Source organism: Chiloscyllium plagiosum, unplaced genomic scaffold (assembly GCF_037043375.1).
Source record: "Chiloscyllium plagiosum isolate Xiang-an unplaced genomic scaffold, Cpla_swu_hap1 HiC_scaffold_3, whole genome shotgun sequence".
NCBI classification, from domain to species: domain Eukaryota; kingdom Metazoa; phylum Chordata; class Chondrichthyes; order Orectolobiformes; family Hemiscylliidae; genus Chiloscyllium; species Chiloscyllium plagiosum.
In genome coordinates, this window is record NW_028270141.1 from 67880316 (window position 1) to 68002211 (window position 121896).

General features: G+C 41.0%; 1 protein-coding gene across 2 annotated transcripts; it reads left to right on the forward strand.

Annotated features, from left to right (window-relative positions):
• Positions 1-18314: 18314 nt before the first annotated feature.
• Positions 18315-121412, forward strand: ptchd4 (patched domain containing 4). Of its 2 annotated transcripts, none has more exons than XM_043683105.2 (3): positions 18315-18936; positions 46322-46799; positions 119776-121412. In XM_043683105.2, the coding sequence occupies exons 1-3, from the start codon at positions 18328-18330 to the stop codon at positions 121410-121412; spliced, it is 2724 nt and encodes a 907-aa protein (XP_043539040.2). In that variant the 5' UTR covers positions 18315-18327. The 2 variants fall into 2 exon arrangements, with proteins under 2 accessions (XP_043539040.2, XP_043539049.2); XM_043683114.2 differs by having other exon boundaries at positions 18315-18762.
• The last annotated feature ends 484 nt before the right edge of the window (positions 121413-121896 follow it).

Genomic DNA, 121896 nt, shown 5'->3' on the forward strand with positions numbered 1-121896 from the left:
TCTTCACGAGGACATACTGGCTGGGCAGACTGTATCCCTCACTTGTGCATCACAATTGCTTTTGACACAAGTTTAAACTCTCCGCTGCTGTGGACAGGATGCAATCCTAGCAAAGGACATTGCTCCCAGTGGTGATGCTGGGACCAGAGAGAGGCCAGCCATTTAACTGGCTGGCAGCTCACTGAGATGGAAATTCCTGAACAGGTGGGTGGAAGTCTCACCTTAAGCCAATAAATGACCCTCCAGGCAGGTGATGCCTGCAGGGAAAGTTGCTGGAGTCGGGATGAGATCACCTCAAAATTTCTTGCCAGTGTTTGTGGATCTTGGTGTCCCAGAGGCTAAGAGCTCCTGTGAGAAATGTACTATCGAGGCATAGAGTCATACAGCACAGAAACAGACTTTTTCATCCAACTTGTTCATGCCATTCAGATATCCTAATCTGATCTAGTCTCATTTGCCAGCATTTGGCCCATATCCCTCTAAACCCTTCCTATGCATATATCCATCCAGATGCCTTTTAAATATTGTAATTGTACCAGCCTCCACCACTTCCTCTGGCAGCTCATTCTATACACGAAAATATTGCCCCTCAGGTCCTTTCTAAGTCTTTCCCCTCTCAGCTTAAATTTGTGACTCTAGCTTTGGACTCCCAATCCTAAGGAAAAGACATTGGCTATTCACCTTATCTATGCCTCTCGTGATTTTATAAACTTCTACAAGGTCACCCCTCAGCCTCCAATGCTCCAGGGAGAAAGCTGCAGCCTATTCAGCCTCTCCCTATAGCTCAAATGCTCCAGTCCTGACAACATCCTTGTAAATCTTTTCTGTGCCCTCTCAAGTCCTTCTGATAGCAGGGCAACCAGAATTGTACACCATAAAATACTGTAATTAAATATAAAGGGACAGCTACTAAACTAAGACTAAACAGAAATATTTACTTTTTTTTGTCATGCATTGCAACCTTTCAGTAGAGTCTACACCTGAAGATGTTAGAAATGGGGATTTCCAGGTTATAATTAAAAACAGCAATTACATATTATTTATCCTTTCCTTGAGCAATGTCCTGCATTGAAGGCAATAATGTAAACTAGAAATGCTGGAAATACTCAACTTGTCTGGCCACACCTGTGCACTATAACAGAATTTTCTCTTCTTATTTCAGATTTCCAGCATCCTTTGTTTTAATTTGTTGAGTACAATGGTTGTTCAAAACTTGTTGCTCCAACTGATATCAAACAACTCTGAACTGACCAGGCATCAACCTGGGACATTCCAGGTCTCTATGTCAGGATAGGAAACCAGACAGAACATTCACTCACTGAATTACCAGCTCTCTTCTGCAATGTTCCTCTTAAGCTGGCAAATCACCTGATGGCTACCATGTAGGCCTTGTTTTGGGATAAATAATCTGCTCACAGCCTGGCAAAATGTTTTAAAGTGACTAGCCATAAACAAAAACCAGGCAGTATTAAATCTTAAAAGGGATTATGACTGGAGTACAAACACAAGCCTTAGGACAGTTCCGAAGGCAGCCTTGAGATTTACCTCATGTCTTCAATATTTTAAGCCATGTATCATGGAGTACCTAGAGATGGTAGTAATTTATGGTTTGTCATTAATTTTGGATTGTGTAGCTGCAGTATTCAACCACAGAAACAAGTGCACTCGGTGCTGGCAATCTGAAATGACTGATAGTAAATTAATCCATACATATTTAACAAACAGCAGTTGATTAATGGAAAATAAATTGAACATTATAAATAATAATTAGCAGTTTTAAAGTTTGTTATTAACACTGATCATTTGTTCCAAATTATACTGTAACTACATTTATTGAATACATTGGGCATGATTTTTGTAGATTCAAACTCTATGGACCTTTGAAAATGTCAGGCAAGACCTTGGTGTTGTGCCCCCATTTTTTGCTGGTTGGGAACAGAAGGTGACTCCTGCTGGAGGGAAATGCATACACAGCAGATCCACTTGAATTCAATGCTGATTCATTTTGGCTGTTACAATGCCCTGGACTTGCAGTGTGGGAATCACATATTGATGGGGTAGACTCTTGTAGGGTGGATAAGGTCTGTATAGCTGTTGAGAGCAGAAGTTTTTCAAATCCTCACCATTCTAAGTTAAAAAAATGAAATGAAACTGTCACTGAGAGTTAAAATAAAAACAATACTGGACTAGGTTTAGGGTGAGAGAGGAAAGATATAAAAGAGACATAAGGGGCAACTTTTTCACACAGAGGGTGGTACGTGTATGAAATGAGCTGCCAGAGGATGTGGTGGAGGCTGGTACAATTGCAACATTTAAGAGGCATTTGGATGGGTATATGAATAGGAAGGGTTTGGAGAGATATAGGCCGGGTGCTGGCAGGTGGGACTAGATTGGGTTGGGATATCTGGTCAGCATGGACGAGTAGGACCGAAGGGTCTGTTTCCATGCTGTACATCTCTATGACTCTATGATAGTTCAAGGGATAGGCCATTTTTTGTAGATGAGAGAAAGAAAGTAACATCTGGTTATATTGTTTCTCTCAAGTTTTTTTTGTTGATTCATCCCCAGAAGTTATTATTATGTCATCCTGAATGCTTGGTTGAGTTTCTAAAGCAGTGGTTTTGAGTTCACGTTTTTCATTAATATGATGAATAAACTATTGAAGAAATGGCTGTCTTTGATTTGGGTATAAGTCGAAGTTTGTGGGGCATTTATAAAAAATACTTACTAAAAGAGTTTTAAAAGCTTTGAATGTATTCAATGAATGGAAGTTCATTTTTTCCCCAAGAGTGCAGATGTGAGTGTGAATTTGTTAAAAGTTTTATTTTTTCACGTTCACTACAGAGGTCTCTCCATTGGTGGATAATGCATGAGCAGTTTGAAGCTGGCATCGAGCTCACAGACAGCAATGAGGGTTGGGTGAGGGATTGAGAGGGTGTGAGGGTTCAGGGCTAGGGGGCTCAACAGATTCTGAAACAATTGGCATGATGTATTATGGAATCCATGGAAATGGTATTAATTTAATACCATTTTCATTCATTTTAGATTGACCAGATGCAGCATTCGACCACAGAAGCAAGTGCACTCAGTGTTGGCAATGTGAAATGATTGATAGTAAATTAATCCATACACACTTATCAAACAGCAGTTGATTAATAGAAAATAAATTGAACATTATAAATAATGATCAGCAGTTTTGAAGTTTGTGATTAACATTGATCATTTGTTTCAAATTATAATATTACTATAACTGAGGTGTGCTTTTTAACCAGCCCAATTCGCACTCATCTGCCTACACCCTGCATCTGCGAAGCCTGGGCATGAATCACCCAACCCCATATCCACAGCCTTCTGCAACAAAGGGTTCTGCAAATTCATCACCCTCTGGATCGGCAAGATTTGGGTAATTTCCCAACAAAAGCTACATACCTCGTTCATGAAAATCTATTCCACTCTTATGATATCCATGTGAAGGATTGATGAATTAAACTTGGTATTAATTTTATTTATCTGGCAGCACTCAGCCATTCTGACACTAATTTTGTGGTGTGGACAAAGGCAAGCAATTGCTCTTTGCCCTTCTTGATCTGGACATAGCCTGAATGTTTATCATCATGTTTATACCATCCTCCTCCATTGCTTCTTTACCACCAGCCATTCGGCTGAAACAGCACTTACTTATCCATTCTTGTCTATTCAGTCATTAGCAAAGAACTGGTTTCCTACTCCTCCCACAGTGCTACTTCTGATGCCTCCCACGGATCTAATCTTGTCTTCCCCTCATTTGTCATTTACCATCTGTGACATCATTGGAAGAAGTGTTAGCTTTCACAAGTAAGCTGATGACACCCTACTCTACCTCATTGCCTTCACTTTCAACCTCCTCCAGTATCATCAAAATTTCACAAGACTTATCTGTCATCCAGTTCTACGCAAGCAGGAATTTCCTCCAACTCAATATTGGGAACATAAGAGTCCAAGAACAGAAGAATTAGAAGCACGAGTGGACAATTGAGACCGTTGAGCCTTCTCTGCTACTTGATACAATCATGGCTGATCTTACCTTGGCCACAACTTCACTTTCCTGCTCAGTTCCCAAAAAACCCTTCAACCCCATGATTCATTACAAATCTGTCTATCTCCTACTGAAATTTGCTTAATGTCCCAGCATCCGCAATATGTTGGGGTCGTGAATTCTACATGTTCATAACCCTTTGAGAGAAATTATTTCTCCTCATCTCTGTTGTAAATCTGATTCCCCTTAGCCTAAAAACTATGATCTCTCATTTTAGATTGGCCTACATGAGGAAACATCCTTTTTGAATCTCCTTTAGTAGTTTACATACCTCAATTAAGTCTCCTCTCATTTTTCTAAGGGAGTACAGCCCTAAATTTCTCAATCTCTCTTCATAAGTCAAAACCCCTCATCTCTAGAATCCATCCAGTGAACCTCCATCCAGTGAACTGTCTCCAATGCAACTACATCCAACTGTGCACAATACTCCAAGTGCATTCTCAATAATGCCTTGTACAGTTGCAGCAACACTTCCTGACTTTCATTGACTATTCCTTTAGCAATCAATGCCAAATTCTATGTACCTTCCTTATTACCAGGTGTACCTGCAATACTAGTTTTCTGGGATTCATGCACACACCGTGGTGAGCAGGCCCAGCAGCCTAGACTCGTGGTGGCAGCATCAGAGGTGGGTTAGAGTTCCTGGTGTCTTCTGTATCATCAAAGCAGTCCTAGAGGCAACTCATAGCTGCTGCTGTGGAGGTGAGTTTGGGTTCCTGGCGATGACTGTGTCCAGCGCAGATTCACGGAGGCAATGAGGGAGGCACGTTTGGGCCCAGTTAAGACACAGCGGCACCATCAGTGGCTACCTTGGCAAGATGGGCCCAAAGCAGACTTGTGGTGGCAGCAGAGTTAAGTTTGGGCTGGCGTGGTACCTGGCAATATCAATGGCGCCTGCATTGGCAAGGTCTAGCAAGGACTCCTAGAGACAAGGGCATTGATGGAAGCAAGCTGGCACTGAAGAGTGACAACATTTATCCTCGCGGAAGTGGTGGGCTGAAGGGGACTTGAGCATGGCCACCAGGCCAATGGTGGAGCACCTACCAAGAAGGACTGTAAAGGTTGGACACTTTCTTTATTTCCTCATTCTTCTGCCTTTACATTCTATGTATTAGTCTATTTTTCTGTGTTTTAAGATGGCGCCAGAGAGAGCTGACACTATATGTATCTTGTAACAAGATACACATGACAATAAATGAATCAAATCACCCAGACGCCTCTGTACCAAAACAGTCTGAAGTTTTTCCCCATTTCGATCTTCAGTTGCCTTTCTCTTCCTCCAAAAAAATGGATAACTTTACACTTATCTGGACTGAAATCATTGTCATCTGTGTGCACCACTCAGTAAGCAGCAAATCCATTCTCCTCAACTGGTTTGAAGCTGAACTAGACTATTGTTGCCTTGGTGTTATACTTCACTCCAAGATCAACTTCCAACTGCATGTTCACACCATCAATAAGACCCTTATTTTCTTCACCCATGACATGACCAGACTGCTGCTGCCTCAGCTCATCTGCTGCTAAAATCCTACTTTATGTCTTTCTTCACTCTAGACTGATCTATTCCAAACCATTCAAGGCTGACCTTCCATGTTTTATCCTGTGTAAATGTCAGATCAACCCAAGCTCTGTGGCCCATGTCCTAACGCAATCCAAGTTCAAGCCACCCATCACCTCTGTGTTTACTGATTTACATTGGCTTCCACTTAAGCAATGCCTCAATTTCAATATTTTCGTTGTTATCTTCAAATCGCCTTCATGGACACATCCTCCCTGGTTTTCACTGTGCAAAAGCTTCAGGAAGGAGGATCCCCACCATTTCAGAGTTTCAGAGGCTCCATGCCTCTCAGAGGGGGCTTTGTGCAGGGAAGACAGCTTTTGTGGAATTTCGAGAGGATTTTGGTCCTCGTCTTACCCTCCGGCATCCCATCACCCTCAGCACCCCCCCCCCCCCCCCCCCCAAGCCCAACCCCCAATGCTTTACTTTAAATTTACTTACTTGGAGAACTCCAATATTAGTGAGTTTTGAGAAGATTTGTAGCTCAGTTTGAGGTTTGCAATGTAGGTTTGCACGCTGAGCTGGAAGGTTCATTTCCAGACATTTCGTCACCACACTAGATAACATCTTTAGTGAGCATCTGAATGAAGCACTGGTGGTGTAGCCCACTTTCTATTTATATGTTTGTGTTTCCTTGTTTTGGTGATATCATTTCATATGGTGATGTAATGTCCTTTTCTTTTTCTCAGGGAGTGGTAAATGGAATCCAAGTCAATATGTTTGTTGATAGAGTTCCAGTTGGAACATCTCGGAAATAACTGCCAGACTACTCAGACCTCTTGGCGTCATGGTAGCCCACAAACCCACCAATATATTAAAACAGCAGCTAAAGAACTTAAAAGACCATATACAGACAATAACCAAAATTAATATCATCTACAAAATACCTTTCAAGAACTGTAACAAACACTACATTGGACAAACAGGCAGAAAACTAGTCACCAGGATACATGAACATCAACTAGCCACAAAAAGACATGACCCTCTCTCACTAGTATCCTTACATATGGATGAGGAAGGACAACACTTCAACTGGGACAATACATCCATCCAAGGACAAGCCAAACAGAGACACGCATGAGAATTCCTAGAAGCATAGCATTCCAACTGGAGCTCTATTGACAAACATATTTACTTGGATCCCATTTACCACCCCCTGAGAAAAAGAACAGGAAATTACATCACCATAGGAAATAATGTCACTGAGGAAATTACATCACCAACCCAAAGAAACCTAAACATATAAATAGAAAGTGGGCTACACCACCAGAGCTTCATTTGGAGGCACACTGAAGATGTTACCTAGTATGGTGATGAAATGTCTGAGAACAAACTTTCCAGCTCAGCCAGCGAACCTACATCCACAATCTCCAATGTTCTCCTGCTAGCCGCTATGGCTGCCAACTTCCTTAGTGACTTTGCTGAGGCTTAAGACCCAGCTCACTGATTCATCAGGCCAACTGCATCAGGAACTGGCCCATTAATTGGACAGTGCGCCCATTTAAGAGTCAGGGTCCTGTGACCTCACACAGCCAGTCTCATTCAGAACCCTTAGTTAGTCCCTGCAAAGAGGTTTCAAGTTCATGATAAAATCCATGCTACATTAACAGTAGTGCGTGCTACCCCTTAATTGCATCACAAAAAGTCACCAAACTTATTGATTCATAAATATATACTAAACAAAAGGGTATTATGCATAGGCACAAAACAAAAGACAAACCCAGGCTTCCTATCCAGACATTATACAGCCTATGGCAGTAAATTTCAGTCTCCAATTCCTTTCTCAGGTCATTACATGCAACACTATATTATGATCCCTGCTGATATACTGACTGGGCAAGTCAGACTGCAGTCAGAAACCTGATTTGATTGATCATATTTTGATTTGTTTTGGTTTTAACAAAGTAGTCTCTCGCTGAAACATATACATAAACAGAATGGTGCTGATTTTGTTTGAACAGTAAAACAGAAGTTTATTAACAAAAGAAATTAGATGAAATAAACCAAACCATCTACTTAGAATACAAATTGAAAGATATTCAAACACACAGTAAAAGAATATAAATAGTAAATAACAGCAAAACATTCCTTAATAAATCAAAAAGAAATAAAACAGCTTTTGTATAATACTCAAAAGTCACCCCTGGTACAGTACCAAAAATATCACACATATAAAACTCACACCAGAGCTGCTGTGTCGACCACTTTGGTTGGTGTAAGTCACTTGTGACTTTAACTTTTAAATATACATGCTTAACTGGACTCAGCTTTAATTAACCATTTTCATGGTCTGAGACTAGCACTAACTTTTCATTCCAAGGTAACCTATATATCTTTCCCTTCTCATGAGGATTGCTCAATACATCCTTCAGATTCTTGGGACTTTGCAACACTGCTCTGAATTCTTAAAACTAAAATAAACCTTTCCCTCTAAAGAATGGGTGTTCCCCTTAAGCTTAAAAAAAAGCTCTCCTGACCTTCTAAAATGGAGCTTGTTAACCTTGCTCAGCAGTAAAACTCTGCCAATGTTCATAAAACTTCATTCATTTTAAAGCCAGGTCTTAAATCTATGTCTAAAGGAATCACCATAGCTACAGAAATGTTTACAAGTTAATTGTTTACATCAGTCATACAGAGAACTCATGCTTATTCAAAACTCAGAGGCAGAGATGGGGCAGAAAGCCTTATATCATTTAAGCAGTATTTAGCCACAGTTGTGATGCCAAGGCAGACAAGTTATGGGCTAAATTCTGAAAAATGAGATTAGAATAATTACGTGACTGTTTTTGACCAGTGCAAACAGGATGGGCTGAAGGGCCTTCTTCTGTGCGGTAGACCTCATGGCTCCAACCTTAAAATTAATAATATTTCATCTATATATTTTCTAGTCAGTTTCTAGCTTGTCAGGCTGCCATAGACAATGTCACCAAAATAATCTATACATATGCGTGCAGCAGTCTATCTTTTATTGTTCGTAACATTTCTCTTTTTTGGCCATTTCTGTGATTCTCCTCAGAACTCTCTGTTTGCCATCATGCTTGATTCTAATGTTGTCCCTATGCTGTCTGATTGGTTCACATTTTGCTTTCTCCATTTACTCAGAGTTATAGAGCAAGAGTGCATAGACTGCAGTGGCCATCAAGCACCCTTTGCTCTTGTCCCATTTTCTAGTATTGGTCTATAACCTTGTATGCAATTGAACATTGATTGATCATCTAAATACGTCTTAAATGTTGTGATGGTTCCTGCCTCTACCACCTTTTCAATCAGTGATTTCCAGATACCCACCACCATCTAAACTTCCAGCCCATCACTTTCAATTTATGTCCTTAATTATATGGGCCACTTACTTCGAGGAAAGACACCTTTTTATCAATCCTCACCATACCCTTCATAATTTTGGAAACCTCAATCAGATCCTCCTCAGCCTTTTCTACTCTAAGGAAAATAACTTCAGCCTATCTAGTCTTTTTATAGATGAACCGCAGCAGCCCAAGCAACATTCTGGTGAATCTCTTCTGCGCTCTCTTAGCAAATATATCCCTTTCATAATGTGGCAACTAGATCTACATACAGTACTCCAGCTGTGGCCTAATTAATGTTGGATAAACTTCCATCATAACCCTTCTGCTCTTGTATTCAATGCTTTGACCAATAATTGCAAATATCCTATAAGCTTTCTTAACCACCTTATCTACTTGTCCTGTAACCATCCAGGATCTATGGACATGCACACCAAGGCCCCTTTGATCCTTTGTACTTCCTAGGATCCCACCATTCATCATGTACTCCCTTGAGTTATTAGTCCTACCAAAATGCAACACCTCTTATTTTTCAGGATTAAATTCCACTATTCAGCCCATCTGACCAACCTGTCTATATTGTCCTGTGGTCAAAGGCTTTGTTCTCACTATTTACCATGTTACCAATTTAGGTATCAACTGTAAGTATGTTGATCATATCTCCCTCATTCCTGTCTAGATCATTAATGTGCACAAGAAACAGCAAGGAACCCAGCATCGAACCCTGCGGTACGCCACTGGACACAGGTTGCTAGTCATTATACAACCTTTGAATATCACCAATTGTCACTTGCCACTAAGCCAATTTTGGATCCATTATGCCAAAATTGCCCTAAGTCCCATGGGCTCTGACCTTCTTAGCCAGTCTCCCATGCAGGACCTTATGAAGTTCACATAGGCTACATCCTCACATTACTCTCATCCATCTCCCTAGTCACTGCCTCGAAAACTCAATGACACCAGTCAGATGTGATTTCCCACTTAGAAAACCATGCTGATTATTCTTGATTAATCCTCATCTCTCCAGATGGAGATTAATTTTGTCCCTCAGAACTTTTTCCATTTGTTTCCCTACCAATGATGCTAAACACTCTGGCCAATTAGTTCCCTGGTTTATCCTTCTTGAACAATTAGTTGTCCTCCACTAATTGGCACTCCTGTGACCAAAGAAGAATTGCAAGATAATTTCAGGGCCCTTGTAATTTCCTCTCTTACCTCCCACAGCAGCTTGAGAGTCATCTCATCTGGGTCTTGGTCTGAGCCAATTTTAAACCTGCTAAACTCACTAATTTATCATTGCTTCAAAATCACTAATACCTCCTTCCTCTCAATTGTAATCTGTTCAATTATATCACAGTTCTCTTCCCTGATTTCTACACCCACATTATTCATCTCTATTGTGAATACAGATGCAAAGTAAATATATTAAATCTCACCTACACCATCCTGCTCCACCAATGGTTTGCCACTTTGGTCCCCAATGAATGTTGCAATTTGTCTAGTTTTCCTCTTGTCCATAATATACTTAGAAAATGCCTTTAGATTTTCCTTTGTAGTTCATTGGTTGATGATGCTTCAGTTCAACTATTCTTTTTGGAACTGGTGGGTACAAGTGGGTACCTTTCCTGATGCTAATTGTCTTTATTTATCTAGGCTAGAGGACCAGTGCTGATACATGCTAGCTTGCCTGCACTACCGCCTGGGCTCATCGGCTGCCAATGGGTAGCAGAGCTTCCTATTGAGCCATTCCAGCTGCTGCTGGGCTGGGTATTCCTGACTTTAATGATAGTGGGAAGAAATCCATTCTTTGTGACCGGTGACATTGACTGTCCATTCTGAGAAACAGGAATTTGCTCCGGGATGACTGCCCTGAGAGATCTGATTTTTGTAAAGGAGGCAGGAATAGCAATATCCAACCTTGGCTGGAAGTCCCATTGATCTTGTCTAGAATTGCCTGACAAAGTAGAAACATGCAGTATATTGAGTCTACTCAGTCTACTGAGTTCAGAAGAATAGTGATTGAGAAAAACTCTCCATGCTTTTAACTCTGTGGAAAAAAGTGCCTTGTGAAATTGCCTCTCTTAGAATTAATGTCAATGCGGCAACCTAGACCTCCTTATTCCTCTGAATAGTGGCTGGACTTCACCCGTCCGTCTCACTTATCCACCCAAGATGCACTGATACTGACACAAATTCCCATTAAATTGTGTTACCTTGGACAGCAGGCTAGTGGGACACGATTTCCATAGCAAGAGCAGGATTGCGAGATCACTATAGTCAATCCCAGTACTCCCAAGATAGCAAATAACAAACAGGAAAATGAGATAAGCTGCACCATTAGGATTAATTACTTGGGGAATTAGTTGAGCTTTAGGACAAGCAACTTTTCATTAAAGAGTAGTTTATTCTGGATGTAGGTTTGCTCACTGAGCTGGAAGGTTCATTTCCAAATATTTCGTCACCCTACTAGGTAACATCTTCAGTGAACCTCTGGGTGAAGCATTGCTGATAATTCCTGCTTTATATTTATATGTTTGGGTTTCTTTGGGTTGGTGACTTCATTTCCTGTGGTAATGTCATTTCCTGTTGTTTTTCTCAGGAGGTGGTAGATGAGGTCTAATTTGATATGTTTGTTGATAAAATTCTGGTTAGAATGCTATGCCTATAGAAATTCTCGTGCATGTCTCTGTTTGGCTTGTCCTAGGATGGATGTGTTGTCCCAGTCAAAATGGTGTCCTTCCTTATATGTATGTAAAGATAGGAGTGAGAGAGGGTCATGTCGTTTTGTAGCTACTTGAAGTTCACGTATCCTGATAGCTAGTTTTCTGCCTGTTTATCCAATATAGTATTTGTTACAGTTCTTGCACAGTATTTTGTAAATGACATTAGTTTTGCTTGTTGTCTGTATAGGGTCTTTCAAGTTCATTAACTGCTATTTTATTGCGTTGGTGGTTTGTGGGCTACCATGATGCCAAGGAGTCTGAGTAGTCTGGCAGTCATTTTTGAGATATCTTTGATGTAGGGGAGACTGGCTAGGGTTTCTGGATGTATTTTGCCTGCTTGTTTGAGTTTGTTGTTGAGAAATCGGCAGACTGTGTTCTTTGGGTATCCATTCTTTTTAAATACATGGTATAGGTGATTTTCCTCTGCTCTGCGTAGTTCCTCTGTGTTGGCATGTTGAAATAATGTACTGATGCAGCATTGTTTGTGGGTGTTGGGATGATTGCTTCTGTAGTTCAATATTTGGTCTGTATGTGTTGTTTTCCTGTAGATGCTGGTTTGAAGTTTCCCATTGGCTGTTCGTTTTACTGTGACATCTAGGAATGGCAGTTTGTTGTTGTTTTCCTCCTCTTTAGTGAATTTTATGCCAGTAAAGGTATTATTGATGGTCTTGAAGGTTTCCTCTAATTTGTTTCATTTAGTGATGACAAAGGTGTCATCCACGTAGAGGACCCAAAGTTTGGGTTGGATGGTTGGCAGAGCTGTTTGTTCAAGTCTCTGCATTACTGCCTCTGCTAAGAACCCTGATATCGAAGATCCCATGTGTTGGTTTGTCTATAGGTTGTTGTTGAAGATGAAGTGTGTGGTAAGGCATAGGTCCATTAGCTTGACAATACTGTCCTTGTTGAAGAAGTTAGTGGTGTTTGGTGTATGTGTCTTTGGGTCTTCTAATAGTGTAGTCAGTGTTTCCCTGGCCAGGTTAATGATTGATGTAAACAGGGCTGTTACATCAAAGGAGACCATTATTTCATCCTCTTCTATCTTAGTGTCTTTGATGGTCTTCAGGAATTCTTTGGTGGAATGGATGGGGTGGCGTGAGTCTTCTACTAAGTGTTTTAGTCTTTGGGGTAGCTCCTTGGCCAGTATGTAAGTTGGTGTTCCTGGTAGCGAGACTATGGCTCTAGCGGGGGGCTCCTGGTTTGTGAATTTTGGGTAATCCGTAGAAGCATGATGTGTTGGATCCGTGTGGTTTCATTTTTTGGAAGTCGGTCTTATTTATTTCTCCAGATCTACCACTCCCTGAGAAAAAGAACAGGAAATGAAATCACCACAGGAAATGACATCACCAATCCAAAGAAACCCAAACATATAACTAGAAAGCAGGAATTATCAGCAATGTTTCACCCGGAAGTCCACTGAAAATGTTGCCTAGTAGGGTGACGAAACATCTGGAAATAAACCTTCCAGCTCAGCGAGCAAAACTACATTCAGAACCTCCACCTGAACTACAAATCTTCTCAAAGCATGCTAAGTAGTTTATTCTTCATAACGACTAGCCAGTAGCTGAAAAGGATGTAACTCCCAAGGACAAGCAAAAACTATACACACACATAGAAATAAAGTCAAAATATATCTTAAAGGTTCTGCTGAATAGAAATTGAAATAGGCACATAATAGCATTGATATTGTACTTGACTATATGCATATTATACCATGTTGCCTTTTTTTAGAATGCTTGTTTTAGTGTAATTATAGAAGCTCTCTTGAGATTAAATGCTTCCTGGCATAAAAGCAAGGTTCTATATTGCCAACAACCTGATATCTGGGGCAGTTGAATACAATTCCCCAACAAGTAAGCGTTATCTTCCACTTAAAACAAACTGATAGATTTTAACAAAGACACCAAGGAATGTCTTCTCTGAGTTAAAACAGGAAATAGCTACAAATTGATTTTGAATAAACTATCATACTTTCCCCAAAGGACTCTTTGTTTCTGTTAATGAAGATCATAAATGAAATGATTACATATTGCTTAATACCTTTTGGCACATGATCAATATTTTTGCATCTTTGTGATAACATTGCAACACCCTCAGATATTGCAAACCAATAACAGACTGACTAATAAAATAAAGTGTCTGCTGAGATTCACTCGGTAGCACTTTGGCCTCTAAGTTATAAGGTTAGAGTTCAAGTCCCACTGCAAGGTTTGAGCCCAAAATTCAAGGCTGATCCTCCAGTGCAGTAATATGGGAGCAACTGCACTGCAAGAGAATTCATCTTTCAGATTAGACACTAAACTGAGATCCCATCTGCTTGCTTGGATGGGTATTAAAAAATATCATTACTTTGAACAGCAGAGTTATCTTTTTGGACTTCTCCAATGTTTATTGCTCAATTAGAAAAACAAATAATTTCATCAATACTATGTTCATGTTTCTGGGACCTTGTTCTGCACAAATTGGCTGTCAGATTTCCTACATTAAAACAGTAACTACATTTCAAATCTGCATCATTCGTTGTAAACGACATTGTGATATTTCATGGTGATAAACGTTCAATAAAAATGGATGACTTTTTTCTTATTTAATTGTAATTCTACACACTATTATAAATAATGTCAGAGATGGAAACTTTACTTTTGGGTACCAATATCAGACATAATTTCAGAACAATTACAGAATAACATCCTCTCAACTCTCCTTCCACAAAAGAGGTTCCAACTCAAGTTCCGAACTTCCAATAAAGCCAATGCGACTCTATTTTTGAAAAGTATATCTCTGTTTAGCTTTTTAAAAAGAAATGGTATGGCAAACGTTTGGAACCCTCTTCCACAGTTAGCAATTGATTCTGGATTAACTGTATTTTAAATCTGAGGTTGATAGAATTCTGTTATCCTAAGATAGGTCACATGGAGATAATTTGTGATCTCTTTGAAAGACAGAACATGTTCAAGGGGTTTAATGACCTGCACCTATAACCATGTTCCTAAACCTCTCCTCCCCTTCACTTCTCTTTCCTCTTTTGAGATGCTTCTTAAAGGCAATCTTTTTGACCAAACATTTGGCCATCTCCCATAGTATCTTCTAACATAGCTAGATGCGACTTTTGTTTGATAATGTTCATGTAAAGGAACCTTTGTCATTTTTTTGTGTCAAATATGCTATATAAATTGATACAATCTCTCAGCTCCAGCACTTTTGGGATGGAGGCAGCATCAGATTTCAAATATTTCTAGGTTTGGGTCAGGTTGTTCTGCAATAGGTAATTCAAGTCAAACCAGGTGAGTCAGGGTCAAGAAACACATGGAGTGCAGGGCGGAGTGGCACAGGATAACAGCATGCCATTTGTCTGGAGCCAAACTATACTAATCCAACACCGGTCTGAAATGTCTAGGTATATATATATATATATATATATATTTAAATGTTATTCAATTAAATTTGATGCATGGAAGTTAATAGAAACATGCAGTTATCAAATCATCAGTGTTTTGGTAGATGATATATACCTATATAAATTGTATTGTTGCATTTAATAAATTGGTGGTATCTTTCAGGTTGAACTTTCCTAAGGGGCATAGGAACATGACTCAATAGATTGGGTCATTACTGCATGTGAAGTTTGGGTTTTATTAATGACTGAATCAAATAGGAAAAAATGGTAGCTTGTGACTGTATTTAGTATTTATTCACTCTTGCTTTTTCAGGATCAGGTTGAGTACGTGGAATGTTTGGATTGTGTACACTTTGAGTTCAGGGCGTTTCCAGAGATCTGGTAAGTGTTTCATTCATACTTTTGTTTTTGGGAGGGTTACATTTTGTTGCAACTTAAAGCTAACAATGAATGTTGTGTTAGCTTGTAAAGCTCAGTGATTAGCACTGCTGCCTCAACGCCAAGGATCCAGGTTTGATTCCACCCACAGGTGACTATCTGTGTGGAGTTTGCACATTCTCCCCATGTCTGCACAGGTTTCCTCTGGGTGCTCTGGCTTCCTTCCGTAGCCCAAAGATCTACAGGTTAGGTGGATTGGCTATGCTAAATTACCCACAGTGTCCAGGGGATGTGCAAGCTAGGTGGATAAGCCATGGAATAAGCAAGGTTATGGATAAGATGGTGAGGGGAGTGTTGTGGATCTGGGTAGGATGCTCTTTGGATGGTCGGTGTGGACTTGATGGGCTGAATGGCCTCCTTCGACACTGCAGGGATTCTATGATTCTATGAATTCCTATGACACAAATACCAATAGTTAAGTCCTGTACACACATCACTGGATTCTCTTTATCTTGCCAAATTGCTCCCAGAATGGCTGAATGAAGACAAATAACTATAGTTTGTGATCCAATACACATTTCTAAAAGCTGCCCTCCCATCAGCAAGGTTGAGTAAAATTTGTAACAAAATTGAAGGACATTGAAAGTTCAATGTATTAGCTTTAGCTCCAGTGGATGGGAGCTGAGAAGGGTTGAATTCATAGCCCTATCCATTCATCTATTGCACTCAACTGGCTTCATTCTTAATTGTTAGTTCTCTGAACTTGATCTGGAGATAGACAATGAACCCATGGGAGAGATATATTCCATAGCTTTGAGTTTACTATATTTTCAGAGATTTTTCAAAGAAGTTAACAGCACAAGACCACTCAGCCTATCTTACTCTTACCTGTTCACTGATTATGTTATATATGCTTCCATTTCTCTTTCCATTCTCCATTCTGTACTACCTTAATGTTCTTTGCATTTTGGTAATGTTAAGGTGTTTACATTCACTCCTTGATACAGTTCTCTAAACTTATTTTACCCTCTTATTTTACTGACATTTGTAACTCACTCTAAATTGATTAATGTCCATATACTCATTATATGCTGCTCTTTATTGAATGGAAATGCAACTTTCTTTCACACAAACAAATCTTCCACGTTTTATTTGATCCTTATCCGTAACTCTGCTAATGATGTCTGTTGCTGTTTTTGACATCACTGTCATCAGCAGCTCCCTAGAACTTCAACCAAATTGTATGCACTCACAGAGTCAAGAAAGGTCAGATAATTGAATAATGCCAATGGAGTCACTGCCAGTATCGGGTTGAAATTCAGTATTAGTAAAAGCTGAGGGCGGGGAAGGGAGAGAGGAAGATGTGATACTGGATAACCATTTCAAGATGCGCTTGCACAGCCTCCAAAGTCATTATGGTGCAATTTGGTACACTTTGTAAAAGTGTGGATGGAAATTTAAAAAACTGAACACTGAATGCTGGGTCACCTTCCCAGCTTAGTGACCCCAGTAGCATTCCTCAGATGGGCGTAGATACCAGGATCTTGCTGGCATTCAAATGGCTGAGCACTCAGGAGGTACAGGAAGTTAGAAAGCCAGCCTGCCAGCCCATGTCCTGTCCAGTAGTAAGCCTCGTGTGAGATGGACAAGGGACACACACCAGGCTCCCTCAGACAATCCCCACAATAGCTGCTCTGGACAAAGACTAGGAGTCCCCATGACCTGCAAGGAATTCTGCCTCTCACTGCCCTTGCAGTCATTTCACATTGCGAGTGAATATCAGAATCTGAAGTAATTTGGAGCCAACGAGTTATTTGCTCAATGGAAAGGTTTGAGGTGATCTTGATCTCATCGCACTCAATACCCCGAAACATGTCCTTCCCAATGGGGGTGACTTAAAAACTGCTAATAAATGGATTTAAAACGTATTCCTTTTTTTGAAAAAAATCTCATTGTTTTAAACAATCTGGATAGTGAATGCAATATTTTCAACCGCTTGGATAATTGAGACATTTACTTTTATTGATGAAAATCTGCAATTCAAATGAGAGCAATTGAAAAGTCAGCAACACGGAGAATTACAAAAGCTCGGCAATTTCTCGTGGAGCATGCACATCTTAAATCTGAGTTTAGTTATAAGCAAACACGCTGCAGAAAATAGTGTAGCTACTGTGTATATCACACACACACACACAAACGCTGCTATATTGGGTTAAACCTCTCGAACAAATAGAATGCTAGAGACTGGACTTAATGTCTCCAGTCTTTGATTCCTGGTTTAACAGTTGCAGGGACCCCGCGATGACCGGGGAAGACAATCAGAAAGTACCTCATCTTCTATCGGGTTTAAGGATTCACTCGTGAATATAAATTCAAATCCAAGCAATGAACTGAGATTCTTTTTCCGGAACTGCGACCGTGCACTAGCAGAGGGGATTACAAACTGCAACTTCTGCAGAAGCCGATCATTGCGAGTTGAAGCAATTGCAGCAAAATCTTGTTCGTCCACTGAAGGACTCTACCTCAGCGCCTGTACTTTAGTCAGTCAGCATCCAGCGTTGTGGAGAAGGCTCTATAAATAGACATTCGGCGTCCTCCCCCATTCAGAACCACACACTTGGTTCCAGGAGCTCGATAAATTAGAGTAGCCTGTACAGCACTTCCAACAGTCAGTCTAATACTGCTCCCTAATGTACACATGGATGGAGGGCGATGCGGTGAAAACGATACAACTATTACCGCTCAATGGCGAAACGAGGGCTGGCCTTTAACAAGGAGGGAAAAAAAGCCCCGAGTGATCAATAGTTGGCCGTCTGCTGTGAAACTGCTGCAGTGCTTTCCCGAGTAATACCCAAAAGGGACTGGTGTGGATTAACATGTAAAAGGGGCAAAGCCAGATGTCAGATGAGCTTTACAGGAAGAGCCAGGGCTGGGGGTTCTGCAAGAGCTGCAGGAGGATGCTGCGACAAGTCGTGCACTCAGGGCTGAAGGGATGTTTCTACTGGTTGGGATTATTCGTGAGCAGGCACCCCGTCTTTTTCCTGACAGTCCCCTCCATCCTCTCCATCCTGTTCGGGGCGACCTTCCTTAATAAATTTCAGCGGGAAACTGACCTGGAGTTGCTGGTGGCGCCCAAGCACAGCCTGGCCAAGATCGAGAGGACCCTGGTGAACAGTCTGTTCTCCATCAACCAGTCCAAGAACAGCCTGTACTCGGACCTGCATACGCCGGGCAGATACGGCAGGGTGGTACTCACTTCCCTTCCAGGGGCTGACATCCTGGAGAGAGCCGATCAGATTCTGCAAATGCACAAAGCCGTGCTGGAGATGCGAGTGAACGGCTCCGGCTTCAGCTATTCTTTCTCTCATATCTGTATGTTGCGGAACAGCGATAAGAGGTGCCTGTTTGACGATATCATCGAAGTATTGGAGGATCTTAGTCAAGCCGCACTGTCTAATAATACCGCACCGAGGAAATCACTGCGCTATCCTAATACTAAATTAAAGGTGAACCCTAACGTTCATTCTCTTTTGTGTGTGTGTGTGTGTGTGTGGAGATTGTCTATCCAAATAGCTATTGTTTTAAATCCTTCATTCCCTCCCTCTCTCCCATTTCGATACCGCTGCTTTATATTGAAGCTGGTTGGAACCGAGTCCTGCTCACACCACGGGGGCTTTCCCATTGCTTCATTTATAGACAGCAAAAAAAAATCAGGAGATGCCTTGTTTACTTTTCAGCCACAGAATTAAGCAAAAAAAAACCCCCCCTCCGTAATTGATTCCCAACCAATCTTCAAGTAATTCAGACCGACATAAAGTGTAAACTGTTCGGGAAGTTGGCAATACTTTTCAGTATTATATGTCTCAAGATCAATATTGGGTATTGTGCTAACCCACTTTCAAGATACGAGACCAATGTAGGTGCTCATATTCAGAGATGCCTTTTTTTTTATTCAGGCAGCTGAATGATGAGGTGCAGAAACGGATTTGTCTTGTCTGTCAAAATAAAATAGCAATATCGATTTTTAAAAATGACTCCAAGTCCATCCCACGAATATAGAGTTTCATTCCCAGTTTGCTGTTCAACAATCTAAGTATTCTTTCCTTAAAATTCAGAGGCGTGTGTTTATATTATGTGGGGTGCAAGCCAATGATTTTCTTTCATTCACCAGAACTCAATAGTCCTGAACTTTGAGAACCATGCTCCGTCTGTTCCGAGTAGCCTGTCACAGAGATCAGGACAGGACGAGCATGTGCAAGCATTCCCAGGACAGCTGCAAGGTCCTTATGCAGCTGCAATGCAGGAAGTTTAAAAGGGCCTTTTAAAGTATTGGCTTGTGTTAATTGCCCACCTTCCTGTTAATATTATGTTAATCAGAGCATGATCAAAAATAATTATCAGTGGAATAATGCTTTCACAGAAATTTATCTTCAATGTAATGTAAGGAACAACATAGAAGGCGTAATTAATCAAGATCTATGTACCTACACTCAGAACTCAGGTTGGAGAAGTTGAATTGTGCAATAGTCATGAATTCAAATGGGCACCTCTTCAACTGTTGCCATATTCCTTTGCAAAAGATGTAAGAATGGAAGTTGGTTATTTAGGAAAAGTATATGCAAAATGTACTAGTTTATTGAAAGTATATAATGCAAGAGAAAAATTTATACTTCAAGAGTTGCACTGTTAACTTGTCATTTGTTATTTAATGATAGCTCAGATTGAAAATGGTCATGAATGTGTTAAACAATTTCTATAGAGTCACATTAGATTGCAGGTTTTGTATTTTTTGACAAGATTGGTGTTGATACAATATTTATGTTTAGACTTTTCATTTTATGTTTAATGTTATGCTATACACAGTGAAATCATTTCAGGTTAACACTATTTGCCTACATTGAGATGGCATCTAAGCATGCTTGGAGGAGAGTTACTTAGTTTGAACTTTTTCAGTTAGGATGTTAAAACCAGCCTAATGCTATTTGAAAAAGACCCAGGACATAAGCCTACAATGATTGAAAATAAGGGGCGCCTGCCTTTATTGGTGGCTTGAAAGCAACATGATAAAGGAGCTAACTCATTAGAAACCATGATCCCCTATTATATTATAACTGTTTTTAACAGTTGTAGCCTGAACAGAAGTCATGCTAAAAAAGCAAAATTATGTGGAAGGACTATTGGGTGTTATCCTGAAATGCTTGAAAGAGCTAATAAAAGTCTTTTTGTGCTGTGTGCATGAAATTGTTATTGCGCATCTTGCTAGTGGGTGAATGTGTCATTGAGCAGGGTTTTTTTGTGTTATGTGAAGCTGCTGTGAGGAACATTTTTCCTGTGCATGAATTAGCAGTAGGTATGTCTTGCTTACATGTTCGTTTACAGGATTGCTTGTAAGTTTCATTTAACTGTTATCTAAAATGATTTTAAAAAGTTATCTTCCTTCACTTGAAATGCTTCATTACCACTAAAAGTGCAAAGGTGGGAGGAATGCACAAATCTATGAAAAGATGCATATGTTGGAGCGAATTAAATTAATGTAATTCAGATGATAATTAAGACAACAACAAACTATGTTTATATAGCAAGGTGCTTTGAAGAGTCATACACACAAACATTGACACCGAGCTATATTTAGAGAGACAAGGGGTGGTTTGGTCAAAGGGATATGTTTTAAGGAGCATCTTAAAGGAAAAGAGAAAGAGAGAGGCAGGGAGGTTTTGGGAGGAAACTTCACAGTTTAGGGCCTTGGCAATTGAAGATAACGCACCAATGGTAGCCTCTTAAAATTGGGATGCTGAAGAGGTTAGAATTGAAAGAGTGCAGAAATGTTGCTGGGTTGCAAGGAAATTAAGTAGTCAAAAAGAATGGGGCCATCGAGCGATGTGAAGAACAAGGACGAGAATATTAAAACAGTTTATCAAGGAGCCAGTGCAGGCCAGTGTGCACAGAATTGACAGCTACATGGGATTTAATTCAACCATAACAGCATGGATTTGGATGATTTCATGTTTACTGAGGGTCAACATGACAGGTTGGCCAGGGTACATTGGAATAGTCAAACTAGATGTATGAAAGACAGTAAAGAAATAATATATATCAAATCAAAATATCAATAAAATAAAGGCATGTAGCACACATATAAAAGATCACCTGAGTTGTGTTAAATAATTTAGTGAGCAGTATACAGAGGTGTGGAATTACACCAAGTTAAAAAGAAACATAAATTGTTACCAGAAGCAGTGGTCTTATTCAAGAAACAGTAGATGTGTTGTCCACAGATCATTTTCACTAACAACAGTTTTAACGAGTGAATGAAAATGGCAGATACATTTCAAAATTAGCTGCATATGACTACAATTAACTCATTACATTTTATTTTCCTGGAAGACTGAATTTAAACAGTAATTGTGATGATAGCACTGATATATAGTGCTAATAGGTGACATTGAACTCTCTGGCATGAGAGAGATGAATTAATATGAATAGAGGAGACACAAAAATGTATCAAGAACATCTTTTTTCTTTAATTATTTTTCTCAGTGCCAGGAGCAAGACTTGCTCCAAGACAGATGACCCAACTATATGTATCATTCTATGTTTAAACCACAGGAACAAAATAATAGGAATAAACTGTAAGATATTCGGGAATCAACTGTATCATCCTTAACCTGTTTCATCATGGCCAACTGCACCATCCTCCTTCAGTGGCCTTCCTGATGTTTTCACTGTCTGCTCCTTTTCTATCTGATCATAACTGAGGCACATTTTGCTGCGTTTTTTTTCATTCCACCATTGTGCTGTCAGCTCCCGAGGTTTCATGTTTAGCCGCCATCTCTTCTTCATCTAATTCTGTCCATTGGCAAGCTGTCTGTAGATGTGGAGTCAAGGTCTACATGCATTCTCATATCATTCAACTATCTAAACTCATGGACATCTTTTACACTGTAAGACAGCTTGTGTCATAGACTGAAGAAGGGCTTATGCCCGAAACGTCGATTCTCCTGTTCCTTGGATGCTGCCTGACCTGCTGCGCTTTTCCAGCAACACATTTTCAGCTGTGTCATAGACTATCTTGGATAAGCTGCAATTTTGGGTGGCACAGTAATTCCCTTACAGCGCCAGGAAGCCAGGTTTGATTCCAGCCTTGGGTGACTGTCTGTGTGGAGTTTGCATATTCTCCCCATGTCTGTGTGGGTTTCCTCCGGGTGCTCTGATTTCCTCCCACAATCCAAAGATGTGCAAGTTAGGTGAATTGGCCATGGTGTTCGGAGATGTATAGGTTGGATGCATTAGTAAAGGGTTAAATGTAAGGGAATGGATCTGAGTGGGTTACTCTTTAGAGGGTCAGTGTGAACGTGTTGGGCTGAAGGGCCTATTCCTACACCATGGGGATTCAATGATTTCCTTCAGCCAAGCAATCAGAAGACAGAAGCAATTGCCTGGGTCCCTAAAATCAAGTTCTGTGTAATTGTAACTCAATTACCTGCATAAATCATACTGATGATAGGCTTGCAACTTACAGCTTCCACTCATGCAAGTAAATGCTAGATACACCATTATTATTCAACCACTAGTCAGATAATCTCCCACAGCATTGTGCATTGTAAACTAGACAGTAATTGTCACTTCCTTACTATCCCTGAAGTCCTCATGCTATTGTCTGTCTCTCCTTTCATGTTTCCATTTCTTCTTAAATTTCTTTGTTGTTTCTTCTTAACTCTCTCTTTTGTTTCTCTGTCCAGTTCTATTTTAATTCGGCTTTCAACTGAAAGATGATAGTTGGGTGGTAAAGAAAATAGACACCAAACCGGTGTCTTAAGTTAAGCAAAATGTTACAAAATGCTTTAAACATGCAGCAATTTGAATATTGTGTTACCTCTCAAATTTATGTGATCCTTTTGTTGATTGTCCCTTGAATTTTCCATTACAAATCCACATGGCAATGCCTTCTTCACTTTTATTATACTCCCATCTGTTCCTCTTTCACTGATCAACTTGTCCATCCAACCTTTGAAACAGCCAATCCCCTGGTCCAATGCAGCCAATTTACTATTGTCACTTTATTGCAACCAGTTGCTTTCTCCAAGAAGCCAGAAGTCCCTTTTCCCCAAACAATTTTGCTCCTTTTGCCATTATATCATCATATAGAAGTGAATTTTGTGATTATCCCATTTTTTCAGACTTCAGAATTTTGCATTTCATATTCTTGGCTTACAAGTCAACCTTCATTTTAGGAATGACATATTATCCCTGCCTTCAAAGCCAGCCTCATGTTTACACTCCACAATTGGTGTTTTTCTTTCTGACATGTTAAAACTTAGTGCAGGGATAATGGAAGCGAGATCACACACACACACACACACACTCTATGTAGTAATAACAAAAAGGCAATCACTCATTTCTCTATTTTTGGTGACATTGTCTTGAGACTTCAAAGGCTAACTTAGATCTCCACACCTCTGTTGTGGTTCTCTATATGATTTGGTCTACTTCTTTTGTTTGGGGGAATGTATGTGTCACTGGCTAGTGATTTATTCATTGCCTATCCTTAATTGTCCAGAGGGAACGCCAAATGTTGGCTGATTTCCTTTTTAGTTAACCAGGTTAACTAAGACAATTAACATGGTCAGCATTTAGTCCCGATTTAATTGAATTCAGATTTCACCATCTGAAGTGGTGAGATTCAAGCCTCGAGCATTGTCTTGGGGTTCTGGTTCACTAATCTAGTGACTTTACCACTTGTCCATTGCCTCCTCCCCATGTATTCTTCTCACAGTGATTTCCTGATTATTAGTGTGAACTGAAATTATTTTTTCCCTTGAAAGGCATCCTAAATGACATTATCTCAAACCCAAAGCCAACAGTAGTGTTACCTGGATTGAGATTGTGTTTGTTTAATCACTTCAAATTAATATTAAACACCTTTTCCATACAAATGCAAATCAGCACATTGTGTATTTCAATGTTTTCTGTTTTTATTATTTTGGCACGGGATGAGAAGTTAGTCTTGATTATCACAGTGTACAGCATTGCTTCAACTCACAGTACCTGGATCTGGACTAGATTTGCTTTGGACTCAGTTCCAAGTCTTTTCCATAAGTGAACAATGTAGCTCGTAGTTCACCTTTATTGTCCTATATTTATTGTCAAATTGTGAGCTGAAAAGAAAACTGTCCTTTCATATGACCTCATGTAGCAGAGAGGAGTAAGTACAACAAATTTGTAACAGTCTTGTTTTGTAACAGTCTTTTTAGCATGGAAATTAACCAATCTGAACATATTAACCCTATTATGAGTTAAATAAACTTACAGATTAAAGTTCTTCATGAATCCATTTAGCGCAGTGCAAGAATTTTCTTTCGCTAAACCGAATTATTTACCAACTCTCACAAATTGTTCTTGAGAAGCATGGTTCTTTTTTCCTCGAGCTGAATAGACAGACCGGCACTTGAACTCAATCTCACTGGCCATCCCTTTCCCCTTTGTATTTATTTTAATTATTTTATGAAATATTGGCATCTTTGGAAAGGCCAGCGTTTGTTGCCCACTTTGATAGCAAAAACAAGAAGGCAGATTGTTATCTGAATTGCTATATATTGAAAGAGGGGTGTGCAATGAGATTTGGGTGTCCTCGTACTGAAGAGAAGCATGCAGCTGTAGTAGATGGTGAAGAAGGTAACTGGCATGTTGGCAAACATAGTGAGAGGATTCATGTACAGAAGAAGGGATGTTTTGCTGCAGTTGCTGAGACAACACCTGAAATACTGTGTACACTCTCAATCATCTTACCTGAGGAAGGATGTTTTTGCTATGGAAGGAGTGCAACAAAGGTTTACCAGACTGGTTTCTGAGAGGGCAGGAATGATGAATGAGAAGACATTGAATCAGTTAAGTGTTCACTGGAATGAAGTAGAAAAAGGGTAGATTTCATAGAAACCTTTAAAATTCTAACAGAATAGATGCCGGAAGAATGTTTCTAATGGCAGGAGAGTCCAGAAATCAGGGTTCATCGTCTAAGGTGTAACATTTAGGACTGAGATAAGGAGAAATTTATTCATCCAGGAAGTCGTGAGGCTGTGGAACCTACTATGACAGAAAATAGTCAAGGCCAAATCATTGTATGATTTCAAGAAGGTTTTGGATATAGCTCTTAGGATTAAAGGGATCAAAGGATGTGAGGGGAAAGCAGGAACAAGTTATTGAGTTGGTTGATCAGCCATGATCGTAATGAATGGTGGAGCAGGCACGAAGAGCCAAATGGCCTACTCCTGTTCCTATTTTCTAAATTTCTATGCCCATCCCCAAGTGGCCTTAAACAAACTGTGTGATGGGCATTTCACTTCAGATATCAACCATGTTACTGTGGGTCTGAATTCAAATGTAACATAGACAAAAGAAGATTTTCTTCTATAAGCAGTGTAATTGAACCAGATGGGGTTTTATAACTGCAGATAATTGTGACATGGTGACCATTACTGAAACTAGGTTTTAATTCAAAATTTTAATACTTGCATATAAATTCGACCAACTGCCATGGTAGGATTGTATTCCATGTACCCAGAACATTAGCTTGGGTCTCAGGATTGCACTTCTAGTGACATTATCACTGTGCCATAGGCCCCCCAAAGGAGTTGTTAGTTATATTGCCAATAAAAGGAATAGCTACACTACCAGGAGTGGGTTCTGCATGTCAACACTTACTACGTTCATATGACTGCAACTATCAAAACAAACCATGTACGAATTATGATTGTTATTGTTGAAAAGTGTAATAGCTTCACCACTGTCTCCAACTAATTGCTATAATAATTTATATGATGAGAGCCTCATTACAATTTGGAAGATATTAGGACAGCTGGTTCGGTCTTGTTCCAGCAGGTCCGTCATTTAAATAAACTACTGAAATTCAGTTTTAGAAAGCTTTTAATTTTCCTCAGAAAATCTCTCTCAGGCATGGCCAGTTGTTGTCTAATAATAGAATTGCATTGATATAGTGTTTTCACGACTTCAGAACATCCTTAGGGATGTCACAGCTATTTTTGAAGTGTAGTCACTGTTGGAATAAAGAAATATGCAATCAATTTTCAGACAGAAAATTCTTAATAGCGGTTAGATAAATATCTGTATAATGGGGAAGAAATTGATGCTTGCTGCATCTGTTTATTGGAGTAAAACAAGTATAAAATAGAACAATGTAAATCTCAAATATTTTGCATCAGAAAGATGCATGAAAAATATCAGATCAAAAATTAAGTAAGATAAATTTTCAGGCATCTGGTTTCACCTGTTTAAAGCAGTTACTAAACTCCTTGTTTAAGCCAGTGAGAGTCTGAACCACTTGTGAACTTGTACCAGAAATTGGACTCACCCAAGTTCTGATTCATTCAGGTTGTTGGGATATGGTCAACCAGCATCTGCTTCTGAAAAATATGCAAATTACATTTCTTTTTTTCAAATCACTGCAGCTTCTGGAGAAGCAAGAATATTCTTTATGGCTTCCAGACTACCTTGACCAGCTGCTATTGTCTTCCCTGCCACTTGGATCCATCAAAGAGCCAACAACCTCAAACTCTGAATCGTATACTCTTGTCAGAGGCATTCCTTGTGAAAATACAATAGGCACCAATAGCTCACCTCAGTTGTTTAGATAAGGCCTGAATAATAACTTCATTCTATCTTTAAGCCTTCATCATTTGGTTCTAATATTTTTAGTAATTTTAGTAAATTGGTAGTGAAGCTTGGTAGGGATGTTACAGTTAATGTACATTTGGATTTTGAAAAGGCATTTGACCCATTACCAAAAGGTTGGCTTAGCCAAACTAATGCCCATGGGTTAGGAGTGACAGAAGGCAAAATGTTGTAGTGAATGCCTGTTTCTCATACTAGAGGAAAGTATACAGCTGTCTGCCCAAGATGTCAATATTAGGTCCACTTATCTATTTACATATTTATAACTTGGATTTGAGTATAGGACGAAGTTTAAATCTTTGAAAAGGAAACTAAACTTGTAAACAATGAGGCAGATACTAACAAACTTCAGGATGGCATAGTTTGGTAAAAACTGAGCAGATGCTTGGCAGATGCAAATTTATGTAGAAATGAAGAAATACATAGGAAGGGCGTGAAGAGGTAATATGAATGAAATGCTACAATTTTAAAGGGGATGCAAGAACAGAGAAAACAGAGAAAACAAATTTTGAAGATGACAGAACAAATTTAAATGGTTGTCACAAATGCATATGAAATTCCTGGCTTCAGCAAATAGATGGACCTATCACAAAAGGATAAATGTTATATTCCAACCTTTATAAAACACTACTTAGGCATCAGCTGGCATGTTTTGTTCAATTCTGGATGCCATACTTCAGACAAGACGTGACACTTTATAGAGGGTGCAAACGGGATTTACTAGTATTGTGCTGGGAGGAGGATCTTCAGTTATTTGGAGAAGCTGGTTTTCTCCTTTGTGCAGAGAAATAATAAGGAGTCTCTGACGATGGTATTCAAAATCATGAATGCTTTTGCCAAGAATCAATGAAGTGAAACTTTGCAGGTGGCAGTGAGGTCAATAACCACAGAAAATAGCTTCAAAATGATTTGCACAAGGTAAGAAAATAAAGATGTTATAGAATCCCTACAGTGTGGTAACAATCAAACAGTGTGGCGCTGGAAAAGAACAGCAAGTCAGGCAGTATCCGAGGAGCAAGAGAGTCCCTGTTTCGGGCATAAGCCCTCCATCGGAAGCTGGCAATTTGGCCCATCAAGACCACACCACCCCTCTGAAGAGCATCCCACCCAGCCCAACCCCTCATCCTATCCCTATAACCCTGAATTTCCCATTGCTAATCCACTTAATGATAAAGCAGTTTTTGTACAATGGTTGTTATGATCTGATACCTTCTGCACAGATGTAAAAGACCCAATGACAGTATTTAAGAGGAACTTAACACTCCCAGTTTTCTATATCCATGGCATTGTTGATTCAGAGTCATTGAGCATACCAACAGGCTATTTATCTCATCAGGGCTCTACCAGTTCTTTGTCAAATTATCCAATTAATCTCACCTCCCTACTTTTTCCTGATAGCCCTGTAATTTGTTTCCTTGCAATTATTTGTCCAGTTCGCTTTTGAATGTTACTATTGAACCTGTTCCTTCTACGTGTGCAAGTTGCTTAATGGTATGTTTAACTTGTACCATAAAATAAAAGCCCACACATACATTACCTCCCAACTTTCACAGGTCTCTTTAGCTGATGTAGTTACATCATTTAATTATAGAAACATACTGCATTGAAAAAAGCGCTATGGCCCATTGAGTCTGTGCCAATCAAAAACAGTCATTATTCTAATCCAATTTTCCAGCACTTGGCCCATTGTAATGTATGGCATCACAGGTACACATCTAAATAGGTTTCTGCCTCTATCATCCTTACAGACAATGACACCCGCTATCCTCTATGTGAAAATGCTTTTCTGCACATCCTCTCTAAAGCTTTTGTCCCTTATCTTAAATCTATGCCCTCTGGTCATTCATTCCTCCATCAAGCAGAAACGTTTCTTCCCATTAACTCTATCTAAGCCTATTATAATTTTATACATCTCAGTCATGTCCTGTCCTCCCCAGTCTCCTCTGTACCAAGGTTAAAACCCCAGTCTACCCAATCTTTCTTCAAAACTAAAATTCTCCAGCTCAGGCAACATTCTGCTAAATTTGCTCTGCATCATATCACATCCATCCTATAATGTGAATTTCACCTCCGAGACTATGTGATATTTTCCAATGCTGTTACCCACATAATTCCTTTGAATTACATTCTTACCTTGCAAGCTTATTTGTCAGGGCCGCATTGGTTGAATTTGCCTGTTCTCAGTTACACATGTTCAGAATTGTTCACTGGGGCTATTGATAAGCATTTTACAACTGATTATCTAATCAAACCTTTCCATTGAACCAGAGGATTATTTACTAAAGTAATTTCTTTTGTACCTTCATACACTAATTGACCTTTGCACTTTGGCAGTGTCTTAATTAGTCAAGGTTAAATGAAAAACCTGACACGTCATATAGGACAGTTGTTTTTTAAGTCTAAATTTGGTTGCTCTTGCACTATTCTGAATGCATCACCTGACCTTGGCTCCTAGGCACAAGCTCAATACAACTATCACAACCTAAGAATAATAAATCCACTAGATTAATTCTAGAGAGACAAAGCTTATAATACTAGCTTAATCCTCTACCTATTTCAAGCTGATAAGCAGAAATAAACATGGGATATTACTAATTTCTAACAATTATAATTGCTAATTGTAAATTCTAACTTATAATACTCTCACAATCCAGTCAAATGTGATATTTTTGTACTAAAAGCAACTATACTATAATCTTTAAAAACAAACTAAAGTTGACAATTGGGAGGCAGCTAAATTCAATTTGCTCAGGTAAATATGACGGATAGCCTCCAGCCTTAGGTTTGCAAGTTACTGTGCTGTTAAGAGGCATTAATATTTTCCAGTGAATGTTAACAATTGTAATATTGACTCTTATGTATTACTCACTAAGAAATTAAGCTCAACCATAATCATGTGAGCCCAGTAAAAACACCTTTAAATGTTAGAGATATGATCAGATACCAAAATTCGCTCACACTTGGCATTACCTATCATGGAACGAGGTTGCAGCAAAGTCTGAAATATGGGAATATTTCACTATTCCCAAGTCTACTGCCTTATTCTGTTTTCAACCTCTGCAATTCTAGAGATAGCATTCTAGTGGCGGATAGTATTCCAATTAATGCATTCTCACCAGCAAGTACCCACTAAAATAAGTTGCAATTCCACTTTAGACAAGAAGCTGGATAAGAAAATGAAAAGTTTTAAAGTAGATTTTGTCAGAATATTTGTTGTAAATTTAATTGTTAAGCCTTACTCTTGAATTGTACACCAACAATAGGTGAAAATAATTGCTCCCATTTTTGGTTTCCTTATTCATTGCTGTAGCGTTCACTTGCTTTAGCTTCTGTATCTCAGACTGCTTGTGCAGCTGGACCCTACCTTTCTGTATTTCAGAAAATGCTTTCACTTGCAAAAATACAGAATAATTTTGTGGCATGCCCAGGAATCAAATGGAGAACCTGCATCCATAAATTTTAGCTATTGATTTGATCACATGATACTCCTTGAATTGAAAAGCAGGAGAATATTCTGTATGGCACTTCTTGATGCTAACTGCCAAAGAAAATTCACTACAAAGATAAAAGAGAAAAAAAATGCAGCAGCGGCACTACCTATATTGTTTATAGCAGTTACTAAGGGCTGGCTTTTACCTCCAGCTGGCGGAACGCTTTAGCGGACCTGGAAGTGGACATAACATCCAGGGTGAATTAATGTTAGCTGGGTAATTGATTATCTTGGGATGGAAGTAATGCATGTGAATGCATTGAGTGTGGTAAATAAAATTGATGAGCAACAGGCACAGATTGCACTGTGAAAAGATGACACTGTGGCTAAGACAGAGATTGAACTCAAAGAAAGACAGGACTGCGTTTTAAATGTCTCTGGATACAAGGTGTTCAGGAAATATAGGGAAGGAAGCAAAGGAAGAGCATCGGTCATGTTGATTAAGGATAACATTGCACCATTTCAGAAAGAGAATGCTCCAGAGGGACCAAGGATAGAATCTACTTGGCTAGAGCTAAGGAACAAATATGATGCAGTTGCATTGCTTGGTGTAATCTGTCAGTTGCCAATTCATGAGAAGGATGAAGAGGTCTATATTTGCAAGGAAATCAGAGAGAGCTGTAGGAATTATAGCTGAGATACAGTTGAGGTCTTTAATTGTCTGAACATAGACTGGGATATTTATATCTTAGAGCACACAGAATTCATTCAGGAAAAGTACAGCAGTATGTCTGCACTCCTATAGGGAATGAAATGTTGCTAGACCTAGCTCTTGGAGGGCTAAAGTGTCATTTGGAGCATTTAGAGACACTGATCATTTTATTATAAAGTTTAGGTTGGCAATGGAAGGGGACAAGGACCAAGTGAATAAGAATAATTAACTGGAAGGTATCCAACAATCTGTTAAGAATGGATCTGGCTGGATAAATTGAAACCAAGGGTTGGCAGGCAAAATGTTAACTGAATAATTGACTGTCTTGAAAGAAGACATCATTTGGGCACATTTGAGGTGTATTCCCATAAAGAGGAATGATAGGACAAATATATTCAGAACTCCCTGGATGATGGGAGAGATAGAGATTAAGAGAAAGAAGAAAATGTGTGCTTATGAAATGTTAAGTGGATAATACAACTGAGAATCAATGATCCTGAATAATATGGAATGTTCAAAGCGAAAGTAGAAAAGCAAGTAAGAAAAGCAGGAGAGAATATAAAAAGAAACTAGAAGCTAACATAGAAGTGAATCCAAAAATACCTGTACAGGTATTTAAATAGTAAAAAATTGGTGAAAGGAGAACTAGGGCTGATTCGAGAACAAAAAGGGGATTTATCGACAGAGTCAGAGTGCATAGATGAGATATTGAAAGAGTACTTTGTATCTTTATCTTGACTAAGGAAAAAGACAATATGTAAGTCATGATGAAAGAGGAGCTACATCAGGTACGTGAAGGTTTTAGCAATGATGAGGAGGAGTTATTGGACATAAGACCATACGACTTAGGAGTGAAGGAGGCCATTTGGTACATCAAGTCTGCTGTGCCATCCAATGAGATCATAGTGGATATGTTCTAATCCCAATTCCACTTACCTTAATAATTAAGAATTAATTATCAATTAATTCCTTAAGAATCCATAATTCTTCAGTGTTGAGAGTGTGGCGCTGGAAAAGCACAGCAGGTCAGGTAGCATCCGAGAAGCAGGAGAATCAACATTTCCGGCATAAGCCCTTCGTCAGGAATAGGCCTGTGAGCTGAGGGAGAGATCCACCCCCTCGACTGACAAGCCTCTTTCCTGATGAAGGGCTTATGCCCGAAATGTCGATTCTCCTGCTCTTCAGATGCTACCTGACCTGCTGTGCTTTTCCAGCATCACACTCTCGACTCTGATCTCCAGTATCTACTGTCCTCATTTCCTTCATAATTCTTCACTCTACTACTGGCTAAAATCTGTCTGTCTCAGCCTTGTACATATTTGACGAACCAGACTCTACAGCCCTCTGCAGTAAAGGATTCCATAGCTTCACTCCCATCTGGGAGAAATAAAATATTCCTCATCTCTGTCTTAAAAGGGTGACCCCATTTTCTGAAATTATGCCAAGTCGCTACCACAAGGGGAACAGCCTCTCAGCATTCATCCCATCAAGACCCCTTACAACCTTTTACATTTCAATTAGATTCCCTTTCATTATTTTCTATACTCTAATAAATACAAGCCCAAACTTTTCAAACTTTCCTTATAAAAAATTCCCTCCATGTGTGGAATTAACCCAGTGAACCATTTGTAGACTGCCTCCAATGCCAGCATATCTTTCCTTAGGTAAGGAGACCACAACTGCTCAATTTTCTAGGTGTGGTCTAGCTAGTGCCTTACATAGTTTTAGCAAAACCTCCCCATTTTTGTACTCCATTCTCTAAGAAATAAGGGCCAGTATTGCATTTGCCTTCCCGATTACCTGCTAAAATTGTCTGGTTAGTGAGACGATAAAACTGCAGATGCTGGAATCCAAGGCGTTTTGCATACCAGGACTTGAACAGGGAATCATTCAGGATACTGAGGGAAGTGAAAATGGAAATTGCAGAGTCACTGGTCATAATTTTCATTCCTTCCTTAGGTCATTAATTGGCCACTTAAGTGTCTCAACTGTACATCACTGCATAATTTTAGTGGGGACAGTGCAGAAGTGCTTGGAAAGCACCTGTAGCATTTCATAACCCCCACCCATGTGCAAATCCATCACATGGGAGGATAAAATTTGCCCTTCGTTTCTTGTAGTATTCTTCATTCATAGAAAAGTAATAAATCATTCAAAACTGCTGTGTTAAATCACAATATAAACAGTATTCTCATGTAGCTTTCTTTTTCATTTTTCATCTTCTACTTTGACAAAGTTGCTTTGAAAATGTTTGCCAATCTATTAAACTTACGTGCACTGCCAATGAAACATTTATCATGCATATGTTTGAACAGTCTTTCAGTTTGGCTTTATTCTAACTGAATGGCTGAAATCACCCATAGACTTTAATCACAGCGAAATTGACTAAAATCTGTAATAATTGCATCACTGTTGCTGGGATGTTATTTTTTTCAGGAAAGCTGCTTCAAACTCCTTATATACCTTGTCAAAATGTGCTATCCTTGATAAAAGTTATTGTGTCACTGAAACATACACTAGCTTGGATTCTAATAATCTTGAGTCAGGTCTTTCAACTAATCTGATCAATTGATAATAACAACTAATCTGATTGGAAAATTGATTTTTCTTCTGTTACACAAACATCTCATATGATTTGAAACATCGATTAACAAAAATAATTGTTCCTCACATCCATCCTTAGAAAAATACATTATTTATCGTCATTTACCAAAGGAATATTGGACAGATTATCTATTCCCTTGAACAATGGGCAATGACATGAAATGTGGGAAATTATGGCAAAAATGAAAACATTCTGCATTTTACTGTTAAGATTTAAATGATAAGTTCTGGATCTCACTAATGAACAGTGATAACTTTATTTCTCTGTATTTGAATCTGATTAATAGTCCAACTTGACTCATTGTTCTGCCGCTTCCAATTTTCCTCATATCTGAGAAACTAGATGGCGTAACATTTTGAACTGAAAGTCAAAGCTGGTACCTGGCAGCAGCAGTTCACCACTTGCCTCTCCAGGCCTCACCTCATTTTGCCTTCAATACAACGTCCCTGCTTGCTCTAGGCATATTATCCTCCTGCATTTTCCATATAAGTAAGTTAGTATTGGCAAGCCACCCCTGTCACAACACTATCGTGCCTGGTCTCGGATCAGCTGTTATACAGCTTCAGCTCTTCAGGAGTTCACTTTGGGGCTGAGGGATATCTATAACATGTATGTGTTAACCAGATCACGTTACCTGCAAGGAGATACAAACATCTCATGCTGTATTTTACAGCTTCTGGCTTCATTTCATAGTGCTCATTTGTTTTGCAGTTGTCAGCTTCTGTGGCCTGTATTGTTTTTTTAACATATAGGGAGAATCAGACAAATTGTGGCTTGGAGAATCGAGCAGTCAAAAGAGTGGGCATGTTGCTTTATGGCACCTTGCTGATTCAATTCCAAACCTACAACATATGCCGGCAGATTATGAGGCAAAGAAACTGCGCATGCTTCAAGCAAATGCCCATGTCTGAAAGTCAATGGGAGGCAGTCCTTTCAGGGGGCAAGGAGGACAATGGTCATTCAGGGGTTTCTGTTACAATTAGTCAATGAGCTCATCCAATTCCAGTTCAGATAGTTGGACATGGTCAGGCAGGTGCTTAGTCTGACCACAGATTAGGGATTCATTCTTTGCAATCTGGGGACTGAGCCACGGTCAGTCCTGCAGATCAAGTGGAACAAGTCCAGGGGTTCCATGCAGGTCAGTCTGGGAACTGTGAAGACATCAGTTTGTGGGGTGGGTCAATTCTTTCTGCAATAAAACAAAGGAAGGGATTAAGGACAATTAAAGTGGATGGAATATCTGTTAATGGTGATGCAGGAACAAATGATGTGGAGAGGTGTCCCCTGTGAGTGAATAGAACAGCAGAAAGTGTCAGTAGTTTGGGTGGATGAGGTGGCTGTGAATCATATAAGATTGGGAGTTAGAGTCCATGAGCCCTAGAGAGAGGCAGATTTTGTGTGAGTTGTGAATATTCTGTGAATATGAGGTTGCAGACAGAAGTTGATGCCATTTATACTTAGAATCCCTACAGTGTGGAAACGTGCCCAGCAGCCCAACATGTCACCACCAACTCTCCAAAGAGCATTCCACCCAGACTCATCCCATACCCTATCCCTGTAACTCTGCATTTACCTTGGCCAATCCACCTAATTTGCATATTCCTGGGTAGTATGAGCAATTTAACGTGGCCAATCCACCTGACCTGCACATCTTTGTACTTTGGGAGGAAACCGAAGCATCCAGAGGAAACCCACGCAGACACGTGAAGAATGTGCAAACTCCACACAGTCGCCCAAGGCTGGGATCGAACCTGGGACCCTGGTGCTGTGAGGCAACAGTGATAACCACTGATCCACTGCACCATGTAGTCCAGAAGGTTGCTAACCTTCATCATGTACTGCTGTGCATTATATGTTACTGGAGAACTGCCCAAGCCTGGGTCACTATCTTAGTCCAGTCTGACTGGATCTGGTGATATTGTCTTCTTTGCCAGTCAGCAGGATGCAACACTCCCACCCTCTCCACAATCCTTTCTTTTCTCGATCCCTGTCAGCAAACTAAGGAGATAACTTAAACAAAGACAGAAATTGCTGGAGAAATTCCACAGCTCCTACAGCATCTGTCTAAGGTTCAAGTCTAGTGACCCTCCAACAGAACCAGTTCTAATAAAGGGTCATTGGACCCAAATTGTCAACTCTGCTTTCTCTCTGTAGATGTTGCCAGACCTGCCGAGTTTCTCCAACAATTTCTGCTTTTGTTTCAGAATTCCAGCATCCACAGTCTTGATCTAACTTGAGGATGACACTGCAGAACCACAGTGTGTAGACAATTCCTGACCTACAGCATCTGAAGTTCTGTGGAGCTGGATTTAAATATGGTGCTCATGGCATGAACGTTGCAAAGTTCTAACAGCAGCAACCAGTCAGCCTTCTTCCATCCAATTTCAGAAGACAGGCGCTGTGGTAGTCACTTGTATAATAATGAAATAACAAGTAGAAGATTGCATGGGAAAAGTTGCCATGGACCATTGGCAGACTGAGTGCCATGATAAAACATTCTGCCTAAAAATAGGAAAACTTACCCCGTTATTTCATTTCTCGCACCACTAATCTTTTTCCTCTATTTTATTGAGATTGCTAATAATCACCCTTTAGTGTCAGCATTAAGCTGTGAGCTTACATTTCTTACCAATAAGCAGACAGAAAACTCATTTCCAACTATTTCTCTGGAAATAGTCATTTTTCTGAGATATGATAAATGACTGACAATTTTGTGTTTAACAATCTTGAGTTTAAGAATTGGTAAATCTAATAGCACCCATAAAACAGTTTGAGGTGAAACTGTGAAAAAGTTTAACTAAGAAGATCACCATGATATTTAATGTTAATTTTGTGCATGTCTGTTAACCCAGTTAAAAAAGGATGATTGATGACACTTTTGTTACCCTTCTAAATGAGCTGCGTGAGCACAACTGCATGTAAACTGCAATTCCATGGTAGCTACAATGTTATTAGCAAAATTTGTTATATTAATGGCTTGTATTTATGACATGCAAAATTATTGCATCGTATTTCAGCTTATGTTATATATAGGTCCCACAAAACCAGCACATCTTCACCAAAACATTACAGGCGTCACAGAAGATAAAATATCAGAGAGTCACAGAATTGTTATAGTACAGAAGGGCCATTCAGCCCATCATATCAAACCAGCACTCTGAACATTATAAGTTGGTGCCAATCTCCTGCCTTTTCCTTGTAGCCCTATATATTGTTTCTAATTCAATAGTAATGTAATGCCATCTTGAATGCTTCAATGAAACCTACCTCCACCACATTTCCTTGCAGTGTGCAGCATAACTTAATTACTCACTGTGTAAGGAAGGTTTTCTCACCTCACATTTGTTTCTTTTGCAACAGACTTTAAAATTATGCCCTCTGATTCTTGGTTCTTTTATGAACAGGAACAGTTTTTCCATAGCTCATATTATCCAGTCCCCTCATGATTTTGAAAATTATTATATTTCCCCTGAGCCTTTTCGTCTCTAAGGAAAATAGTCTTTTTTTCAAGCTGAATTGTCTCATCCCTTTAAGCATTTTCTAAACCTCAACGCACTCCCTCCAATGCATTCACATGCTGCCGAGAACTGAACACAGTACTTCAGGTGAGGTCTAACTAGTGTCCTATATAAGTTCAACATACCCTTCCTGCTGTTATATTACATGGCCAAATTAACAAAACATAGAATATGGTATACTTTATTAAGTACTCTCTAGCTATCCTGCTACCTTTCATGACTTATGAACATATACACATGTCTCTGTGCTCCTGCACATCCTTGAGAATATTACAATTAATTACTCTCCATGTCTGTCCATGTTCCTTGTACCAGAGTGTATCACCTCATACTTACCTGCATTGAACTTCATCTGCCACTTATCAATCCATGACACTATCATGGCAATGTCTATTTGAAGTTGTATATTGTCCCTCAAATGTTTTACAATTCTCCCAGGTTTTATATCATCTGAAAGCTTTGAAACTGACCACTGCGTAACATTTTTACATATCAGAAAAAGCAACAGTACCTGGAAAATTCCACTACAAACCTTCCAGCCCCCCAAAAATCTTTGATCCTTACCCTCCTTATCATATCATTCAACTAATTTTCAAGGTTTGGGTGTCCGCATATACCAATTGCTCAAAGTAAACATGCAGGTGCAGCAGGTGGTAAAGAAGGCAAATGGTATGTTGGTCATTATAGCAAGAAGATTTGAGTACAGGAACAAAGATATCTTGTTGCAGTTATACAAGTCCTTGGTGAGACCACACCTAGAATATTGTGTGCAGTTTTAGTCTCTTATCTGAGAAAGAATATTCTTGCTATAGAGTGAGTGCAGCAAAAGTTTACCAAGTTGATTCCTGGAATGGCAGGATTGACATATGAGGAGAGATTGAGTCGTTAGGATTCTGTTCACTGGCATTAAGAAGAATTATGGGGTATTACACTGAAATCTATAAAATTCTAACAGAAAGAGATAGAGAAAATGCAGGAAGGACATTTCCAATGTTAGGGTAATCCAGAACCCAGAACACAGTCCGATTGTATAGGGTAAACCACATAGGTCTAAGGTGAGGAGAAATGTCTTCACTCAGAAAGTGGTGAGCCTGTGGAATTCGCTACCACAGAAAGCAGTCAAGCCAAAACATTATTTGATTTCAAGAAGATATTGAATATAGCAGTTGGGGCTAAAGGAATCAAAGAATATTGGGAAAAAGCCAGGACAGGCTCTTGAGTTGGATGATCAGTCATGATCGTATGATAGTGAACCAAGCTCAAAATGGCCGAATGGGCTACTCCTGCTCCTATTTCTATGTTTCTATCCATATTGCTACTGTTCTTTTTATTCCATAACAGATATATTTCCTCACAAGTCTGTGGTTTGACACTGTGTCGAAGTTCAAGTGCACCACCACAAGTGCCTTACCCTCATCAATTCTGTTACCTCTTCAAATAACTCCAGCAAGTTGATTAGACACAGATTTCCCTTAACAAATCCATGTTGACTCTTCAGAAACCACTCGCTGATTTCTGTGTGACTATTAATTCTTTTCTGAAGAATTGTTTCCATAAGTTTCCTCACCGTTAAGGTAATTGCCTAGCCTTCCTTTAAAACCATTTTTGAACAGGAGGGATGTTTTCAATTATTCAGTTCCCCAGCACCACTCCCTGAACCGAAGGAAGATGGACAGGTTCTGGCCAGCGGCTCTGCAATGTTCAGTCTCACTTGAAATATTGACAGTTTATTTAGTACCTCCCTTTTATAAATATATAACTATTCTAGTGACTGATTTTACTACACTTTTACCACAGGTTGGCAGTGTCTTCCTTATAGATAAAGTGAGATGCAATGCATTCATTTGACACCTCAGCATGCCTCTTGTTTTTGTGTAGATCCCTTCTTTGCTCAATAATTGGCTCTACTATTCCATTTATCACTGTTTTTACTGTTGTCAAAGGAGCGTTGATGAATTTCTGCAGTGCATCTTGAGTTGGTGCACACTGCTGCTACTGAATATCAGTGGTGGAGAGACTGAATGTTTGTGGATGTGGTGTCAGTCAAGTGGGCTGCTTTGTTTAGAATGGTGTCAACCTCCTCGTCTTATTGGAGCTGCATTCATCCAGGCAAGTGGGGATTATTTCATCAGAATCCTGACTTGTGTCTTGTAGATGGTGAACAGTCTTTGATGAGTCGGCAGGCAAATTATTTGCTGTGAGATTCCAAGTGTCTGACCTACTCTAATATTCATTTATCGAGTCCAGTACAGTTTCCAGACAAAGGTAGTCTGTAAGATGTTAATATTGGGGGATTAAGTCATAGTAATGTGATTGAATGGCAAGGTGTGATGATTAGATTCTCTCTTGTTGGAGATAGTAATTGTTTGGCACTTGTGTTGCATGAATGTCACTTACTATTTGTCAGTCCAAATCGAGATATTTTCTAGGTCTTATTGCATTTGGACATAGACTTCTTCAATATCTCAGGAGTCATGAATTGTACTGAACTTTGTGGAACCATTGGTGAACATCTCCACTTCTGACCTTATGATGGAGGGAAGATCATTGATGGAGTGGCTGAGGATTGTTGGATCTGGGACACTATCCTGTGATAGTCCTGCACAGATGTCCTAGAGCTGAGATGACTGACCTCCAACAGCCCCAATCATCCTCCTTTGTGCCAGATTTGACTCTAAAAGCAGAGAATATTTTTCCTGAGCCCCAGTGACTGTAGTTTAGCCAGGTCAAGTACAGCTTCAATGACAAGGGCTGTAACTCTCAGCTTACCTCTGGAATTTGGCTCTTTTGTCCAAGTTTGACCTGAGGCTGAGGTCAGGAGCTGAGTGGCTCCAGCAGAACCCAAACTGGATATCAGTGAGCAGGTTATTGCTAAGAAAGTGCTGCTTGAGAGCACTATTGATGACCCATTCTACCGCATGACTGATGACATAGAGAAGACTGATAGGCTGAAAATTGAATTGATTGGATTTGTCTTGCTTTTGTGCACAGGATAAAGCTGGGAAATGTTCCACTTTGTTGGGTAGATGCTAGTACTATATCTGTACTAAAACCTTGGAGGGATGCTGCAAGTTCTGAAACTTGTGTCTTCAGTACTACTGCTGGAAAGTTGTCAGGCCCCATGGACTTTGCAATATCCAGTGCCTTCAGCTATTTCTTGATACCATGTGGGTTGAATTGAATTGGCTGAAGAATGGGATCCACGATGCTGGAGACTGCTGAAGGATGCTAACATGGATCAAAAAATTGGAACTTCTGGCTGAAGGTTGTTGAAAATGCTTCAGCTTTATGTTTTGCACTGATGTGCTAGGCTCGTCCATCATTGATGATGAGGATATTTGTAGAGCCTGTTCCTCCAGTGAGGTTTTTAATGGTCTACCACCATTACCAACTGGATATAGCAGGATTGAAGTGCTTCAATCTGATCTGTTGACTGTGGAATTGCTTAGCTCAGCTGATCACTTACTATCCATGCTGTTTTAAATATAAGTTATCCTGTGTCTTTGTAGCCTTATCAGATATGCCTGGTGGTGCTCCTGGTATGAGCTGTTGCACTCTTCATTGAACAAGGATTGATCCTGTGGCTTGATGATAATGGTAGAGTGGGGATATTCTGCTCCTTGAGATTGCAAACTGTGTTGGACTATAATTCTGCTGCTGCCAGTGGCTCACAGCACCTCATAGGTATCTAATCTTGTGTTGCTAGATCTTTTCAAAGTCTATCCCATTTAGCATGCTGATAGTGCCACACATCATGATGTATTCTCACAGTGAAGATCGGATTTTAATGGTAGCATTACCAGATCTGAATTATTTAATGTAAATATTGACATAAAGGACAGACTGATGTCCTCTAATTACAATAATACTGTCTATGCAATTAAGAAGAAATTAAAAGAATTGTATATGTTGAAAGAGTATATACCTATAACAGTAAAATCTATTTATGTAAGGCCTTTAATGTAATAAAGTATTCAAAGTTATTGTGAAGGAAGATTCTAAAACTATATATATCACTGAACCACATGAGGTGACATTAAGTCAGATGACCAAAAGCTTGGTCAACAAGGTAGATTTTAAGGAAATTTTTAAAGGAGGCTCCAGCAGTAGAGAGGCCAAGAGGTTCAGGGAGGAAATTCCAGAAGTTAGGGGCCAGATAATTGAAGGCATGGCTGTCAATGGTGAAGTGATCAAAACAGCCATATATATATATATATATATATATATATATAAATATATATATATATAAATATATATATATGTAGGTCAGAATTAGACAAGGGCAGTTGTCATTGAGGGCTTTGGGTTGGAAGAGAAATAGGAAAGGGTGAGACAATGGATGGATTTGAAATCAAGGCTGAAACACTTGAAAACAAGGCATTTCCTAACTGGGTGCCAATGTTGAGCAGCAAGCACAGAAGTATTAGACGAACTGGACTTGGTGTAACTCATGGACAGCTGAGCGCTGGAAGATCTGAAGTTTACAGAGGATGGAATGTTGGAGGCCAAACAAGAGTTTGTTGGAATAGCCAAATACTATAAGACCATAAGTCATAGGAGCAGAAATTATGCCATTCAGCCTATTGAGTCTGCTCCACCATTCAATCCATTCTCCAGCTTTCTTCCTTTCACCTTTGATCCCCTTAACAATCTACCTCTGTCTTAAGCATACTCAATGACACCTGGCCTCCACTGCCTTCTGTGACAATAAATTCCATCGATTCACCACTTTCTGGCTGAAGAAGTTTCTCTTCATCTCTTTTCTAAAGGGTCTTTCCTTTACTCTGAGACTGTGTTCTCAGGTTCTAGTCTCTCCTGCTAATGGAAGCATCTTCCCAACATCCACTCTGTCCAGGCCGTTCAGTATTCTGTAATATTCAATTAGATTCTCCCTTCTCCTTCTAAACTCCATGGAGTATAGACCCAGAGTCCTCAAACATTCCTCATATGTTAAGCCTTTCATTCTTGGGATCATTCTCGTGGGATCTTACATTCCTGGGATCTCCTCTAGATGCACTCCAGGGCCAGTACATCCTTCCTGAGATATGGAACCCAACATTGCTCACAATTCTCAAAACGTGGCCTGAGCAGAGCCTTATAAAGCCAGAAGTACATCCCTACTTTTATATTCTAACCCTCTTGAAATAAATGCCAACATTGTATTTACCTTCCTGACTACTGGCTCAACCTGCAAGTTTATCTTCAGAGAATCCCAGACTAGGACTCCCAAGTCACTGTGCATTTCAGATTTCTGATTTTTCTCCCCATTTAGAAAATAGTCCATGGCTCTATTCATCCTGCCAGGTGCATGACCTTGTACTTTCTCATGTTGTACTCCATCTGCCATTTCTTTGCCCACTCCCCTAACCTGTCCAAATCTTTCTGCAACCTCCCTGCCTCCTCAAAACTACCTGTCCCTCCATATATCTTTGTATCATCTGCAAACTTAGCCAGAACACTCTCAGTTCCTTCATCTAGATCATTAATGTATAAAGTGAAAAGTTATGATCCCAACACTGACCCTTCTGGAAAACACCGGCTACCATCCTGAGAAGGACTCTTTTATCCCCACTCTCTGCTTTTGCCAGACAACCAATCTTCTATCCATGCTAGTAACTTGCCCCTAACACCATGGTCTCTTATATTACTCAGGAGCCTCCTGTGTGACATCTTGCCAAAGGTCTTCTGGAAGTCCAAGTAACCAGTAATATAAAGTAAGATTGCAAGAGTTTCTTGAGATATATAAGGGGCAAAAGAGCGGTAAAAGTGGACATTGGGCCTTTGGAAAATGACGCTAGAGAAGTAGTAATGGGGAGCAAAGAAATGGCAGAGGAACTGAGCAAGTACATCCATTGGCTTTCCTTGGTCTAACCTGCCCATTACCTCCTCAAAGAATTCTCATAGATTTGTCAGGCTGATGGCCCCTTAATGAAACCATACTGACTTTGTCCTATTTTACCATGCACTTCCAAGTACTCAGAAATCTCATCCTTCACAATGGACTCCAAGATCTTGTCAAAACTCGCTAGGACTCCAAAATCTTACCAACGACTGAGGTCAGGCTAATCAGCCTGTAATTTCCTGTCCTTTGCCTTACTCTCTTCTTAATGGGGGGGAGGGGGTGGAGCAGTCACATTAGCAATTTTCCTGAACTCTAGGACCCTCCCTGACTCAGTGATTCTTGAAAGATCATTACCAACACCTCCACTTTCTCTTTAGCTATCTTCTTCAAAACTCTGGAGTCCATCTAGTCCAGGTGATTTATCCACCTTTAGATCTTTCAGTTTTTCTAGCACCTACTCCTTGGTGATTGTTAGTATACTTACCTCTGTTACTTGTGTCTTTCATTGTGAAGACTGATGCAAAGTACTTGCTCAGTTCCTCTGCCATTTCTTTGCTCCCCATTACTACTTCTCTAGCGTCATTTTCCAAAGGCCCAATGTCCACTTTTACCCCTCTTTTGCCCCTTATATATCTAAAGAAACTCTTGCAATCTTACTTTATATTACTAGTTAGCTTACCCTCACATTTAATCTTATCCCTCCTTATTTCTTTTTTAGTTGTCCTGTGTTGGTCTTTGGAGGTTCCCCAATCCGCTGGTTTTCCACTGCCCTTTGCCACATTATATGCTTTTTCCTTTGTTTTTCTGCTGTCCCTGACTTCCCTTGTCAGCCATGGTTACCTTGTCCTCCCTCTTGTATGCTTCTTTTGCCCAGGGATGAATTTTTGCTATATTGCCAAAATTACTCCCAGAAACTCCTGCCACTGCTATTCCACAGATTTTCCTGCTAGGGTCTTCTCTCAGTCAATTCTAGTCATGTCTCTGTGGTTGCCTTTATTCAACTGCGATACCATTACATCTGATTCCACATTCTCCCTCTCAAATTGCAGAGTAAATTTTATAATGTTATAGTCACTGCCTCCTAAGGGTTCCTTCACCTTAAGCTCCCTTATCAAGTCAGACTCTTTACACATCACTTAATTCAGAATTGCCTGTTCCCTAGTGGGCTCCACCACAAGCTGCTCCAAAGGCCATCTCATAGACATTCCACAGGTTCCTTTTCTTGCGATCCACTACCAAACTAATTTTCCCAGTCCACCTGCATATTGAAATCCCACATGATCACTGTAACCTTGCCTTTCTTACATGCCTTTTCTATCTTCTGGTTCACCGTGTGCCCCACATCCTGACTACTGGTCAAACATCTGTACATAACTCCTTTTACCTTTGCGCTTCCTCAGCTCTACATTATTTGACCGTTATCATTTCTTGCTATTGATTTAATTTAATTTCTTACTGATAAGACAACACCACCCCATCGGCCCACTTGCCTGTCTTTTCGATAGGCTGTATGTCCTTGGATATTTACCTCCCAGTCCTGATCCCCTGCAGCCACATCTCCACGATGCCCACTTCATCATACCTGCCAATTTCAGTCTGCGCCACAAGCTCATTTACTTTATTTTGTACACAGCACCTTGAGTTCCAGTAATTACTGTTCCTCTTGTCATTGTCATTCCTTTATCTGGTGTGCTTGAAGTTTGATTCCTAAACCTTTCCAAACACTCTGTCCTATTTTATGTTGTGAAGGTTTTAATAACCTCTCCCGAGCTTTCCTACAGAGGGGACAAGAGCTTGGTAAGGTTTCAGTAATGGAGAAGCTGAGGTAGAGTTGAGTGATGTTAGGAATGTGGACATTAGCTGTCTTAGTGATGATCTTGCTATGTGCGTGAGCGATTATCTTGCTGTTAAATATAACACCAATAGTTACAGCACAAAGGAAGACCATTCAATGCCAAAAGTATCAACTGAATTCAGAAAGAACAACTCAGCTAACGCACTCTTCAATTTTTTTTTTGTTATTCATCCATGGAATGTGGACATCATTGGCTAGGCTGGCATTCATACCAATACCTAACTGCCCAGAGGGAGTTATGAGTCAACCAAATTGCTGTTAATCTGGAGTCACACGTAGGGCAGATCAGGTCAGGACAGCAAATTTCTTTCTGTGCAGGGAATTAGTGAACCAGATGGGGCTTTCCCCACAATCAGCAATGATTTCATACTCATCATTAGACTCTTAATTCCAGGTTTTTTTTAAAATTGAAGTCAGTTTCCCCTATCAACCGCAATAGGATTTGAACCCAGGTCCATAGATTCATAGTCTTATAATAATGCCACTATATCATTACCTGCCTTCTTCAAGTCAATGCTTGCTGCACTTCTGAAGCCAACTCTGCCACAATCTCATGCATGTCACGCCAGATTCCAAACTCTCACTCCAAAAAGGGCTTTGTTTCTGCACATAGAGATCCTGGAGTTCCAGAATGGCCAGTGTTAGTTTGATAATATAGGAATTCCATATGCCCATCTGTAAAAATACCCAACATGAAACCTTATCACTCAATGCCTATGTTGGTGAGGAGAGAAAACAAGCTGTGCTCAACAGTCTGAAGTATCTTGCCAAGTGACCCTTGGGCTTTATATTAATTCAATAATGACATTTCATCTGCCTAAGATGTATTCAAATTCAGATATATATGCAGAGCTCAGTAACAGCCCTCAACCTAATACCAACACCAATTTAATACTTTTCTACCTCATCAGATCCAAATTAGCAATGCGATTTGAAAGGTGAAAACTATAGACAAGGTTGGCTCCTCTCTAAATTCTCACATGCCACAATTATTCTAATCATACCAAAAATTGTGCAGAATTTTAGTTTCACTGATCTGCTATCATACCCTCAGTCAGAATTGATCATCACTCTCAGCAACAAGAATGATCATTTTTATTTCCGCATGACAACTTTAAATGTTTTTCAGTATTTATTCGTTATATATTACTGCATGGTTTAGCTCTAATATATTTAATGAAAAAATTGTGCAACTTTTTTGTGAATTGTAAGTTAATATGAACACAATCATTTTATCATTAAAGGACGGTAGGGTGACTTTTATCGGACATCAGCTTGGAGGAGTGGTCTTCATCCCCAACAGTAGAGAACACCAGGTTAAATCAGCCAGTGCAGTACAGATCACCTACTACCTACAAAGCTACGGGTCTGCCTTACAAGATGTTGCAGAGAAGTGGGAAGCTGAATTCTGCCAGCTCATGCTTAAATTTCAACAGGAGCACGGTGATCTGCAATTATACCCCCTGACATCTTCTGGTCTATGGAAGGACTTCTATAAGACCAATACTGTGGCCAGAACTGAAGTGGTGGTGAGCCTAGTTTTGGTTCTGATTGCTGCCACTCTCACCAGCGCAATGAGGGACTGCCTCCGCAGCAAACCTTTCCTAGGACTGCTAGGAGTTATCACAATCTGCCTTTCCACTGTCACTGCAGCAGGGATATTCATCAGCACTGATGGCAAATACAACTCCACTCTACTGGGAATTCCTTTCTTTGCCATGGGTAATTATTGCTCCAAAACCTCTCTCTTTGATAAACCATAGTTTGAGTGTGTGCATTTTCAAGAATACTTTTGTGAAGTTAATATATACCTTATAAGTGATGAGATGCATACGTTACAAAGCCACGTTAAATGTACTGAAACACTCAAAAACAGAATTTTCTGAAGAAACTCAGCAGGTCATGCAGCATTTCTGGAAAGAAAACAGAATTGAAGTTTTGAGTCCAGGGACCCTTCCTCAGAACTGTTCTGAGGAAAGGTCCCTGGACTCAAAACATTAACCCTGTTTTCTCTGCACAGATGCTTCCAGACCTGCTGAGTTTCTCCATTAATTTGTGTTTTTGTTTGTTTCTCTCTAGGAATTGTAGTTCTTTGCTTTACTTAATTGTACTGCTTTTCACGAAAAAAAAGTGTTGGGTATTGTCATTGTTTGAGGATGTGCCTGTCACAGAAGAACTCTTTTTATCCTGTTACTTGACTAGATGTAGATTAACATTTATGTTGATAACACACTGACAAAGAAGATTAAGTAATGGAGAAGTTTTATAATTGTTCTCTATGAATCACAACTGGATTGGTTAATTCCCTGTGCTTGGTTAATTCTAAAGTTGATGATGATGTAAAGCTAACTTGGTTAAAAAAAACTTGCCTGAAAGGTTCATCATACAACAGTCAAAGTAATAGCTTAATCAAACCAATTAAACTAATGAGACCAATTGTCTCATTGCTGCTTTTTTTTCTTCTTTTTGTGTGATTGTACAAATTTTTCTAATCAACCTGTTCAGAGATGCTATTACACCCCTTTGGAGCAGGTGGGTCTTGACCCAGACCTCTTGTTCCAGGGGTAGGGGCACTACCACTGCACCACAAGAGAGCCCCTCTAGTGTGATTATAAAATGTAATCACTGAGAGAAAAGAAATGTTGGAAAAATATTCAAAATTTGGAGAAAAAGTCACAAATGCTTCTGATTATGTAGGTATCTGCATTCTGCAAGGTCAGATTAAGGAGACAGCACAGAACATGTGCAGATAGCAATTGAAAAGCATTCTACTTTAAGGATCAAAGAGAAGATGTGGGTGAAATTTGCCTTGGGTAATAGTGAAACTAAATCCATCATACACACATATGGTTTTACATGAGCTGCCACTTCATTCTTGCCTGTTTTGAATTACTACTCATATGCCACATTTCAACATTCTGACAAATGGAAAAAGTGAAGAAAAATTAAGCATATGATACTTAATGAAAGAAAATTCCATTTACATTGTCATAGTTTCATTGGTGATCTATAATTGAGTTCCACGGGGAATTACAACTCATGGAAACAGATTTTCTCTTTTCTTGCATCAAAAAACGCTGCAGATGAATTATTACTATAGCAAAACAAAAAAAGTGTTCAGCACTCCCTTGCTGCCAGCAGCAGTTTGCTTTTCTTAGAAGGAAGATATCTACCAAATTCATATCCACCTGCCAAGACCTGTTGGGTTAGATTATACCCATCCCCTGAAGTCAGGATGAAAAGAAGGAAGTCTCATAAAATTGCAGCAGTAAGGTTTGGGAAAGCCTGTCTTAATCCCGTTGTGACAGAGTATTTAGAGACTTGAAAATAGAGGGGCATGACCACCTACTGATTGATGGCCAATTAGTCATTTGACCAGGGCCATGCCACATGGGAAGGGAACTATGTAAACCATGGAACTCTCTCAGCAGATTCTGAAGGGCTGGTCTTCCTTTATACCCCATACATAGCACATTAAGAAGGGTTGTTCCCATCTGGTTCCAACCCTGAACTGGCGGATTCACCCTACTGATGACTAGTTGCCTGTTGCTGGCACATTAAGTTAAAAAAAAACAAATTCTAACATAAAGAACTCTGTTTCTCTCTGTAGCACAACAACCATTTCTATCAATAGTGTAGTAGTGGTCATTGAGTTGCCGGCTTGAAGTGCCATCCTCAATGGCAGACCAATCCTGGCAACAGCTCTTGGTTGATGCCACTGTTAAAATACTGTCCAGAATCCTTCCAATTATCCGTGCAGGATCATGATTCACTTTTCATCCCAGCTACAGAACTAACTGAAAGCTGTAGAAATTCCTGTTGTAATCTTTGAGTTATGGAAGATTCTCACTCATTAAGCATCTGCAGGAGGGAACTCTCTGCTGTGCTGTATGTTTCACAGGCAAGAGATTATCCTCAACTTCAAGGACTTTTAAATCACTGAAGCAATTGGCCAAACACATTGAAGACTCAAATCATTTAAGATATTGTTTGCCATTTATTTGAACATTTACAAATTCCCCAAGGAGGCTTATAAAGCCATGCATACAAAATCTGATTTAGCATTTTCTTTTGTGAACATTATGCAGGATTTGTTACAAACTTCCTAGTTCAAACAAGCAACTTAATTTGGTAAATAAAAACAAGCATCAGAATAAGCTCGCTGTGAATAGTTAGAAGATAAGTCTTCTAGTTTCACTCAACTTAAAGTCTACAGGAAAATAGGACTTCATGCCTGATTTATTCCCACTGCCAGTACCTTGGAACAAGAAGTAGTACATGGAATATGTTATCCTGCTGAATAGGAGCCAGCAGTATTGCTGGAGAATGCATTGCCAGGTCAACGTGAGGTATTGACATTATGACATGGTAATCTATCTAAATGTCTCTGTTATTCATTTCTTTTGACAGAATGGACATCTTTTTCAAATAAATTTAAGAATACATGAGAATTATTAATTTACAATTATTCATTTTAGTTACCCACAATGATCCCACAACATTTTGCATTATTCTGGGATAGGTTTTTATTGTTGATCCAGAATGTTCCAAGAATTTTTGTGTGTCTTCAGCCTCCTGCATCCTAGGGCCTTTATTCAGCAGCAGTTATCATAAATTACTCATCTTTGTGGCTTTGGAGTACCTACTGGCCATTGAATACTGTTCCTCCTGTCGTAAAGTCATTCCATTCAGTTATGTGGAAAATTTCCAAGAATAATTTTTATTTACAAAACATAAGTTTTAAAGTTAAAATTCATGAAATGATTACTTAATAACGCAAAAACAATGTAAATTCCTAAAAAACAACTATTGCAGAATCTCACTTGGATTGCATCTGTGGCTATCTGTTACTCTTTATTCAACGAGTCGTGCTCTTTACTCAGCGAGTTGTGAGTTCATGGAATGCCCTGCCAGTAGCAGTGGTGGACTCTCCCTCTTTATGGGCATTTAAACGGGCATTGGATAGGCATATGGAGGATAGTGGGCTAGTGTAGGTTAGGTGGGCTTGGATCGGCGCAACATCGAGGACCAAAGGGCCTGTACTGCGCTGTATTTTTCTATGTTTTCTATGTTCATATTATCGGCCTTATTGGGAAATGTGTATTTTATCATTGTTCATCAAAAAGCACCCAGAGGGTAGTAAATGCTTATTTCTAAAATTATAAAAATCTGTATTCTATGGCTACAATTCACAGGATGTGTTCAAGATGGCAGTTTGGTGCAAACATTATGGAAATTAAGCATACAACTGACTCTTATGGAGCACTTTCAAATTGTGATAATTTTCTAATGTTTGGAAGTCAGCATTCTGTAAATAATTGCACTGAAACAAGATTAATCTCTGAAAACCCATTTCACCAAAATACAGGGCCAAACTTTGACAGACTAGTAATGGCAATGTGTTCAGCATTCACTGCCATTGGATATCAGAGATACCCACAACTAGTAGTGTGTAAATCCACAAATTGGATTTGGCCAAACTATGCTATTCCTAAAGATTTACCACTTCAAATAGCAGGTATGGAACCCATGTGAATTTGGGCTCATCACCTACTACTTACAATTAATTATAAAATAATTATATTTTAGATTTTATACCAATATAATTGTATGTATTGTACCTTCTTTCAGTTTACAAATACTTAATAAGGAGGATAGCATCATTTCAAAACTTCAGACTATTAAAGTTGTATGTTAAATTTAAAAATGAATCATGTTAAAAATTAATACTGCAGACTTTTTAATATGATTTATGAGATTTGTAAAAATATTGCTTTTTAAAATACTTTACATAATCAAAGTTATTGTACTTTTGAAATGATTGCATTTGCAATTTTTAAAGAAAGCTTGAATTTTTAATTTTTCAAAATTATGTTTAATATTTTAATTTAGTCAAATTAATGTTTGAATATTTCACAGATTGTTAGGCCAGCAGTTAATCCCTATTCTGACTTCACTGGAGAAGGTAGTGGTGAGCTGCCTTCTTAAACCATTGCAGCCCATGAGGTGTAGCTGCACCTGCAGTGTTGTTTTCAAGGAAGTTCAACTTCCCTGACTTAAGTCTTACAGATGGTAGATAGGCTCTGGGAAGTCAGGTGGTGAGTTACTAGCCGCAGAATTCCTATTCTTAGACCTGCTTTTGCAGCCACAGTATTTATATGACTAGTCCAGTTCAGTTTCTAGCAACAAATTTATTGGTTGACAATTCAGCAATGGTAAAGCTTTTGAATGCCAAGAGAATACTGTATTATTTCTTATTGGAGGTGGTCTTTGCCTGGCCAAGTTGTAATTGTACGCTGTGAGCTGCTTTAAGCAGTTTTGTGCTACTATGATTATTTGGCAGGCACAGAATGATCTCCCATTTCTGCCTGCTATACACAGCAGCACTGGTGCAGCATGCACCAGATGGGATTCAACTTCCTGGAAACTGGGGCCCGGGTATTCTGATGACCTTAGAAATTAAAGATTCCAATTGGTAATTCCCCTACATCTGGAGCCTCCAAAAATATACCCATAACATTAGAGAATCAAGAGGGTTTCACTTTTATTAAATGATAACTTGCCCTAGAAAAGTTAAATGATTAAAAACCTAGTCTAACTCCTGAGTGACTATTCAGCTGACTGTCAGTTTGCCATGTACATAGCCCCTCTTCCAGAACTAGAATTTCCCTGACCCTTTACACACCCAGGATCCCTGATAACTACTACCCACAAAACAACACAATCCTATTGCTTCCCTACCGGGATCCAATGAGCCAACCTCTCACCCGTGACCTGATTCCGTGGTTCTGTCTCCCACTCCATCAGCCTGAATCCCTGACAACTGGCAATCATCTCCCATGCCCCAAACTAGTTGCCTCAACCGCTTGGCCATCATGGTTTGAGTTGCTCCAACTATTTTTCCCTATGTAGGAATGGGGCTGATGGTTATAGTTTGTATTTCCGAAGGGATTGAAATACCTGGGCTAGAATTGTGGAGCTCAGTACTAACATTGAAAAAAAGTGGAGTGGCAAACTGACTGTGATTGCCACTTCTTGAAATATCTAGGCCTTAAACAGTCACATGAAAATCACAGCAGATTATATATAGATTTATTCAATGTCAACGATAAATTATGTGACTGACCACAAAATCCGAGCCATTAACTCCTGTGGCTCACATATTGATGTTCATGTGGTTTGAACAGGTACGATAGAAACATATACCCAATGCTGGAAAGATGAGCGTTGACTTTCTGCTTTGCTAGACTGGTCTCAAATTCTATTAAATTCATGTACTCTCAAGACTGGAAATCTAGTCACATTTGTAAAGCATGTTTAAGATGTATCCTTCTGCTGAAAATGTTATGATTTGCAAAGTGTTTACTATCATACTCTGATTTTTGGAAAGGTGACAGTCTTGCTACAATTGATCTGAATTGACACATTTGTTTCAGTGATCATCATGATACTCTGGCTTCTGATTTAATTAATACTATTTGGTAGTGGCAAAGTTCGATTTTCAAATATTGCAATTCTACCTATTTAATAACTTCTAGACCAATTGTTAGTTGATAAAACCCAATTCTTTGAGAAACTCGGGTCATGAGTAGAACTCGAGGTTTGCTAGTGCATGGCAAACCATCTGCTTTGAATCTTCCTAGAGCTTTTGTTAACTTTATTAGAAGCTAATTTGCTAAGTTTAATAAACAGTCAGGAACAGTATATATTGTGTTCATATATTTTGAAGCTTTTTCCAGCTTTCTGGATGATCGCAAGGTTACATTGGATCCTCCCCAAGAACATTTATTGAGACATCATCCATCCAAGAATTTATGCTCTGCCTTTTTGTATAAGCCAAATGCAATTCTGCATGTGAATGATTCAGTGTGGCAGATTTCTGCCTGGCAGAATGTTGGTTTTGCAATGTGTTTTACAATGCTGCTAAATAGAATGGGAGCTGAAAATGTGTTGCTGGAAAAGCACAGCAGGTCAGGCAGCATCCAAGGAACAGGAGAATTGACGTTTCGGGCATGAGCCCTTCTTCAGGACACATTTCCTGAAGAAGGGCTCATGCCCGAAACGTCGATTCTCCTGCTCCTTGGATGCTGCCTGACCTGCTGTGCTTTTCCAGCAACACATTTTCAGCTCTGATCTCCAGCATCTGCAGTCCTCACTTTCTCCCTAAATAGAATGGGAGGTTTGATTCTGTTTAGGAACATTGGAATGGGAGTTGTCCATGCAGCCATTCAATGCAATCATGACCGATTGAAGATTTCAATAATTTTTATCCACTTCGTTGACTGACATCTAGCAGAATGATTCATGTTAAATTTTTAGTGTAAACTAGCAAAGTGGTATAACCTTTCCATTTTGTATTCACGTTTGTATGGTAAACAGCAACTTAAATAAACTTTAGCCACTTTCAAGCCAAATAAGCATTTCTCAAGCAGACTATATGTTGCTGTTTTGAGAACTGTGTTTCTTACTGTTTTGCACTGAAAACTTGGTGAGGATAGGCTGTAATCTCCCACCACCTTGTCTTCTTGCACACAAGTACAGATACATAATTGTGATAACTTTTTGCTGCCCATTAATAATAGTGACAAGGCTAATGTTTCCTTTAGTACCCATATTGAATAATTAATCTGGAACATTGCATTTCCTTACTATTAGCATTTTGGCAATTCTTCTCAAACACCCATCCAAATTTCTCATAGATGATGTCCTGAATGTGATAGGACAACAATTTATTGGTGTACTACACATAATACAAAATCATTTAGAACAGTTAAAATTTTATAATGGCTTAATAAAGCTAAAAATAAATTCTTTTGCATTTTCAGCAATTTCCTGTCCTAAGTTTTATCAGTACCTTTATTTTTGTTTTACGAGTTCATGTTCATAGCCAACACTATAAAGTCATAGAGAATACATAGTAAAGAATGAAGCAAATCATTTTACTTTCAGTGGGAATAAAGTAAATGTGTCTCTTTCTGGCTGTGAATTTCTCATTTAAAATTGCATATTTTGTTTTGAATGTTACAATGGCATTTGCACTTACATGGACATCAATAGAATTTTCAGATGAGATAATTATTTTGATATATTTTGAATTTGTTCCTGTATATCTCAAAGCTATGCTTGTTCACGTTTTTGGATAGGTTCATATAAATTGGAGACAAGGACACTCCAAAAGACTGATTCATGCGAAAGGAAGGATTAATAGATTCAATCTAATTAACAAGTATGCCCAAAGCCATTGGCATGAGGAAGTGAAGCCAGGGCCAGAGGTTATTTACATTGAGATTTCTTTTATTTCCCCGAATTGAGACTTGAATACTATTGACAGGGGTACATTATGAACCATCAGCATAAGTAGCGTCTACCTAGGATGCTACACCAAGTACAATGATCCCAAAACCCAAACAAAATGATTGCATGTGAGGAATTTTAAAGTAAATTCAACCCAAATGGCTAAAACATTTCCCAGAATGGTTTCACCACAGGATGACTTAGGGACCAAACTGATTGGGACAAAACTTCTATCCACTGTCTTGACTCCACCAACTTTCTGATCCATGAGGGCATCCATTCAAAATGTGGCAGGATGAGCAGGCAGCTGTGTCAGTAATATCTCTATAACTATGTAAAACTTCACAAAGATCACTGTGGATGCTGTCCCCAAAAATTGTCTTCATACATTCCAAATAAGGAGACTCCTTCCACTAAAGAAGGCATTTCACAGATTGTCACAGGAGAAAGTGAGGTCTGCAGATGCTGGAGATCAAAGTTGAAACTTTATTGCTGGAACAGCACAGCAGGTCAGGCAGCATCCAGGGAACAGGAGATTCGACGTTTCGGGCACAGGCCCTTCAGGATTTCCTGAAGAAGGGCCTGTGCCCGAAACGTCGAATCTCCTGTTCCCTGGATGCTGCCTGACCTGCTGTGCTGTTCCAGCAATAAAGTTTCAACACAGATTGTCACAGATCTAGGTAGAGATCAGAGTTTTGATATTGTTTCATCTGTTTTATGGGCAACCTTACCTGGCCTGGCAAGTGTTTGAGCCACTGCCAAACTGGCTGGAACTAGGCTCTTAATGTGATTCTGGCAGCTTCCTAAACTGAACCCAGATCTCAATTAAAGTTGTCATCCCGGATTTGGTTTGATCAGGCGAAGACTGACTGTGTATATATTTCTGCATTTTAAGTGGCCACACCGACAGTCTTGGAGGAGCTGCTTGCAAAAAAAAAGCTGTACAACTTTAAAATGTTTTGTGTGTTTGCGCGCTGCTTGGCATCATGAAGAAACAAAGACTCACTAGTGAACCATGGTCACCTCATTTCCTTCATAAGCATCTCTCACAGCCATCCAAATTTACAGGTGGTCTCAATATCAACCAAAATTGGTTAAGCCCTGCTTGACATGGTAAGTCAGAGCACTCAATCGTTATGTGCAATTAGGATTATAATGACGAGTTTGGACTTCGTTTTTTTTAAATCTCATTTTCTGAATCTGGTTATCCAGAATGGTCATGAGGCTAAGACTCGCCAATCCTGCTGCATAGAATTGCAATGTACATAGGTGCTGTCCAGTTTCTACCTCAGAGTGTTCTTTAAAGTAAACGCGTTGCAAGATTATTGAGCAATACAGACAGTGATGGTCTTGTCAGTTTCTTGCTGCAATACAGTGACCAATTTAACATGAGAAGGTCTAGCTCCAATACTGTGTAGCTGATGTTATGATCTATTTGGGCAAGTGCATTGATTTTCACCACTCTTGGGATCAAGCCAACAGTTAGTGATTTAATCAAAGTTAAAAATCACACAACACTAGGTTATAGTCCAACAGGTTTAATTGGAAGCACACTAGCTTTCAGAGTGTTGCTCCTTCATCAGGTGGTAGTGGAGGGCTCAATCCTAACACACAGAATTTATAGCAAAACTTTACAGTGTAATGTAACTGAAATTATACGTTGAAAAATTCATTGTCTGTTAAGCTTTTCATCTGTTAGAATACCATGATAGTTTCACTTCTTTCATGTGTAAATCACAGAACCTTTTTTTAAAAAGTTGCATTCTCAGGTTAGCTGTTAACAATGGTGATAGTTTGACAATATGCTGAAGGTGTTAGCCCCCTGTGTTCTCTGTCTGTGCCATGATGTTTAGATTGATTCTAATCTAAAAAGTGAGATAACGGAGTTTTACATGAATTCATGCACGTTTTGAGCAAAGTACAATGTAACCCTGCAAGTACAAATTCACCCCACAAAATATATGTGTGCATATGGGTCTTTGTCTGTCTGTGTGTGTATGTTTCTGTCTGGGTTGGGGGTTGTGAGTGAAAGAAAGTGTATGTGTGTGTGTAGTGAGTGCAGAGTGTCTTAAGTCTGTGAGGGGGTACATGTGTGAGTGTGGGAGTGTGTGTGTCTGTAAGGTTGTGTGTGGGTGTCTGCGCGTCTGTGTATATGTGTGTCCGTGTGTATGTGTGTATAGGAGTGCCTATGTGTGTGAGTGTGTGCGTGTGTAGGAGTATCTGTGTGTGTGTATAGTGCAATGGTGGTTACCTGTAATGTGACATGAACCCAAGGTCTCGGATGAGGACCTCCCTATGGGTACTAAACTTAGCTACCAGCCTCTGCTCGACCACTTTTCGCTGCTGCCTGTCCCGAAGTCCACCTTGGAGGATGGTCACCTGAAGGTCCGAGGCTGAATGTCCTGGACCACTGAAGTGTTCCCAACTGGGAGGGAACCCTCCTGTCTGTTGATTGTTGTGTGGTGCCCATTCATCCGTTGTCGTAGCCTTTGCTCGGTTTCCCCAATGTACCATGCCTCAGGGCATCCTTGCCTGCAACGTATAAGATAGACAAAGTTGGCTGAGTCACATGAGTTCCTGCCATGTACAAGGTGGGAGGTGTCCCCACGTGTACCTATGTTCACACTCTGACACGTCTTGCAGCACCTACCATGACACACACAAAGACAGAGAAAGACCCACATACACACATATATTTTGTGGGGTGAATTTGTACTTGCAGGGTTACATTGTACTTTGCTCAAAAACTGCATGAATTCATGTAAAACTCCGTTATCTCATTTTTTAGATTAGAATCAATCTAAACATCATGGCATAGACAGAGAACACAGGGGGCTAACACCTTCAACATATTGTCTAGCTATCACCATTGTTAACAGCTAACCTGAGAATGCAACTTTTTAAAAAAAGGTTTTGTGATTTACACATGAAAGAAGTGAAACTATCATGGTATTCTAACAGATGAAAGGCTTAACAGACAATGAATTTTTCAATGTATAATTTCAGTTACATCACACTGTAAATCTTTGCTATAAATTCTGTGTGTTAGGATTGAGCCCTCCACTACCACCTGATGAAGGAGCGATGCTCCGAAAGCTAGTGTGCTTCCAATTAAACCTGTTGGACTATAACCTGGTGTTGTGTGATTTTTAACTTTGTACACCCCAGTCCAACACCGGCATCTCCAAATCATGATTTAATCAAAGTATGCAAAGTTCCTAATTTACCTCTCAGAGGAAACACTGACCAGCTTTCTGTACTTAACAAAACTACTAGCTATTACAAATAACAAGTAGTTATTACAAATAAATGTGTTCTAGCCTCATGAATGTTCAGCATGTAACTCTATTAACTCAACTCTAACCTCTTTTTAAAACCCTGCACAATCAAACAGATAGTCACAGAAGAGATGGAACACTTGGATTCAATAAGATGTTCTGTTTGCTTTCAAGATGTTCTCCAATCTTCATCCACAGATTCTTTTATGTCTTTGCAGGTGACACAAGGTGATTTGGACACTATTTATAAAGTTGCTTAATTACTAGTTAAAAACAACAGTTAACAGCATTTGGTGAGAGAAAATAACTGGCTTTCTTCAAACTGCAGACACATATAGGAAGAGACATAGAGACGCGGGTTACTTCCAGCAGCCTGTATCAGTTTCATACACAAGCTGCTCAGTTGCCTAGGACTTAATGAGGGATGTGGTAGATCAGTGGTTAGCGCTGCTGCCTCATAGCGCCAGGGATCCAGGTTCAACTGTAGCCTCAGGCAACTGTCTTTGTGGAATTTGCACATTCCTCCCATGTCTTCATGGTTTTCATTCAGATGCTCTGGTTTCCTCCCACAATCCAAGGATAGGTAGATTGGCCATGCTAAATTGCCCATAGAGCCCAGGGATGTGTAGGTTAGGTAGATTAGCCATGGGAAGTGTAGTGTTACAGGGATGGAGTGGGATGCCCTGCAGAGGGTCAGTATGAGCTTGATAGGCCAAATAATCTGCTTCCACACTGTAGGGATTCTAAGAATAATCAGACAGTTATCAGCAGACTGCTAACCTCTGACCTGCACAACTAGTCACAGTTGCACAAACCAATCAGCATTCTGCTGCTGCCCACATCTTACTCTGCCCACACACCCTGGTGTCATGCAGTCTTATCTCACTTTCCCCAGTGCTTGCCAAGCAACAACGTGAACACAACACAGAATGAGTTCCAGTAACTGATTTTCAAAAGTGCAGCAATTCCTCCAGAGTCCTTGCTCTTTACTTTGGCCTTTGACCAGTGGCATCACATCTTACAAGTCAGGGCTCTTTTACCAAACATCACTTATAATGCTTTCACTGTGCCTTTCTCATCTGTATAAAATCTACTCCAGTTACTTTTCTCACCTTTTCAATAAAAAGAAAGTCCACCCACAGAAGAAGAGAACAATCCAGAATCAAGATCAGTGCAGAAGGCAGGCGCATGAGGTTGTAAATTCTGAAACTTCACAGTGCAACCAAGAACCCAATGGTCAATGCATCTTTAACCAATATGTAACTAAATACACAAGGTCTGACAACATCTGTGGAGAGAAAAACTGAACTTTTTGAGTCCAGTATAACTGTTCTTCAGTGTTCTGAAGAAAAATCATATGAACTTGAAAAATTAACTCTTTTTGCTCTCTCCAGAGGCCTGTGATAATCTGCTGAGTTGTACTAGCACTTTTTAGATTTCCAGCATCTATAGTATTTGGCTTTCGTGAGTGTAACTAATGCACCTTCTGTTGCAGTGTCCCAGGCATTCTCTTAGCAAACTTAATTTGGCTGTAAAGCTACATTATACCACGCAATCTGAAATTATATTCCTGAACAGAGCGCAAACAATGCAGCTAGTTTGTGATGCTACTTTGAATCATCTCATTGATTTTGGCAGCTTTTCATAGAATGCTTTCTCCTGATAATGATTTATTTTGTGCTCCACCTGACCCCCAAACCATGACTTATTGCTCAACTCCAGGTATTTCCTAATTATTTCCCTTGTATTAGGTCCCTCTATAATGTCCACATACTCATAAAGAAGGCACATGATCACATTGTGAATGATTGGATCTCATTGTCAGAAATATGACACTCAAATGACAGTTCCTTCCTACTTAAAGGAGATTCCCGGTACTTCTCATCAGTGGCTGTGCTTAATATTGCCATAGTTAATCGTTTTTACAGCAAAGAAAGTGGCCCTTTTAACCATGATTTCCACACTGCATCAGACATCTATCTATTCTAATTCCATCTTTCATCACTTGGCTTGTACACTATGGTATTTCAAGTGCTCATCTAAAATGTTCCTAAATGTCTTGAGTATTCCAACCCCTATCATTCTTTCAGGCAGTGAGTTCCAGATACACACAACCCTCTGGGTGAAAACATTTTTCCCCAGATCCTCTCTAAACCTCCTGCTTCTTTCATTAAAACTGTGCCCCAGGTTATTGACCCTTTTACTGAGGGGAAAGGCATTTTCTTAACTACCCTAGCTCTGCCCCTCAGAAAATCTACACTTCAATCAGATTCCTCCTCAGCCTTCTCTGCTATCTTGAAAACAATCCCAGCCTCTCTCATCTCTCTTCCTAGCTGATTCACGCCAGTTCAGGCAAAGTCCTGCTAAATCTCTGTATTCTCTGTCGTGCAACCATATCCTTCCTATAGGGTGGCAACCAGAACTGCAAAAGGTACTCCAACTGTGGCCTATCTAAATTTCTGTCCAGTTCCACCAGAAACTCTTTGCTCTTGTATTCAATGACTTGACTAATAAAAGCAAGTATCCCATATGCCTTTTATTACACATGTAATCTATCTTTTCTGCGGCCTTCAAGGATCTATGAGTATACACATTAAGGTCTCTCTGATCCTTAGTACTTCCTTTCCTTTCTTAGTCCTTCCAAAATGTATCACTCTACACTTTTCAGTAATAATTTCCATTGGCCACTGTTCTGCCCATCTGTATAGTCTGTCTATATTGTCCTGTAGTCTAAGGCTTTCCTCCTCAATATTTACCAAGACACCAATTCTCATGTAATCTGCAAATCTACTAATCACATCTGCTACAGTCATGTCAAGGTAATTATTGTACACAACAAAGAGTAAGGGGTCGAACATCAAACCCTGGATAAAGGTATCCAACCACATAAACACCTTTTCACCAGCACCCTCTGCTTCCTGCCACTCAGCCAATTTTGGATCCAATTTGTCAAGTTGCCCTGAATCCAATGGGCTGTTAAGTTCTTAACCAGTCTGCCATGTAAGACCATGTCAAAAGCCTTACTGAAACCCATGCAGACTACATCAACTACATTACCTTTATGTACACACCTAGTCACCTACAATTCAATCAAATTTGTTGGAGATGATTTCCCCTTTGAAAGGATAAAGAGTGGAGCTGGAAAAGCATGCCAGGTCAAGCAGCATCAGAGGAGGAGGGGAGTCAATCAGGATTCCTGATGAAAGGTTCTGACCTAAAATGTTGATTCCCCTCCTCCTCTGATGCTGCTTGATCTACTGTGCTTCTTCCAGCTGCACTCTTTATCCCGTCTGACTCTTCAGCAACTGCAGTTTTCACTATCGCCAAGTTTCTCCTTAGAAAGCCATGCTGACTATCCAAAAAAAGGACTAATGCTGTCCTTCAGAAATTTTTCCAATAATTTCCCTATCACAGATGTTAGACTCACTAAATTGAAGTTTTGTGGTTTATCTCTGCCACACATCTTAAATCTAATTTCACTTTCCTTCAGTCCTCTGGTCCCATCCAGTGGCCAGACAGCATTTGAAAATTAATGTCAAAGCCCCTATAATCTCCTCCTTTGCCTCCTACTGCAGCCTTGGATACATTCATCTGGGCCTGGAGATTTATCCACTTCCAAGACTGATTAGACTGTGAAAATCTCCCCTCCAATGATCATTCATTCAGGTATATCACAAACCTGTACCCTGATTTTCACACCTACGTTTATTCTTCCTTATTGTTAACACCAATGCAAAATACTCATATAAACTTTAGCTACATCTTACAGCTCCCCAACCGGATTACTACTTTATTCCAGATTGGCCCCCCCTCTTTCCGTGGTTATTTTCTTACCCCAATACACTTGTAAAATACAAATAGATTTTCCTTAATATTGCCCACCAGTGTTTATTTTCCTATTTGCTTCACTCTCCTAATTTATTTTTTAAGCAAATCTCTGAACTTTCTATAATTGTCTTCTTTATCCATTACTTTGAACCTTTGATATCTACCATAAACATCCTCTTTGAATCTTATTCAATGATGTACATCACTTGATATCCAGAATTCTCTGCACTTAATGGTCCCACTCATCATCTTTACACGAAGATATTGGCTCAGCACTCTCACAATTATCCTTTTGAATGTCTCCCACGGCTAGGATGTGGATTTTCCAGAATACCTGTAGTAGCTGGTCCAGTCCACTTTTACCAGAACCTGTTTATCTTTTTATTTTCCCAAATCAGAACTGTTATAGCTAGGGAAAGGGTGGCTTTTAAACAGAAGATGAGGTGTAGGGAGGGATTCAGTAAATGATAGGTGGATGTAGAGCCCAAAGAGGGAGGAAAACAGTTGGACAGACAAAGGAGTGGTTTAAAAGTCATTTTGGGGGAATGAAAAGCTGCTAATGGGGACAATTAGTGCTGACAATGGGTAGTGTGTGGGGGTGGGGAAAAGTGCTCAAGCCCTAAAATAGTCAGACTCAATATTAAATCCAGAAGGCTGCAAGCTTTCCAAGTGGAAAATGAGAGGCTGTTTTTTGAGCTAGCCCTGAGCTTCGCTGCAGCACCCCAGCAATCCTGAAACAGAGATGTTAGCCATGGAACACAGTGGTGTGTTGAAGTGGCACACAACTGGAAGCTCAGGGTCTTTTCTGCAGACAGAACATAGGTGTTCTCTGAAACAGTCGCAGAGTCTGCGCTTCATTTCCCCGATGTAGAGGAGACCACATTGTGAGCAACGTATACAGTAGACTAGATTGAATGAAGTGCAGGTAAAGTACTGCTTCACCTGGAAGGTGTGTCTGGGGCATTGAATAGTGAAAAGGGAGGAAGCAAATATGATTTAATGGCAAAGTACTTTGGGGAGTGAGAAAATGTTGGTATTGCATTTATCAATTGAAACCCATGTCTGTAGAAGATTTCCTTAATTACTAGTTCAGCAATGGTCATAGTCATAAAATCATATGGCAGAGAAGAGGCATTTCAGCCCATTCAGTCTGCACTGACTTATCTGCACTAATTCCACTTTCCAGCACATGTTGTGACACCATAGACTCATCCACACACTTTATTTAAAGGCTGTGATTTTTCCCAACTCTACTACCTTCACAGGCAATTCCTTCCAGATTCCCATTACCATCTGGGTGAAATCTCTTTTCCTCAAATGCCCTCTTAACTTCCTGCCCTTTACCTCAAAATTATGCATCCTCATTGTTGACCTTTCAACTGAGGAAAACAGCTGTTTTCTATCCACCCTGTACATTTCTGGCACAGTCATGTATAGGTACATCTCAAACATGTCCCTTCTCCGTCTTCTCTGCTCCAAAGAAAACAACCCGAGTTTATCCAGCTTCTCTTCTTGAATAAACTGTTCCATCCCTGACAACATCCTGGTGAATCTCCTCTGCACCCCCTCCAATGAAATCACATCCTTCCTATAGTGTGGTGACAGGAACTGCGCACTGTATTCCAGCTATGGCTAATCAAAATTTTGTACGCCCCCAAATTTTGTACACGGCCTGTATACTTTGTGTTATAACAGATAAAGATGTGTCCCGTATGCCTTCTTAACTACTCTATTAACTTGTCTTGTCACCGTCAGGGTTCTGTGGACAAGCACCCCAAGTTCTCTCTGTTCCTCTGAGCTTCGTACTGTCCTGCCATTCAGTGAGTAGTATCTCGTCATTTCTTCCTAAGTGCATCACTTCACATTTGTCAGTGTTAAACTCCATCTGCCACTAATCTGTCCATCTGACCAACCCATCTATATCTTCCTGTAACCTGAACCTTCTTCCTCACCATTAGTCACCCAGCCAATCTTTGTATCTCTCACAAACTTGCTTATCATCCTCCACACACTCTTATCTACATCATTTGTATATATGTCTATCATGAACAATGAGGAAACCAGCATTAATCTGTGTGGTATGCCACTGACACCTCGAGTTACACAGATAGCCTCTCCCACCACCCTTTTTCTCTTACTACAGTATAAAGCAATTTTTGAATCATCTTGCCAAGTTCCCCTGGATCCCATGGGCTCTTACCTTCTTTACCTTCTTTTACCTTTTATCAGTCTCCTATGTGGGACCTTGTCAAAGGCTTTGCTGAAACCCATATAAATTGCATCTGTGGCACTACCCTCATCTGCACATCTAATCACTTCCTCAAAATATTCAATCAAATTTTTAGGCATGACTTCCATCCTTTACAATAACATTATGCCATTGCAATCCCTCACCATCACATTATTTTGTGTATTACTGCTTCAGGGAGTCAAAGTCCTGAGGAATTCACGTAATTCCTGAATCTGACAGCAATAATATAACATGAGAAATGTAATTGTTTCATAATGACAAAATTATGTTACTCATTATTATTCCACAAGAATCATTCTGATCTAATATGGGGAGAATTAGTTTAATATATCTGGACAGCAGCAGTTCTATTGTTTTAGAAGTGCAGGTTCAATATGCATTTGCAAGGATAGGGCCAGTAATAAGGTGTTTTTTGTACTTTGATGTCACTCTAATAGCTGTCGTCCAACATAATGATAAAGTAGTCATTATCTGGAGAGCTTGACTGAGGGGATCAACTTAATAGACTGTATGTCACCTGGGATCAGAAGGCAAATCTCATTTCCAAGTAATCCAATTATTGCTGTTCTCTTTGTCTAGAATTACCCTAAGAGGGTCCTTATAGTGATGTTCAAGCACTTTCAGTATGCTATAACTCAGTCAACTCTGTTTTCCATTTATTTAATTAATGGAAAAGCAAAGCTTTATCATTTTTAAAGTAACTGTTTCAGATCATCAATAATTTAGGTTTATCTATCACTGCAATTTCTGGTCAAACATTTAATGTATCTACATGGCATTCTTCTGATGTGGTATTATTTGAATCAAAATGATAACTTGTTTGTTTTAAATAAACTTCAATTAAATTAGCAGATAGGAGAACGTAATTCAGAATTACAGCGTAAATGTTTCCTAATATTGCCAGCAATAATTTCTGTAACACAAGTTCGGAATTTCCTCCGAACCATTCCAGTTTTCCACTATAACTTTGCAAGTGTGTGGAAACTCTACTTATGTGTGTCAACTGATTAAGATTACCAATACCATTATTGTTATCATCATTATTCTCATCTACCACCATGGAATTCTTAGCACAGTGTTGAAATTCTATGCTACTTGCTAATTTCATGTCATTACTGATGTTGTTAACAACGAACTGGAATATCCAAAGGCTAGATGGCCATTTCTGCAGCATTGACTCGATGAGAGCACTGAGATGATTTTCAATTGGTAAATCCCCCTGCATCAGGTGTTCATTTGTCTTCACTGTCAAAAGGAGAAAGCAAGTGAGATGTAAATGGTTTGAAGAGTTGTTAGTGATAAGGTCAAGGCGGATGTTTAGGGAAAGTTTACATTGAACACTTTTGAATAGAGATTGGTGAATTGAATAACCGATGTTGCAACTGTGGTAGAGAATGAATCTCGACTGGAGGGATTCAAATATGGAGTTCTGATAAGAATAGCAATGGATTTGGGAGGCAGCAACATTTTTAAGAATTTTGGAAAGAAAGCCATATTTCCACAAACTTGAATGACTCTCAAAAATGGAAGAAACCATCGAGAGCATGTACATTACCATCAAAGCATTTGAATAACCCTAGCTGTACATGAATGAAAAGGATTTTGACCTGTGACTTTAAATGACCACAATAAGGATGGTTTCTGTCAGTATCCTGGCAGAATTCATAATACTTTATTCTTATACTATTGAAAAGTTTGAAGAAATGCACCATGTGAACCATTAGGGGATCAATGATGTTAATGAAAACACAGCATGAACACTGCCGTGTGCTGTTCACACTGAACTAGTGCACCTGGGAGTTGGGGGCCAAAGAGAACTAAGTGTGTGTCAACCCATCAAATTGTACTCACTGGTTCACATTGTTTCTTGGTCCAGCAATTCTATAATTTAAAGATCGCTATCCTTGTGATTAAATCCCCCTTCCTCTGACTTCTTCCAGTCTTATACACTCTAAAATCTCGGTGCTCCTGCAACCCTGGTCTCATGTGTACGCGGATTCCCTTTATCTCGAGATTGACAGCCATTGCTTGAACTGCCGAGACCCATTTTTACAAAGTTTTTCAGGACGTACCTTAATATCTCTTGTGGCACATTTTTAACTGTTGTTAGATCATCCCTCCTGAAAATGCTCGGGATATTTTACCATTTATAAAGACTCTACATGATTACAAATTCTTGTATTTCTTATGTCTCAACATTCAACTCCATTTTTATGCATAGTTGATTTACATGGCAGACAATAGAGTGATAATGTCGATTTTGTTAAAATTTTATTTCATGAACTGACCTAATGATTAACAAAAGCCTGGAATTAATTTAGAGCTAATCAATCCATCTCACTCATCTTTAAATTACCTGACTCTTCCATTGAAGCATATTATATTTTGCATAACCCAAACATTTTACTTCTATTTTATTTCTAGATAGCTGGTTCCAAACATTTATCAGTTCAAACAATTTCTGCATGATTTTGGGGGTGTGAACAGAATCCTATTAAGGGACCAGATCACGACTCAGAACAGGAGTTGGCTGTACTGAGTCTCAAGATCTAATGATCACTTCTTGTTACTGAAAATTCTTGAGATTGACTTCCCTTTCCATTGTACTCCACATGCTCTTGTTCCTCAGTGCAACTCATGGGAAAAGGGAAGAGGCTCATCATGCAGATTTTTGCCTTTTTGCAGTTCATATGCAATATTAAATTGATATATGGAATGTGGATGTAACCAGCAAAACCAATATTTATCACACATTCATATTGCCCACGAGAAACCATTTTCTTAAACTGTTACAGATTATGTAATATAGATTCTCACACAGTACTATTGGGAAGTTCTTCAATTTTGACCCAACAATGATGAAGGAACAGCAATGTCAAGTCAAGATAATTTATGATTCAGAGACATTAGTGTTCACATGTGCTTGTCCGGTGTGAATAATTTTAAAAATAAATTGATGTTGTTTGCCAAGCTGGCATTAATTGTCTATCACTAATTGCTTTTGAAGAGGTGGAGGTTATGATATGATAAATGTCAGAAAATTAATAACTGTTCATGGATTGAAAGAGCAAAGATAAACTGCTACACACAGAAAAAAGCAGCAATAGATCTTTCTGGAATAAACTGCTTCTTGAGATGAAAGGGTCAAGAAGAAGCTGTCATAAAAGAATTAAAAGCAACATATGAATTAACCATTCCTGGGAAGAAGGAGCTGAAATGACATAAACAAATTGTTTCCTGGGAGAGAGGAGTAACACTGCTTAATAAGCTGCAGCCTCATAACAAATGGGAAGAAATGTCCTGAAGTAAAGGGGTTAATTACAGGAAAAGTTGGGTTTGAAACAGACAGCTAACCCCGAAAGTAACAAGAAACAGAGGAACTGCTTCCGATAAAAAGGCAAGCTACAGACGTGAGGTCTCCAAAAATGTAATTAATGTTGGGTATGAAAGAATCTATTGAATCATCAATAATGTCACACCATGAACTTGAAAGAGTAAATATTATATAAGAATCCAACACTGGAACAATTCAGTAGCAGAACTTTGAAGAACATTACTATAGAAGAATTGAACCCTGGAATTATCGAGAGACAGAGACTGTTTGTGGAACCATGTCCAGATTGATCAGATAATAGCTAAGTTAACTTGTTTACTTGAGGGGTCTTATTTTGGTTGCTACATTCAATGAAGTTTAAGTCATCATTTCAGTACTTGGTTGTTAGTGAGATTTCTTAATTGGTAGCCAAACTAAAGGTAACTGGGTGATTTACCCACAACACTTCAGCTTTTGGTGATTGATACACTTTTGGTATTGATACACCCATAGTGCTTTTTGGAAAGATGTTTCAGAATTTAGACTCCAGTGACAGTGAAGGAACAAGTCAACATGATGAGTTGATTAGAAACATTTTTGCATGTTCTGATGTTGTCCTTTCAGATAGTAGAGCTTGCAGTTTTTGAACATCAAAGGAAACTTCCTACAGTACATCTTGTATTTGAATAAATACTGTTGTCAACATTCACATTGTGTGGAAAGAACATGTTTTTAATGTTGTAGATGAGGTGCCAACCTAGCAGATTGCTTTGTCCTAGGTGTTTCATTTAGAATGTTTGTTGAGTGCTGTTGGACCGACATTCACCTGGGAAACTGAAGAGTTTTCCATGACACTCTGAACTGGTGCTTTAAAGATGGTGGATGAACACTGGGAAGTCAGGACGTGATGAACAGTTTCTTGCTGCTTATCTATCCAAGTGATGAGACATGCAGGCACAAAGAATTTCAATATTTGAGGAATTACAGATGGAACAGAACACTGAACAAAAATCTAATGATGGAGAGACAGTCATTAATAAAACAGCTGAAGATGTTTGTTCTGAGGATCTTGTCCTGAAACAACGTTCTGGAATTGCGATGATCAGCCTCCAGTGAATCTATTTTCTTTCATGCTGCATATGACTCTAACCAGAGTTTTTATCCTGATTCCCACTGATTTCAGTTTTGCCAGGATTAATTGATACCATATGTGGTCCTATACTGTCACAGTCATGTTATCTCTGGAATTCAATTCTTTTCTCCATGTTTGGGTAAAGGAGCCTTGGAGTCTGGTATTGAGAGATCTGAAAAACATTCATACTGCACTGGGTGAACAGGTTACTGGTGAGAAAGTGCTTCTTGACAGTAATTTAACCATTCCGCTGATGATTGATAGCAGACCGTTAGGATGGTTGTTGGTGTGATTGGATTTCTTGGAAGTTTTGTGAACAGGTAGATGTCAGTTTTGTAATTGCACTGAAACAGGTTGGCTGGAAACATGGCTAATTTATGGGAACTTGAAATACAGTCAGGAGTTTGTCAAGGCTAATAGTCTTTCTTTCATTCAGTGCCTTTAACTGTCTTTTAAACTTTTGGGAAGTGAATTCAATTGTCTAAAGACTTACACCTATGACAGTGGGCACATCAGGAGGAGATGAGATGGGTTATCTACTTGGCAATTCCAAATAATTATGGTTGCAAATGTTTCAGCTTGGTTTTTTACATTCACATGCTGGGTTCCACCATCACCGAAGATAGGTGATCAATTAGTTGTGGAATAATTTAGATCTGTCCATGCCACACCTGCTGCTTGCCATGCATGTGACCGGTGTTACAACTTTAACAGGATGGCACCACACTTTTAGGTACACCTAATGCTGCTCTCAGCTTGATCTTTTCTAATCATCGTCAAATCAGAGATGAACCCCTGACTTCATTCTAGCTCTAGAGTAGGAGATATGCTGAGCTATGTGGTTATGGATCACAGTGAAGTGCAATTCTGCTGCTGATGAACCACAGTTGTCAATTTTTGAAGTGCTGGCTTTGTTCTTGACCTATTCAATCAGCAAAGTGGCAGTCCCTTGGAATACAATGAGCAAAGTTCTTATTTTGAAGATCAATATTCATCTCCACAAATACTGTGCAGTTATGCCCTCTATCAAGACTGTGATGGAAAGTTGCATCGATAACCGGTAGCTTTGGTAGAAAATACTGTAAGATATTTTGTTTCAGTAACCATCTCCTGTAAACCCAGAATGATCAAAATGTCAGACTCAGGCAACTTGCTCAGTGGTTGTGCTCCTGACCGATTTTGATAATGGTCACTGAAGTCCCTCACCAGGAATCAAAAAGTTCTGAGCATCCAGCTAAGGGCTAGGTGAGCGAGTGCTAAGAAAATAAGCAATCCTGAGAATGCAGCCTAGTCTAAACTGTGGACAAGGGGTTAGGCAGAAGCTGTCCATGCACATGTGGAGTGTAGGATGTCCAAAGTGGTGATCCAGAGTAGCACATGATGAACTGGAGTCTCCAAGTGTCCACATCGACTTCCATGTGGGGAACTCTTGACCTAGTTTCTAACTGTTCTATGGTACAATAGGAAGTTGCATGTTGATTAGATGAGATTTGCAAATATTGAGAATGACAACAAGAAATACTCCCAACTAACAGGCCTCTTAGTGCTCCGGGAAACTTTGTGGAGAAATGCTGAATTAAATTCACCAGCTGCCATGGGATTTAAACTCATGCCTGTGAATCATTCATATAATACTCTGGATTACTAATTCAGTGACATAGCAACCATAATAAGGCATGGCATGGGGGTCAGTTTAGCTGAGTTGGATGGATGTATGGCTTACAAAACAATATGATGTTATCAGTGTGGGTTCAATTCCCATTGTTGGCTGAGGTTACCATGAAGAACGCTCCTTTTCAATCTCTACCCTTGTCTGAGATGTGATGGCCCTTGGGTTAAAGCACCACCGGTTGTCTCTATCTCTAATGAGAGACCAACCCTATAAACTGGCAATACACTATAGTATATTGTGTTGTCTAAGGCAATTGTAAAAGCTATGATTGAATCAATTTAATTAACATTTGAATTGGTGGATTGTTATCATTATGATTCCCACTTCAGCTTTCATCTTTCCATTGATTGCTGGTCATGGATGGTGGGGTTTCTCACTTATTATGGCTACGTTGCAAATGTGGGGCTGGTTTGTCTGTTCCCCCACTGGACATATTTTCATCAGGGGGAGTCACCAAAATATTCCAGGTGGTTAGCTCAGCAACCTCCATCCATCTCCAAACTGACCCACGCGATATGCTATATGTAAATCGATAGAAGTCAATTCAATTTCTCATGAAAATAAAACATTGACCAGGATAGCATTTTGCCCACACAATGTATACGTAGGTAGGTGCGTGTGACCAGGCTATTTTCTTTTCTGATCTAGATGAGATAAGGTGGGAAGGAAGGGTCCACTACATTCAGCGATTGACCTGTTTGGATTGCGGCAACCACTGCACTCCCTCTGAAGATGTCACCAACCTTCTTTCTACATTGTTTGCCTTCTAAAACCCAAACCTCCAAATCTCTCTTAGCTTCCCCGAGCCCCCACCCCACACCACTCCATCCACTGCCAGACTTGCGACTCCCTTTGTGCCCTAAAATCCTAATACTTACCTCTCTGAGTCAGTCATCGATCTTCTGAAGGCTTCCTTTGCACCCGCTGTATAATCTAGTAGTCAATAAGTTTGAGCGGCAGCTTCCAAAGGTCATACTTTCACCACCTGAGGTATGGTAGTTCCATTTTTAACCACTGTTGCCGTGTTATGCCAATGAGGTGGGTTTCTTCCAGAGCTCTTGTCAACTTGCCATTTGGCAGGGGGATATGGACTGAGCCACCTATCTCCCCATAAGCTGTAGTTAATGAAAAGCTTTAAGTTAATAAGTCATACATTGTTGAGGCTTTTCATCATATACATATCAGGACAGATGTAATAATGCCAAATTCCAGTTCATCACCACAATTTATACTCCTTGAGGCAAGAATGCTGATAGCTTGGCAAGTCGACTGTATTTGGACAAAGTGTCACCATTATGCAATAGGGAATATAGGCTCCTGGAACTCCTGGGAAATGAAAATCATGAGCACCATTTGAACATAATCACTTTGTTTGCAGTGAATGGATTTTTGTATATGAATACATGTTGTTTCTAACAAGTAGGAGAAAGTGAGGACTGCAGATGCTGGAGATCAGTGTTGAAAAGTGTGGTGCTGGAAAAGTAAAACCAGTCAGGCAGCATCTGAGAAGCAGGAGAGTCAACTTTTCAAGCATTTCTGGAATTCCTGATGAAGAGCTCATACTCGAAATGTCAACTGTCCTGATCCTCGGATGCTGCCTGACCGGCTATGCTTTTCCTGCACCACACTTCTTAACTCTGTTTCTAACAAGTGTCATTCAACCATGTTATAAGCTCAATTGAGTACCTTAAGTTTGTTGTTAATGTAGCTATTAACATTCTAAGGATTGTTTAGTATAGCTGTCCAAATCTCATCTAACTATTGACATTTTACTTTGGGTTCTGATAGTGTGAACTGGTCAAGTACAGTCCATGCTCCACACAATACAAATAATTGGATTAATACAATATTGGATTGATCAGTCTATTGCTGGAACATATGGCCTACATACCTGCTGTCACATCACTGTGGCACCGAAATTCATACGCTGAAATCTGTCCACTGTTTCGATGAAATTCTGATTGTGTGCACGCACCAGATACTTCATGAAGCCTCAGCAATCTCAGAATCCTTTCCCTGGTTTCAAAGGACCATGTCAGTGGATGCTGTACCACTAGAGTTCTTTCAGCTGTCTTTTTTTTAAAAGTTCGTTTGTAGTAAAACTCCTGAGAACTCATGGGAAAACATATTTGAATGAGTATCTCCATTTTTCAATGTATTAATTACTGACCTGTGGAAAATTGTGAGTACTTTGTAGCTAATTTAATAATGAGGAATTTCTGTTCCAAAAAGCCTTTGCTCCTAAGTCAACTTATCGATACCCTACCCTGAGTCAGCTATTCCAATGGACCATCATGAACTAGCAGACAAGATTAAACAGTTAAGTAGATAGAAATATTTCATATATTGAGCAAACAGTTTGCTGAGCCATGCACTCGTTGAAGAGTATAATATTCAAATCAGGGAAGGGGAAGAAAAGGAAAGGTGGTGCAGTCAAGTTTTATCTTACAATATACAAGAAGAGCAGGTGCAGTAATTTTTTGAAACAGATAGGAAGGTCTCTGATTATAAAGGGATACTTTCTCATTATGATGCTAGTTCATCTGCAATGGATTAGAGCTTTTTAAAAAAAAAATTAATCAACCTAGATCAAAGTTAATGTAAAGAACTGTTTTACCTACAACTGTGCTGAATTAAGGATGAACTTGCATTACACTCGTCTTCCAGGCAAGTTGGGTGAACGCAAAGACATAAAACCCAAAAGTACATCAATCTATTGCAGCACTTTCATGAATGCTCCAACTGTTGTAATAAAGCCCTTGGACTCCAATCCAAAAGTGTTTCCTTTTCTTCACTGAGTATTGAATCGTGTAAGAAGAACCATGAACAGGTCTTCACTGATTCCATTGGTGTTATACTCAGCAGCATAACGTGGCTACTACAGGCATGGATAATATTATTGTTTCTTATGGGGATCTTCAACCTGCTATATTTGCATTAGATATAACAGGAAATGACTAGGGTCAGGCAGATCCTCTTTCTTTGGAATTAGTGAAATCAGTACATTTTTACTGATTTTTACTCAAGTCAAAATCAGTGTAAAGAACCACCTATTTTCCTTTTGAATTGTAAACAGAAAACAAAAGTTGCACACACAGCTATACAGTTAAAAAATACCAGGTGAGTTTTTTTGCAACTTTAAGTTCAAGTGGACTTGTGCGGTGTATACCTTGTAGAGCAATGAGGTGGATTAATTATAAGGCAGATTGCCACTAGAAGTCATTGAATTAGGGAAAGGCTGTCTAGGGTCAGCCAAGTTGTAGTTTGTTAGACACCTCGGAGTGCAGTGCAGCCAGGGACATCCTGAAAACATCTCTCTCTCTCTCTCTCTCCCCCTTTCCTTTTACTCACTGAGTGAAAAGTTAAAAAACATTTGAAAGACTCAAAGAAATAATTTTAACACTAGAAAAGACTTAGGTTTAGCTGATCAGCTATTGAATCAAAGATTAACCATTGCCCTGTACACAGCATCATGTAATTATTACTGAAATCAAAACATAAGGGCAGGAAATACCCCCCCCCAACCTTCGTGGTCTAAACATTTAAGTTGTTTTCCCTGTCTATATTTTTCCATGATCTATATTTGTGCTGAGCCATCTTTGCCTTCTTCAGGAATGAGTTTGTGTGTTTGGCGTTTTTAAAAAGATACAATTTAAGTTTCATGGTAGTAAATTAGCAATCCAATTTTTGACATTTTGTTGAAGGATAAGTTAAATAAATAGGAATAATTTCATGTTAAAGACAAACCCTGGTGTGAATTACTTTTGTCCTGTATAGCAGTCTTCAAACCAATTGATTTCTTTAATGGTCTCATTAATTATACAATTATGACAACTTGTTTTCATGGGTTGTCTTTTGGAACCTAAGCTGGAACTACTTTTAACCTTCTGATAACATGCTAATAAAAAAACAAAAAGTGCATCGAAGAATTCTACTTTATGTGTACATTTTAGTGGCCTTTGTTCCTCAGAGGTTTTCCTGGTGCACCTTTGTAACTTCAATGAAATTTTGTCAGGAACTACCCCAGTGCAGAAGATTTGGGTGTGCACTGGTGTTATCCTAGCTTTCAGGCTTTTCATCCCAAAGTTCTGAACCAGATCCTCATCCATGACTGTTAAAGCTCTGAGCTCAATGCCTGCAGATAGTAAAGTTCAGTGGTTTCAGCATTTTGCATAATTTCAAGTCTTGACTTTTCACTGTTAGCAAGGAGCCCCTTGTTCATCATTAGGAGAAACTGAGCATGGAAAGAATGAGCTTAAATTTACGTAGTACTGCTCAAGGCCTTGAGGACTCACACAACGCTTTATAGCTAATTAGGTACATTTGAACTGAAGCCACTGTTGTAATTTAGGAAATGCAGCATCCAATTTGCACACAGCAAGGAGCCTCATACAGCAATGTGATTATGACAGAATCGACCGTGTCAGGTTTTGATTAAGGGGAAAATAACAGCCCGGACCAGAGGAGAACTCCCTTGAAATTCATAGAAAGAGTTTCTCTGATGAGGTAAATGACTCATGGTCGAATTGTATCGAATAAACTTGTAAACTTTGGATTCACTTCCAGCAGATAAAGTAAACTGTCATAGTGCACTCTATGGCGAATTGTTCAGGAAATTTAAGATTCTGATGGACAATTCCTCTGCATCTCAATTTCTCTGAAAAACAAACCCTCAGCATCACTGAATTTGAAGGGTTCTGCTTCCAATAGCTATTCAGGGAAAGGTAGGCAATTAAAAACCTATTCTAGATCTTGGAAAACTGTTAAAGTGACCTTCCAGTTTACCACACGCTCTCCCTCCAAACTGAACATCCCCTGACCCTTTATACCCATGGGGTCCTAGCAATCACGATCACTGACCAGACAAGTTCAATTCCCAACATCATTCCAACACAATTCACAACTTCTGCCCATCCTCACCTAGATTTAAACAGCACAATCTCTCCCCCACAGCCCAAAGTCTGAGATAGTACACTGTTCCAGTTCAGCTCATCAGCCTCGATACTAGCCACCCTGCCAGCCCAGAAAACATCCACCACAACAGCTTAAAGTCCCAGGAGCTAACCTAGGACTCCTTGTCTGCAAACTCCAAACTTACACCTGAATTGCCACTGACTTCTAGGGATGGGATGGCCTACTGGTAATATGGCTAGACTGTTAATTCCAAGCCTGGTAATGTTCTGGGGATCCAGGTATGAATCTAGCCACAACAGTTGGTAGAATTCAAATTCAATGAATATCTGGATCTAAGAATCTAACAATAATCATGACACCATTGTCGATTGTTGTAAAACCCCATCTGGTTCACTCATGTCCTTTAGGGAAGGAAACTGCCATCCTTCCCTGGTCTGGCCTACATGTGATTCCAGACCCACAACAATATGACTGACTCTTAACTGCTCTCTGGGAAATTAGGAATGCGCAGTAAATGCTGGCCGAGCCAGTGACACCTACATCCTGTGAATGAATTTAAAAAAGCATTCCATCACTTACCTGCCATCCTACCCGTGGACACCCGCTGGCACTTTGCCCACAAGATATTGTGACACTGCAATAACCTGCCCATCCTAACATATTAACCAACTTGAACACAAAACCCACAGTTATATTATGCACTTACTCTTTCACAGCTGTTGTCAAAATATCTGGCTGTGCTGCTGGGCATTTAAAATTCAGAACGTGGCAATTGATTGCTGTAAAAGTAGGTGTGATTTGACTTCCCCCCAGTGATCCAGCACCATGGTGGTACTGTATTGGTTTCAGCAATGCTCCATATTTCAGAATGATCTAGAATCAGAATTTCCAGCCAAAAAATGTAAAACTCAGTACTAACAATAAAAAATGAACAAATAAATGGAGTGGTATCCCCTGTGATTGCCACCGTTTGGAATATCTGGTTTCATAGCTCAGTGAATAGTGCAGGAGGGCACACCAGGAGCAGCACCAGGCATACTTAAAGATGAAGCATCAACCTGGAAACATACATCATAGAGGTACCTTGCAAGCCAAATATACTCAGTTAAATGACCAAGAGAGTTAATTTAACTTACTGGCTGCTATTCAGGACAAAGGCTATTTACATTAGGTTTTGACATCAACACAAATGGAGCTATATCTATTATGAATAAATAAATTCTTTAACAAAAAAAGGGTTAGTAATGCACTAACACTCAACTTAAGTAAAACCTTTCAAACTCCACAATAAACATGCACACGCACCTATACATAGGCACATACACCCACACATGCACTTACTTGTGAACAAAAGATACATACGGGCCTGGTATATGTACAATGTGAATGTTACAAACATTGCACTTGGAAAATATACACAGGAAAATAATTTCCGTAGACCAAAAGCCAAGATCAGAAGATGGTGAGTTATTTCTCACAGCATTTTTGACTTTTTCAATGAAGGCATTATGTTGTCTGCCCGGCAATAGTTAATTTTCTTTTCTGTGGCTTATCAGGTGGACCTAGGTCTTTTCTTGTATTTGAATTCTTTCTCCAACCACTTTTCAGGTATACTTTTTCGTATGTGCTTTTTTTTCACTCACATAGAATGAAAGCGCACAGGGATGTTCCCTGCTGTCAGATTTCTGGTTGTCTCTGGCTTCCCTGCACTCACAGGTCTGCCACAAACTGTATTTGGACTGACCCAGTGGCTACCATTACACAGTTTCTCCTTAATTCAAAACTCTTCTTGCCACAGTGTCCTACAAATGTGTCGACCTCATTGATCTGGAAGTGGTGTAGTGCTACATAGCCAAACATTCTCACTTGATCTTCAACTTGCATTAAAAAAAACCAGCAAAATTTACAACTGATCTTGGAGGAACCTGTTTGGGAGAGCTCACAGCACAGGAACAGATAAGTGAATAGTTTTAAGTATAGCCATGCTGTAATCCTACATTAGCGAAGAGAGTAGGTTCTTTCTTGATTATATGTTTTATTGTGATATGTCTCTTAAGTCATAAGTATTAAGTTAGCCAGGAGCAGTGTTTTGTAGCAGAATAAGACGGTGCTATTTTCTGGGTCTCTAGGTTGGAAGAAACAAAACTGGCCTTCAGTGATATGCTCTTCTTGTCAGATGTGAGAATTTACGGAGACTTTACATGTTACTGAGGATTATATCTGCAATAAATGCTATTGGTTGCGAATCCTATCAGGTCGAATGGATGGGATAGAGTGGCAGTTCGAGGCATTGAGGAACTTACAAGAGCAAGGGGGTATGATGGATGGCAGTTTTAAGAAGACAGAAAAGATGCAGATGCAGTCACATAGATGGGTTAACTCCAGGAAAGCTAAGAGAGGTAGGTAGGTGGTGCAGGAGTCTTCTGTGGCTTTCCCCATTTCAGTAGAAAGTGTGGACTGCAGATGCTGGAGATCAGATTTGAGAGTGTGGTGCTGGAAAAGCACAGCAGGTCAGGCAGCATCTGAGGAGCAGGAGAATCAATGTTTTGGGCATGTGCCCGACTCCTATCCTCATTTCAAACAAGTATGCTGTTTTGGAAAATATAAGTATTGATGGATACTCAGGGGAATGTAGCACGTACAGCCAAGTTTCTGGTATTACAACAGACTGTATTGTAATGAGGGGTTTGTCGGGTTTCAAGCAATCGATTGTGATAGGGGAGTCTCTCGTCAGAGGCAGAGACAGACATTTCTGTGACCAGCCGTGAGAAAACAGAATGGTGTGAGGCTTCCCTGGTGCCAGTATCAAGGATGTCTCAGAGAGGGTGCAGAATGTTCTCAAAGGGGAAAGGGACCAGCAGGAGGTCATCGTACACATTGGTACCAACAACATAGGAAGGGAAAAGGATGAGATTCTGAAGGGAGAATACAGAAAGTTAGGCAGGAATTTAAAAAGGAGGTCCACGAGGGCAGTAATATCTGAATTATTCCCAGTGCTATGAGCTAGTTAGGGTAGAAGTAAGAGGATAGAGCAGATGAATATGTGACTGAGAAGCTGGTGTATAGGATAAGGATTCACATTTTTGGATCATTGGAATCTCTTTTGGGGTAGAAGTGACCTATGCAAGAAGGACGGATTTGACCTAAATTGGAAGGGGACTAATATACAGGCAGGGTGATTTGCTAGAGCTTCTCAGAAAGATTTAAACCAGTAAGCTGGGGGGTTGGGACCCAGGGAGATAAAGAGGAAAGAGATCAATCTAAGACTGGCACAGTTGAGAAAAGAAGCGAGTCAAATAGTCAGAGACAAAGCAGAGAACGAGGTAGGACTGATAAATTAAACTGCATTTCTTTCAATGCAAGAGGCCTAACAGGAAAGGCAGATGAACTCAGGGCATGGTTGGGAACATGGGACTGGGATATCATAGCAACTACAGAAGTGTGGCTAAGGGATGGACAGGACTGGCAGCTTAATTTTCCGGGATACAAATGCTACAGGAAGGATAGAAAGGGAGGGAAGAGACGAGAGGGAGAAGCATTTTTGATAAGGGATAGCATTACGACTGTACTGAGGGAGGATATTCCCAGAAATACATCGAGGGAAGTTATTTGGGTGGAACTCAGAAATAAGAAAGGATGGTCACCTTATTGTGATAATATTATAGACCCCCTAATTGTCAGTGGGAAATTGAGAAACAAATTTGTAGGAGATATCAGTTATCTGTCAGAATAATGGGGTGGATATGGTAGGGGATGTTAACTTCCCAAACATCGACTGGGACTGCCATAGTGTTAAGGGTACAGGTGGAGAGGAATTTGTTAAGTCCGTATAGACAGGATAGATTGAATGAATCCTTAGAAGAGTATAAAGAAAGTAGGAATATACTTAAGAGGGAAATCAGGAGGGCAAAATGGGGACATGAGATACCTTGGGCAAATAGAATTAAGGAGAATCCAAAGGGTTTTTACAAATATATTAAGGACAAAAGGGTAACTAGGGAGAGAATAGGGCCCATCAAAGATCAGCAATGCGGCCTTTGTGTGAAGACACAAAAAATGGGTGAGATACTAAATGAATATTTTGCATCAGTATTTACTGTGGAAAAGGATATGGAAGGTATAGACTGTAGGGAAATAGATGGTGACATCTTGCAAAATGTCCAGATTACAGTGGAGGAAGTGTTGGATGTCTTGAAACGGTTAAAGGTGGATAAATTCCCAGGACCTGATCAGGTGTACCCGAGAACTCTGTGGGAAGCTAGAGAAGTGATTGCTGGGCCTCTTGCTGAGATATTTGTATCATCGATAGTCACAGGTGAGTTGCCGGAAGACTGGGGGTTGGCAAACGTGGTGCCACTGTTTAAGAAGGGCGGTAAAGACAAGCCAGGGAACTATAGACCAGTGAGCCTGACCTCGGTGGTGGACAAGTTGTTGGAGGGAATCCTGAGGGACAGGATGTACATGTATTTGGAAAGGCAAGGACTGATTCGGGATAGTCAACATGGCTTTGTGCGTGGGAAATCGTGTCTGACAAACTTGATTGAGTTTTTTGAAGAAGTAACAAAGAAGATTGATGAGGGCAGAGCAGTAGATGTGATCTATATGGACTTCAGTAAGTGTTCGACAAGGATCCCCATGGGAGACTGAGTAGCAAGGTTAGATCTCATGGAATACAGGGAGAACTAACCATTTGGATACAGAACTGGCTCAAAGGTAGAAGACAGAGGATGGTGGTGGAGGGTTGTTTTTCAGACTGGAGGCCTGTGACCCGTGGAGTGCCACAAGGATCGGTGCTGGACCCTCTACTTTTTGTCATTTACATAAATGATTTGGATGTGAGCATAAGAGGTATAGTTAGTAAGTTTGCAGGTGACACCAAAATTGGAGGTGTAATGGACAACGAAGAGGGTTGCCTCAGATTACAACAGGATCTGGACCAGATGGGCCAATGGGCTGAGAAGTGGCAGATAGAGTTTAATTCAGATAAATGCGAGGTGCTGCATTTTGGGAAAGCAAATCTTAGCAGGATTTATACACTTAATGGTAACATCCTAGGGAGTGTTGCTGAACAAAGAGACCTTGGAGTGCCGTTTCATAACTCCTCGAAAGTGGAGTCACAGGTAGATAGTCTAGTGAGGAAGGCGTTTGATATGCTTTCCTTTATTGGTCAGCGTATTGAGTACAGAAGTTGGGAGGTCATGTTGCGGCTGTACAGGACATTGGTTAGGCCACTGTTGGAATATTGCATGCAATTCTGGTCTCCTTCCTATTGGAAAGATGTTGTGAAACTTGAAAGGGTTCAGAAAAGATTTACAAGGATGTTGTCAGGGTTGGAGGATCTGAGCTACAGGGACAGGCTGAACAGGCTGGGGCTGTTTTCCCATGAGCGTCGGATGCTGAGGGGTGACCTTATAGAGGTTTACAAAATTATGAGGGGCATGGATAGGATAAATAGGCAAAGTTTTTTCCCTTGGGTTGGAGAGTCCAGAACTAGAGGGTATAGGTTTAAGGTGAGAGGGGAAAGATATAAAAGAGACGTAAGGGGCAACTTTTTCACGCAGAGGATGGTATGTATATGGAATGAGCTGCCAGAGGATGTGGTGGAGGCTGGTACAATTGCAACGTTTGAGAGGCATTTGGCTGGGTATATGAATAGGAAGGGTTTGGAGGGATATGGGCCGGGTGCTGGCAGGTGGGACTAGATTGGGTTGGGATATCTGGTCGGCATGGACGGGTTGGACTGAAGGGTCTGTTTCCATCGCTGTACATCTCTATGACTCTATGACTCTAAGAAAACTTTCTGATTCAGTATGTGGTTGTACCTCCTAGAGACAGTGTATAAGTTGACCTGCTAGAACATGGAACATTACCGTGCAATACAGGCCCTTCAGCCCTCGATGTTGCACTGACCTGTGAAATCAATCTGGAGCCCATCTAACCTAGATTATTCCGTTTTCATTCATATGTCTATCCAATGACCACTTAAATGGCAGTAACATTGGCAAGTCTACTACTGTTGCAGGCAGTGCATTCCATGAACCTACTACTCACTGAGTAAAGAAACTACGTTTGACACCTGTCCTATATCTATCACCCCTCCATTCAAAGCTATACCGCCTTGTGCTAGCCATCACCCATCCTAGGAAAAGTATCTCACAGTCCACCTAATCTAACCCTCTGATTATCTTATATGTCTCAATTAAGTCACCTCTCAACCTTCTTCTCCCTAATGAAAACAGCCTCAAGTGCCTCAATCTTTCCTCGTAAGACCTTCCCTACATACCAGGCAACATCCTAGTAAATCTCCTCTGAATCCTTTTCAATGCTTCCACGTCCTTTTTATAATGCAGTGACCAGAACTGTACGCAATACTCCAAGAGCGGCTGCACCAGAGTTTTGGACAGCTGCAATGACCTCATGGTTCCAAACCTCGATCCCTCTACTAATAAAAGGTAACACACTGTATGCCTTCTTAACAGCCCTATCAACCTGGATGGCAACTTTGAGGGATCTATGTACATGGACACCAAGATCTCTCTGTTCATCTACACTACTAAGAATCTTACCATTAGCCCAGTACACTTTAATCCTGTTGCTCCTTCCAAAGTGAATCATCTCACACTTTTCTGCATTAAACTCCATTTGCCACCCCTCAGCCCAGTTCTGCAGCTTATCTATGTCCCTCTGTAACCTACAACATCCTTCGGCACTATTCACGAATGTACCCATCCTTCTACGCCCTCATCTAGGTTGTTTATAAAAATGACAAACAGCCGTGGAACCTTGGGAAATAAGGTAGGGCAGGTGACTGAGCGGGGGGGGACACTTTGGGGCCAGTGACCGTAATTCTATTAGTTTTAAAATAATGATGGAATAAGATAGAATGGATCTAGAAGTTGAAGTTCTAAATTGAAACAAGGCTAATTTTGACAGTATTAGGTAAGAACTTTCAAAAGCTGATGGGGGCAGATTATCTTATATGTCTCAATTAAAGGGACGGCTGAAAAATGTAAAGCCTTCAGAAATGAGCTAACGAGAGTCGAGAGATGGTATATTCCTGTTAGGGTGAAAGGAAAGGTTGGTAGATGTAGGGATTGCTGGATGGCTAGAGAAATTGAGGGTTTGGTTAAGAAAAAGAAGGAAGCATATGTCAGGTATAGACAGGATAGCTTGAGTGAATCCTGAGAAGAATATAAAGGCAGCAGGAGTATGCTTAAGAGGGAAATCTGGAGACATGAGATAGCTTTGGCAAATAGAGTTCAGGAGAATCCAAAGGATTTTTACAAATACATTAAGGACAAAAGGATAACTAGGGAGAGAATACGGCCCCTCAACGATCAGCAAGGCGGCCTTTATGTGGAGCTGCAAGAGATGGGGGAGATACTAAACAAGTACTTTGCATCAGTATTTACTGTGGAGAAGGACATGGAAGATATAGAATGTGGAGAAATAGATGGTGACATTTTGAAAAATGTCCATATTACAGAGGAGGAAGTGTTGGATGTCGTGAAATGCATAAAGGTGGATAAATCCCCAAGACCTGTGGGTATACCCCAGAACTCTGTGGAAAGCTAAGGAAGTGACTGCTGGGTTCCTTGCTAAGAGAATTGTATTTTCGATAGTCACAGGTGAGGTCCCAGAAGACTGGAGGTTGGCTATCGCTGTTTAAGTAAGGTGGTAAGAACAAGCCAGGGAACTATAGACCAGTGAGCCTAACGTTAATGGTTTGCAAGTTGTCGTAGGGAATCATTAGGGACAGGATTTATACGGATTTGGAAAGGCAAGGACTGATTAGGGATAGTCAACATTGTTTTGTGCTTGGAAAATCATGTCTCACGAACTTGACTGAGTTTTTTTGAAGAAGTAACATAGAGGACTGATGAAGGCAGAATGGTGGGCATGATCGATATTGACTCCAGTAAGGTGTTCGACAAGGTTCCCCTTGGGAGACTGGTTAGCAAGGTTAGATCTCGTGGAATACAGGAAGACTAGCCATTTGGATACAGAACTGGCTCAAAAGTAGAAGACAGTGGGTGGTGGTGGAGGGTTGCTTTTCAGACTGGAGGCCTGTGACCAGTGAAGTGCCACAAGGATCGGTGCTGGGTCCACTACTTTTTGTCATTTATATAAATGATTTGAATGTGAACATTGGAGGTATAGTTAGTAAGTTTGCAGATGACACCAAAATTGGAGTTGATGTGGACAGCAAAGAGGATTACCTCAGATTACAATGGGATCTTGATCAAATGAGCCAATGGGCTGAGGAGTGGCAGATGGAGTTTAATTTAGATAAATGCAAGGTATTGCATTTTGGGAAAGCAAATCTTAGCAGGACTTATACACTTAATGGTAAGATCCTAGGGAGTGTTGCTGAACAAAGAGACCTTGGAGTGCGGGTTCATAGCTCCTTGAAAATGGAGTCGCAGATAGATAAGATTGTGAATAAGACATTCGCTATGCTTTCCTTTATTGAGTATCAGAGTTTGGAGGTCATGTTGCAGTTGTACAGGTGTACAGGATGTTGGTCAGTTTTGGAATATTGCGTGCAATTCTGGTCTCCTTCCTATTGGAAGGATGGTGTGAAACTTGAAAACGTTCAGAAAAGATTTACAAGGATGTTGCCAGGGTTGGAGACTTTAGACAATAGACAATAGACAATAGACAATAGGTGCAGGACTAGGCCATTCTGCCCTTCGAGCCTGCACCACCATTCATTATGATCATGGCTGATCATCCTCAATCAGTATCCTGTTCCTGCCTTATCTCCATAACCCTTGATTCCACTAACCTTGAGAGCTCTATCCAACTCTTTCTTAAACGAATCCAGAGACTGGGCCTCCACTGCCTTCTGGGGCAGAGCATTCCACACACCCACCACTCTCTTGGTGAAGAAGTTTCTCCTCATCTCTGTCCTAAATGGCCTATCCCTTAAACTGTGTCCTCTGGTTCGGGACTCACCCATCAGCGGAAACATGTTTCCTGCCTCCAGAGTGTCCAATCCTTTAATAATCTTATACGTCTCAATTAGATCCCCTCTCAATCTTCTAAACTCAAAGGTATACAAGCCCAGTCGCTCCAATCTTTCAACATAAGATAGTCCCACTATTCCAGGAATTGACCTCGGCAACCTACGCTGTACTCCCTCAATAGCCAGAATGTCTTTCCTCAAACTGCACACAATATTCCAGGTGCGGTCTCACCAGGGCTCTGTACAGCTGCAGAAGAACCTCTTTGCTTCTATACTCAATCCCTCTTGTTATGAAGGCCAGCATGCTATTAGCTTTCTTCACTACCTGCTGTTCCTGCATGCTTGCCTTCATTGACTGGTGTACAAGAACACCCAGATCTCTTTGTACTGCTCCTTTACCTAACTTGACTCCATTTAGGTAGTAATCTGCCTTCCTGTTCTTGCCACCAAAGTGGATAACCATACATTTATCCGCATTAAACTGCATCTGCCATGCATCTGTCTACTCACCTAACCTGTCCAGGTCTACCTGTAGTCTCCTAACATCCTCCTCACATTTCACCCTGCCACCTAGCTTTGTATCATCAGCAAATTTGCTAATGTTACTATTAATATCATCTTCTATATCATTAATATATCTTGTAAAATGCTGCGGTCCCAGCACTGATCCCTGCGGTACCCCACTGGTCACTGCCTGCCATTCCGAAAGGGAGCCGTTTATCACTACTCTTTGTTTCCTGTCAGCCAACCAATTTTCAATCCAAGTCAGTACTTTGCCCCCAATACCATGCGCCCTAACTTTGCTCACTTATCTCCTATGTGGGACTTTATCAAAGGCTTTCTGAAAGTCCAGGTATACTACATCCACTGGATCTCGCTTGTCCATCTTCAGAGTTACATCCTCAAAAAATTCCAGAAGATTAGTCAAGCATGATTTCCCCTTTATAAATCCATGCTGACTCTGACCTATCCAGTTACTGCTATACAGATGTGTCGTAATTTCATCCTTTACAATTGACTCCAGCATCTTTCCCACCACTGAGGTCAGACTAGCTGGTCTATAATTCCCTGCTTTCTCTCTCGCTCCTTTCTTAAAAAGTGGGACAACATTAGCCACCCTCCAATCCACAGGAACTGATCCTGAGTCTATAGAACATTGGAAAATGATCATCAATGCATCCATGATTTCTCGAGCCACCTCCTTCAGTACCCTGGGATGTAGACCATCCGGTCCCGGGGACTTATCAGCCTTCAGACCGAACAGTCTCTCCAACACCAATTCCTGGCAAATATAAATTCCCTTCCATTCAGGTCCTTCAGCCACTGTTACCTCTGGGAGGTTGCTTGTGTCTTCCCCAGTGAACACAGATCTGAAGTACTAATTCAACACTCTGCCATTTCTTTGTTCCCCATAATATATTCCCCTGTTTCTGTCTTCAAGGGCCCAATTTTAGTCTTAACCATTTTTTTCCCTTTCACATACCTAAAAAAGCTTTTACTATCCTCCTTTATATTATTGGCCAGTTTACCTTCGTACCTCATTTTTTCTCTGCGTATTTCCTTCTTAGTTATCCTCTGTTGTTCTTTAAAAGCTTCCCAGTCCTCCATTTTCCCACTCATCTTTGCTATGTTATACTTTTTCTCTTTTGACTTTATATGTTTTTTAACTTCCCTCGTCAGCCCACAGCCACCCCTGCCTCTTCATAGGATCTTTCTTCCTTTTTGGAATGAACTGATCCTGCATCTTCTGCATTATACCCAGAAATATCCGCCATTGTTCCTCCGTTGTCATCCCTGCTAAGGTATTGCACCATTGAACTTTGGCCAGCTCCTCCTTCATAGCTCCATAGTTCCCTTTATTAAACAGAAATATTGTCACTACCGATTGTACCCTCTCCCTTTCAAATTGCAGATTGAAGGTAGTGACCATTATTGTATTATGGTCACTACCTCCTATTGGCTCCTTCACTTCGAGGTCCTTGATCAATTCTGGTTCGTTGCACAATACCAGATCCAGAATTGCCTTCTCCCTGCTAGGCTCCAGCACCAGCTGTTCTAAGAATCCATCTCGGAGGCACTTCACAAAGTCTCTTTCTTGAGGTCCAATACCATCCTGATTCTCCCAGTCTACCTGCATGTTGAAATCCCCTATAACAACTGTAGTAACATCTTTCCGACAGGCCAATTTCATTTCCTTATTCAACTTACACCCTACATCCATACTACTGTTTGGGGGCCTGTAGATAACTCCCAAGAGGGTCTTTCTACCCTTAGAATTTCTCAGCTCTATCCATACTGACTCTACACCCCCTAATTCTAGGTCCCCCTGCGCAAGGGACTGAATATCATCCCTTACTAACATGGCCACCCCACCCCCTCTGCCCGTCAGTCTGTCCTTACGATAGCACGTGTAGCCTTGAATATTAATTTCCCAGGCCCTGTCCACTTGAAGCCATGTCTCAGTTATCCCCACAATAGCGTAGCTGCCAATTTCCAAAAGAGCCTCAAACTCATCCATCTTATTTCTAATGCTTCGTGCATTCATATATAGTATTTTTAATTTGTTACTGCCCTCACCCTTCCTATCAACCGCTATTTCACTCAACCTTACGGCATGATTCCTTTTTGAGTTTTCTGCTTCACTGATACCGTTGTCTTTCTTGACTTACCTCGTTCTAACTCTCCCTTCAATTTCTTTCTTAAACTTCCAGTTTGTCCCCTCCGCCCCGCTATTTAGTTTCAACGCAGCTATGTTACAGTAGCAAACCTGCCTGCCAGAATGCTGATCCCCCACCTATTAAGGTGCAAACTGTCTCTTTTGTATAATTTATGCTTACCACAAAACATACCCCAGTGATCCAAGAATTTAAATCTTTGCTTCCTGCACCAGTTCCCCAGCCACACATTCAAGTCCATTATCTCCCTGTTTCTGGCCTCACCAGCCTGAGGAACTGGAAGCAAACCAGAGATAACCACTCTGGACGTCCTGTTTTCAGCCTTCTTCTGAGTTCTCCAAAGTCCCGCTGTAGTATGTTCCTCCTCTTCTTCCCGACATCATTTGTGCCAACATGCACCACCACCACCTCTGGCTCTTCACCTTCACCCTTGAAGATTTCCTGCACTCTGTCTGTGATGTCCTTAATCGTGGCACCAGGAAGGCAACACAACATCCTTAAATCCCGCCTGTTGCCACAAAAACCCTGTTCAGTTCCTCTCACTATGGAGTCCCCTATCACCATGGCTCTGTGCGATGTCTGACTCCACGGCTCTGCCTCCACGCCAACGTTTGATTGACAGACCTGACAGCCTCGCGGACTGGCAATGTCATCTGTCTCTACTGTTTCTAAAAGATTCAACTTGTTCCTGACAGGTACTTCCCCCGTGGTCTCTTGCACCTGTCTCCTCTCTGTTTTCCTCATCGTCTTCTCTCTTCTACTCTCTTCTGGTATGGTCGGTGTAATAACCTCGCTGAAGGTCCTGTCCAGAAAGATCTCATTCTCTCAGATGAGCCTAAGGTCATCGAGTTCTTTCATCAGTGCTGCAATATGCTCTGTCAGTAGCAGAACGTGCACACACTTTCCACAGTTATACGAGCCAGCTACACCAGAGTCGTTGACCTCTCACATCATGCACGTAGCGCACTGAACCAGCTGGGCAGTCATGTCTTCACCCTCTTCAACTGTGGCATAATCGCTTCACTCAACCTCCTTGTCGAAGACTCCTGAGCTAAAGACTCTCTCTTCTCTCAACAGGAACTTCCCTGTCCTCTCTTTTTGGAGCAAGTCTGTGAACTTTAAAGATAGGTTAGAGAAGGAGGGAGGGAGGGAGGCCCTACTTTGTAGGACCTGGGGTCTAGAACACACCCACTCAAATAACAATCACTTACTTTCCCGACCAGCTCTGTGCTCCGACTTCACTTCTGTCCTCCTCCCGCCGCTCTCTGCTGCAAAAAGACCATTGGCGTCGAGGTAAGTTCTTAAATAACAATCACTTACCTTCCCAACCGGCTCTGCGCTCCGACTTCACTTCCGCCCATCTCCCGCCGCTCTCTGCTGCAAAAATTTGAGTTATAGGGAGAGGTTGAACAGGCTGGGATTGTTTTCCTTGGAGTGTTGGAGGCTGAGGGGTGACCTTATCGAGGTTTCTTCAATCATGAGGGGCATGCATAGGATAAATAGACAAAGTCTTTTCCCTGGGGTGGGGGAATCCGGAACTAGAGGGCATAGGTTTAGGGTGAGAGGGGAAAGATATAAGAGAGACCTCCGGGGCAACTTTTTCACATAGAGGGTGGTGCGTCTATGGAACGAGCTGCCAGAGGAAGTGGTGAAGGAATGGAAAGTTGAAAAATGTGGTGCTGGAAAAACGCAGCAGGCCAGGCAGCATCCAAGGAGCAGGAGAATCGACATTTCGGGCATACGCCCTTCCTGAAGAAGGGCTTATGCCCGAAACGTCGATTCTCCTGCTCCTCGGATGCTGCCTGGCCGGCTGTGTTTTTCCAGCACCACATTTTTCAACTCTGGTCTCCAGCATCTGCAGTCCTCACTTTCTCTAAGGAATGGAAAGTGTCATCAACAGCACTTGCTCAGTTTGAGTTCCGCCAGGGCCAATCATTTTGTGATCTCATTACAACCTTGGTTCAAACATGGACAAAAGAGCTGAATTCCAGAGGTGAGGTGAGAGAGCAACAGCCGTAAGACCATAAGACATAGGAGCAGAAATTGGGTCATTCAGCCCATCGAGTCTGCTCTCCATTCAGTCATGGCTGATAAGTTTCTGAACCCCATTCTCCTGCTTTCTCCCGTAACCTTTGATCCTCTTGACAATCAAGAACCCATCTATCTCCATCTGAAATATGCTCAATGACCTGACCTCCACAGCCTTCTGTGGCAGTGAATTCCATAGATTCACCACTGCCTGACTGAAGAAGCACTTGACATCACGGCTGCATTTGACCGAGTGAGGCATTAAAGAGCCCTAGCAAGACTGGAATCAATGGATATCAGGTGAAAAGCTCTCAGCTGGTTGGAGTCATACCTAGCACACAGGAAGGTGACGGTTTTTGTTGGAGATCTGTTGTCTCAGCTCCAGGACATCTCACCAGGAGTTCCTCAGGGTAGTGGCCTTGGCCCAACCATCTTCAGCTACTTCATCAATGATTTTTCTTACATCAGAAAGTCAAACGTGGGGACACTTGCTGATGATTGCACAATTGTGACTCCTCAGATACTGAGGCAGTCAGTGCAACAATGTTCAAATGTGACAAGATCTGGACAATATGCAAGCTTGGGCTGACAAGTGGCTAGTAGCATTCATGCCAGAAAAATGCCAGGCTATGACCATCACCAATAAGAGACAATCTAACCACCACCATTGACTTAAAGTGCTGTTACCATCACTGAATCTCCTACTATCAACATCCTGAGGGTTACCATTGAATAGAAACTCAGCTGGTCTCACCATATCAACACAATGACTATAAGCAGGGCTTGGCATGCAGCAGCGAATAACTCACCTCCTGGCTCCTCAAAGCCTGTCCATCATCCACAAGGGACAAGTCGGGAGTATGATGGACTAAACCCACTTGCCTAGATGGTTGCAGCTCCAACACTCAAGAGGCTTGACACCATTCAGGACAAAGCAGCCTGTTTGATTGACACCACATCCAGAAACATCCACTCCCTCTATCACCGACGTTCAGTAGCAGCAGTGTGTACTATCTACAAGATGCTTCACAGAAAATACTAAAGATCCTCAGACAGCACCTTCCAAACCTGTGACTACTTCCATCTTGGTCAGAAGTCACACAACACCAGTTTTAATCCAACAGGTTTATTTGGAATCACAAGCTTTTGGAGCACTGCTCCTTCATTGGATGGAGTCTCCTCCTGATGAAGGAGCAGTGCTCCAAAAGCTTGTGATATCAAATAACCCTGTTGGATTAAAACCTGGTGTTGTGTGACTTCTGGTCTTGTCCATCCCAGTCCAATACTGGCACCTCCACAGCATCACTTCCATCTAGAAGGACAAGGGCTTCAGATACATGGGAACACCGTCACCTTCAAGTTCCCCTCCAAGCCACTCACCATCCTGACTTGGAAACATATCACCGTTCCTGCACTGTCATTGGGTCAAAATTCTGGAATTCCCTCCCTAATGGCATTGTGGGTTAACCAACAGCAGGTGGACTGCAGCAGATCAAGAAGGCAGCTCACCACCACCTTCTCATGAGCAACAAGGGGTGGGCAAGAAATGCTGGCCAGCCAGCAATGCCCACATTCCATAAATGATTTTTAAAAAATTGCTAGTGAAAAATATTTACTTATGCATTGAATAAAATTTCAAGTCATAAGGAATAAAAGAAATTCTCTTGGTGCTAAGTGATCTTTTAATATCAAGATGTGCATCTGGATGACTGGAGAGAGTTTTTTATTTGTGATCGAGGGAATTGTAAGTACTCAACATGAATAGTGATTCATTAACTATATTGTACTACACCAAAGGGAGAATGGTATTACAGCTATCCAGCAGATTAAAAAAAAAACTATATTCCACATAAAAGATGTATAACTGAAGCATTTTTCTTTTGTCATTATTCATAAACAATAAAAGCCATAGTTTTATTTAAAAGATTGTGCGAGATAAGCAGCTGTCCGGACCCATCTCCGGCACTTTTATTTCCCTGCCCAGGAACAAAGACACGGAGGAGTCTGTCCAAAACTTTTTCATTCAACTTTGCAAAGTCGGGTGCAGTTCCCGCAGGTACACACACACAAGCATAGTAATCTCCACGCATTATATACATGTATATGTGGGCTGGGTCTCCTACTGCTGTCTTGACCAATGAGTGCTAGGGTTCCCCACTGTTTTCCTTATTTGGGTTCTGGTGCCTGCGATTATTTTGTTATTCACTTGGCCAATCAGTGTTCGAGCTCCCCGTTCTTTCTTATGGATGATGTTGTACACTGTGGTTAAGGGCGGTCTCTCAACTATCGAGGAAAGCTGTTACAATTGTTTCATTCATAAAAACATGGGGGACGTCCGGCAACAGTTTCGAGTGTCTGCTTGTGTTTACTATAAGGTAGAAAAGATTAAAATGCAGCTAACCGTTTAAAAAATTACACTACCCCCTACAAATCCCCCGTGTCTTTTCTTACGGCCTGTAATTTTTAAACCGTAAGTTTCTTCTCCAGGGCGTTTAATAACTCCCGAGCTTGTTCATCAAACTGCCCGTCACTAATACTACCCCCGCCCAAGAGGGATTCACGTTGTTCCATCTCGAGATTCATTCGTTCAACCTGCCCATAGGGAACATCCCTCTTAGTAAGGGCAGTTTCGATCAGTCGTTGAGTTAATCCCCGGACGCAGGGAATAACGCAACACCCAAGGGCAGTGAGTACCCCTGCCACCACTATACATGAGACAAGAAAGGGAACGACCACCCCCGTCCATTTACCGAACCAAGCTTCCAACCAGTCCGTGAGGCCAGAGTCGATGCCCGAGTTTTCGGCCAGTTCGTCCGCCAATGTGGTGAGTCCATCCAGGGCGCGGGTGATGGACCCATCAGGGGCTGTGTTGTTGGGGATGAAAGTGCAGCACTGAGTGCCAACATGACACAAACACCCCCCTTCTCTGCCAACATCATGTCTAAGGCCAACCTATTTTCCCACGCCATCCTACTAGTGGCGTCCAGTTGTTCTGCTATTCCTTTCACTGCATCCCGGGTATAATTAATGAACCTCTGCTGATTGTAGTAAATATAACTAATCCAATCCACGTTCTTATTGATAGTCACCCACCAGAACAGTGACGACTCAAAACCCGCCGCTATTTGGTTCCTAGCCTTGTATTCGTCAGGAACACCCCTGGGGACCCCTATGGCATCTAAATATATGTTATCATCGAAAGAGGTCTCCAAAGCTCTCTCAGTTCTTCCACTGGAACGGGGTTGCTCTTGTTTTTCGAATGCCAGGGTGAATGGGATGGCCAATTGAACGATTGCACAAGTGCCCGTCCATTTTTGGGGCAGGGTCGGTCGCAGAACCCTCCCACCACAGTACCACCAGAGGTCTGCCCTAGGCACATGAATGTGGGAGTAATTCCCACCCCCAGTAGTTTCATTGACCAGCCGAATTGATCCGCTGCACTTGTCAAATGTCCCCACATCGTTGTCCCACTGTAGTCCCGTGCGAGAGACGCAGGCCTGGTGCGTACCCGTTACCCCTGAGAATGATGGCGGGCGGGGAGCCCCCTCAGACCTGACGGGGGAAACTTCAAACTCAAGGGTCGACAAGTGGAGTCGTTCCAGGCCTCTCGGTCCTGGTACAGCCCTATCATGCAGTCCAAGGCTCGTGGGTGTTTCTCCCATCCCAGCGGGAATGGGACCACCTGAGGGTTAGGGCGGGCACTCATGCATGCGTAGCAATCACTCTTTTTCATGCTCCTCACAGTATATTTGACCCATTCCATCCAGGCATTCGCCTCCCCGTATCCCGTTTCTATTTCAAAGGTCTTTTCCAAATCCGTCACCTCAATTATTCTAATCTTTTCCTACTCATCAGTGGCGGATTAGCCCCCAGACTCAGCTTCAATGACCGTGATATACGTGCAGCACAGCTGCACCCCCTCCTGTCCTGCCTGGCCCCCAACTCTAATACCCAGTATGACCCAGCCCAAGGATAATGGCATAGCAAGTTAACAATACGATTGACCGCATTTTGTCGCGACACCTGTAGCCAGAGGGCACAGTTCCTTTAGACTCGCCAAAGTCCGATTAATTTGTTCTCAGGGTCTCTGTTCCTTAGATGCCTTTGTCAGAGAGGTTCGTTCGTCTTCCGTCGGTTGTGGCACTGGTCCCTTGACTCGAGTGTAATGTGTCTAGTCCTTTTCGGCCGTACGGACAGCCGTTTCGGTAGTCAAAAGTACCAGGAAGGGACCGTCCCAAGTTGGTTCGAGGGTACGTTGCTTCCAGCTTTTAATCAGGACCCACTGATCCGGCTTGACGGTGTGCACCGCAAACTCGAGGGGCGGCGTCTGTGCTAAAAGTCCCTGTTTGCGTAAACGAGATAGAGCAGACCCCAGAGCCACCACATATTTTTGCACAAACATATCCCGAGACTCGAATCCAGGAGGTTCCCCCTTCGGCCCATGGAACGGGAGGCCAAACAGCATTTCGAAAGGGGAGACGCCCAAATCCCGCCTTGGCTGGGTGCGAATTTGCAATAGGGCAAGGGGTAGGCATTTGGTCCAAGGCAGGCCGATTTCACTAGTGAGTTTGGTTAGCTGCTTTTTGATGGTCTGGTTCATTCTTTCGACCTTGCCCGAGGAGGGGGGATGCCAGGGGGTGTGCAAATCCCAGTCAATCCCCATTGCTTGCACTGCATTCTGGAGGACGGTCAAGGTGAAGTGGCTCCCCTGGTCAGAGTCAATAGCGCGGGGTAGCCCAAATCGTGGGATGATTTGTTCGAGTAGAATTTTGCTAACCTGAGTTGCCGTTGCTGTGGCAGTGGGGAAAGCTTCCACCCATCCTGTCAGGTGATCTACTATTACTAATAGATACTTCGGGCGACCTATGGGGGGGAGCTCAGTGTAATCTACCTGGACATACTCAAACGGCCTATAGGCCGGACTCCTACCCCCTTGTCTTGCATGCTGCCGCAGCCCCCTTTTGTTAATCTTTCGACATGTTATGCAATCTCCTGTGACCTGCTTGGCTACCGTGTACAGACCAGGGTGAGCATATCGGTGCAGGAAGGCATCACACAGTGCCTGGGCGGCCCAGTGACCCCCTTGGTGTAGACGGGCAATAATGTCCCGCGTCAACGGTCGATTTAGTAGCTGGCGGCCATCGGGTAAGGTCCACTTCCCTTCCCTATCCTTTGTACCCCCCAGAGACGCAAGAAGAGTTTCTTCTTTGTCAGTAAACGTGGGCACTTCGGAATATCTGGGGAATCCTTACCAGGCAGTTTATTACTTCCTTCCCCATCCCGGCCAATTTTGCCTGTTCATCTGCCAATTGATTCCCCAGGGTCTCTATTTTATCGTCTTTCTGGTGCCCTTTCACATGTACTACAGCAATCTCTTGTGGCAGCAACAAATCCTCCAAGATCATGGCTACTAGTTCCTCGTGGACCAACTCCTTTCCTCTACTATTTATCATTCCCCTTTCCTTCCAGATCTTCCCAAAGGTGTGTACTACCCCAAAGGCATACTTAGAGTCAGTGTAGATTGTCCCGGCTATTCCCTTTAAATTCCTCAGAGCCCGGTGCAAGGCGTACAATTCGCACGTTTGTGCGGACCAGGCATTCGGAGCCGTCCACTTTCCACTAATTCCCAACCAGTCTCACTAATGACTGCATAACCGTTGTGTCTCTTCCCATCTATCACTCGAGAGGACCCGTCAATGTACCACCGCCTTCCTGCATGTAAGGGGGTATCCCTCAGATCTTCCCTCACCTTACTCTGGTCCTCTATTATGTCTGAACAGCAGTGTTCCAGTTCCTCCTCCCCTTCCCCTTTCCAAAGAAAGTCCGCCGGGTTCTGGCAGCCCCCGACTTCTATTTGGAGGTCTTCTTGGTCTAACAATATGGCTTCATATTTCAGAATTCTCGAGTCAGTCAGCCACCTCCCGCCTTCTGATTCAGGATAGTTCTAACCTGGTGGGGAGTAGTGACTGTCAAGGGGGCCCCGAAAGTCAACTTCCTGCTTTCCTCTACCAGCTTTGCCGTGGCTGCCACCACTTGGACACACTCCGGCCACCCTCGGGAGACTGGATCCAGAATTTTTGACAGGAAAGCCACGGGCTTCCTTTCTTCCCCCCAATCTTGGGTCAATACTCCAAGAGCGGTTCCTTTTCTGGAGTTCACAAAGAGACGAAATGTCTTACTAAAATCCGGCAAGCTTAAAACAGGTGCGGTCATCAATTTTTCTTTTAGAATTCCAATTAACTTTTTCTCCTCCTCCTCCCATTTTATTCTGTTGGGTGCCTCCTCAATGAGTTTTAGGTACAAGTCTTTAGTAAGGGGGGCATAGTCGTCTATCCATAACCGACAATAGCCTAAGAGTACCAAGAACTTCCGCAACTCCCTCTTGGTCGTTGGGAGGCCTAGTTCGATTATTGCCCGCACTCTTTCCGGACTTATTCGTTTCTGTCCCTGGCATATCAAGTGTCCCAGGTACTTAACCTCTTTCTCGACATATTAGAGCTTCTTCTGACTCACTCTTAACCCCTTCTCAGCTAGGTAATTTAACAGGGCATTAGTCCCAAGTAGGACGTCCTCCTCCGCGGGTCCGGATAAAAGGAGATCGTCCACGTATTGTATAAGCTTAAGGACCGGGGACAAGGTTAGTCCCTCCAATAATTGTTCCAGAATCTGCCCGAACAGAGTCGGGGACTCAGTGAATCCTTGGGGGAGCACGGTCCACCTGTACTGCTGTTTTCTGCCAGTATCAGGATCCTCCCATTCAAAAGCAAAAAGATCCCTACTGTCCTTGTCCAGGGGACACGCCCAGAAGGCATCCTTTAAGTCTATAACACTAAACCAGCCGTGGTCCGGGGGTATTCGCCTCAGAATAGTGTATGGGTTCGGTACCACAGGGTGCCGTACTTGGACAATTTTATTTACTTCCCTTAGGTCTTGGACCATTCGGTAGCTCCCGTCCGACTTCCGGACCGGCAGGATGGGGGAATTGTATCGTGACATTCAGGGCTCTACCAATCCATCTTTTATTAGGTCTTCCATAACTGTCTTCAGGCCCTGCCTCCCTTCCCAAGAGATGGGGTATTGGCGCACACTGACGTCGGGGCTCTGGGGCTTTAATTTTACCTCCACAGGTCGAATTGCGAGTCCCCCCCGGTTCCCTTTGGTGACCCAAACCCTAGGGTCTATCTCTGTCAATCGGGACTCACTAAGGTATGACATGGTAACGGCTAATTCATCCTCTTCTCCCACTTCTATTCGTAATCCGAAACGGACTATCAAATCCCGTCCCAACAACCCATAGGGAAGATGGGGGAGGTGAAGGAGTTCCACCTGGAGCTCCTCCTCCTCCAGCCGCAAGGGTTGTGGTTCGAATATTTTCGCACTAAAAACCCCACCCTTAACTCCTGAAATGTTTAATGTTTTACCTTGGAAGCCAACCCCCCTAGGATGGAGGGGAATTGAGGACCTGCCGGCGCCTGTGTCAACTAAGAAGGTAACATCTTGTCTAAATGGGCCCACCCGTAAATTTATCAGGGGTTCTTGATAGGCCCGTGTTCCGATCCTCCCCTGACTTCCCTAATCCATTTGTTCACGCTCCATTTCATACATCCCTTCTCTTTCCCTTTTAAACTTGGGACAATCCCTTTTGAAGTGTCCCAGTTTCCCGCAATGGTAACATCCGGCCATCGGAGGCCGCTCAATTCCATAAGATCCTCCTCTCTCACTTCTGCCCCGTCTCGCTTCTCTCCCTCTCCAACTTTTCTTCGACGTTCCTCTTTCCACCCCATAACCTCCCTCCCCCATTCCGGTGGACTTACAAGCTTCCCGTACGGCTGCCACCATCATTTTTGTCTTCTGTTTCTCCCTTATTACATCCCTCTGAACGTACACCTTCTGTGCTTCCCGTGATAATTCTGCAACATCCTTTTCAGCCCAATCCTCCACTTTCTGTAATTTCTTCTGAATGTCAGGCCATGACTTAGTCACAAAGTGCACCTTAAGCATGCCCTTGCCTATTTCCCCATCGGGGTCTAAACCTGAATACTTTCGCATGGACTCCCGCAAACGGTCTAAAAACTCACTCGGGGATTCATCCTTTTTCTGTCCGACTTCGAATGCTTTCGCTAAATTCCGCTGTTTGGGCATGCAGGTTTGGATCCCCCTGATTATAAGGCTTTTGAGATCTGTCATATTGGCCCGTCCCCCCGCGTCGTTATGATCCCACCGGGGGTCCTCTAAGGGGTACTTCTGCTCTTCACGCTGAGGGCCGTCCTGATGCTCCCTATCCCAAATGGCCATTGCACTATTCCGGATCATAACAATTTCATCGTAATTAAATAGTATTCTCATCATGGCCTGCAGTTCAGCCCTTGTGTATATACTGGGCCCCAGAAATTGGTCCAATTGTATTCCCACACTGATGGGGTCGTCCAGTAGATGGGGTAGTTCGTTACGGAGTTGCTGGATATCCCCAGAATTTAAAGGTTGTACTACGAACCCGGTCCGTTCGTTCCCAAACGGCACCTCTCGTAAGGGGTTCAGCTGTTCAATATTGTCACTCCTCCCAGCTCTCAATTCCTCTTCTCGGCCTTTTCGCATCTCGAGTCGGATTGATTTCCTAGTGCCTAGGGTGGGTTCTGCGCCCCCTCCTGTGCCCCCCCCCCCAGCAGTCCCTGCCTCACTGGTCGTAGCCTGCTGGGAATCGGATTTATCCATCGCAGGAGGGAGGTCCGCGCTGGACGCCTGGTCGTGCGCGGGTGGTATATACGGGGGCGGGGCAGAAGGTGGCAAACCGTCGGTGAGGATGTCCCAAGACTTCTGGGGCTTCCTCGGGTCTGTTTGGGGAATCAGAGGATAGAGACGCGTGGGACTCTCGTCGTCGCCCGCCAACCAGGCGGCGGCGTATTTGCTCTCTTCTGGGTCAAACGGTTGTTTTCTGTTAACATATACATTTAGGATTTGACACACCCAGTCTTCATCAGACCCATACTCGGGCCAAACTACCGAGGGGGCGCGGATAGGTTCTTTGGTCCATATAAAACAACAATATTTTATCATGGTCTCTTTCTTTAAGTCCTTCGTTCTACTACTGTCCGTCCATAGACTTAACTTCCGACCTAATGGACTATCGGGGGGTATTTCTTTCCCATTTGCAGTCTTCCCTGACTTCTCCTTAGTAAATCTAGAAGTCTGATTTCCCATGGTCTATCTTCGGTCCTGGTCTTAAACGCCTAAAACGTTTTCACAGATGACCGTCAAAACCACAATTTCCCGTGGTTTATCTTCGGTCCTGGTCTTAAACGCCCAAAGCATTTTCACAGATGACCGTCAAAACCACGCGGCCAACAAAGGAAGAACAAAAAAAAACTCTTACCTTGATCCGTGCACGGAGTTGTCTAGCCTTTTTAAATGTGTGTACCCCCGTGTATAGTCATTAACCAGTCGTCCCAGCACTCGTCCGTGTGTTCCTTTTTCCAGGATTCAAAATTATTTTTAAATGAGCCGGGTGACATCCTCTCTTGGCCGACGGCCGACGGCCGACGGACCAAGCTGATCAGTGAGAAGTATAAATATATACTAGACGCGTCTTTGTTGTGATCAGGCTTGATCCATGAGCCGAAGAGACTGCCCCCCCCGGCAATAATTATTTCATCCCGGACGAGCCCCCAATTGTGCGAGATAAGCAGCTGTCCGGACCCATCTCCGGCACTTTTATTTCCCTGCCCAGGAACAAAGACACGGAGGAGTCTGTCCAAAACTTTTTCATTCAACTTTGCAAAGTCGGGTGCAGTTCCCGCAGGTACACACACACAAGCATAATAATCTCCACACATTATATACATGTATAAGTGGGGTGGGTCTCCTACTGCTGTCTTGACCAATGAGTGCTAGGGTTCCCCACCGTTTTCCTTATTTGGGTTCTGGTGCCTGCGATTATTTTGTTATTCACTTGGCCAATCAGTGTTCGAGCTCCCCGTTCTTTCCTTATATGGATGATGTTGTACAACTGTGGTTAAGGGCGGTCTCTCAACTATCGAGAAAAGCTGTTACAATTGTTTCATTCATAAAAACATGGGGGAAGTCCGGCAACAGTTTCGAGTGTCTGCTTGTGTTTACTATAAGGTAGAAAAGACTAAAATGCAGCTAACCGTTTAAAAACTTACACTACCCCCTACAAGATCATACAGTCCTTAAAATACAAAGCACACTATGAATATTTCCCCAATAAAAAAATAGTATTAACAGTGGCTATGATCTGCTCAAACTAAAAATAAATCTTTACATGAGCAAAGCAAATCTCCTTTCATTTCTTTATTCCCCTCTTCAGTCTGCCTTCCTCACCCCTTACCACAGCCACATTATTTTCTGGTCTTTAATTCTCAGGAGCAAAAAACATTCCAGCACCCTGCAAAAAATAGAGCAGAAGAAACATTGGCTTTAGCTCAAGGTAGCCCATAAAGTTACAAGTTGGGTTGGTGGGAAAAAGGTGTAAAAGAAATAAAAAATAAGACTGCGCTAGTTGAAGTGAAATAATCAGTCACAAAGTCACATCCACAGAAAGTAAATAACTGACTACCACTTAGGGTATGGTGTCTGTTGATGGGAGATCTAAGGGAAGAAAAATGGAAAATAAGTGGAAAAATGATCAAATTGACAGATTTTCTACAGTATTAGTAATGGCGAGTCAATGATTACATTGTTCCAAGGAGTTGCTTGTATGTTGAAGATGGAGAGAATATAAGTTATGATTTTCAGTAAGTACATTGGGAAAAAAAGTATGTTGTGATCAAACACTTAAAGTGTATATTTTTCATTAATTCCTAAAGAAAATGAAGAAACTGTATTTTCTTTATTGTAGATCAAAAACCAAGCTTCAGAAATATTGAAATAAAGTTCTTCTATCAATCTCTTCCATTGCATTAAGTCCCATTCCCTGATCAGCCTGTGGTCTCTGACATACACTGGCTGCCAGTTAACATCTTAATTTTAAAGTGCACATCCTTGTTTTCAAATCCCTGCATGACCTTGCATTTTCCTTAGTACTTTTATGAAATATCGGTACATCCTAATAGCCCACTAACTGAATGGATTGTTAATCCATTGCAGCAGGCAGTTAAGGCTGTATCATATTGACCTGAGTCACATGAACGGTAGACCAGGTAAGGGCAGCAGGTTTTTTATTTAGCTAAAGGGTATTAGTGAATCAGAGGGGTGTTTACAATCCGGCCACCTTTACTGAGATTAGGTATACGTATTTATTAACTGAGTTTAAATTCCACCAGTGGTCATTGTGGGATTTGAATGTGTGCCACTAGACCCTTCCTATCTCCCTGATCTGGATTCCTCTAATTCTGGCCTTCTTAGCATCTCAGATTTTAATCAATTCACCTTTGATGCTCAGTCTTCAGTTGTCCAGGCCTAAGCTCTGGAATTTCTTTTGAGCACCTCTTTACCTCACTTTCCTCCTTTAAGACAATCTTTAAAACATACCTCTTTGACCAAGTAGCAATATTAAATACTTGAATATAAGTTGTTGCTTTTGCTTTATGGAACAGATAGTCCCGACTTCTCATCCAGTTTAGTATTTATAGGGAAAACTAAGAAATATTTGAAAGTTTAACACATTCTTACCTGCTTTTTTTACGCTTTCCAAAGACACAGCAATAATGCTTAAGTATATTTAAGTAGAACCCCATTGATGCTTATTAAATTTGAATTCAATTCAAATTTGTACAGTGATACATATCTTCTAGGAAATGCTACTTGCTTTGTTTACAGGAACTATCATTGTTTTCTGTGCCTCTCTTCCTCTCAGATCATCCTTTAGGACTGAGGAGTTTGCGGTCTGGTTTGAGGAGTTCTGAAATGGCTGATAAGTCCAATCTATGATCTGCAAACTCTGTATATGTTTAGGGAAGGTAGTGCTTGAGGGTTTGGGCTGATGGCTTGTGTGGAGGATTGTGAGCTCCCTCTCATGCCTTAGCTTTGTCTCTGCAGATTTCTGACCAAGTCTCTCAAAGTTTTCTGTGCCTTCAAGGGTGAGCCTTCTTTGTTTTGGTCAGTCACAAATCAAAGACTGCCATAAGTTGGTGGTGATGTTTGACCTCTTCAGGGATGTAGAGAGAACATCCCTGCAGCAGGTCCAAGTCCACAATTGCTTGTCAGGCATATAACTACATGTTCCACATAGTTTTAGTAATAGGCTCCTCAGTATTGGATAAATGGCTTGGGAGAGGATGTTGAATTTGGCACTGGTGGTATTTACCTAGTGCTTTGGGATGCCTGTTATAGATTGTCCAAGTTTTTAAAGGAAATAAGAGTGCCCAATAAATTATGGCCTGATTTTCAGGTTTCAGTTCTTAGTCAAATAAACTTTCCATCAAACTGGAGGCTGACACACTGGAAGCAATGATGAATTTCATCATCAACACTCGCCTTTGTTTAGAGGTGCCCGTCAAGTTGCAGAAATTGAAAAAAAAAGTTTTAGTGTATAAAAAGAAAGTTTTGCTGTGAAAATTGCCTATGTTCAATGGATTGCATCATTTGGAAAACACATCATTTGGACCACACCTTTCCGGTGGACCATATCCTGTAGCCAGCTGTGGAGTGTAAAAGGTTTCTGAATTCATCCCAAATATTTAAGTTTCTGATGGTTTAAAGTTTAACTTGTTGAACATGTATCATTACTTATCTTACATTATGTATCATTTCAAATCTTAGCAGGACTTATACACTTAATGGTAAGATCCTAGGGAATGTTGCTGAACAAAGAGACCTTGGAGTGCAGGTTCATAGCTCCTTGAAAGTGGAGTCGCAGGTGGATACGATAGGGAAGAAGGCGTTTGGTATGCTTTCCTTTATTGATCAGAGTATTGAGTGCTGGAGTTGGGAGGTTATGTTGTGGCTGTTAGACTGTTGGAATATTGCATGCAATTCTGGTCTCCTTCCTATTGAAAAGATGTTGTGAAACTTGAAAGGGCTCAGAAAAGATTTACAAGGATGTTGCCAAGGTTGGAGGATTTGAGCTATCGAGAGAGGTTGAATAGGCTGGGGCTGTTTTCCTTGGAGCGTCAGAGGCTGAGGGGTGACCTTATGGAGGTTTCTTCAATCATGAGGGGCATGGATAGGATAAACAGACAAAGTCTTTTCCCTGAGGTGGGGGTGTCCAGAACATAGAGGGCGTAGGTTTAGGGTGAGAGGGGAAAGACATAAAAGAGACCTAAGGGGCAACTTTTTCATGCAGAGGGTGGTGCTTGTATGGAATGAGCTGCCAGAGGAAGTGATGGAGGCTGGTACAATTGCAACATTTAAAAGGCATCTGGATGGGTATATGAATAGGAAGGGTTTGGAGGGATATGGGCCAGGTGCTGGCAGGTGCGACTAGATTGGGTTGGGATATCAGGTCGGCATGGACGAGTTCGACTGAAGGGTCTGTTTCTGTAATGTACCTTTCTATGACTCTATGATTATGGTCAACAACTAATTGAGTATTGGTTTTGCTGAACCTAGTCAGGAAAATTATCTTGGAAATGTTAAAATGCAGAGTTCAATCATAAACCTATTAGGACTTTCAAGCATACGGTATAGGCCACCACCTGCAAAACCTGCAGAGTTCTTCGAAGATGTTATTTGGGATGGAAATGCAATGCTGTGCAACGTATCAAAAGGGCGATTGTCCTGTGACTATGGTGGATCTATGACTGAGTGTCGAAAAGCTGTGTAGAAACATAATTACTAAAAATGAAACAGGATGTTCAGAGCAGCTGAAAGCTGCTAAAAGTCATAGGAACAAAGAAGCACACCACTGCTGACGGCATGGGTAAGACAATAATGACTGTATATAGAGTCATAGAGTCATAGAGATGTACAGCCATGGAAACATACCCTTCGGTCCAACCCATCCATACCGACCAGATATCCCAACCCAATCTAGTCCCAACTGCCAGCACCCGGCCCATATCCCTCCAAACAGTTCCTATTCATATACCCATCCAAATGCCTCTTAAATGTTGCAATTGTACCAGCCTCCACCACATCCTCTGGCAGCTCATTCCATACACGTACCACTCTCTGCGTGAAAATGTTGCCCCTTAGGACTCTCTTATATCTTTCCCCTCTCACCCTAAATCTATGCGCTCTAGTTCTGGACTCCCCGACCCCAGGGAAAAGATTTTGCCTATTTATCCTAGTCTTGCCCCTCATAATTTTGTAAACCTCTATAAGGTCACCCCTCAGCCTCTGACGCTCCAGGGAAAACAGCCCAAGCCTGTTCAGCCTCTCCCTGTAGCTCAGATCCTCTAACCCTGACAACATCCTTGTAAATCTTTTCTGAACCCTTTCAAGTTTCACAACATCTTTCCAATAGGAAGGAGACCAGAATTGCACACAATATTCCAACAGTGGCCTAACCAATGTCCTGTACAGCCGCAACATGACCTCCCAACTTCTGTACTCAACACTCTGACCAATAAAGGAAAGCATACCAAACGCTTTCTTCACTATCCTATCTACCTGCGACTCCACTTTCAAGGAGCTATGAACCTGCACTCCAAGGTCTCTTTGTTCAGCAACAATCCCTAGGACCTTACCATTAAGTGTATAAATCCTGCTAAGATTTGCTTTCCCAAAATGTAGCACCTCTCTTTTATCTGAATTAAACTCCATCTGCCACTTCTCAGTCCATTGGCCCATCTGGTCCAGATCCTGTAGTAATCTGAGGTAGCCCTCTTCGTTGTCCACTACATCTCCAATTTTGGTGTAATCTGCAAACTTACTAACTATACCTCTTATGCTCGCATCCAAATCATTTATGTAAATGACAAAAAGTAGAGGGCCCAGCACCGATCCTTGTGGCACTCCACTGGTCACAGGCCTCCAGTCTGAAAATCAACCCTCCACCACCACCCTCTGTCTTCTACCTTTGAGCCAGTTCTGTATCCAAATGGTTAGTTCTCCCTGTATTCCATGAGATCTAACCTTGCTAATCAGTCTCCCATGGGGAACCTTGTCAACCGCCTTACTGAAGTCCATATAGATCACATCTACTGCTCTGCCCTCATCAACCTTCTTTGTTACTTCTTCAAAAAACTCACTCAAGTTCGTGAGACATGATTTCCCACGCACAAAGCCATGTTGACTATCCCGAATCAGTCCTTGCCTTTCCAAATACATGTACATCCTGTCCCTCAGGATTCCTTCCAATAACTTGCCCACCATCGAGGTCAAGCTCACCAGACTATAGTTCCCTGCTTGTCTTTACAGCCCTTCTTAAACAGTGGCACCACATTTGCCAACCTCCAGTGGCACCTCACCTGTGACTATCGATAATACAAATATCTCAGCAAGAGGCCCAGCAATCACTTCTCTAGCTTCGCACTGAGTTCTTGGGTACACCTGATCAGGTCCTGGGGATTTATCCACCTTTAACCATTTCAAGACATCCAGCACTTCCTCCTCTATAATCTCAACATTTTGCAAAATGTCACCATCTATTTCCCTACAGTCTATATCTTCTATCGCCTTTTCCACAGTAAATACTGGTATATATTCTCTTTCTGGCATTGGTTAAAAAAGAAAGGTATTATTAAGCAAAAATGGAAATTGCTGGAAAAGCTCAGCAGGTCTGGCAGCATCTGTGGAGAGAAATCAGAGTTAATATTTTGGATCGAGTGATCTTTCCTCAGATTGGTGATTTACAGCATCCACAGTTCTTTAATATGAAGCAGAACTGTCAGATTTCCTACTCACAATGGTAAAGTTTAGAAGGGCGGCCCTTGGTCAAACACCACATGGACGTACAGAGATTAATTCACAGCCTAAGGTATCATATTATAAGAAGGACATAGAGTCATTTCCTCAAGGAGTTGAGAAAACAGATGCTGAGTATTTTTATGCAGACCATGAAGAAACAGAATAAAGTCTAAGGAAGCCAAGAGTTGGATGGAAGGGTCTGTTTCCGTGCTGTGCATCTCTATGAATCTAAGTGTTCATCTGGTCAGCATGAGCAATGAAAACAATGAACACATCAACCAATCTACTGCATGTATGCTGCACAAAGTTAAGCAAGCCAGACAACTTTTACTAGTGCATAATAATCCAGTCAAACCAGATTGAAGCTGGGAGTGTACCTCTCCAATCTTGAAGGCACTGATTTTCTTGTTACTGTAAATTATTAATCTCAAACTGGGAGATAGACCAGCTGACACCACTGACCTGTTTAATGTCAGAAAATACACCTGACTTGTTACAACATTGCAGACATTGTTCTGTGCGATAATGGCTCATTCATGAGTGAAGAATTCAGCTGCTTTATCATCTCCACCCTATCTCCAAACAAATGGAAAGGCTGAGGTGGCAGTGAAAATCATCAAGTAAATCATAAAGAAAACACGCAAATCCAGTACATACAAATCCAAGGCAACTACTGATTAGAAAAATGTCCCTAATTAACACACAAAAAGGAGACAGTACAAAAACTAATGTCACACTAATTTCGCTTAAACTACTCATCCAAAAGCAAGAAAGGCTGCTTAAACCTAATAGGCACAAGTGACCAGAATAAAGTGAAATGCAGGAGTTGAGCATGAGCCAGCTGAAATGGGGGATAGATCTTCAGCGCTCTGACAAGAGTCAGCTCAAGTTGCAATTTGGGATACGTGTAGAGTAGTTATAACTTTGATCATCTATGGTGGAGTTAAGAGACCAGATATACTGTTGTAGGCACATACCCGCAACCGAAGAAACTGCTCCTTCACTACAGGCAGCCAATGAGGAAGATGTGAGCTTAGAGACTCTGCAGATCACAGATCAACTATCATGCCTAGAGGTCCACAGCATCTCAACACTGGAAATGGAATAACAATTATTGCAGCAATAAGTGACATAGGAATGACATTGCCTGCAGAAGGAACTGTACCCAGCGGAAAAGCTAACAACAATGCGTACCAATAAGAAAATGACATATTGTAAAGGCTATGTGTGCAATACATATGCAAAAACTGACAAGAATAACAAACTACTCATGTATGAGAACAGATGTGTGCATAATGGATAACTTGAGTAATTTACAATGTAAATGATAATGCATCTAATTTTTAAATTTTGCATGAAACAGGGGATATTTGAAATGAAATGTAATACTATAACTAATGTGTTTCCTGGCTTGCCATAATTACATCATAAGGGACTTAGTACTGGTATCCATATTAAATTCAGTTCAGTAAATACACAGTATAAAGAAGACTGTTGTCCTGAGTATGTATAATAAGTATCACTGAGGAATGCCATGCAGACTTCAAAAATATCAGGTCAAGCAATGGCCTGCAATGCTGCCTGCCCCAGGAGATCTGACCTAGTGCTGCGTGGAACTAGAAGTGGCACAACACAAATGAATTTCTCTACCATTTCTCACTAAGTATCATTTAGAAAAGAAACACATTTGATTTACACTTTATGGTATTTGTCCATTGGATGTCTTAAATGAAGGGAGTGAGGGAGAGGGCAGTGCTGACAGAGGGAATGGAGAGTTGTGAAACACTGTTGGGGACTGAGGAAGGGAGGGGAAATATTATTGGGGTTAAACATTGTTGAGGTGTAAATAAGGATGGTGAGCACTGTTGTGGGTGAGGAAAGGGGTGTGTACTGTTGGAGGTAATGGAGGGTGAGAATATTATTGATAGTTGAGGTTGTGCTGAGAACGGGGGCAAGGTGAACACTATTGAGGAGTGAAGGAAGGAGAACACTCGGGTATTGTGGCGGGACCACTGTTGAGGGTGAGAATTCATCAAAGAAATGTGACAATCAAAATGTGGATACATAAGAGAACACAAAGAACAAGAGAACAGAGGATACAAAATTGGTTGAGCTATAGGAAAAAGAGTAATTGTTAACAGCTATTTTTTGGACTCAATAAAGAGGGTTTCTGATGAAATTCCACAAGAGTTTCCAAGTATACAGATGATACAAAACTGGAAGGAATGTAAACTGTGAAAAAGGCAGTGTACAACTACAAAAGGACATTGATAAGTTAGTATAGTAGGTGATAGGTGCAGATGACGTTCAATACAGTTAAGCGTGAGAGGTACCATTTTCGTAGAAAGATTACCAAAATACAGTAAAAGAAGAGGCACAATCCTAAAGGTTATGCAGGAACTGAATGATCTGGATGTATTCATACAGTACAGGTGGCAGGATAGGTAGAGCAAACAGTTAATAACACACTCAGTATCTTAGGCTTCATTAATAGAGACATCAATGTTAAACATTTATAAAACACTAGTTAAGCATCAGCTAGAGTGTTGTGTACAATTCTGAGCACCACACTTTAGGAAGGATGCAAATGCAGGGGGAAAGTGCAGAAGTACTTCATGAAAATGGCTCTGGGGATGAGAAATGTCAGTTATGAAGATCAATTGGATAAGCTGGGTCTACTTTCCTTAGTGAGGGGAAGATTCAGAGAATTAAAGGAAGTTTTCAAAATCATGGGTGGGTTGGAGAGAGTACCTGGGAAATAACTGTTCCCTCTGAGAACAGAAGGATGTGGGTAAAAGTAATTTGCAAAAGAAGTGAAACACTGTTTCACCCAGCAAGTGGTTTGGGTTTGGAATGCGCTGTCTGGAAATGTGCTGGAAGCAGGTTCACTTGAAGCTTTCGAGAGGGAATCAGGTGCTTATCTAAATTAAACCATATTCAGGATTATGGGGAAAAGCAGAGAAAAGCGTTAAGTTACAGTATTCATTCAGGAAGTTGGAGTAGACACAGTATCTGAACATTGTTTGATTCTGCACAATGCCAATACAATGATTCGGTGGGTGTGAGGGATGGGATGAACACTGTCAGAGGATGAGAGGTGGTGAACAGTGTTGGGATGAATGGGTATCAACAATAAACAAATGCTGGCCACATGGTAACGAATCATTGTAGCCACTATTTTAAAAAAATGTTTATTGTGAAACAGAGCTGGAATTAGCTCTAATAACTCAAGCCTTGGGACATTTAACTTTTAACAGCTAGTGCTGTAACAAAAAAGGAGACACGACTTGGTATCCTCCAACAACCCTGCCCTGCAGGGGAACAGTCGGGTTTAAAGGTTAGCTTTGCATTCTAGAAGTCCAGGTCAGAAACTCAACGCTCATCTGTCGTGCAATAAAAGTAGGAGAAATGAATATTGATTCCTAGTCCTCAAGAGATTCAGGCATGAGTTTCAGCTGACTTTTAGGGGAATTTCAGGTTTCCACTGCTCTTTAGTGCTTGCTGACATCACCTTTGAATTCCCTAGCTCTAATTGTGACGTTAGCACCACCCCCAGCTCACCCCATTCCCTAGTCTCTCTATGATAAGAGGAGCAATGCCATGGAACCATAATGGGCGATTAGCTTCATAAGTCCACAGTCAAACCACAGTTTGAGCATGTGCTTTTACATCTTTTCCTGGTTCTGGCCCCAAGGACTTGGCAAAAGTGTCTCGAGAAGCCTAATGACCTCAAACAAATAGTAAACTCACCAACTTTAAGGGCATTTAAATGGTCATTGGATAAACATATGGACGAAAATGAAATAATGAAGGATAGATATGCTTCAGATTAGTTCCACAGGTCAGTGCAACATTGAGAGCCAAAGGGCAATGTTCTGTGTTCTATGTACTAAATGGCCCAGGCCAGTGAATGAAACCTGACATGACACCTACCCACTGTTTTACAGTCTCTCACATCACTCCAATGCTCTCCCTCTGAAAACCCACCGCATAGGAGTCCCTGACAACCAGATTCAATTTTAACATTAAAATTTCACACATATTTCTCATTACAGTCACATACCTTCCAGGCAATCAGCTATGCCAAACATATCACGCAAACACTATGGTCTACGTAACTAACAGTCCTCTTTCTCTCCTGAAGGACAGGGTTGCCCACAATGAAAACGAAGATAGCAAAACCTGTATCTTCTAAGCCCAATGGAAAAGGCAATTCTCTGTATTGTGTTGCTGGCCGAGACACAGCCTGTGACATTGAGTTTCACTGCAAACTTTGAGGATGACTGTACACTCTGGAAACACAGACTTACATTGTAGGAAACACTAACAAATAGCATTAGAAGACTGCAGCATGAACACTTTGAGCACAGGTACAGGCAGCCAGCTCATGAATTGGACCAGGCTGCATCTGGTGACTACTCACTTATTCTCTGACTGCTTGCTCAGTTAACATGTGGCTGAAGCTCACACCATCTATGCCTGGTCTTGCTGTGTCAATTAGTGCTGGCACACAGTCAGGCAGTGAGCTTTGCTGGTCAACAGTCGTCAGTCCAGGGCCTTATATTTTGCAGTACAGCAGTGTACCACATCAATCTCAAGCCAGCACCATGTGCTAGCAACTTACAAAAAAGATCCACTGTATGTGCAGCAAGCAAGCAGCTATGTCTCAAAATCCACAAGACACCCATTACTCAGGGGTGCCAGTATATTAAGTCAATGACAACCTCCACTCTCAATCCAAGGGTTAAGCCATGGACAGGCTTCTGGTCAGGGTGACTTCAGTCAGGAAATCTATGCCTCTGCAGTCCAGGCAGTGGATCACAGTCAGTCCTGTGGCTTCAAAGTGGCCAGTCCAGGAGAGAGGGTTGACAGGAAATGACTAATGCAGTCAGGGAAATGTGCAGCCTCCTGTCAGGGGTCTGGGCAGCTCTTGCCCAGGGCCATCCAGTCAGGTTGTTCAAGGGACTAGGAGCAGGGAAGGCACAGATTTCCATGAGAGGGCTGGATGATCAAACTTAGATCACAAGGTACCTGAAAACTCAAGAATTACCCAGAATTTTTTCTGACTAGGATCCTTGCTGACCGAAATATCACTATTTTGCTATAGAATGACATGGAGCTTTCTGTATTCAGGCATTGTTCCAGCTGCTAATTTCCAATATAAGGCCCTCCCAGAGCATGACTTGCATCCAGGTTATGCTAATCACCTAAGTCTCCAACATTGGGTCCAGAAAGGCCATAACAGACTTGACAGGTCTAGACAGAAGTGACAGACTAGATGACCATGACCAAGGTCAAGAGAGGAAGGCAGATCAGTTTGATGATGTCCATTGGTTGATTAAGCCCAGTTAGCTGCATGGTGTTGAGCTTCCACACTTTTAAGAGCAGATATCCTGCCTCTAAATGTTGATGGTTAAATAGATGGCACCAGAACAGTAGCCAGTACTGAGACCACTGAAGGACGAAACTAGCAACAATGGAGGAGGTTCCAGAATGATGATAGGTTTGAGCTGGCCTCAAAGGGGAAATGAGAGTCTCATTATTGAGGGAAGGGATAGGTATACAACAGGCTATCATTGTTGTTGAGTTGACACGACATGGATCACAGAGTGCTTGATCATGAAGGTCCCCAGACCCCAGAAAGTAGTGATCAGCTTCGACTGTTGGCCTTCTACATGGCATTTGGCCTCCTGGCATGGCTAGGTTACAAAGGTGTCAGAATGAAGTCCTTAAGTGGCTATTAGTTGGCTATTTAGGGGCCTCAATTAGTCTCTGGACAGGAAGGTTGTCCTTAACCTTCCCTAGTCTTACTGAATTGAAAGAAGTCAGGAAGAAAACGGGCATTCCAGCATCTAGCTTCCTTCTCGATTCTAAGTGCCAAGGGCAGAATTACATTCTACATAATATTATTTTCTGCCCATTTCTTCAGAGGAATCATTGTCAGGTTGATATTATCAAAAACCTCTTTAATATGGAAATATGTATGCACAGTCAAACACAACTCTGCTTACTTGACACTTTGTCAATGACTTTGCACTATTAAGATCAGGTTTATGACAAGAGTGGGACAATTTGGAACCTGTCATCTAGCCTTGGCTCAAGGGCTTACTTTCACTGAAATGTTAGCTCATAGGTATACATGTGAAATCTTTTGGGTGATGGATGAAAGAATTAAAATACACTTATTATTAATGCCAATGGTCGTTATTTTGCACGTAATGAACGTGCAATGGAAGTTATTTTAAAATATTTGAAATCATTTGCACTGAACCTTATGTGCTGATTAACAAAAGTAAAATCCCCTTGATGGATCTTAGTGAGAAAGTAATGGAAGTAGATTAGATTACATTACAGTGTGGAAACAGGCCCTTCGGCCCAACAAGTCCACACCGACCCGCCGAAGTGTAACCCACTCATACCCCTACATTTACCCTTTACCTAACACCACGGGCAATTTAGCATGGCCAATTCACCTGACCTGCACATCTTTGGACTGTGGGAGGAAACCGGAGCACCCAGAGGAAACCCACGCAGACATGGGGAGAACGTGCAAACTCCACACAGTCAGTCGCCTGAGGCGGGAATTGAACCTGGGTCTCTGGCGCTGTGAGGCAGCAGTGCTAACCACTGTGCCACCGTGCCGCCCACAAGTAAAAGCACCATATGTTTTTGTATCGGCTAAACTTAATTGAGAATTTACCCAGAGAGTTGCCAGTGAAGAAATGATCAATAATCCTCCTGTGTTGCAGTACTTGATTTGGTGTCAGAACTAAGTATGACACAAATGGTGATGTCATTCATGTTTTCAGTAGATTCATGAATATAGCTATTACTGTAAATGGGATACTTTGTCACATAGCAACCTTTAATTTCACAGAAGCTGAGGTAAAGCCATAAAAACAGTTCATCATTTATTTATTAACACTGGTCTAAACTTAAACAAAGTCTGGTTAAGGTATGGCAGCAATTCAGTGTGGACAAAGCTATGAGCTTTCAATGTCAGTTATTGATCAAGCTTCATATTGAATGAATTATTCTATACAACAGCAGTACTTCATTTGTAATATATCAAACAAGTGGAGCACGTGGTACATCTTGTGTAGAATTAATCTATAGGTATTTCCATTATTTCCTTTTGCTAAACAAATGTGAATAGATATTTAAGTATTACTTCACAAGGAAGTGGTGAGGAAGGACTCAGCTTTCTTACAAGAAAATATGCAAATCTCAGCTGATGCCTGATGGCTTACTCCATGTTCAACAAAGCACTGACAAGGGTGATAGAGGCTGAAAACATCATAACATTTACAAAGTACTTAGACTTATACTTGTGATGCCAAGGCATGCAAGGCTAAGGGCCGAGTGCTGTAAAATAGGATTAGAATAGCTTGATGGTTGTTTTTAACCGGCGCAGATTCGTTGGCCTCAGAACGTTTATCTGTTTTGATTTGATTTGATTTGATTTGATTTATTGTCAAATAGTACAGTGAAAAGCTTTGTTTGTGAGCAGTACAGGCAGATCACAGTAAGTAAGGACATACTGGTCACAAGGAGCTTGGACAGAGTGAGGCATACAAATTACATTGCACAGGAGGTGCATGAAGCAAGATCAACATTAATAAGATCAGTATTATTTAAAGTTAGAGAGGTCCATTCATCAGTTTAATAACAGCAGGGAGGAAGCTGTTCTTGAACCTCGGTGCGTGTGTTCAAGCTTCTGTATCTTCTGCCTGATGGAAGAGGTTTAGGAGCGTATTACCTGGGCGGGAGGTGACTTTGATGATGTTGGCCGCCTTTCTGCAGCAATGAGAAATGTAAATGGAGTCCATGGGTGGGAGGTTCGCTTCTGTGATGGTCTGGGCTGTGCCCACAACCTTAGGTTGCTTCTCACAGTCAAGGGCAGAGCAGATGCCGTACCAGGCCATTATGCACCCAGACAATATGCTTTCAATGCTGCGTCTGTAAAGGTTGGTGAGGTCATTATGGACATGCCAAATTTCCTGAGCTGCATGAGGAAAAAGAGGTGTTGTTATGCCTTCTTGACCATTGCATCTTCTTGGGAAGTCTAAGACAGGCTGTCGGTTATTGTCACTCCTAGGAACTTAATGCTCTTAAGCTCCACTCTGCTGATGTAGATGGGAGCCTGTTCTCCTCCTTTCATTCTGAAATCAATGATTAGGCATTTTGTTTTATCGACATTGAGAGAGAGGTTGTTGTTATTGCACCATATCACCAAGCCCTCTATCTCCTTTCTGTATTCTGACTCATTGTTGTTGATGTCTGTCCCACCACAGTGGCGTCATCAGTAAACCTTTGGATGGCATTCATTTGGAATTTGGTTACACAGCTGTGAATGTACAGGGAGTACAGTAGGGAGCTGAGAACCCATCCTTGGGGGGCTCCAGTGTTGAGGATTATCATGGAAGAAGTGCTGTAGTCTATCTTCACTGATTGCAGTTTGTGGGTCAGGAAGCTGAGGATCCAGTTGCAGAGGAAGGAGCCTAGACCTAGGTCTTGGAGTTTTGAGATCAGTCTGAAGGAGATAATGGTACTGAAGGTGGAGCAGTAGTTGATGAGCAGGAATCTGAAGTGGGTGTCCTTGTTATCCAAATGTTCCAGGATTGAGTGCAGGGCTAGGGAAATGGCATCCACTGTGGACCCATTATGTCAGTAGGCAAATTGCAGGGAATTGAGGGAGCTGGGAGACTAGAATTGATGTGGGCCATGACCAGCCTCTTGAAGCACTTCATGATTAAGGAGGTCACAGCCACTGGGCAGTAGTCATTAAGGTACATTTCATGTGCTTTCTTTGGTACTGGGATGATGCTGGTCTTCTTTAACCAGTTGAGGACTTCGGTTTGTAGGAGGGAGAGGCTGAAGATGTCTGTGAATACCTCCGCCAGCTAGGCCATACAAGATCTAAGTGCACGTTCTGCTTGCATAGTACTAAATGCTGCATGCCTGGTCTTCAGTAGGCACTGGATTTCCAAGTTTATCCAAGGTTTCTGGTAGAGGAACACACAAATTGACTTCTTTGGCATGCAGTCCAGTAGACCTCTATAAGATATACTCCTTTTTCACTACAGATAGGATACAAATTCGGGTTCCATATCATTGGCACTTCTGACACTGTGAGAGCTGCTTTAGTACCAAGTTATTGTCTTTACCATAAGCACATATGAGCAGAAGCAGATGATTCAGCCCTCCAATAAGATTACGATTGAGCAGTTTGTGTTTTGAATTCCACCTTTTCATCTAACCTGAAACATCTTTGATTTTCCTGATTTCCACCTTAAAAGTCTTCCATTTCTATGTTTCCACTGCCTTCTGAGGCAGAAAATTCCTAAGTTGCACAACTCAGACAGAAAAAACACATCATCTCTGTACTGTCCCAAAAACCTATAATTTAAAAACTTTATTACCTAGTGCAGGATTCACCTTTTCTCCCACACCAGTCTTTGAGTCACACCTTCACTTCTCTAATCTTATTCATCCTATGCCAATTTGCACATGATTCAGGTAGCAATCCATACCAATGAGGTTCTGCATACTCACTCTAACCTCTTACAGTCTCTTAGCCATGGGTATTGATGATACATATATCTCAGCAAGGGACCCGGTAATCTCTTCCCTAGCTTCCCATAAAGTTTGGGAAAACACCTGATCAGGTCCTGAGGATTTTTCTATCTTTATACTTTATAGGACCTCCAGCTCCTCATCTTCTATAATATGGTCACTTTTCAAGACATTGCTATTTATTTTCCCAAGTTTCTTAGCTTCCATGTCCTTCTACACAGTAAATAATGATGCAAACTATTCATTTACTATCTCACCCGTCTCTTGTGGTTCGACGCATGGACAGATCTTTAAGAGGCCCTATTCTCTCCCCAGTTATTCTTTTGCCTTTATAGTATTTGTAGAATCTAATGTCCCCTTCTTGCCCTCCTGATTTCCCTTTTAAGTATACTCCTACTGCGCTTATACTCCTCTCGGAATTTACTTGACCTCATTTCCCTATACATAAGCCTTTTTCTTTCTCTTAATCAAAGCTTTAATTGTTCTAGTCATCCAGCACCATTTCGCTCTCTTGCTGCACTGCTAAGTGGCCTGCCACCCATTTCTAGTCGTACCAGCCTTGGCTTTCACACTAATAAGAACATACTCTCTGAAATCTCCAATCCTTCCCTTTACCGGCAACCAGCCTCCCCAAGCAACTTTTTAAAGTTCCTATCTAATACCATCAAAATTGGCATTACTCCAATTTGGAGCTATAACTTTTAGAACAGGTCTATTCTAAAACTAATAGAATTATGATCACTTGGCCCCAAAGTTCTCTCTCACTGACACCTCTGTCACTTGCCCTGCTTTATTTCCCAAGAGAAGGTCAAGTTATTTTCCTTCTCTAGGAAGTCCATCCACAAAAAAATTTCTTGAACACACAACAAATTCCTCTTTTCCAAGCCCTTAATATTATGGCAGTCCCAGTGTGTGTTTGGAAAGTTAAAATCCCCTACCATAACCACCCTATTATTCGTAGAGCTTTCTGAGATCTCCTTACAAATTTGTTTCTTAATTTCCTTGCTGCACTGCTAAGTGGCCTGCCACCCATTTCTAGGAGTGACTGATACATTCAGAGCCCTTAATTTCACAAATAATGTTTTTTCCACATTCAATACAAGTCAAGCAGACTTCATTAACTATAAGCAACTCCAAAAACATAAAAGGAAAGAAAATAGATAGTAATCATACTTTACATCACCTCTCAAAAACACTTCAAATCTCAAAGTGCATCACTGCCAATGAATGACTTTTGAAATGTAGTCATTGTTAAAAAAGAAATGCACAAAAATGCATACACAACACCTCCCACAAGCAGCACCATGGTGATGGTAGCACAATCTGTAGTTGTGATATAGAATAAGGAATAAATATTGGCTGGGACAGCAGAGATAATTGTGCAGCTTTTCTGTGAAATAGCAGCTGTGGGACTGAGGTACCATAGATATTACAGAAATGTAGCTCAGGGAGAGATGAGTGGCCGCTTAATGTTCTGGTATATAGATGTTACAGGCATAATGTTACAGTTGTACTTAGGGAGGATATTCCTGGGAGAAGTTCAGTTAAGTTATATGGGTGCAGCTGAGAAATAAAAAAGGAATGGTCATGATTTTGAGATTGTACTACAGAACCTCACCACCCACCCCCCCAAAAAAAATAGTCAGCAGGAAATTAAGCGTGTGATGGAATACTCCCCACTTGCTTGGATGGTGTTCAGCTCTAACAACACTCAAGAAGCTGAACACCAAAGTAACTTGTTTGATAGGCACCATATCCACAAACATCTACTCCCGCTAACACCAACACACAGTAGCATAAGTGTGTATTAAAGAGAAGATGCACTGCAACAACTAATCAAGACTCCATCGACCACACCTTCCAAACCCACAAATACTACCATCTTGAGAGACAAGGGCAACAGGTATAATGGAATATCACCTTCTGCAAGTTTCCCTCCAAGCCACTCGCCCCCTTGACTTCAAATATTTTGCCATCCTTTCAGTGTCTCTGGATCAAAATCCTGAAACACCCTCCTGTAGTATTGTGGGTGGGGCTGTTCAAGAAATTCACCAGTACCTTCTCAAGGGCAACTCAGGATGGGCAGTAAATGTGGATTCAGCTAATGAAGTCCACAACCTACGGTTGAATGTAAAATAACTGTACAGAGGCTGGTATCCCATCACCAAGTCACCCTTTATTTATATGTGCACTTACATGAGCTGTGACCAGCCAGATCAAAGTCTGTCTCTAGACTGAGATCTTCTGAATCTCCTGCTTATTTTTTTTAGTGCTTATTTTTCCCCAGCACCAATGTTGTGTTAATGCAGGTGTGAGACACAGTGAAAGACACAAGGTGCATGAACCTTTATTCAGTTTCCACTACCATGAAGAAAAAGTACAACCATATATATCTGTTTGAATTTTTTTTATCTTTGAAAAAAGAAGAATGTTGTGTTCTGTCTCAAAGTTAGTATGCCAGTCTACCATTTAACCTATGATATCATCACTGTATCGTAACATATGACCTTATTTTAACTAGGGCCTCTCGAAGTTTGTCAGACTGATGAGAGCATGCTATAATGGTAATCAAATAGCTTAATATTAATCCAGACACTGAAGTGCCTGCGACTATGAAATATGTAAATATCAGGAGCTGTAATAAACATTTTCTGAATCCTTCACATCTAGTGCTCACGTTACATGCACTAACATAAGCATTATGAATCAAGCATAAATACTCCACTAGAGAATGGCTCTAATAACAGGTCAACAATATGCTGTATATCTTTCACTGGTGTGAATTCCGCTGCACATTGTCAAATCTAAATCACTAGTTTAAAATCCAACAGATTTATTTGGTAGTATTAGCTTTTGGAGAGCTGCTCCTTCATCAGGTAGCTAGAAAAGTTGGATTACACAAAACAAAATTTATAACACAAGATTATAGTGTCATGCAACTGATACGATATATTGAAAAAAACCTAGCTTCCTGCTAAGTCTTTCATCTTTTAGAATGGGTTGCAGGTTTTGATTCATTAATATGTAAATCTCAGAATCCCAGTTGCAAGATACTATGATCTTGTGCTATGATCTCTGTGTCTTACGATCCTGCCCCATTAGCTACCTGACAAAGGAGCAGTGCTTCGAAAGCTAGTCCTTCCAAATAAACCTGTTGGGCTATAAGCTGATGTTGTGTGATTTTTAACTTTGTCCACCCCAGTCTAACACTAGCACCTCCTCATCATAAATAAACTCTGCATTCAGACAATGGAAACACTATCCGTTGAGGTATTTAAGGGGATTTTGATATGATTTCACAAAGTGATGTGAATAGCATCCATTTTACCCTGGACCTTGGGAAGGTGAGTGTCTCTATTAAACAGTATCATCCTGTCTTGTTGCAGTGTATTACAAAAGTGCCAATGGTCATAGTCTATTTTCCCATTAAAGAAAACTGCTGGTGAGTTAAATGTGAGTGTTTGTCCTTCAAGAAAGGGACAAGGTTGAGAAGGCTGGGCCTTCATAGTCTGCTCAGTCTGCTATTAGCATTACTCTGCATTGCAACTGAGCTGCCCCACCAACTGAACTAGCCAAATCCCTTGCCATGATTAGACAGTGATGAGCTTTTCAAATTTCATTTTATAAAGCTTACCAATGAATACACAAAAACATGTGCTCACTTCTAATCTAATAGAAAATCAAATAGCGGCCTGGACAAACCTTGGCCATAATTTTGTTTTACAGAGCTCACTTTTGTCGTCCCAGCTAGCAATGCATTGCTGCAGGTTCTCCTCAGAATGTAGCAGATATGTATCCAATATTTCCCAAAATCTTATGATTTTAGCTGACCAAGGGAGTAAACTCTATGTCTAAGTTACTTGGAATATTTTTCAAATGTGGAGTCACAGTTCATGGAGCTGCAGGACCACTTGTCTCATTACAATATAATTGAATAAGTTCTGTCAGGACTTGGCAGACAGAATCGTCACTGGAAAGGCCATGAAGAGAATCAGCTGAATCAATTTTGAGACAGAAAACCAGTGTGAACTGTCTTCTGTCCCTTTTTACAGCCGTTAAAATGATGAAATTGCATTAGAAACTGTATTTTTTTAATAAAAACCTATATCCTTTTGCCTGTAGCTCTTCAAATGCAGCAATTGTCATTTTTTTTTCAGTGAGGGCTCTGCAGCAAGATTAATTTGTCATGTCATGCAAGTTTTATCTTTAACGGTACAGACAGTTTGTTAAACAATTGACTAAGTACTTATGACAATTATGTCTTGTGACAAGCTTTGGGATTATGTTTAGAGAAAGGTGCATGAGCGTTGTCTCTAGAAATTAGTTAATTAGATTCATATATCTCTACAGTTGATTCAAATTCTTACTAATAGAGTTCGACACTCTTGAAATGCTACAGAAATATTTCGAATGGGGATTCCCATTTTTCTACCTTTATTTCCATTGGCCTATTATGGTTCACTATCACATCAGAAAGATACTTTCAATACAAGTTGCCAGATTAATTCTAAGACTGATCTGTTGCACACTTCCACAATTACATTAAAGACCTTTCAGACCACAGATATCATTTACAGCAGATTTGAGTATTTTTTCTTGGAATTTTATATTTCAAAAGCTCCTTTTCTACATTTCCTAACTAAACCTTGCTCATTGATGTTCAACCTTTTGCTTCTAACCTTTCCCATCTCCAACCACACCATGGGCCACATCCAAAGTAAAGATAAAATTTGACTTTACTCTTAGTCTTACTGCCACGTCTATGTTAAACACATCTTTTTAAAATCTTTTTTGAGAAATTCCCATTCATCCTGTTCTTGGGGATGGAGAGTCAATGTAGGAGAAGGGATAGATGAGAAAGAGAAGGCAACAGAGGAAATGGAAAATGAAAATGAAGGGGAGGGAATAAAGGAGGTGAATCCAAAAAGTATGGATTAGGAGAAGGATGGAAAAGAAGGAATTGATTAAAGAAGTAGAATACACCTTTTAAAATATTTTGTGGCCCTTTTTTCAGTGCCCTTTAACTTGCTCAGCAAAGAGTAGAAATTTGAGGCAGGTTAAATGAAATTACATCAAACTTGTTGGACAGAATGGTTGATGGTGACAATAGTAATCTAAAATATGCTCAGTGGCAGGAAAAGAAAATACATCCGAGCTGAATCACAAAGTTAGGAAATATTAATTTGTTGAGCAGAGACAACGGATAAACACTTCCTCTGTAAATGCCAAACAATTGTACATTTATATTCCAGTAACCCATGAAATTTTTGCCTGCCATTCCACTCATTCTGCTGAGTCTGAGGATTCCTTTAAGGTGACCTTCAGACTGCGTTGGATGATTGATATCTCTTTGTTTCATAACAATACATTAACAGTGTTATGTACATGTGCTTGAGATTCTCTCATCACTCAATGCATGCTTAATAGAGAGTATTAACATAAACATAAGAATCTGCACCTTCACCTTAGGGGATTGCAAATTGGGACCTTTGGTGGGACATCAATGGGCCTTACAGGTCACCCCAGCTTATAAATTAAATGGAACACCCCTCCCTTTAAATTCCCGCAATGTTTTTCAGATATGTGTAGACTATATTGGAAGCTCAAGTTTGTAAAATCTCCTCTGTAATGTTGTTGAGATAATGATGATGCATCATTATGTGCTGCCCATGCAGATGAGCGTTTTTCCTTTACAAAACCCTGGAGAGAGATTGATTCATTGAAAATTTGTTCCTGTTTTACTGAAGTAGAATTTGCTCTTTCCATTGTTTCCCTTACCTTTATTCTATTATATTTTTCTACATAGTTCAAGCAAAATAAGAAGATTGTTTTTTTTACATGCATTAGTTTTAAAATTACATGGAAAATATATTTATTTCTGTTCTTTAGTTATTCCTGGCTAAAGCTTGACAAAACATTAAGTTAACCATGTGATTCTAATGTTTATGTCATCATTAGAAATGCTTGTACACATTTTGAATTGTGACATGCTAACAGCTTTCTTATTCTACTTTCTTGCAAGGCCATGGAACTAAAGGGGTTTTTGAACTGCTGGCTGGATGGCGGAGAACAAAAGAAGATCAGCCATTTAAGGAGCGAATAGCATCTGCATATTCTGATGTGATGGTGTCGTACACAATGACAAGCTCTCTCTATATCATTACCTTTGGTATGGGTGCAAGCCCATTTACAAATGTTGAATCTGTTAAAATCTTCTGTCAGAACATGTGTGTCACTATTCTAGTAAATTACTTCTATATTATTTCTTTCTATGGCTCGTGCTTGGTCTTTGCTGGGCAGCTGGAACAGAATCGCTACCATAGTATTTTTTGCTGTCGAATCCCTTCACCTGAATACCTGGCTTCCAGGCCTGTCTGGTTTAAAACTATGATGAACGATGGATTCCAACAGTCCGGTTCTCATGACTGTGATCCATATCAAAAACATTTCATTCAGCGTTTTTTGAGGGAGCACTACACTGAATGGATCATTAATACATATGTCAAGCCCTTTGTCGTGTTACTGTACCTGATTTATGTGTCATTTTCCTTTATGGGATGTTTACAAATCAGTAATGGATCAAATCTCATTAATTTGCTTGCAAGTGACTCACAAAGTGTTTCCTTCACAATAATCCAGCAAAAATACTTCAGCAACTACAGCCCGGTAATAGGTTTTTATATTTATGAGCCAATAGAGTACTGGAATCTAACAATACAGGAAGACTTGCAAGTTATCAGCAGGGGCTTCATCAGAATATCATGGATTGAACATTACTTACAGTATTTGAAAAAACTCAACATTACAGTACTAACCAAAAGTGAATTTATTAATATTCTAGCCAATTCGTTTCTAAAGCAACCAGAATTTCAAAACTTTGTGGATGATATCATTTTTTCAAAGACTTCAGATGAAGTAGATATCATCGCCTCCCGTGTGTACATGGTGGCTCGAACCGCTGAGAACATACACGATGAAATGGTTGATTTACTGGAAACCTTACGGAAACACTCTCTCATTTCTAGGATAAAGTACATAGTGTTCAATCCAACCTTTGTTTTCATGGATCGATATAGCTCCTCCATCACCTCACCAATCCTGAATTCCAGTGTTAGTGTCCTGATCATTCTAATGCTGACCGTTTTTTTGGTTATCAATGCATTGGGTAATGTTTGGGTGATACTTAGCGTAACATCAATGGAGTTCGGTGTGGTTGGATTGATGACACTATGGAAAGTAGATATGGACAGCATCTCAATCTTGTGCCTTATCTACTCTTTGAACTATGCCATTGACCACTGTGCACCTCTGCTTTTTACATTTGTATTAGAAAAAGAACGTACCAGGACTGAATGTATCAAAAACTCTTTAGAATGGAATGGAGCAGCCATCTTGCAGAGTAATATTTGCTTTCTTTTAGGGTTGATGCCCCTGGTTTTTGTGCCTTCAAATTTGACCTTGACACTGTTTAAGTGCTTACTTCTAACAGCCACCTGCACACTGCTACACTGTTTTGTTATATTACCTGTCTTTCTAACATTTTTTCCTCCATCTAAGAAAAGGCACAAGAAAAAAAAGCGCATGGAGAGGAAAGAGGAAATTGAATGCGTGGAGATACGCGATAATGCAGGAATGGTTGATCACGTCACCACAGTTTGAACACCTAAATAAAACATCACTGGAAAAAATCGGTATCAGAACAGACCCACCGAACAGGTGATTTGGCTCCCTGGTAAGGTCTGAGCTTTCTTCAATCCTGACAGCTTGTGCTGGCCAATAGGACAGAACTAAGGAAGCATGGGTGAATTAAAATGTTCTGTCATAGGGTTTCAATAGAATGCCCTGTTCCATCTAACACAAAGGGTGCAATGAAAGTGAAATACTGAAATTAATGGTAAATTGTGAACCATGATTTGAAGGTTTAAGAAAAAAATGACCATGTCCTTTTTCTTAGGGCCTTCTTTCTTTTATCGTTTCCTTCTTTGATCTAGACTGCAGAAGTAATCGACAAATTGGAACGATTTTAATAGGAAAGATTATATCGTTGCATGAACAAATGGGCCATCAAAAAGAATGGCTAAAGGCAAAAAAGCTAGTTACAGAGAAACATTCACAATACAAAGCCTTATGCACAGACATTACT

Coding starts and splice junctions, on each gene's coding strand:
- ptchd4 (XM_043683105.2), top strand. CDS start 18,328: ATGTCAGATGAGCTTTACAGGAAGAGCCAGGGCTGGGGGTTCTGCAAG. Junction 18,937..46,321: donor ATCCTAATACTAAATTAAAG/GTGAACCCTAAC, acceptor TTATCATTAAAG/GACGGTAGGGTGACTTTTAT. Junction 46,800..119,775: donor AATTCCTTTCTTTGCCATGG/GTAATTATTGCT, acceptor CTTTCTTGCAAG/GCCATGGAACTAAAGGGGTT.